This window comes from Hakea prostrata, chromosome 1, assembly GCF_041222555.1.
Source record: "Hakea prostrata isolate BN-2017 chromosome 1, UWA_Hpros_2, whole genome shotgun sequence".
Taxonomy (NCBI): Eukaryota; Viridiplantae; Streptophyta; class Magnoliopsida; order Proteales; family Proteaceae; genus Hakea; species Hakea prostrata.
In genome coordinates, this window is record NC_142600.1 from 16,653,749 (window position 1) to 16,777,824 (window position 124,076).

At 37.1% G+C, this 124,076-nt stretch overlaps 9 protein-coding genes and 2 pseudogenes across 19 annotated transcripts; 6 read left to right on the forward strand and 5 right to left on the reverse strand.

The window, feature by feature from the left end:
- Positions 1-245: 245 nt before the first annotated feature.
- On the forward strand, positions 246-3,648 carry LOC149027899 (C2 calcium/lipid-binding plant phosphoribosyltransferase family protein). The gene has a single exon (XM_089166903.1). It carries the CDS (start codon positions 397-399, stop codon positions 3,385-3,387), a length of 2,991 nt encoding a protein of 996 aa, XP_089023029.1. The 5' UTR covers positions 246-396; the 3' UTR covers positions 3,388-3,648.
- Positions 3,649-5,024: 1,376 nt separating this feature from the next.
- Positions 5,025-7,948, reverse strand: UNE7 (Core-2/I-branching beta-1,6-N-acetylglucosaminyltransferase family protein). The gene is made up of 4 exons (XM_089166914.1): positions 7,157-7,948; positions 6,980-7,055; positions 6,729-6,844; positions 5,025-5,851 (listed from the first exon to the last, which is right to left on the reverse strand). Exons 1-4 carry the CDS (start codon positions 7,641-7,643, stop codon positions 5,334-5,336), a joined length of 1,197 nt encoding a protein of 398 aa, XP_089023040.1. The 5' UTR covers positions 7,644-7,948; the 3' UTR covers positions 5,025-5,333.
- A 3,154-nt stretch (positions 7,949-11,102) lies between these two features.
- Positions 11,103-13,103, forward strand: LOC149027901 (protein PNS1-like). The gene is made up of 3 exons (XM_089147520.1): positions 11,103-11,297; positions 11,525-12,679; positions 12,805-13,103. The coding sequence occupies exons 1-3, from the start codon at positions 11,178-11,180 to the stop codon at positions 12,937-12,939; spliced, it is 1,410 nt and encodes a 469-aa protein (XP_089003646.1). The 5' UTR covers positions 11,103-11,177; the 3' UTR covers positions 12,940-13,103.
- A 6,313-nt stretch (positions 13,104-19,416) lies between these two features.
- LOC149027902 (Sodium/calcium exchanger family protein) lies at positions 19,417-21,661 on the forward strand. The gene has a single exon (XM_089147527.1). It carries the CDS (start codon positions 19,781-19,783, stop codon positions 21,473-21,475), a length of 1,695 nt encoding a protein of 564 aa, XP_089003653.1. The 5' UTR covers positions 19,417-19,780; the 3' UTR covers positions 21,476-21,661.
- A 1,583-nt stretch (positions 21,662-23,244) lies between these two features.
- LOC149027903 (cation/calcium exchanger 1-like) lies at positions 23,245-25,576 on the reverse strand. Its single transcript, XM_089147534.1, is given in 2 exon segments — positions 23,245-23,410; positions 23,412-25,576. Coding segments are annotated over 2 exon segments (1,833 nt in total). The 5' UTR covers positions 25,209-25,576; the 3' UTR covers positions 23,245-23,374.
- Positions 25,577-30,601: 5,025 nt separating this feature from the next.
- Positions 30,602-46,998, reverse strand: LOC149027904 (protein EMSY-LIKE 3-like). Of its 6 annotated transcripts, XM_089166938.1 has the most exons (10): positions 46,672-46,995; positions 45,816-46,018; positions 45,457-45,566; positions 45,078-45,270; positions 36,414-36,617; positions 31,520-31,591; positions 31,341-31,398; positions 31,150-31,244; positions 30,996-31,065; positions 30,603-30,851 (listed from the first exon to the last, which is right to left on the reverse strand). In XM_089166938.1, the coding sequence occupies exons 1-9, from the start codon at positions 46,697-46,699 to the stop codon at positions 31,045-31,047; spliced, it is 984 nt and encodes a 327-aa protein (XP_089023064.1). In that variant the 5' UTR covers positions 46,700-46,995; the 3' UTR covers positions 30,603-30,851; positions 30,996-31,044. The 6 variants fall into 6 exon arrangements, with proteins under 6 accessions (XP_089023049.1, XP_089023077.1, XP_089023070.1 ...); XM_089166923.1 differs by having other exon boundaries at positions 30,602-31,023; positions 31,113-31,244; positions 46,672-46,997; XM_089166951.1 differs by having other exon boundaries at positions 30,602-31,023; positions 31,113-31,244; positions 46,866-46,996.
- Positions 46,999-47,562: 564 nt separating this feature from the next.
- CAT4 (cationic amino acid transporter 4) lies at positions 47,563-64,092 on the reverse strand. The gene is made up of 15 exons (XM_089166970.1): positions 63,842-64,092; positions 63,412-63,660; positions 60,574-60,775; positions 60,214-60,298; positions 58,167-58,307; positions 57,963-58,081; positions 57,279-57,375; positions 54,653-54,825; positions 54,472-54,538; positions 51,672-51,830; positions 50,254-50,497; positions 49,776-49,884; positions 49,187-49,299; positions 48,646-48,721; positions 47,563-48,475 (listed from the first exon to the last, which is right to left on the reverse strand). The coding sequence occupies exons 2-15, from the start codon at positions 63,578-63,580 to the stop codon at positions 48,319-48,321; spliced, it is 1,911 nt and encodes a 636-aa protein (XP_089023096.1). The 5' UTR covers positions 63,581-63,660; positions 63,842-64,092; the 3' UTR covers positions 47,563-48,318.
- Positions 64,093-75,629: 11,537 nt separating this feature from the next.
- LOC149027906 (5-oxoprolinase 1 pseudogene) lies at positions 75,630-82,723 on the forward strand (annotated as a pseudogene). Of its 3 annotated transcripts, none has more exons than XR_016175267.1 (4): positions 75,630-77,988; positions 80,434-80,618; positions 80,743-80,799; positions 80,941-82,723. The product of XR_016175267.1 is annotated as a 5-oxoprolinase 1 pseudogene, transcript variant X1 (transcript). The 3 variants fall into 3 exon arrangements; XR_016175269.1 differs by having other exon boundaries at positions 75,630-76,185; positions 77,856-77,988; positions 80,743-82,723; XR_016175271.1 differs by lacking the exon at positions 75,630-77,988 and having other exon boundaries at positions 80,236-80,618; positions 80,743-82,723.
- A 4,771-nt stretch (positions 82,724-87,494) lies between these two features.
- Positions 87,495-95,109, reverse strand: LOC149027907 (transportin-1-like). 3 transcript variants are annotated; one of them, XM_089166998.1, is made up of 8 exons: positions 94,810-95,109; positions 94,588-94,724; positions 94,258-94,315; positions 93,512-93,630; positions 93,308-93,385; positions 93,063-93,143; positions 90,528-90,578; positions 87,495-87,899 (listed from the first exon to the last, which is right to left on the reverse strand). In XM_089166998.1, exons 2-8 carry the CDS (start codon positions 94,618-94,620, stop codon positions 87,879-87,881), a joined length of 441 nt encoding a protein of 146 aa, XP_089023124.1. In that variant the 5' UTR covers positions 94,621-94,724; positions 94,810-95,109; the 3' UTR covers positions 87,495-87,878. The 3 variants fall into 3 exon arrangements, with proteins under 3 accessions (XP_089023124.1, XP_089023117.1, XP_089023130.1); XM_089166991.1 differs by lacking the exons at positions 94,588-94,724; positions 94,810-95,109 and adding an exon at positions 94,428-94,577; XM_089167004.1 differs by lacking the exons at positions 94,588-94,724; positions 94,810-95,109 and adding an exon at positions 94,507-94,564.
- A 3,965-nt stretch (positions 95,110-99,074) lies between these two features.
- On the forward strand, positions 99,075-101,504 carry LOC149027908 (transcription factor MYB1-like). Its single transcript, XM_089144266.1, has 4 exons — positions 99,075-99,246; positions 99,369-99,498; positions 100,886-101,334; positions 101,389-101,504. Exons 1-4 carry the CDS (start codon positions 99,075-99,077, stop codon positions 101,502-101,504), a joined length of 867 nt encoding a protein of 288 aa, XP_089000392.1.
- A 12,675-nt stretch (positions 101,505-114,179) lies between these two features.
- On the forward strand, positions 114,180-115,270 carry LOC149027909 (transcription factor MYB1 pseudogene; annotated as a pseudogene).
- The last annotated feature ends 8,806 nt before the right edge of the window (positions 115,271-124,076 follow it).

Here is a 124,076-nt window from a genome sequence, read left to right on the forward strand (position 1 = left end):
GATGATATCGTAAATGTATAATTTCTTACCAAAACAAAGGTATCCCTAACCAAACATTAGTCAGCACCAGGCACGCCGTTCAGCAGCAGAAGCGCAACGAAGTGAGTGAAACCGTCAGTTACGGCTCGTTAACCGAGAATATGCCACGTTGGCATCCCAAAACTACGTGTGATCATGACGTGGGACTACGCTCCTCCGTCCTTTATAAGCTTCTCTGGTCCCTTTCTTCCGGAGTGGAGATTTTGTAAAGCAGCAGTCAACAGTAACGCAAGTTTTTGAATTTGGGTTTTGGAGTTTCGATTTTCCCTTTCCCATTCTAGCTTTGCATTCGTCTGTCTATTTTAACGATCGGGAACTCATTTTAGTAGCAGACATTCTGTTTCTTGCTTTGTAAAAATGGCAGAAAGTTGCAGTCGGAAGGTCATCGTTGAGGTCTGCAACGCGAAAAATCTAATGCCCAAGGATGGGCAAGGAACAGCCAGTGCTTACGTGATCGTCGATTTCGACGGCCAGAGGCGACGTACGAAGACCAAGTTTAGAGATCTGAATCCACAGTGGGACGAGAAGCTCGAGTTTCTTGTCAATGATCTGGATTCCATGCCCTCTGAAATCCTTGAGCTCAACATTTACAACGACAAGAAGACAATGAGGCGAAGTAATTTCCTCGGCAAGGTCAAGATTACGGGTAGTAGTTTCGTGAAATTGGGATCTGAAACGCTAGTTTATTATCCTCTGGAGAAAAGGAGCGTTTTTTCCCAGATCAAAGGAGAGTTGGGCTTGAAGGTCTATTATATTGACGAAGATCCTCCAGCTACTGAAACGACCGCACCACCGGAGCAGAAACCGGAAGTTCCTGCGGAGGCTGCTGGAGCGGCACCAGCCGCAGAGAAAGCAGAGGAAAAAAAAGAGGAGAAGAAAGAAGAAGAGAAAAAGCAGGAAGAGAAACCAGCTCCAGCGACTACTGAAGAAAAACCACCGGAGACTGCAAAACCTGCAGAAACACCAGCGGCTGCACCTCCTCCGCCAGAGCCCGTAGAGACTCCTCCGATCGCTCAAACCGATAACGCGAAGCAGCAAAAAGAAAAAACGCTAGCAAGAAAACAGCAGAATTCCAGCGTAAACGATCTGGAGATCCGTTCACTCAACAAAGATCGCAGCCGTAGCTCGTATGATCTCGTCGATCGTATGCCATACCTCTACGTGCGCGTGCTCAAGGCCAAACGCACAAATGCAGAAGCTGATTCCTCCATATACGCCAAACTTGTGATCGGCACTCATGGCATCCGTACGAAAAGTGCGACTGATAAAGACTGGGATCAAGTCTTCGCCTTCGACAAGGAAGGCCTAAACTCTGCGGCCTTGGAGGTATCAGTATGGGTGGAGAGGAAGAACGCAGAAGCAAACACAACTACGGAGACCTCTCTTGGTTCGGTTTCTTTTGATTTGCAGGAAGTACCAAACAGAGTACCACCAGATAGTCCTCTAGCTCCACAGTGGTACACCCTCGAAGGTCTGCCGGAGAACTCCGTCGCAACTGATGTAATGTTGGCCGTGTGGATCGGAACTCAGGAAGATGAAGCTTTTCAGGAAGCGTGGCAATCGGATTCCGGTGGTCTGATACCGGAAACCCGAGCCAAGGTCTACCTTTCCCCGAAGCTGTGGTATTTGAGGCTAACGGTCATCCAAACCCAAGATCTGCAGCTAGCTTCAACACCCGAACCTAAGGCTCGTGGCCCGGAACTTTACGTGAAGGCTCAGCTCGGGGCACAAGTTTTCAAGACAGGAAGGAGCTCCATTAGCTCCATCAGCTCATCCAGCTCGGCTAACCCGACATGGAACGAAGATCTAATTTTCATAGCAGCGGAGCCGTTTGAGCCGTTTTTGGTGATAACCGTGGAAGAAGTATCGGGCGCAAAGCCTGTGGGCCATGCCAAAGTACATGTGCCAAGTATCGATCGGCGGACGGATGATCATACGGAGTTACGTTCAAGATGGTTTAATCTGGTGGGCGATGAGAGTAGACCGTATACGGGGCGTATACACGTTCGAGCATGTTTAGAAGGTGGTTATCACGTGCTAGATGAAGCGGCACATGTCACAAGCGATGTCCGAGCCGCAGCCAAGCAGCTATCCAAGCCGCCTATCGGTTTACTAGAGGTTGGCATACGCGGGGCCACCAATCTACTTCCCGTGAAAACGAAGGACGGTACACGTGGGACCACCGATGCTTACGTGGTTGCCAAATACGGACCTAAGTGGGTCCGTACCCGTACGATCCTTGATAGATTCAATCCACGGTGGAATGAGCAGTACACGTGGGACGTTTTCGATCCATGTACTGTTCTTACCATTGGAGTGTTCGACAACGGACGGCACAAGCATGATGAAGCAGGGAAGCCAGGGAAGGACGCTCGTATGGGAAAGCTGCGAATCAGGTTATCGAACCTCGATACCAATCGAACGTACCTGAATTCATATTCCTTGGTGATTTTGCAACCCGGTGGGGCCAAGAAGATGGGAGAGATCGAGCTTGCCGTGCGATTTTCATGTTCATCTTGGGTGAGTCTCCTTCAGGCCTACGCTAGTCCGATGCTTCCACGAATGCATTACGTACGGCCCCTGGGACCCGCCCGACAAGACATCTTACGACATACAGCGATGAGGATAGTAACGTCACGGCTAGCACGGTCTGAACCGCCTATGGGTCAAGAAGTGGTGCAGTACATGTTAGACTCTGATATGCACGTGTGGAGTATGAGACGGAGTAAGGCCAATTGGTTCCGGGTCATCGGGTGCCTGACCCGAGCCGCAGCTTTCGCACGCTGGTTAGATGGGATCAGGACATGGATGCACCCATCAACTACCATATTAGTCCACCTGCTCCTAATGGCAATCGTGTTGTGTCCCCACCTTATACTTCCTACCATATTCATGTATGCCTTCTTCATCATGATCTTGAGGTTTCGGGGCAGGCAGAGAAATCCGACGAGCATGGATCCGAGATTATCTCACGTTGACGCAGTGGGGCTGGATGAGATTGATGAGGAATTTGATGGATTCCCATCCACGCGATCAGCTGATCAGATACGGACGAGGTATGAACGGTTGAGAGCATTAGCGGGGCGGGCCCAGTCGTTGCTAGGGGACGTAGCGGCTCAAGGGGAGCGTGTGGATGCGTTGCTGAACTGGAGGGACCCGCGTGCCACGGGGATATTTGTGGTATTTTGTCTGGTGGCATCTCTGGTATTTTATGTGGTGCCTTTCAAGTTGTTCGTGTTGGGATCGGGGTTCTACTACTTGCGCCATCCGAGGTTCCGCGGCGACATGCCATCCGTACCATTCAATTTTTTCCGGCGACTCCCATCTTTGGCTGATCAAATCCTGTAAGAATTTCGGGAAAGTCGGTCGCGTTTTTCCAGCGCCGAGTAGGAATCGTTATTTTTTCTAAATTCTAATGTTATTTAAATTGAATTAATTCAAATTTCTATTCTTTTGGGTAAGATTCAAATTTATAATCACTTTATTTTGCTTTTGGAAAATTTAGAAGAAAATGGAAAAGTAAGACATTAAAGTAGAGGGGTGTAACGGTTAGTTAGTGTCGGTGGAGTATTATCCATTTAATGCAATAGCACCTCAGATGTCGGGCATCGTCCGTATTCGAAAGAAACAAAAAAGAAAAAGCTAATGACCGTTATAGTATTCTTGTATGGAATCGATTTTTGTGCAGTTGTGTGGGCGCGTCTAATAGCGCGAGTGTCCGTTTAACGCGTTTTTATAAAGGGAATAAATAAGCTTAAACCAACCTCGTTCGAGTCCAGTTCAACCTGGTTTAAGCCTAGTCCAACCTGATTGGAATCAAACCAGTTTGGTTTAAACGACCAGTTCGGTTGAGTCTAGTCTGACCAGCTCGGATCGCCAATAGACCGACCAAGTCAAGGTCATTCAAATAAGTACAAAAGCTGAATAACAAGGTAAATCTGAATGAGATTCTAGCCAAAGAAACAGTATTCAGTTACGACTCAACTACTCGTGTTTGAGTAGGACTCAATGACTAAGAGTCAGATCACAACCTAACTAGAGGTTTGAGTCTCACTCAAACTCGTACATAGAAAATCTATAAAAAGGTAAAGGAGCACAAGAGAAAGGTACGCTGAATAGAATTATCACTATTCATATTATCATTGTTCATTACTTTCTTGCCTTCCTTAGTCGGATTTTTAACTAGATCGTCGGAGGTGAAAACTCGACATCCACGGTCGAGCTCATCTTTGCAGGTTCAACCGACTAAAGGGACGAACAAGATTGTGTAGCAACAGAACTAATACACCTAATTCTTTGTTCAATGGGAATCTGGGAGATGGAATGTATTGCGACTCCCCTCCATGTTACATTGCTTCCATGCGGGTGTATTTGTTTTATCAAAATAAATAAGTAAACGTATAAGTGTACGGTTATGATTAGAATATTTTTGTATTATCATCCAAGGTTTGATCAGTCAATGGCGACACCTCTAAGTGAATAAGTTGGATAAAGTATATGCAAGCAATAACCTCACTAGTTCTTTATCAATTTTAGAAAAAAATTATACTGAAGCTACTTGGGTTTCTATTTGTTGCTGAAAACAATGTTTAACTTGTATAATTTTCTTAGAGATTTGTTTTTTTCTGGGTAATGAAATCCAATTTATTGAGACAATTGAATCGAGACTACAAAGTTACATAAAGACTACAACCAAGGAGTGGATAAAAGTCATTGAATCATAGATGAAGGTTTCTTAGAGATTTGTTGCTGTAGGAAAATACCAAAAGTTAGGCATTCAATTTCAATGTTGCACATAAATACACAACACTAAGCTGCGTATGGTCACAATCTCTTCAAATGGTCGAGGTTGAAATCTTGGCCACTCATTTTGTATATATATATTTTATTACAGGTAAGTATGGTTAAAGAAGTTAAAGAAAAAAAAAACATGCAAATTGGTGGTCGAGATTTTACCTTTGACCATCTATTCCATCCGGTCTCTACGTAAGTTAGTAATATGAATTAATTGGTTGTCTTCAGTTGTTCCAGATTCACAATGATGGGAGATTCCTAGTTTATTGTTTGTTTCAATTTTATTCTTTTTGCCAAGTTGTATAAACTAATTCTTTACTTACCTTTCTTCCTTCAGCAAATTTGCTCCTTACTTAAATTAAGGAAAAAATCATCATTTTTACAAAAAAATAAAATTAAAAAATACAAACCAGAAAGCCAATTCAGCCACAATTTTCCAAAAAAAAACTTGTCAGATATATTTATAAGAATGCCATTCTTCTAATCTGCTAAAGAAAAACTCATCTACACTGTCTTCTCCTGAAATTTTTCACAGAGATCATCTTATTTATCAAAGCTTTCAATCTTCTGGAACCTGATCCAGGCTTTAGAACACCCAATCTCTCGCTCTTTAAATGTGAGCATCTATTATATCTCTCCGTTTCTTCAGAACACCAACCCCCAAATGTGAATTGCCCATGGTGTCGCCTCAGAAGCTCTCGATCGATCTTGTCAAGCACAGGGTCATCTTTTTTAAACTTTCTTGAAAAAGCGGCACTGCTGAGAATCATTCTTCGAAAATCTTTCAGTCCAAGGGACCTTGGATGCTGTTTTGGTGGTATATCCCATTTAATGTAATGAAGATCATGGTTCACTGTTGTGTTCCTGTAATTCTCTGAGTTGCAGATCACTGTCTGGAAATATCCCTCTGGAGATGAAACAAAATTTGTGTAGTACAGAAGGAGAGTTCTTGGTAGATTCTCCCATCCCACTATGCAGTATTCAGCAAAGGATCTAGATAAAATAGTCCAAGCAGAACCTAAAAGCAGGAGAAAGAACGAATGAGAAACACAAGTAGATTGTTTTATTTAATTTTTTTTTTTGAGGTCAAAGCATCAACACAGTTACTTAGCAAATTTTTTTTTTGGGGTTGGGGCAGTTTAGAAAACTCTGCTTTTGCAGAAGCTTTCGACACCAGGTTCGTCCTTTTTTAATTAAATGATCAAATTGCACATACTCACTCTTCCTTACTGGTGTCTCTATGGTCTTTGTTTAGCATGACCATACCACTTGAAGAGGCTCTTGCAAAGCCTATCTTGGATTATTGCACCTCCCAAACAATATGAGAATACAAAACTAGTGATGGTATTTCATTGATTAGAATATATGGGATCTACACTGGTATCTATACTGGTACATAGAAGACACATGTCTAACACTTAGTGTCCCCAGCATCCAATTCCAAAATGATCATCTCTTATTTTCTCTCTCTTGCTCTGCAAAACATTTTGCTCCATATGTCATATTTGGACAAGAACCCTAACTAGTCCTGTAAAATTTCCTTTTAAGTTTAACAGGCATGCCTTTGTCACATAACTCTCAAAGCATCTCTCCATTTCATCCATTCTAATTTTATCAATGTCTAAGCTTCCCAATTGGGTTTATGAAAATGTTATTGCCTTGATTTGCATTCTTTCCCCTTTAAGAATTGGAATGGTCTTTTGTGGTTATTGTTCTCTAAGAAGCATTTTGATATTCATCTCATCAGACATTAGTCAAGCAATGAAGCTCAACTAAATGGTTAACATGCTTTTTGGATGCTCCCATATGTCTTGCAGGTGCCTTTCTGTGAGTCTTAGTGACTAGTGGGAAGCATTCATTGAGGAAAAATTGAAGAAAGGATTAGGGGGAAAAACCTGTATATAACTTGAAAGCAGTTGGGAGAGCTCTCTGTTTTATAACCCACCAGATCTCTGATTTGTTCAGGCTGTAGAGACCAGGGTCAATCATGATAGGTTTTCCCCTCTTATTCCTACAAAGTTTAAAGCAAGTTTAAGTTAATTTTTCTGAGCTAACTAGATGATCAAAAAGCATTTACAGAGTAGGAATTTGAATTACTACACAAGAGAAATAATAAAGACAGATCTAAGTGCAACGAGTGCCATACAATTTCCAACCCAAATGACTGTTGTGCTGTATGAAATTGAGATCTCTAGGCAGGTCAGAGAAGACATGGATCAGATCTGAGAGAAAGGGTCACAAAATAAGCCATCAGAAATAAACTCAGAAGAAGAAGAAGAAGAAGAAGAAGGCCGAGAAAGAAAAGCAGGGGCACTCACCTTACCATCTTGAGTGATTAATGGATAGTCAGAGGCACTGAGGTTAATAAACCAGTCCCATTTGCAGGTTCTCAGAAGCATGGCCATGGCATGGAGAGTGGTGGCAAGCATGGTGGGTCCTCTGTAAGTCACCAAATTTGATTTCTGCACCACCCAAACATTACCCACTTGGGAGAAAAGTGGGTTGCCGGAGACGAATTGAGCTAGCTCCAAATGCTCTGTCGCCGTCGCAGCACCGTCCATGTGGAGGAGGTAGTAATTCCCTGGGTGGTACAGTGCTTGCAGTGTACGTTTTAGCTTTGGAAGGTCTCCTTTTGAAGCAGAGATCAGATAAGCAAACGTTACAGGGTATAAATCTTGGGATTTGGGAAGAGGAACTATGGTCACTGGCCGGAATCCGGTTGGCAATCTTGTCATTCTCGTGGGGATGCATAGAAGGGTGAAGAGGAATAACGTTATCAGGAAGGAGATCATTAGTTCTTTGATACCCATTGTCAAGAGGTTGCAGAAATCATCTGTCTATGGGGGAAGAAGAAGAAGAACGCAGAAGAAGAAAGGCGGTTGGTGGTAGTTAACTTCAGTGATGGAAGGTAAGGTGTGAAATCGGGGAAATAAAGGCAAAGGGAAGAGTGTAGATGAGATCACAGAAGATGGTTCCTTCCTTGGAATAGAGGCCTCCATATGTTGTTCAAGTAATCAATCAATGGGGTTATCATATTGAAAGTGACCCTTCTACAAGAAGACAGAAAAGAAAAAGGAAAAAAAGAAAGTGACCCTTTGATTGTAGGAAACAAGTGGGTTTTACATTTACTTTACCAGAATGGAACTCTATCTTAACCAAGGGAAAGTGAAGTCTTGAACTGAAGGGTTTGGACTTTGGAGAACCAATGAGGGGCATTATAGGAACAAAAGTGCCCTTTAGTGCCTCACCATTCGTAATGCTTGTGTATTAATGTGGTACTGAGTTCTCTTTTCTTCTTTTTTGAACAGTTGGTACTGAATTTTCATCCGTGAAGCAGGTAAGGTGTTCTTTACTATATTGTTGTACCCCAAAATTGCAATTAGTCAAGTTTGAAATTTCTAGAATTGACTGCAAAAACTAAAGTAAAATGAAAAGAAATGAGTAGGAAAAGGTTGGAAATATATTATTGTTGTGTAATTTCATAAGACAAATAAATCTGGATCATAAGTATGAAAATTTATCTTGTTTCAAATAGTATGAACGATCTCTTTATCGAAAGTTTAATGACATACATCCATCTACAGATATACAAAACATTTGGGGCGTTAAAATGTGTAGGTAGCGACTGGAAAAGACCACAAAACAAAATTTTTGAATCTTCCAAACAAAGCCATAAAGTAACAGCAGAATATAAAAGGATTTCCAAAGAAATTTAATTTTTGTTTTGTAGATTTCTTTTTATATTAACAATTAAAAAAGGAGAAATATGTAGATCTGAATGCATTCATGCTGTATTAAGAAAAGATGTTAAAGAACTAATGATAGATTTCTGTAAGGGATAGGATAATTTCTCATGTGTTCCTGTGCTTAGTGCAAGAGTTGCCGAATCTAATAACATTTTTTTTGTCATTTTTAAATTAATCACTTCCACAGATTAAGAGAAGAAAGAGTGAGTCATGGGACTATTCCCAAAAACTATACTGTTTGACAGAGCTCTTGTTGAGCTCTTAATTTAGGGTGAAATGAGTATTTTCTTACTGATTTGAACAGAGGATCTCGATGTGATACTAAGAAAAAATAATAACATAAAAGATGAGATTAGAACTAAAAACAGGGGAATTGAGCAGGCTAAACATGGATGACTAATGGGTTTCAACAGCACTAACTGGTATGAAGTTAATTAATCAAAATGTCAAATTTGATCAAATTTGTTTTTTTTTTTTTTTTTTTGTTTTTTTATTATGGACAGTCTGGATTGATTGGGATATTTTTCAACGACTACACATGACTTGGAACTTATTAAAATGACATCCAAACTACAAAATCATCTCTTCCTTTCAAGTGTTCTCAGAAACAATGCCCAATTTTCTGTCGTTTTCATTTTCAGGTTTCTTGTTTTCAAGTAACAGAGCAAAACCTACCAAGCCCACAACCTGTGACATCCTAGCTACAAAATCATCTCTCATTTCTTGTTTTTTATTCTGAATTTCCCTTTCATGGAGCATTGAATTGGGTTTTTTTTTTCCCTTTTTGTTGACTAGGAATGGATGGTAGTTCACAACAACTGGTTGATATGGATTTAGAAATCTGAACAATGGATCTCCATCCTTAATTAAAAATATGTTCAAATCTGAATATTGTTAAACAATGATGAGGCTGTGGGACCACAAATTTTGCTCGTAGCATAGATTAGAAGAAACACATCTTATCACCTTTGGGTGAAGAAATTTTATAAAAGCCATGGTGAGTTTGACAGTTTGTTTATACTTTCCCCTAATATATCATTTCTTGATGAGCTATCAAGGGTTACTTTAATAATAAAACAGTTTGCAATTTTCAATGGGGTTTGGAAAGTGATGAGGAAACGTTTTGATGGAATAGTTACCCAAGGTGGAAGGAGGGACCTAGCTAGAAGGACTAGACTCCCAGCTTGGATATATAGTAGTTGATTGACAAAGTCTATTACCATCAAGTTTCCAATTGAACAAAACTTAGTCAATTGTGATAATCATCTCTTTGGGTCTATGGTCACGGTCTAACATGTAATTATCTTAGCTTTCGTTTTGGGTTATGAAGCTAATGTAATTATCTTAGCTTTCGTTTTGGGTTATGAAGCTAATGTGGGCATCGCGCCATGAGTCGAAATCAAAATACGTGTTAGCTGTCCGCTCTCCGGTTGGGCAGTAAGGGTCGGAGAAAGGCAATCACTCATTCTTAAAACGAGCATTTTTAAGACCAAAGAGTCGGGCGGAAAGGGGGGGAAAGTCTCCGTTCCTGGTTCTTCTGTAGCTGGATTCTCCGGAATCACAAGAATCCTTAGAATGGGATTACAACTCAGCACCTTTTGAGATTTTGAGAAGAGTTGCTTTTTGGAGAGCGAAAGTTGTAAGCTGTATTCGGGGGGGGGGGGGGAGTTATTGTCTATCATTGGACGTCAATTGCTAAGTCAGTCTTTGAGTTCGAATATGCAAGTAGAGGATTAGGTCCTCTCACACCCTTTTACGACACATTTAGGAAATGCCCATTATTGAGCCCTGACTGCGTGGACCATAAATAAACTCCCTCTTAAACATATGATAAAAAAGTATGAAAGGAGTGCTTGAGTAAAGTATCTGAACTCCTAATCTTTGTCAAGTTACCAAAAACTCCTAATCTTTGTCATTTTTGATGATGGGACATTGATGCAGGATTGGGCTCAGGCCCATCGAGGCCCATGGACACAGAACCCATGTACCAGAAAATCGATGAAGATGATGAAGAAAAAAATTAGAGGGTGACACGGGGAATAGGTGACTTGAGCCCAACTTTTTAAGACGGTTATCATTTACTGAATCACCGTGATTTGCTTGGGCATGGGATTTATCCCCAACGGCCCAATCCAACCATGCTCTTTAGTCTCTCCCACAATATATTCTTTCCTGTTTAACTCTAATGGGTCTTCCCTCTAGTCTCCGCTCTCGGTTTCACTTTCGTGTTTGACATTAAATGCACGGTCGAGATCAAAATCAAGGCCAAACTGGCCAAGTCCATGGGCCTTAGACTTCACATAAACCATAAATTCGGACTATTCAGTTAAAGCAGTTGAGCCGAAATATCACGGAAATTTCAACCGCCTTTCATGTCACGTCACCATGCTGACCTGATTATTTTCCACGTCAAAGTCTCCATATGCTAATTACCAGAACCACCGCCAGCTTCCCAAGCAAGAAGAAATGGAGAACTGATTCCGTCTAAGAGTGAATCGTAGGGACCAAGAAAGAAAGAAAGAAAGAAATAGATGGAAAACCTGGATTTCAAAGATATATAAGACCAGAGAAGAAGAAAAACAGTCCTAGCGTAATCAAATGTCAAGAATCAATCGTTCTCCCTCAGGCATCGACGTTCTGGTACAAGAGTCTGATCAGTTCATGAACAAGAATAGCATCACCAAAGAGAAGAAGAAGACCGATGTCAACCCCAATCAGGTAGGCATTCCTACTTCTTTATCTGTTTCAAATTATTCAATCTGTCCCTTATCTTATCCTTCTCGTCTCCCCTGTTTCTTTCTCTTTTCTTAAAACAAAGAAAGAAACCTCAGTTCTTGTAAATCTTGATCTATTCTTGAACCCATTGTGATTCGATTTGGAATATATTCAACTTGAGAGTCTTTTTCAATTTGCTCTAAAATTGTTGTTTCTGGTGACATGGGCAGGCGGGAGAATCCATGGTCCTCCACCGGAAAACAACGGCTGGACAGATCACTGGCAAGCTGTTCTTCATCTTCTTCTTCATTCAACTCATACTCATCGGAGTCTTGAATACCTTCCTCACCATCCGCGGCTTCGTCTCCGATTCAAGTGCAAGTAACTCATTCCACCCTCTTCACTGGTACCTCCCACTACTAACTTCCATCGGATGCTCTGTCATTGCTTCATTCTCATGGCTGCTCTGCATTCGCCGCAACCCATCAAGAACCATCAAGGCCGCATTTTGGCTCAGCCCTTCATTGACAGTCGCCGCCGGAATGCTCCTCATCGGCGTTGGTACTGCCACCAACTTAGCAGTCGGTGCAGCTGCAATCATCTTCGCCCTCATCCAGTCACTCTACGCCTGCTGGGTCGTCCCCTGGATTTGTCACACAAGCAAGGTCTCATCGATCACCCGCACTGTACCCACTTCAGGGTCGACCAAGTTCATCGCTCTATCAATCTTTTCCGGCGCCATTTACTCCTGTTTGATCGTCTCTGGACTTGGCGGCATCAACAATGCTACCGGGTCTCTGTCCCTCTCTGATGCTCTGTTCGTCTTGGGGATTCTGTTCAGCCTGGCATGGACAATGCAAGTTATTAGGAACATCACTCAAGTCTCAATCTCACGCATTGGGTACCTCTACTTTGCTCACGGCATTGAATCCAGCACATCTGGGGTTTACCATGACACAATTAAGTACTCCATGGGGAATGTGTGTTTGGGTTCAGCTGTTGTCCCTGTTTTGGGGATAATACGAAACTCGGCGAAGGCAGTCAATTCGATTCAAGGAGATACGGATGAGTTTCTCTTCTCTTGTGCGAATTGCTACTCAAGTGTAGCTGCAAGGCTCGTGGGGTATGGCAACCGATGGGGGTTCGTCCATGTTGGCGCTTATAATAAAGGGTTTGTTCAGGCATCAATGGATACTTGGGAGATGATTGAACAAGCTGGGCTGGAATCGGTGACAGACACGGACCTCACTGGCTCTTTCTGCTTCTTCTGTGGAGTTGCAGTGGGAGCAGCTTGTTTGATTGTCAGTGGGTCATGGACACTTGCCATACAAAAGGACTCTGCTACCCAAGTCTCCATTTATGCCTTCCTGATTGGTTATTTCATGGTAAGCTGCTTAAAGTGGAGTTAGAAAACCACTATAGCTTCTCTGTTTACTATACCATCTCTGATTAAAAATTGCAGTTTTTAGAGTGTTGTTCTAATATATGAACTCTTATGGGTGAGTTTCAGTGTAGGATAGCCATGGCATGGCCTCAAGCAAGCATGGCAGGGTACTATGTGGCATACTCAGAGAATCCACAGAGCCTTCGGTTCGATTCAACCATTCCAGATCTTGTCAGAGAGCTGCAGCGTTCTAGAGATTAAAATGCAATTAACCAAGACTTCAAGTTTGAGTCTTCGGGTTCAAGATTATTAGAATTGCATCATTGTTGACAGTAGACAAATTTGAATTGCTTGTGTATTTGGAAAATATTGTTGATTGACACTTCTAAGAATTCTTTCATGTTAAGGGCGAGATTGAATCCCAAAACCTGATCATCATAACCATTCTAGGTTAATAACATTTTAGTTGATTGATAACTGGGGAAAACTGTCCCCCTTCTACTTTAGAAAAGGAAATATCATAGTAAAACCAGTTTAATCATAGTAAAACATTTTTGCCTTTCAGGGCAACTTTTGTTGAAAGCTATCAAATTTAAATGCAATAATCAAAATTCCCAGTTGAATTGCTTCCATAAAAATTGTTCTACTTGTCGAAATTAATACATTCCCATATTGTTAGGATTAGAGCGATCAATCACTCACAATCGAACAGAAAATTAAGAAGAGACGGATTTTACCCTGGTTCACTTCAATGTGAGCCTACATCCAAGCATTAGGTTTTTACTATATTCTTCTCAAAACAATTATTACAGATGTTCTGGTACAAGAAACCCTAAGCCACAGTTATTCATGGGCCCAAGCCCAAACTAAAAAAAAATTTTAAAGCCCAAAGATATGTGGATCCTTTACAAGCTCTGGAGACGCTGCCCCCACACCTCCGCTGGGGCTGCCTCCCTGGGGATTCGTCAAGCCATGCTTTCAAAGTTTCAATCAATATAGATTGATCTTTTAACTTTACCAAAAAACAAGAAACCAATATAGATTGATGGGGAAAAGTGATTTTCAAGGTTCTCCAAGGCACGGTGGGCTGGGCTTTGGAAGTATTCTTATATTGGGCCTAACGTCAGTGGGCAACGTGGGCTGCTTGGTTTAATTCAACTGGACACAAGTATCTTGAATTTGTTTCTCTACCATTTGTAATTTTTTCCTCTGTCAATCATAAATTCTTATAAAGTTTGGACGATATGGCTCATAATAATATTTTTAAACCTAGTTAAGAGGGGGAGGACTTGATGTGACTACTATTATACCTCCAACCCAGAGAGACTCTACCATCATTATGAGCGGATAAACCTTTCATTTCCCTTCTATAGAGAGGTAGTTGCCCCTTTCTCCCCCGCTAGTTCACTCTTACTCCCAGTGCCTACCATTTCTATATACTTTTGAAAATAAAGAGGGAGAGCTAGGAGCTCAATATTAGAAGAGCGCCCTTCTTCGGGAAATCGAGTTAGCTGGGCTAGTTAGAAATAAATATATAAATACTAACTGAGATTAACAGTGATAATAATACGAGGTTAAATTGATAAATTGAATAACTCAAGGAGTGACATTAATATTAGGGGTAACTCAAGGGGTGTCGCTCAAATTTCCCTATCATTTATCACTTCTTTTTTTATTTTTATGTTTTTTGGGAGGGGTGGGGGTGGGGTGTTATGATCATTTATTAAATTCCATTAGGAGAGAGACAAGGGATAGTTAAAAATGCTCTTTCCCTTTAAATTTTTTTGGCGACACATCAATATTTGGCGATAAGAATCTGCAAAGGTTGGATTAATATAATTTATAATTATTAGTAAAAATCAATGCCTCCTAGCGAAGAGGTTATGAGTTAAACTCTTGCTAAATAGTATATATATAAAAGTCTATTGTGAGAATATACCCAAGGTGTATATTGGCTAGATGAACCTCAAATCCCAAAAATAAAAAACATATTTTATGACTTATGTCAACATTTTGTGGTAGGAGTCCTCTTATATTGAATTCAAGTTCAACCCTTCAAAGATTCTGTCTTCATGCTTAACCAACTCTTGAAAACTCTAAAAAAGATTCTTGTCTTCCTACTTAGCCACCTCTAATGTCTATCACCAAAGCTAGTGACAACTTACATGACGATAAGAATCATATGATTTATGAATGTGGTGGTGGCGACAAAATTTTTGGATCACGTACATATGATACGATATGTTGGGAAATTGATGTCAGATATTGACGATGATGTGATACTTGACAATATGTATGCGATGCAACCTGGTTTGACATTGAATCTAGACTTTGAAGGAAGGGGGGAGGGGGAGTGGAGGTGGTTCTTTGTTTCACATTAATATGTGTATATGCATAACAATTTCTTCATTGTTTGTTTATATTCTGGAGGTGTGTTTCATACTTTAGATGATCTCCTTGTTGTCTTGGCATTGGATTGAATTGAAGCCACTCAAAACTGTTCTTGGACGACTATGATAATTTTGCTATGCATGCAGAGAATCTTCTGTTTGAATTGTCCATAATTATTTGAATATAATATTGATTCTCACACTTCCAGGTGCATTACAAATGTCACATTTTCATAAGTTAAAGACTAATAGAATACACCTATTAATTAATAAATAAATACATTTTCTTAAAAAAATAAATTATACACTATTCTTAAAAACCATTTATCAATTTTTTTTCAGTAAACAACAAAATGGAAGGATGTGTATTTGGGGTTTGGAGTCTTTGTTTTTTGATAATGCTAATTCAAAACCAGAGAAAGCAGTGGAACTTCTTACCTATACAAGAACACTTTCTCTTGATTGTCTAACTAGAGGACTGGTTCTTGCAAAATATAATATGTTGAACAATTTAACTAGGTTGTTATAATGTCATTCTCACTTAGAGATTCTTCAACTATATGAAGATGGAGGACACCATGTTTATCTTTCTACGACTGAAGAATTCTGTTTGAGTATTTTTAAATGGCAAACACGAAACCTTCTACGTCTTCATAGTAAATTGATAATTTATTTGAGAGAATGTGACTTAATTCATTGTTTATCTATGAATAAAATAACAAATAATTTAAATAAATAAATAAATGTAATAAAATAAAATTTTAGAGGTTTATCAATAGTTTACAAATCCAAGGGTGTATACATAATTTTTGTCGTCTTTTTTATAGTTTTTTTTTTTTTCCTTCCCTCTAATACAAAGACTTTTTTATATAAATAAGCGAAAGAATACCTACTTTCTTTTTACTAATATTTAGTTAAACTAACAAAAAAAAAAAATGGCTCCTTTATTTTATTTACGTCTCAAGTAAATATCACACACAAAAAAAAGTAAATACTTGTGTAATTATTTCAGTTAAGCCAAAAAAAAAGAAAAAAAAAAAAAAAAAAAAAAAAAGTGATGTGTTGTAATTTGAGAGCATTCGCACAATAGCAAACAAAAATACTATGATACATGCACCATGATCTTATTCGATATATGTATACTAACGCCATAAGACATGCGTGCTCGCCCATTCGTCAGCTACTAAACGATAGATGGATATCTATTTTTGGATAGAATGCATGTCATAGACGTGGTTGGTTATTTCACGACCAAACCTTTATCATTTATATATATATTTTTAATAAATATCCATACGTTTGATGTATTTATCTTTTGTTTTGTTTTTCAAACCATGGCGAGAACATTGTATTATACATTTATACTATAATAAGAAATAAACACCTCCAGAGATACAAATGATAAAAATTTTCTTTCAATTTCTCTTCTTTGACAAAGATCTTGAGAGGAACTTAGAAAGCAATCAACATCAAGATGGAGCTCGTCCGCCACAAGAAATCAAGAATCAACCCTGCCAACAGGTCAGCAGATCTGTTGGTAATTATGATCAATTTTTTAACAAAATTTACCAATATTAATATTACCAAAAAATTTTTTTTAACAAAACGTTGAAATAAAAAATGGTTATGATTAACTTCAATAATTCAGTTTAAAATTATTTTATTATATAAAATAATAAACTTTTGAAAATTATTTTATATGATAAAATAATAAATGTTTTAACCTCTCGAATAATTAAACTTAGGCCATTCCTAGACTGGTGAGACTAATTAGAGTTTTTTTTTTTTAAGAAATGAAATATTTTAAAATTTGAACTTGGACTTTGGATGTTTTTAATAAGGGCTTGTGCTTTCTGCTTGCTTTTTAAGGTTGATGATGGATGAACAAAAGAATGTAATAAACAATTTTAAGTATCATATTTTATAAGAAACTTATATACCCCACAAAGTTTTTTATACCTATGTTTTAATTTTTTTTATAGAAATAAAATAGGTAACGTGGAGACAATTAATAAGAAATGAGTTACTATATTCTTTTTTTTTTTTTCTTTTTCTCGTTAAAGAGTTACTATATTCTTATAAAGTCAACCAAGATCATCATATCATTTTAAATATTATGTACAAGGAATCTCAATTCATCATGCACTTGGGAAATTACAATTCTCGCCTTGGTCCTAAAAGAAGAAAAAAAAAATGAAAGAGTTTTTAACGGATTGCACGTTTGAGTGATTGTTTTAAGTACCTAGGTTCAATTATAAATAAAAGATATGATATAGTGGATGATGTTCCCAAAGAATTAAAATTGGGTGAATGAAGTGGAGAGGTGCGTCTAGGGTCTTGTGTAATCGGCGTATTCTATTAAAGTTTAAAGGAAAATTTATAAGATAATTGTTCAACCAACTATGGTGTGGTGCAGAGTGTTGGATTATTAAAAAGAATCATATAGATAAACTCAATGTAAAATTTATAGGACAATTGTTCAATGTTTTTTTTTCTCCCTTTCTTATATATACTGCGTTCATGGGCTAGGGTTTCATATGTTGGAAGCATGTAAAATCAATGAGTTATACTTTGAAATTAGTATTGATTTAATACACACGGTATGATGAGATGTCTTTTTATATGTATCTGGAGAGACTAGAGAGATGAGTCAATTTTCTCATGTTTACCTACATTTTCTTTTCCTTATTAAACCCTAGACGTCACAAGGGATGATTTTCAGCAAGAGAAGGTGAAGCGATGGTTGTCGGCAAGGAAAGTGGTTGGGGTGGTTTCCGGTAATGACCATGAATAGTTTCCGATGAAGTGTTGGTAAAAGATGAGTTAAGGGAGAAGAGAGATCATGGATTTGACTTTCTTTACTGCTAATTTATAATAAAATATAAAATAATAAAATAAAATAAATTTAATTTTTTTCCCATAATAAATTAGGGTTATTACAATAACTATTTGCAATGCATGGAAGCAACTGGTGCGTTGACTCAATAAAATTGGATTGGCAACACACTATCGTAATGCAAACTTACTCTAGGAATTAGTTGGACTCGGTGTCTTGGCTTTGACTTAATTGAATTACTAAGCAAATAATCCAAATCAGTTTCATCAAGTCTGAGTTGAATCAGCCAACTTTTAAGTTAAGTAGGGCACCCTTATGAGAAATATGGTCATTTTACTCATGAATTAACAGAATCTTATATGGAATATTAAAAATATATAATTTGTAATTTTGGGAGTGTGTAGTATATAATTTAGGCGACTAAAGTGTGGTATCCAAAATTTAAGCGTCACTAAAATATGCAACCTATAAAAAACATGCACACAAAAAAAAGGAAAAATTACTCCTTATGCATATTAAAGAGAAAAGAAAGAAAGACAAAATATCATTTGATTACAATTTCCTACTCAAAACTCTAAAATAAAATCTATCGTGACAAACACCATTGTAGATTCCCTCATGTCATAAGTTTATTCTAAATGAGGAAAAAATCTAGAGAAGAGCATTATTACATAAGTATCTTAGGAAACTTCGTTTTTTGGAGCTAGGTTGATCATAGTAACATCTTAGGAAATTTTATTTGAAGGCAAAAGGTTTCACGCTTTTAGATGAGAATGGAAAACTATGTATTATAAATTGATCATATTAAAACAAAGTTTACGCATTATAGAGGAAACAGAACTTCATATTAAAATCAGAAACATTCAACTTCAAATGCTGTTAAACGAGCCATGCATGGTAGCCTAATCAGTCCTACAAATTAGCTGAAGCTGTTAAAGAATCCAACTCTATCTCTACTCATACACCATCATGCATGGTTTGCTAAGTTTGATTTTGCTTTTGTTTTGATTAATTTAAATTTTAGAGTGATCTATTTGAGATCAGACGATCCATGAAAATTTACCTAAACTAATCCAACATGGGTATGGATAGAGATAAATTGAGATGCATATCTTGTGGAGAGTTCAGATTTTTTTTTAGTTTTTCTTTTTAATGCGTCAAATGTGTCAAATGTGTCTTGTTCTTATTACCGTGGCGTTTGGGTTGTCATCGGATCTGCACTAATCACACCATTTATTCAGATGAAGTTACTAATTAAGGATAAGATTCAACCATAAATACAAGTTGAAATGCGATAAGTTTGTCGGCAATTCAGAGCTTTTTCTTTTTCCTTTTTGGGTTTTGGTTTTGGGTTTGGGTTTGGGTTGAGGTTGATTTGATTACATACTTTATTCTTGAAAATTAACTCTTTCTCTCTCTTCTCTCTACCAGCCTCGAACCTTGGTTTTCAGGTTGGCACCAAACACGAAAAAAAAAACTTGAAAATTAACTCTTTGTTGACCCAGAAAGAAAGAAAGAAAAAAGAGAGGAGCACCAATTCTCTGAATCAATCAACCTCCTGGTTGATTCACAGACGCGTGTATTAAGAACCCAGTTCCCCACCAACGAGTGAATGTTCTTGGGAATTGCAAAGTTTCACTCCAAATCCCAGTTCCCTTCCGCGTGAAGCAACGCGTCCCCGATCAGAAGCCTCTAAATTTCATAACTAAAAATTAAATTTCTTCACCCCTTGCTTTCCAAATTTTTGGCTTTCTGGTATCGTAAGGAAGAAAACTCCACTCTTGTGAGAATATCGATTTCGTTTCTTCACTGTGGACGGTAATATGTTCGTCTGATTTTAATTTTGAGTTCGGAGGTTTTTGTTGAGCGTTTCTTAATGGCGGTTCAGTATTGTAAGCCCCATTCCACGGAGTGGCTTGTCGTCCTAATCATCTCAGTCTCTTTGTTCTTCACCGAAGCACAGGGGTCTCTTCTTTTCATCAATTCCGAGTCCGCAAATGGTAGCAGCACCGACCCTGTTTGTGAACGGTTGCAGAAACTACAAGACTACAAATCCAAGTGTTCGTTCCTCAAATCGAATAGCCCGTGTGTCTCTCAAGGCTTTCTTGACTATCTGAGTTTCTTCTATTGCATTTGTGGGCAATGGCCTCCTTTAGGTTATTCCCTTCTCTTCCTTTGGCTTGTGGTGCTGTTTTACCTTCTGGGTAACACAGCTTCCGACTACTTCTGCTCTTCTCTTGAGAGCTTATCCAACGTTCTGAAGCTCTCTCCTGCCATAGCTGGGGTAACTCTGCTTTCCCTGGGCAACGGTGCGCCTGACGGTTTCTCAAGCTTAGTTTCTTTCACGGGAGCTGGGGCTCGCAGTGTGGGAATCAACAGTGTTGTAGGGGGTTCTTTCTTTGTCTCCTGTGTTGTGGTTGGAACCATAAGCAGATTAATGGGATCTCATCAGATTTCCATCAATAAATCTGATTTTGTAAGAGATATCTGCTTCTTGCTCGTAGGAGTTACATCGTTGGCTTCCATTATGATCATCGGAGCAATCAATGTTTGGGGAGCAATGGCTCTTGTTTCCGTATATATGTTGTATGTGATTGTCGTCTACCTCACTCATTTACGCCGGAAGAAGAATACGGTCGACTTCGGAATGGATGTCAACGGTGAATTAATCGTACCCATCTTAGGAGATTGTGAAAAGATTGTAATTCGTGAAGACAGAGATGATCTTGAAGGTAATTGTCATAATAGAGATGATGGAAATGATGGTAAGGATCGCTTTTCCTTCAAATCATCAGCTTGTATTCGTGGGTTCTTCTACATTGTCATGCTGCCCCTGTATCTACCGAGGAGATTGACCATCCCTGTTGTTTCTGAAGAGAAATGGTCCAAGCCCTTTGCAGTTGCTTCAGTCACATTAGCACCACTTCTCTTGGCATTCCTTTGGGACTCTCAGAGAGAAAGCATGGGTTCCAAAGCAGGCCTGGTGGTCTACATGGTTTGTGGTTTGATAGGGATCACTTTTGGTATACTTGCGTTACTGTTTACAGAGAAGAACAGTCCTCCAAAAAGATTCATCTTGCCATGGCTTGTGGGAGGATTCATGATGAGTGTCACTTGGAGTTACATCACAGCCCAAGAATTGATTGGCCTGCTAATTTCAATGGGTTTTATATTTGGAGTGAGCCCTTCCATATTAGCTCTAACTGTACTGGCTTGGGGAGACTCATTTGGGGATTTGATAACAAATTGTACCATGGCTTTGAATGGCGGTTCTGATGGAGTTCAGGTGGCGATCTCAGGGTGTTATGCAGGGCCCATTTTTAACATATTTGTGGGGTTAGGTATGTCTCTCGTCGTCTGTTGCTGGAATGCATATCCATCAAGTGTTTTGATACCTAAAGATCCATTTCTCTTGGAGACAATAGCACTGTTGGTGGCTGGGCTTCTTTGGGCACTAGTTATTCTGCCAAAAAGAAACATGAAGATCGATGGTTTGCTGGGAGCAGGGCTTTTAGCAATATACCTGTTATCTATTTCTCTGAGAGTTCTTCAATCAATTGGATCTATCTAGATTCATCATGTTGTAACTCAATACAGTCTTTTTGTTTTTTTTTTTTTTTTTCCTTTTTTGGGGGTGCCACCATGCAATTGTAATTTATACAGCCTACCTACGATATATAAAATCAAATGAATCAGTTTCGGCTGATCTCGCCTAGCTTTGTATTTTGTAAACAGTACGATGATTTCACAGTGAGCTCTACTTGTCTAAAAAAAATCACTTTGTTTTCCTTATGTTGAACCAAAAGATCCTTAGTCTTGACTGTTTGAGTGATCAATCGGAAGTTTGGTTCGATCACGCGTGTAACAATCTGTAACTCTGTTTCATAATGATGCCTTAATTGGGCAAGCCTAAGAATTAGCCAACTTTGAATGTTGTTCTGGAATTGCAAAGTTGGTCAGTGGTTTCAATGTATCACGTAATAAACCTTAATAATTCAGTGATAATTATGCAAATCCCAACTGATATATGACTTTTAAGAATCAATTGTAGTTTCACTATCAAAGGTCACCGATCCATCTCCCCTCTCCCTTGAAAGCTACATTCACGAACCACAAAGAGCCAAGCAACCCCAACAAATTCCAAACTTAGTTTGCTATATAATTATCATTCATTAATGTACTCGAACCCATGAAGTTCCTGCTGTCAATTTTGCCTCAGATTTGAATGTTCCAACGTTTCTCCCTCGCCCACCAGAAAGACACTAAGAAATTTGAGATGGCCACGTTACTAATTTCTGCTGGTGACAACAACTTGTAACTGTTAATGGTGGAGCCTGTCCGGGCCAGACATTATTGATTCCAGGTCCAGACATGGACTTCATCCCTTGGTGTTGCGTTATCTTGAACTTGGTCTCAGCGAAACTGAGTTCATAGATTTAATGATGCAGTTTTTCTTCACTCTAACAACTGACTGTCAATGGGTAAAGATGAGTAGTGAAGAGAAGAAGACAGATTTGCTGAGGATTGAAACTTATAATTATAATATAATCCACCCAGACCGAACCCAAACCACAAAATGCTTGGTCCAGCTAATACCTTCCTCAGGTAGGTTCTGTCTGAATAAACACCATGAGACACTGGAACAGAATACCAAATGCATAAGTCTTTCTTCAACTACCAGAAAGCCACGAGGAATTTAAGGTGGCTACGCTTCTAACAAGTGGTGATGATGACTAATATCTGATAAACGGATTGAGACCAAAAGGGATATGGCGATATGGGGACACAAAAATCGCTTTGATTGATGGGGTACCCCCTCATTATGGCATTAATTCAGAGCTCTGTTCATCCCAAGTTATCTAGATTTCAGTGCAAGATAAACTGGATGCGAAGATGTTTTCGTTTGACTCAACAATGGCGGCTGCCACTCATCTGTCTGCTGGTCTTCAAGCTTTATATAAATAACTAAATAACATGTGTGCTTATACAGAGAGAGCGAGAATGAGATGAGAATCCTGTCAATCCTTGTAGCGAAACCTAATCTTCTAAATCCCCAAGGGTTGGTTCAGTTACCAAAGATCAACACCTCTTAACCGTCAATCTACTTTAGCCACATAATATTGGAAGATTGAAAAGGCTAAGTTAACCATCTGGCAAAAGTGTGCTTTCTTGTTATTTTAGAAGAAAAAAAATTGTTTGATTTCCTTGTGTTTTAAGCAATGGATCTCGAGTTTGTGCCTTAAGAATCAGCCTACATTATTCTAATCTCTGGTGGCAAGCAAGAGTCTTTTACTTGATTTCAGCTTTGGGTTCGGATTAAAGCAACAACTTGATGAGATTAGTGAACATTCATCTTCACAGGTCCAGTTCATTTTGCTCTCAGAAATATATTACTGTAACTGATACTGGCTACACAAGAAGATTACAGACTCTTGAGAAAAAAATGTAGAACATGGGACCTCTCTAGTTTCTAGAGACCAAATGGGGAAGCAGAGCCATGAAGTTTATTTAAGGAGCCCAGTTAACCTAGCCAACCTAAGAGATATAAAGCATAGATATATGACCAACAGCCCTGCACCCAAAGACCTATCGATTCTCATATTTTTCTTTGGGAGGATCACTAAAGCCCAGAGCAAGCCAGTTATTAGAAACCCAATAGTCTCATACAAAGAAGAGTCTCCAGGGATGACAAAGGGAGATGGGTATGAATACCAAGCAGAGAAAGCAAGTGACAAGCCCAAACCCATTAACGTGTTGAAGATAGGCCCTGCATAACAGGCTGATATCGCGACCTGCACCCCATCTGAGCCAGCATTCACTGCCATTGCAACATTTGCAATTAGATCCCCAGTGGAGTTGCCCCAAGCAAGAACAGTTAGCCCTAAACTGGAAGGGTTTATCCCAAATACATGGCCAACTGAAATTAACAAAGCAACCAATTCTTCTGCTATGATGTAAGTCCAAGTGACACTCATTAGAAATCCTCCTGCAAGCCAAGGAAGTAAGCATCTCTTTGGTGGGTTAGAACACTCTGTAGTCACAAATGCAAGAACCCCAAAAGTAATTCCTGCCAACCCACCAGTAACATAGATCACTGTGCATGTTTTGGAGCTCATGTTTTCCCTCTCAGAGTTCCAAAGGGCCGCTAATAGAATTGGTGCCAATGTAACAGAAATCACTGCCAATGGCTTAGACCATTGTTCCTCGGAAACCACAGGAATTGTCAATCTCCTAGGTAAATAAAGAGGCAGCTCCAAAATTATCAGAAATCTGCGAAAGTAATAACAAGTTGATGATCCAAGATTAGACCACCTTGTTCTTTGATTCATATGTCCAACTTCAGGATCACCTTTTTCATTTGAATTAAGCTTTTCTTCATCAGTACAAGTCAGTAAAGGCAAGCCCATTTCATTGCATCCTTCGGCTTCCTGTGGAAATAAGTTTATAGAAGCGGGCAATATAGGAGAACTGGGAAATAAATCCATCTCTCTTTCTTTCTTCCTGCACAATTGTGTGGTTGAGACAACAAGCACATATACCAAGTATAATGAAACAAAAGCTATTGCAACCCATATGTCAATTTTTCCATCAAGCAGGATCAGAATGAGAGAAGACAGAACTAGAAGGAAAAAAGTAACATCTCTTATGAAGCTAGACTTATCAATAGAGATCTGATGAGGAGCAATTAAAATGCTTATGATACCAACAACAATGGTAGATATGAAAAAAGCCCCACCCAAGACACTGTTAAGGCCAACTTCACCAGCTCCTGCTCCATTTCCCATGAAAGAGACAATACTGGCAAAGACATCCGGTGCACCATTGCCTAGAGAAAGCAGAGTGACTCCAGCTATCGTCGGAGAAAGCTTCAAGACTGTTGACAATCCCTCTAGGGAAGAACAGAAGTAATTGGCTGCTGTGTTACCCAACAGGTAGAATAGAACCACAAGCCAGAGGACAAGGGCTGTGTAACCAAATCCTGGCTCTCTACCACAAGTGCAATAGAAGAGCTGGAGATAGTCTATGTACCCTTCAGGTTTACATCCCTCACCAGACCTCAAGTATGCGCACTTAGCTTTGTAGTCATGGTACCTATGTAGTTTGCTGCAACCATCATCATAAGTTTGGTATAGGAACATGAGTGAGGAAATGTTGCTACTGGATTGTTTGGCCTGATCAAGGAACTGAGGACCGGAGGCATAAGAATGGATAGTGAACAGGTATAAAGAAAGCAGAAAGAGAAAGGTTATGTTGAGGAAGAGATAGAACTCCCTACTGTGGAATAGAGAGGGCAAATTTGCCATCCACAGATGATATTGGAGAAGCAAGTGTTAGAGATGTCGAGGTCTACAAGCTTAGGCCATGGTTTTCAACACAGCTGGAGTGGAATGAGCGCAGAAGGTTGTTTTCTTTTAAGTATCTAAAGGAAGGATTTATGTGAATGATCACAATATAATTTAATGGTAAGAGAACTAAGGAAAAACTTGCCTGTGTATGTGTTAGTGAGAGAGAAAGATGAATCCCTATTATAAGGTAAGAAAACAATGCGGAGATATGGGTCCCTATTATAAGGTAAGAAATCAATTCTCAGAGCTTTACCCAAAAAAAAGGGGAAATCAATGCTCAGAGGAAAATTTTCTTCCCTTTCAGTGTTATGTAACTGAGGTTAATCAACAGCATCTTCCTTGCCCCAGCTGCGGCTATAAAGCAGAACTCGAATAGAAAGTTATGTCCCCGGAGAGTGCTTTTCTTCCTGAAATGATTTCAAGACATCCACACGCTGAAGAAGATGCACAGATTGCCATTACACTCTGTACCTTGTACAGTTCTGCCACATTTCAGAGATACAAGTGGCATACCCCACTTGTTCTCTATACTGTCTAACTCTCTCTTCCATCCTTAATGAGAATGCAGCTAATTCAAGAAGAGCTGAAGAAACTCTCCAATTTGTAAGAAAGTAAATTTTAGCAGCCTAAGAAAGAGGAAATTTACTCTCATGCTCTTAAACAACATAGCCTCGCAAATTTTACCAGAGAGTTCATAGAATTACAAATGTATGGAATTTTGACATTCAGAACCGGACAATAGCCTTCGAATGCTAAAATACAAACTTAAGGAATAAGACCAAGTGACAGACGAATAGGAAATTACAAGCACATGGTGTCTGAACACTCTAGGACTCAACTCAGGATTTCTGTATTTATTTACATTTCTTTGGTGTTAGTTCCAACATTTTTCAGTCGGATTTCCATCTGGATTCCACCCTTGAAAGCGTGTGATCATGGCATATTAGACCTGTAAATGGATTGTCGAAATCCGCCTAAAAATTTGTATTCATATTTGTTTAAGGGTGCCTGTATTTTAGAATTTTTCTAATACCAAAAAATATCTATATCTGTCCGCTATGCAATCGGATTCGGATTCGGATAATTGCTTATCATACTAGATAATATCCAGATAGAGTAATATATTCAACATTTTTTTCTTTGAAAAATGGATGATAACCGGATTGAAAAACCGGTAATCAAAAATCGAAAATTATCCAGTTAGAGTAAAGTATTAAATATTTTTCTCTAAAAAAATGGGCTAATAATCGGATTCGTAAACCGGTAATCTGTAATCCAAAATTAGAAGTCAAAAAAGAAAAAAAAAATGACAATCACCAATCAATAATCGGATGGTTTATTGGATCGGATGATTATCAGGTATCCGATAAAGTTCCGAATTCAAATTCGGATGCTTTCTCTAAATCTGCCGGATTCAGATTCGATTCAGATAGCGATTTTGCTATTTGGATTCAGATACTAGTGTATCCGAGCCGAATCCAATCCGTTTACAGGTCTATGGTAGATGAGCTAGCTGATGCCACATTTACAGCATGAAAACACCAGCACCACACACAATCAACAGCATTAAAGGTTATAGGAACCCATGCATCATTTTCCTAAAGGCTAATATGGTTAGAATAAGCACAGAACCTGATGGGTCTTTGTCTCTTTGATGGAGGAGAATTCCAAAGAAAACTGTCTGGTTCCCCTTCAGATTTGAGTAGCCCCGATGTGAACTAACATTCTAAGGGTAGGTAAATTCCTCCAAAGTGCCAACACCAGCTGATGGTAACTAATAGTAGATTGATGCAGAAAAGTGACTAACAAGATGCCACTTATTAATCAAGCATAAACCCATTTTACGTTTTTCTTCATGAAATTAATTAATGGGTAAGTCAATATTTAACCCAAGAAATAGACTGGACACCTATCTTATTGCCCCCAGAAATACTTGTAAATGATCCAAAAAGTGGGTGGAGATTATTTTTGGTGTTTCTTTTCTTCTCTGAGTTTTCTCCTTTTGTTTGTGTGGTCATAAATGAGATAAAGCCATAGAGACCATGTAGGGTAGGCCACAGGGCAAATCAAATTAAGATAGTCATTTTACAAATGTCTCTCCTTTCGATCCCCAAAGATATCCTCCCCTGCTTCCTTATTAAGTTGTGCCTAACCCAGAGAATAGCAATTACTCATCGAATTGAAAGGTTTCTGCATTCAAGGAATCTATTACCCAAAATTAATTGAGTTCATTGTCAATTGATACTTGTTGTAAGCATTAATATAATGCAATGGAAGATGCTTCTTTTGCCTTGTCTTCCACTTTTTATCAGTGAAGTTGATGTCTCACATAAAATGCCAAAACACCTATCAATATTTTGCAACAAGTAATTCATTATTATAGATTGGCCTCATCTGAAAGTGACCCAAGGCTAAATTTCTAAGCTTTCAATAATATAGATAAAGAATGATGCTTGATGAAAAATCCAATTCGCTCTTTAATTCTTTTTAAAGGTTTTGTGTGAAGAGTATAAATAATAACAAACAAGAATTTAAACTACTTTAGCAATCACACACTTAAATGGCTAAGTTCAGATTAACTACAACAATTTATAGCGAATGGAAACACTTCAAGGGTGAATCTTATATCTCTCGTAACAGTTGGAGAGACTAGAATCATCTTAGTTAGAAAATTTGCTGAATTTCAAATTATTACGATGAACAGAGACACTTCAATTATATTTACAGCTACTGAGCTAATCTGGGTGCGACATGGAGTTCCTCACTTGATTGAAAATGGGCTTGTTTTGTTTTTTCTCTCTTTCTTCTTGTCACTTTTAATTCACAGATGACCTCAATGCTATATCCAGATAACGAATTGTGGGAAAAAATGGCGAGTGGATTACTTTGAGAAAGTTATTGCCATGTAAAATACTGGAAAAAATGAGAAGTTGGAAAAATAAACTGGGTCCTTACCAAATTTAAAGGAGACAGACAACCATGTGTTTCAGAGAATAGGAATCTGAACCCTACTGATCCAGATACATCCGAAATTGCTTTTTGCTTTCTACACTTCTGTGGGTCTCTTTGTTTTGGAGCCTTTCTCATAGGTTTGATGATACATTGATACTTCATTTAATACACATCTGGAAGGTCTTTCACCAGATACCAACAGAAGACCAAAAACAAAGGAAAAAGAAATGTCACTGTCATGCCTTGTGATCATCGGTACTAACATACAGTATGGTGCAAAATGACTTGAACACCCATATGTTGTTGCAGAGGTGAATTGATCATTTCATACCCTATTAAGCAAGTACATGCCACAATGCATTAATGCTGATAATTTTCTTCCCAACAAATGAATAATCAATTCAGAAACAAGTTGAGGATTAATGAAACAAAAGGGTATCAGTTTCATCACCCAAGGCTCCTTGTTTTTTCCTCTCTTGCTAGTAGTTTTTACCTAATAAAGGATGTGACATCTGGTTTTGAAGGAAGGATCACAATGTACACAGCTGACAGCCCTACCCATACCTTTGGAGGAATTATTTCCTAACTCAAGACTGACCCCACTAGGTCGCAAGGCCATTATTCTGCCCCATAAATGGCATAACCCTGGTTTCTGGCTTCTGGCTTCTGGGTCAGACACTAAAGAGCTTCAGGTCATTGTTTAAAGGTTCAGGAAAACAGCCACCCACCTCAAAAAGATGAACATCGATCTTTCACATTGAGAATAAAGTGTGGCTCATGAGCTTCCGCCCCGTTTATCCTCACAGTGAGGTACCGACATCATATAGAGAAAATGGAAATGTGAAATCATTGTCACACCAAAAGTCTCCAAAAGAGTGACTGCTGATTCACCCAACTACCCAACAATGGCAAGCCGGCGAGAGAGACGGAGGAACCACGGGTCCTCTGGCCACCAAGTTTTGGGTGTCCAATCATAGCAAATACTCCAAAGTTCAAGATAAGTAGATTGACTGACTGATGTAAACATCATCCCCACGTTAGAGTCTGACAATAATAAACCAGAGACATGGAAGTGATGGAACTCTATAATTGCAGTGAGAAGCATAGATTAAGACCCTTCTGGGCTTCAACTAGGACAGGGCGGCTGCAATTGTGGAGGATTTGGACACGTTTGCGAGCAGCGGTTTTTTCATTCCAAGTTTTCAATATTCAATGATACCTGGTAGCAACTAGCCAGCTTGGGTCCTGACTGCTAACTTTTCAATCACAACGACTAGACGTTTAAGGGATTTGAAAGCTCAATGATTGACAAGATCATGTTATAATCCAAGATCAACACGCACAGATGTTCTCCACTCAACTGGCCGTCCTTCTATCTCCACCCCTTTTTTCTTCCCCACATCTGGGATCTTTGTGAAGGTGGGGAGCAGAGAACAGCCCACCTAGGTGGAGAACATGTAGATCCAAAATTGACGAGACTGATTCAGTGAAAATTTGGACCTTAAAACCATCATTATAACTGAAAATACTAATGGAGGGTTAGTGGAATGATTGATACTCACTTCTCGGTGGAGAGGAGAGAGATTGAAGTTCTACCCTTGCCAGCATTATATGCAATCCCTATATAAAAAATGATTACAACTGAAAAAAGACAGTGCGCCACACAAACAAAGCCCTCCAGTGAAAGGCAGTAGGGAAATTAGAACAGGCACAGCCAAACACCTAGGTTACAGACCAAACAGAACGGCAAGTTAACATGATTAAACGACTATCTTCAAATCATTCAAAGTTACTCGTTGATTATTCTGAAAGTATAAACTCCAAATGTGTAGAAAGGAACTCTGTTCCCTCATAAAGAGTTTCAGGTAACATAGAGCTTCAATATGCATTCACGTTTCCTACAGTTTTACGGGTTTTAGACTTTCTGGTGATTTTGCAACAGAAGCATACAATAACAGCGTATAGAAGTAACTGTCAGTAATCTCTACCCATGCCACCTAGAAAGCTACTTTGGAGAAAACCCAGTACGTTTTCAGTTTCCCCCCTTCATACCAGCCATCTCAGTTGGTTCCCAGTCCAACAAGGCCAAATTAGCTCCAGGACAACCTCTTCATCTACCATTGCAACCAATTCCTCAGACTTAAATAAAGAAACCAAAGGAACAGGATAAATGACTTCTTTGGAGTGTTTTTGGTTAGTTTGGACCATGGAGCAACTACATGAAAGCAAATTATACTTCTTAGGGAATAGAATGTATTTCAAACAGGCGGAAGGAGAGGAGGAAAGAACAAGAAAGAAGAGAAGGAAGGAATCAAAGAGAGGAGGAGAAGACAAATGAGAGGAGAAGATATGGAAAGATCAAATTAGAGTATTAGGGAAAGGTGCCACCACCCCCCCCCCTAATACAAACCATCATGCCTAAGACAGACGGTCATGAGTTACCCGTGAAGAACACCATAGACAAGGATGACCAGTGAACCTATGAGTTTGTGCCTCACCTTGGGGTAGAAAAATGAAAAGAACAAGCTATTACCTCACCTAATTGAGCTATCTCGTTCTTTTCCCAAAAGGAGCAATTTGCAAACACAACACGAGACTGAGAATCCACATGCCTGGGGGAACAACTTGCATTGAGTAAAGTATTTAAACCTACAGCAATCACTATCATCAGCAAGCAGAACAAAAGACAAGGAGATATAAACAGAATTACAATTCCAAGTTATCTTATATGTTGATGCATCGGAAATCTGTCAATAAGACTGCACAGCTGCCGGAAACAAAGCATGTTGTTACCTAAGTCATTATCTACATCACCTTCCACCTACAAATAATCAATGCCTCATTAAGGGGTTGCTTCATCATCCTGCACATCAATGAAAGGAATGGCAGCTCTGTCAGTGTGTTCCCTACCAAAGCTATCATCCTAGAAATAGTTCAGCCTATCCACCTGCCCATAGAAAGCACTATGTGTTGATACTCTTTGTCCATTCCTCTGAAGCTCCTTGTGAGAGTATCGAAGTCGTGACCGATCAGGAGAATCCTCTGGGGACTAAAGTATTTTATTATTCTATTCAAGCAGGGGCTTCAATGACAATACAAAATTCAGAAGGGGAGAATAAACATGAATAGAAGACATACCACCATCTGACACGTCAGCAAGTTTGTCAAGTGCTTCAACAATGGCTCTCTCATGCTCCTAATTCAAAAACCAAAATTGAAAACCAGAGCAATTTAAAACTCAAGTTATGGGGACACTTGGAATATGATTTTTGAAGCATTAAGGTCATAAAGCCAGTTCAGGAAAGTAGTAGAAGTACTCTGAGAATTAATTTAGCCATTTCCACTTGACGTGGGTCAGGTTCTCCACCTCCGTAGATCACTCTCTCAACCTGCCAAGCAGACAGGACTCAAAAAATAGTTGCAGAAAAGAAAGGATGAAACATCTTATGAAAGGATGTTACAAGAAAAAAACTACATTTGAGGTTTCTTTTCCTGGAGGAACAGCCTTGCTAGTAAGGGAGAAGGAATAAATATTTATGAACTGAAATTAAAAACAGGCAACACCTAGATTGTATGGTACCAATTTACTAATATTAAGGCATGGTAATGAAGCAGTGAACTTTTCGATGAAGATTCCCCTAAAAATGTAAATGCAGGCGACAAGTTCTTCCAAAGAAAAAGCGAAAGTCAATCTGGAATAGTTAAAAGTTCAATCCAGTACCCACAACTCCAGGTGAACCCCCCCCCCCCCCCAACCCCCAAAAAGAAAAAGAGAGAAGAGAAGATGACGACACACAAAAAAAGTGGGATTGGTAGGAACAATGTCAACCCCAGTTCAGGCAGCAGAAAATCAGTACGAACGACATTAAAGACAGAAACTCTGGCCATAACTTGACTAACATGAATCCAAGTCAACATGAGACTGCCAAATTCCTTCTCCGGGATCATATCACCCACTGCAAATCCCTGATACCATTAGGTTTGGTAAGGAATGACTGAGTTGGGGAATAACAGCTAAACAGGCTAATATTGCATTCTAAATTTTGCTCAAAGTTGCTCAGTACCATGCAATTCCAAGTTCACTTAAGCATATGTACCAAAATGTCCTGCTTTCCAAATCCACTGCGCATGTGTGAGACATTTTTTTTCCCAGCTGAGGTTAGGTCATCAGAACCATGTATAGACAACAAACTAGCAACAAAAGCAATCAGTGAGATGCAGATCCAGCACCTATTTGGGCTTAATTTCTTTCCCCCAAAATAAGCATCAGATTGAGATGTAATATGCTTCATCTAAGGGTTCAAAACAATGATACAAAGGCCAAGCATGAAAATATGTAAGTTTATTTTAAGCCTATGAGGTCTTACAACTTCTTTAATATGCAAGTAAGACTTCCTTTAGAAATAAAGCTTGTTCCAGACTCCCTAACAGTCGGGTTATTTCTCAGGCCAACTGGGTTGTGTTTGTTGTCAGAAACCTTCCCCAATAAGAAAAACGAGCCTATTCTCTTTCCTACCTTTTTCGAGTTCATAAGCTGTTAACAGCCTATTCAGATAGACCTATACCCTAATAGACTACATTAATAAATTGATGTTCTTTCCAAAGCTGTGTTTTGGCTTGCTGCCTTCTCTTGGAGATAGTGAGTGTACTTGCTCTGATGTTAATTTTTGTGTTTGCAACTCTTGATCCAAGATCTGACTGTGGGACCTATAGCAAGGAGATCTGATCTTAGCCATCTCCTCTTTCCCCCTCACTATTTTCATTTTTGGAAATCCTAGAGTATAAAACCCATCCACAGTTCAGATCTACTATCAGAACCCATCCAAAAATCAACCAACAGCTTCCGTACATCATCCCCCACACTCAATTCCCTTTGCTGCCCAAGAATACCATTAAAATTTAACCTCCATTAAACCTTAACTAACCCTAACTAACCCTAACAACCCTAAACCTGCAACTTATACTCCTTAGTTTTTAACCATCTGAATCTAAATAGGCCTTTTAAGGAAAACTTCCCCACTACAGTATATACACCCGAACAGAAGCACACCCCCAGAATCTCAGATCAAACCATTTGACCAGCCCCTCTGCCATTCTCGCTTCACCATCCAGCCATCAAAATTCAGTTAATTAGGACAGCACCTTCCCAAAACCTGCACATCACTCCCCTAAAGCCCCCAGTCAGACCACTACAGACCCTAAACAACTCCCTCACCCGTTTCTAACACCTGCACTCTCTTTTTATTATTACTATTTTTTTATTTTGACACTCAAATACCCTAACCCCTGCTGGGTCTGTTTAAGAGCTTGGGAGAACTGGCAGTAAGATCTCAATGCAGATCTGACACTGAATTGGCATATTTTCTTTGAAACCAACACAGGGTTAAGGGACATGAGTGTTGGGCCTTGTTTCATATATTTATGTGGTCAAGGACCTCATTTATGGGCTCAAAGATTAATGTCTAGGCCAAGTACGAAAATAGCTTAATTATTTGGTTTAAAAAGTCAGGTCTATTTAAGTGACACATACTAGTTAGATAGACCCTATTAGGGACCTGATACACTTCAATTAATTAGTCTGTATCCAGACCTGAGACACATTAATAAAATAATCCTTGTTATGCTAGTACTTGTTATTAGAGTTATATTTCAACTCAATTCTCTATTCAGGTACAACTAAGAATGCAATCGTAAGCCCCTATGCATGTAATAGTTTAAGATTCAGCTTTCAAGCTTAGGATTATGTTTGCTTTGCTGGTAAGGAACCTCCAAGTGCATGAGATTAGGATCTCTTGTGAAGCCAAGAGGGGACTCCTCTACTGCTGTGGATTTAGCCTTCACTCAAGTAAATGGCAGCCAGCATATCCCATCCCCCTTCCCATTTTTTTTTTTTCCCCTTTGAATTTTTTGAACTTACTAAAACCCTGAAAACTAAAAATCCCATATCTTCCAATTTAGCCATCCAAACCCAACCAAACTTGAAGGATCATATCCCCACATCATCATCCATTTCCCTCCACGCTTCAGCCCATTCTGACCAGCCAAACCCTAGAAACCTTTGGCCATGGTTCCAAACCTTTATTGAAACTTTAAGCTAAGGTTGGTCTTCGAAAGGTCTTGAAAAACTGGCACTCATTCATTTGAGGCTACATCACCTCTTCAACGAAGGATACATAAGAGTGGCTTCAGAGCATGGCAAAATCCTAGGCAGAATTAGTGGCACTACTCGAGAACTTGCTAGCCGATCAGGCTACAGAAAACGTAAAGCTGTCTGCAATGTTGCAGTCAATAACTGCTGAATGCAAGGCTGCGAACCAGCTTGACATGGCAGCAATAAAGATTTGCATCCAGATGATCTATCCACACTAGAAGATCCTAATCCTACTAGGGGCAGCAACTGTCCCCCAAAGCAGAATTGATATCAATTCAATAGATAGGGCAAATCGATGATAGTGTGGAAAGGAGTGACACCCTGACTGGACAAACTTCAGCTGTCCTAGATCAATGCAGCAAACCAGTGGAGAAGAAAGCTAAAATTGATGTAGGTCACCAGACCTACCCCATGAGGAGTTCCAAAGCCCAAAGGAAGTCCTAGGCTTGCTGCCCAGTAGCATAAAAAGCACAGTTAGCTTCCAGTAGTTTGGTAATTTTAGCAATCCTACTCAAGCCCTTCTGGGCATATTTGTGGTTAGGAGTTTGTTGGCAGTTCAATTCTGCTTTTAATTATTATTTGAGTCAGTCAAGTTTGAGATAAGGAATCTTTTAAGATTAGAAGTAAAGGTCCTATTTGAAATCTGATTGGATACTGAGTACTGTTAGGAATCATTGTTAAGGCTATAAATAGATAGCTATGCTTGTAACCAAACACAAATTTGAGAATACAATTAATGAAAGTAGATCAAGGTGTGCAGCAAGCATTTCAACCTAAGGGATTTCTCCTTCGGCAGAGCTGTTGGTCTGTCTACATCAGTCCATCTCCATCCCAGCCCTACCAGACTTGGTAAGTAACAAGTAAGCTTTGCTCCACTCATCTTCCCCTGAATTAAAACTACTGTTTCTTCATCACCTACACCATTCGGCCCTCCCATTCCCCCATAACTGTAACATTCATATCTCTTTAACCCTCCATTAGAATTCCCTCTCCTTGCATTGCACAACCCCCACCACCCACCCAAAAAAAGAAAAAAAAGAAAAAGAAGCAACACACTCAACTTCATCCCTTTTCACCTCCTTAAAACCCCAAAACCTTGGTGCCCTAACTTACCAAACCCTAACCCTAAAGTACTAAATCTGAAACAGAATACCAAAGGTTCAGATCTTCAAAATCCTAGACATGTGACCCTAAAACCCTAAGCCGCAATTGAATCAAGTGATCAAAAGCTCTTGAAACTTAATAACACTGCTGCTCATCTCAGATCTTGGGTTTGTTGGTCCTCATCGGCTACATCAGAAATCAATGAAGCCAAGGCTGAGATCACAATAGATTATGGTGACAAAGAGGTGGAGCTTGTCACTCAACTTTTCAACAGTCAAGTTGTTCCCCATGAAGGCGAGGATGTGGTTGAAACTTGAAAGCACCCTGATGACAGGCCTACAATAAGGAGATTAGAGCTGAGAGAACGGAAGACAAAGTTATGATCAATATTGTGTAGATTACGACCTTTCCCAGACCCCACAGTGGTGGAAGCCGTGTCCTTCCTATACACCCTTTATACTAGGTTTTATCTGTCATCTATGGGTTGACCAAAAGTGTGGAACTTGGCTCATGGTAAGGTTGCGTAAATATGGCCCTACTGGGACCCCACAGCAGTGGGAACCTCCAGCACCGGCCATGCCTTCCCCCCCCAAAAAAAAAAAAAAGAAAAGAAGAAGAAGGAGAGAGAGAGAGAGAGAGAGAAAGAGACTCGGCCACTTGACCATGTTGCGCAGGGTGCCTCAAGCACTTGTTTTGGACTGTTTCATCCCCTCTTATTCTCTCTATTAAAAGGCTAATCCTACTCGGGAAATATATATTACTCAATGTAGAAGCCTATAACTCATGAAAAAGACAGCACGGAGTGTCAATATTTGGAACTTGCAGAATCATATAGCTTACCTAGCCTTTGACATCACTTGCACACACATAAATTATCAAATATTCAAACTCCATGACAGGTTGCAAAATATTTAATCTGCAAGAAATTTAAAACCCGACAACAACCATCACCAAACCTCGTGAATAAGCTTATCTGTTGCACGAATCTCAATTGTATCTGATCTTTTCTTGATATCTGTTCCATGAGTTACTGGAACCTTTCCTTTGCCTGCATTTGGAGCTTGTCTGACATGGGAAGCAGATTTCATGGACTTCCCAGATTTTCCTTGAGCAGAAAAGACAACTGTTTCACCACCCCTTTGACTGTCCCTGAAATGTGACTGAGCAGGAAAGTGGAAACTTCATTGCATCATGAATTTGCAATGTCCAAATATCATAGAATTCCAATGCAGTAATTAATTTAAAATTTAAAGGGACAAAGAACTCACAATAAATTAAAATTTCATGAGAATAAGGAGTTCCTCAAAATATGAAAAGCAAGCAGCTTTATGACCAGGATCAAAGACTTGAGTAAATATTTCAGGTATCAAGAAATCAGATCCACCCCTTATGTGTCTGAAAATAGTTACAGATACAAGGACTCGCCTTGACCTTTTCAACAAAGGGGTAGTAAACCCAGGGCGAAACTAAAAGTGGGCAAAATTTAAATATAAGTACCCTATGGTACAAAACATGATTCGAGAACTCACGAGATCTCGCAGGATACCTCAGTTTGTTGAGACCTCGAGATAAGATCTCTTGCAAAATGGGAAAGTATGGTATCTCAGCTGAGATCTAGGTTGAATCAAGATCTAGTTCGATCAAGCCTTAGTTATAAAAATGCCATTTCGATTGAGATCAAGTCAAGACGACAACTTGATCTCAACACATCTCATGGCCACTCCTTGCTGGTTTTCTTATTACCGATTTTCTTTCCTTTTGTTTTTCCTCTTTTCTAGGTATTTCACTCGTGGTTCCCTATTCCACCCTTTTTTTTTGGGTAGTGGAAAGACATGGATTTACTTGATTGCGGTGCATGATCTGAGCTAGTTGGTGTCTGATTGCTAAACGATTCCAGACTGGTGTTGCCTTTCATGTTTATTCTTATCTATCCAAGCAGGAGCTTTCTTTGTGTATGCTCCAGCTTGAAGGAAAGTGTATAGAGATAATGAGAGACACTATGATGTATCATGTTTATTCTTATCTATCCAAGCTAGAGCTTTCTTTGTGTATGCTCCAGCTTGAGGGGAAGTGTTAGTGATAATAAGAGACAATATGATGTAACACGATAGGGGGAGTCCCCCAAATGTGGCTTCCTTATTGGTTTTCTGGTTTAGGTCCTAATGTAAGTGTGCTTTAGGCTTAATTAGGTAAGAGTCAAAGAGTTATATTTGAGTTTCCTTTTGTGATTCTATTTTTAGTTTATTATAAATATGTGCTTGCTGGTACGGTAGAACACACAGATTCTATCCCCAGCCGTGTTCTCCAATTAGTCTCTCTTCTTCTCCCTCAATCTCTCTTTCTTCTTCTCTCTATCTAGTATTTGTTACAGATCTTTTGATTGTTTACAACCTACAACTGAAAAAATTGACTTTTGTTGAATTTTTTCTTTGGGTTTTCATCGTATGCAAAAAATAAGCATATAAGACTTTTGGAAAGCATCTATAGACAGGTATTAAACCCCATAATCTGGAGTCAGTCTCCACAGCTCAATGCCAATATGGAGGATGAAGTTTAAAATGGTGACAATGAAGTCCAGGTACTCCATTCCACCCCCTCCTCCCACCTTTTCAGTTCATCCACTGCTGCTTATTCCATGTCTTTTTGCTTCATTTTTCCTATTTTTCTTCTGGCAGCTACTACAGTGGTTCTGTTGCTTCTCATTGTCTATCCGCTGCCACTATTTCTTTCTTTATTTTCTTTTATAAAAGAAAAAAAGAGTTTTTTACTGGTGACTCCCTTAAGTGGGGGTGAAACTGAAGGCACCTCTCTTAAGTGCCAAATATTATTGGTGGTTCACCCTTTTATTACCGATTACACTCATGTAACAAAGTTACCTAGATTTTGTTAAGTCCCAAAATAAAATGACTAAAACACACTCTAATATCAATCTACTAAACTACCCTCCATACCCAACCCTTAGGTTACCATCTTCTTCCTAAACCTTGCCGGAAACCACCATTACCCTCACTTTCTCCCTACCAGAATTCACCCACCACCTTCACCCATCTTCTTCCACTCCCTTGCTAATCCTCTCAATATAATAAAAAACAACCCATACCTTCAACATTAACGATTCACAATCACCTCCAGATTAAGCTCTATGCAACGCAAACAGGCCAAAGAACGGAACCGGGCAAGAATCCACAAGAAAAGCTACGCAGCAGTAGTGACAGAATAAAAAATTGCAATTCCCAAATTTCAAAAATTCAACCCTGATTCACCCAATTTATTATTGTTTCAGAGTAAATGATTACAAAAAATATTGGATTAGAAGAAGAAATTAGGAAATCTTGAAACCCAATGTATATTAATGGAAGAATGAGTTTGATTAGTTGCAGGTGTGAACTCAAAATCACTTACTTTAACCTAGAATTTAGGAGGAGAGGATACACTGGGGTTGGAACTGAAATTTGCCCTTCAAGGGTAAGAACAAATGGATTAATTGCTATCAAGTGTCCACCACACAGACAAAAGCCCATAAGCAAAACATAGAGATGGGAAAAGTTAAAGAACATGGAAACTCACCCACTTGTATCAGTGATCTTCTAGAAATCTTCATCTTCTTTGAAATACCCTTGTAAAGTTCCTCAAGGCTACAGGGCAAACGCCTCTCTATGGGGGCAGCTTTACGAGTGCCCGGAGGGCCTGATTCATTGAACTTGAATATCCAAAACTAACAATTGATTAACCCTTATGTCGCCATGGGTTTGGTTCTGAGTGCAGCAACCAGAAGAGGTTGGACAACTGGCTCCAGAATGAAATTCCCCCTGTTTCGAGCATCATTCTCTTCATATTTTCTGGCAAGAGCGGAAGGTGGGAACGGTGGTAGCTGGCAAGGGGGGGGTGTAGTGGTTTCCAGCGGTGGTGGGTGGTTTCCGGCAACATTTAGGAAGAAGACAGGTGAAGGGGAAATCCCTTCACCCACCCATGGTTTGGGTATGGGAGGGTAGTTAAGTAAATTGATATTGGAGGGCAATTTAATCATTTTGTTTTGGGACTTAACAGGATTTTAAGTAACTCTCTTAAGTGTGAGTAAACAGTAATAAAAGGGTGAGCCACTAGTAATATTTGGCACTTAAGGGAGGTGCCTTCAGTTTCACCCCTACTTAAGGGAGCCACCAGTAAAAAACTCTAAAAAAATGTCCAACCAATGTGAGAAGGCTTCTGCAACATACCTCTATGTTGCACCCTTCATAAATCTAGTGCTCAACTTGAGAAGAGGATCCAAAAAAGAAAGCTAAGAAGCACATCCTTTTTATTAAAAGTCTTAAAGGCCTAACAAATACTCAATACATTCTCCATTTTTGTCAGAGCATAACCAAAAGGATTGGCTATTAACCCATTACACTTATGAGAGATTAAGCACTAGACTCGCAACTTTCTACAGGAGTTTGTGTTCCCCTCAAAAGCTATGGATGGTGTTCAGATCTATGAGTTGATCAGCAGAGATCTATAATATGTAATAGGAAATCAAACCACCAATCAGTTAATCAGGAGACTTGTACTGTGTAACAAGAACTCAAGCCATGCATGAATTTGACCAGTAATAGCCTAGAAAACATTTGTCAACAAACTTAGGAAGGCCCAAGATAAAGAAATGCTTTAGACCAGTTAACATTGTATGGGTTCCTAAAGGTAGCAAATGGTACATGTCCCCTATGTACCATGGGGGTACACATTGATGCAGTACCTCACAGCCTGGCTGGATCAATATGATCCAATTTGGGACTCACACAAAAGGTTTGGTCCTAAGCCTGTTTTCTGGTCTGGCAAAGGCTGGTACAACAGTTAATTAGGATGCAATATTTTATTCATTTTAATAATTAATTTGGGTAGATTACGTTGAGTATTTTGGTAGTTTTCCTTGCTTTTAAGTACTAATTTTGTCTGCTAATTTTCTATTTCAGCTTTAATTTAGAAAATTTTCTATTTCTACAAAAGGATTATTGTGTATTTGTTCATTGTAACCACAGAGTGGACTCAGTTGCAAGGTTTTGAGTCTTAAATTTTAGGTTGTGAAGCTCCTCTAGGTGTGTGTGAATGAGTTTTCCATTGACCCTTCTTATTCTTCTAAACCCACAACAGCAGTTCACCTCCAAGATCCATACCACATATGGATCATGAATATCTACTTTAATTTCCTTGAGTTATGAGTCCTTATTTTCCAGCACAGGCTAATTCTCCTTATTTATTCTGCTTTATTTATCAGTTTAGATATACATTGTGAGGGGGAGAGTAACAACTCTGCTAATTGTCACCAGACCAATGCTCAAACCTCAAGGAAAAGGCAAGATAGTTAGCAGCAGGGTTAATGATGATTTTAATTGCTTTTTTTTTTAATATTCCAATTCTCAATTTTGGCAGTTAATGTTTCCTTCTGGGGGTCCCTTTTTTGCAATTCCCTAAAGTTGAGGTTTTTTATTTTTAGATGAGTAAAAAGCGGATGGTCTAGTTAGGCCTTTTAATTCATGTTTATGTACCATTCTAGTAGACATCTAGATTTTTGCCTGTTTGACATCAACTTTTTTCAAAATTTCTGGATAGAACTCTTCTCAATTGTTGGAAAGGTGCAGGGCAACCAGAGACCTTCAAAATTGAAATCTTTCATCCACATTTGCATAGAGAAGAATACAAATGTCATTGCTTTCAGCTATGTTTTAAAAGATACTGAAAAACCAATGGAGTTTGATGCTGTCAAAAATGCAACTTAGGATACATAAAGAACTCTACCTTATATGGATAGTATGGTCGTCTTCTCTTTTTTCATTTTCTTCTAATTAATGGAATTCTGGAAAAGACATCCCCAAACCCCTGAATTGACCTCTTGATTTGTCCATCTTATCAAGGCTAGGAATCTCTAGCTGATCAAACTTAACACGATAAAGATCCACATAGTGGGATGTATTACAACTGCAGGAAGAAGGGCAGGCATGCAGCAGTAGACTCCCTGAAATGAGATCCAATTTTTGGAGGCATCCAGCGCTGCTTGGTAGCTCAGGTGACACACCTACATCACCTTGGTTTTAATAAACACCCCCCCCCCCCCCCCCCAAAAAAAAAAAAAAAAAAACAACTGATACCTAGGCACCATGATAACCAAGTAGGAGTTGACTTCTCACTTCCCTAGTTTGATTAGGAGTGTTGATTTCAGCCACCCCATTGCCTAGCTGGTGTTGCCTTGGTTTTTATCTCCCCAGTTGATGCCTAGATGCTGTGACAAGTGACAACTACGAGTCAGAGTTGATTCTTCACTTTCCTTGTTTGATTAGTAGTGCTGATTTCAGTCTATGTAAACACCATCATTCAAGGTCTTGTGAGATCTCACCAAGATCTCGTTCTTTTTGAGACCTTGAGACAAGATCTGATGCTAATTCAAAAATATTCTATATCTCGGTCAAGTTGAGATCTCGGTTTGAGCTTAGTTCAATTAGATCTCAATTTAACCCAGCCCTCATAAATACCTCATCTTGTCGAGATGAGTTGAGATACCTCAATCTCGACTTGATCTCAACCTGTCTCGACACTCCTTCCCCCTTTGTTGGTTTTGGAGTTTTGGAGGATTTTTTGCTGGAAACTTGGCCAGCTCTCTACCTAGGCTGCATCAACAAGCTATTTAGCTCACAATTAAAACAAGGATCTACTGATTTTAAAGCCAATCTTGAAGCAAAGTGAGAGTTGTTCCCAAATTTCTTTTCCAAAAACTATGTTCTATACCAGGTGTTTGGATGTGGATTAAATATATGTTGAAAATCTTTGCTTGATCTACACTTCCATGGAAATTAAATTATTTTCCTGTTGTTAATTTTATTGTTCGAAGTTTCTGCTTAGTCATTGATTTTATTCTTGTACTGTCATGGGTTAACTTATAAGTACACCAATATCGTAATGTGAAATTGAGAACAATTGAACATGTTTGATGTATTAGTTGGCTTTAAACCTTTATGTTTTCATTTATATCAAGTAATGTTTGTGCACAAGGCTCCTTGATTTGATGATAGGCAGTCAAGAACTTGCCATTAACAATGATAGCTTTTATGATAAGGTGTCAAACGTTATACAATCTACAAAAGGCACATCAGAGGTGTGAGGGCAGGTCATCAAGAGCTTGCCAATATGATAATTGCTTTTATGATAAGGTGTTAAACATTACACAATGTATAGAAAGCAGACCAGAGGCAGTCACCAAAGATAATGATCAAGCTAAAGTGGTGGGTCTACCACTAGTGACTTAGTTGGCAAACTAGCTTTTTGTAACATCATTATCACCATATTTGGATGTCAGTTTCAGTACCAAGTTGGGTCCACCATTTTGATTGTGCCATTACCTAATAATTCCTAAGGTCAAGAGGAGCAGGATATGCCTCCACATGTTGAAGAACAGTTTGATCAAGGTTGCAATCAAAGAATTGATTGACAGCCCGATTTTAATTGTGAAACCCCACGATCAGATATTTCCATTAAGGCACCGGCCCATCCCCCTCCCCCCCCCCCCCAAAAAAAAAAAAAAAGAAAAAAAGAAAAAAGAATGAAGTCAATATTTATGGATTCCAATCAAATGATGCCAACTCGTTGATAATGAAATCACCAAATTATCCCCCCCCCCAAAAAAAATGAAGTCAACATTTATGGATTCCAATCAAATGATGCCAACTCTTACATTTCACAAAGCCTGTCGGTAACTTTTATCAACATTGGGGTAAATTATGCAAATAACCTACATTGGACTGACCCAAATTGGTATCAAAATGGGAATGAATGGAATCCAATTTGAGCTTGAGCTTTTAAATCTATCAGTATCATAGTCATTAAGCACTGAGGCAATCCAAGGTGTCTAGGGCAGTTGAACCATTTAGTCAAGAAGGCATTCACTAACACTATGTCAAGGTGAGTATGGCGATTTAAGTGTGCATACCCCTTCCCCCTTTCTTTTCTAACATAAATACACCATACCTTTTTCTTTTCTTTTCTTTTCTTTTTTTTTTTTTTTTCTTTTTTCTTTCCTTTTTTTTTTTGGGGGGGGGGGGTGTTGAACTTTAATCTTCTAAAAAAAAAAATTGGGAACTATTTTTAGTGGATTAAAATAGGGTGCATATTCTTATCTAAGGATAATATCTTAAGTGAAGTATTAAATATATAAATAGTTACTTACATGATATTTGGCATAAGTAAATGCCAGATTTTGGTTCGACGTTAATTAAACTAGTGCAAGACGCCCTACAATAACGCGACAACCTCCTTGGCCCCTATTTATCAACCTAGACACCTAAGTGGTGCCTTGGCAACACCTTGACAACTATGATCAGGATTTTGGGAATTTATGTCATTTGGGAAATAATACCCTTTTAGTTCATTTACTCTGTTTATTTTAGAAGTAAGTTAATAACAGTATTTGGTTTCCCAATTATTATCCTTATTTAATAAATTACTAGTTAAAGAGTTAGTCTTCATTCTTAGGAGCCTTTTAGCTCTCTTTATATGTGGTTTAATTCCCCATTGTTAAGCATGTCAAAAAGATTGGTTTTACTTAATTGTGTTTGAAACCTGCACGGCTGTCAGCATGTATAGGATTCTTGTGTGCCCCCCCCCCCCCTCCCAACACCCCAAAACAAGAAAATAGAAAATGTGGTTCATTTTCCTCCCGTGCAACACTAACGAGCCCTCCACCACAAAAGAAATAGATTACCATAACGTTAATTATTATGTTCATTGAATCCACATACAATCACCTGGATGTTGTATCCATATTATCCGGGTCCCTATGCTCCAAAATTCAATTATTAGATGGATGTCACTCTGAGACAGAGAACCACAGCACAGAGTTCCTGCCTTGGAGCAAAAATTAGAAAGTCTGAGGTAGAAATTGGAACAAGAGTTGGAGTTTGCAAACAGAAAAGGGGAATTACAAAGTAGTGACCCAGGTAAGATAGTGAACAAAGTGAAAATTAGACTATAGAACAGACGCCAACAATAAATATCACTCAAACAACAAAAACAATAAGAACTGCTAAAGGAAGATCACCTAAGAAACCCAATGTTCAAGTGCTCCAAAAATAAAAATTCCATTTAACTTATGATCATGAATATTTTTTTAGTCTTACAGCAAGCATAAGTGAATTACCTAACTTCAAATAAAATTAGAAAACCAAATAATAATAGATCACACATCATGACCATATCTAATAAATAACCAAAACAATTGAACCAAACAAGAAAATCCTCACACTGTCAAAAAACAAAGGAAAGACTCAATTGGTGTGCTTACTATAAGCCTTAATTTTTGAAGTTAATTATCAAAGTTGTCAACGTCACCCAGGCATCCAGTCAGGTTCGTCATCAAGGTGGGCACCTTGCTGGTGTCACCTTGTGTCCAGGCCCCCAAAACAATGACTTAAAATGTGTAGACACATGACAACCATGCTAATTAAAGAGTTATAATCATATATAAGTTTTACATTCAGATGCTTCTTGTATGCAGATGCATAACTTAGCACCAGTTGACACATGCATAAAACCTAAAGACATCATGAGGATAAAATAACATAGTTTGAAAATATATTTTACAGACGTTTGATACTTACTGCCACTGATGAAGGGATAGCTGCAGGTGAAGGTTGAGGATTCTGTATGTATTTTGGGGATGGGGATATAGTAACATGTGAAGTCTTCAATCTTTTGTGGGAAGCATGAGACACTGAATTAGGATTCAATCCAGAGGAATTCCTTTTGTTACGAAGTAACCCTTTCTCACCAGCAGTGCCCTTACGCCTTTCTCTGTATCAGATGCAATGAAAGGTCAGTCAAACAAGTAGACACATTCATCAAACGAATAAAAAGAAGAAAGTGGTAAACTGTTTAGATACTGGATTCACAATCTATGTGATGGGATGATTGCGCCGAAGATAATGGGTAAATTAAACTTAGTGAAACAAAAAATTAAAAGAAAAAAAAAATAAACACCTTATCATCCTGATCGAATCATCTAAATCAACTTTCAAAAGGAGTTCTCTGTGTTCCAGGTCTGAAACATTAAGTTCCTTCCTTAGCTCAGTCATAAGCCCTTCTTTATCCTGAAAAGAAAACCTATATAATTATTTGGCCGTTGTGATAACGTCCAATACACAATGAGAATCACAGTACACTACTTTATGCATATTACTTGAACATGATACAAATGACAAAGAGACACACATAATACAGAAAAGCTAGTCCAAATCCCTTAAATTAAAGAGATAAAAACTATGGTAGACTATCAGTACACCCAGAAAACAGGATAACTAGTTAGCTGCTAACGAACTGCCAACAAATCTGGGACATACCCAGGAGAGGGAATCAGACTGAGCATTGAAAGCTTTCAGTATAGCACTATATGCTTCGGTCTCTATGCAATGAATTTGATATTCCATGTCAGCTGCACCCATTCCTCGCGAACCTACTACAGAGGGGACCCTCCCCGTCATAGAGAAGCGTACCTCTGGAGTATTCCTGCGGAAATTTTGTGTTGGGAGATCTTCATCAGTTCCTGTCAGTGAATCAACATAAGTGTCATACTGGCAGTCTATTTTACAGAAATTCTTCAAGAAACTGAAAGGTTGGCAAGTTGAGAAAAGACTTCGTTGAGCTCTGATTGAATGAGATTCAGAGCCAATATCAAAGATACAAGCAAAATTCCCAACGAAAATGTAAAAACAGTAAACTGTACAACAGCATTACAGCTTGAACATAAGTAGGAGATGCGACTATATTGCTAGATCGGGTTACATGATAAGGAAGAAAAAAACCAGTTGCATCCTGCTGAAAGTCAGTAGCTGAGTGTGAGTGTGGTATCAGTGAAAATTTATGTCCACTGAAGCTACATGACAAACTTCTCGAAGATTTCAACGAGAACCGTAAGAAAAGTACAAAACCCAAGTAACGAAAACCAGATAAATCCATAAGGAAGAAATAAAATCCTTTTGGATTCAATTTCCTCGCCCTCGAAGTCCCAAAACCCGTAATTGGTTCAACTAAACCAGCAGTTTTTTCATACCCTAATACCCGAAGAACTTGAATACCAAGCCCTAAATCAAATCGTCCAATTGAAGAAACCCAAACTCACAAACCAGAGCTCAACTCATAAAAGACCATCAAACAGTATAAGAAGTAGGAAAGGGCGAAGGAGGAAGAGACACACACCGCTGCTATCTAACTTGGTAAAGTCCATAGACGAAACAGTACCCGAAGAATGCACGGAAGACAGTCATGGACGAAGCATGTCCTTGTGAAAAAGCATTCAAAACTCACAACCAGCTTGCAGAAATACTTCACCCGCAACAAAACCGGTGAATTTTAACCGGTAATTTATGGCGGGAATGGGATAGAGTAGAGACCTGAAGCACCGAAAGATGCTCCCTGAATATTCTCTCGTGTCCGCTCTCCGAGATTTCAGCCTCCTTACACTTCGGATTACGCAGCAATAATTTAATTATTGTTAAAAAATAAATTTTGTAAACGCCACCCGGTGGTGCGCTGCGGTGGTGCGTCTGCGCCCGAGATAGTCAGGCGTAATTACAGCCAAGCCCGTACATAGATTAATGCAGGTTGGTAGAATAATATAGATTTATACTTGTTAGTGTATAAGTTCAAACGGTTGAAAAATAATTTGCTACTCCTTATTTATGAATTTTGATCCAATGGTTTCACCCACTAAACCCACCCGTTGGGTTTTGAAAATAATATTTTGTTTACCTAATGGCATAGATTTACCAAAAAAGAAACCATACAATGCTATCAAAAAAATCAAGAAAATTCTCTCATAGAGTGATCAATACAATGAGAGGATAACTGTTTATATGTATAATTTAAATATAAAGTAAGGTTTTATTCTCAGAGGCAAATTTAAACTTTTTGCCTCATTTTTATTCGGCATTAGTCTTACCAAGTGTTATACCCATCGAGTATTTTGTTTGTAGAAGCTACAGCAATTACCACACCACCTGTAATTAATGGACCAACACAAAGACTTACTAACGCTTGGATTTTGTCCTTTATGTTTTTTATTTTGTTACACTTGGTTTAACTCCTGCTCCTTGCTTTGGTAAATGACTCTCTGCCTTACATCCGGTGGATTTGCATCATCAAACATCTATCGTTCCAATTAAGGTTGAAACTTTGTTTGCTCAGTGTCACATGAATGGGGATCTTACCATTTCATGCTACAGCCCAGTTCGGTATTTTCTTTAGGAGTTATGCAAATTGAAGAAGTGGAATGTGGTGATAGCAATTCATACAGAAGATGAATATCACTCGCAAAATATAATATAACAAACAGTTTTAGTGAAAATATAGGAAGACGAAATCAATTTACACCCAGCATTACTGATTATCAGTGGCAACAAGGTGGACATTCTCCACCCAAGTCGACCCGAGTATTACATCTTTTCAACCTGCAAGCTATTTACACCTTTTGTACAACAATCAAATGCATCATTGTGCTGCCCAGGAAATTTAACTGTACAAAGAGTAGACTGACTAAATCATCGGTTTAGAACCCTAAACCAGAATTGGTGGTACTTAATGATTCAACTTTGGAAGGGGATCCAGCTGACTGATTAACTCTGAACTAGTCAAGCTGATCCCAGCTGTATCTGACCGATCCTACCCTGATTCCAAGTTTTAAACCTTGGCATAAACACACTCTGTCCAACTAAATAAGATTACTGATATGAAGCTACCAGAGCAGAAGGATAAGCAACAAGAAAATTGCAATCATGGTATCAATCTTGTGGAAGCAGCTTTGCAGCAGATCTCAGAACAGGATGACAGCACCACAGATTTCTTTGCCTAAGCCAGATCACATGTGGAACTGCGGTAGATTTCATCAACATGGGCTGCTGGAACATAAACTGCATCCAGTAGTGAGCTGTGGCTCCGCCCATAAAATAAATACACAAACATTCCAATAACCATCCATACTGATACACGCATCCATGTGCCAGTCCTGAGCTCAGAGAAATGTATTGGTTGAGAAGACAACAAAAGACTCCCATGCACTGATGGCAATGGCATAAATATAACATGGCAACCAGTTCACCCAGAACTCACCCACGAGGAAACCTAATGGCAAGTCCACCATATAAATCAAAGGAAAGAAGTAAAGTGGTTACTCACCCAAGATTTATCAGCAAGTACACATTCACGAGGATGCAAGCAATGGGTAGCAGTGGAACAAATGGACACAAAAAACCTGTGGAAATTCAAAAAGTTGAAACCCATTAATATTAGCTGAAAAGCTGTTGCTTCAAAAATACAGTTTTATGCCAATTACAACCATAATATATAATTGCATCGAATATTTAGCACCAGTTCAGGTGGCATGACAAATAGTCTGCTCTTCGAAAGCCCATCAAATGCTGTGATCTTAACTCATATCCACCCACATCACATGAAGTAAAAGAAAATTCATTGAAGGAAAAAAATGAGGGGGCATACCCAGTTCATGAGGGTTACATCAATGCAGGGTCTGGGCAGAGCCATGCATGTGCAGCCTTAACCCCTATTTTTGCCAAGAGGCTATTTTGAGACTTAAACCCATTACCACTTGGTCACAACTCAAAAACCTTACTGTTGCACCAAGGACCACGCTTACATAAAGAAGCAGAGCTACCCATAAAAAGGAAAATAATAGTGTACTTTCTAGTGTAGAGCATACCCCCAGTACGTCCAAAGCTGTGCCTTGCATCATCTTGATCAATCCACGAAAGCACAATGAGGCCGCACAACATAAAAGCACCACCAACTCCACACATTGTGAACCGAGGAATACTGAAAAAAGAAACTGAATCAGGAGTACAGCATTCATATCACCCATATAATCCGAAACATTTAACTGGATTCTAAAACTATATAATTCAGCCGTTTGCCACACCATTTTTCTATCGCGGATATTCATAATTCAGTAATCCTCAGCCAACAGGCTGAATCAGAAAGTTACATCCATGGCACTTGCATATTAGGAAAAAAACTGGTTATTAACATTCAAGGAACTTATGCAAATCATATGAGCAGGACCTGGGGTTACAGCCCCAACTTAGCAACAAAAACTGCATGATTGAAGCACAGGCATGCATTCTCATTAGGATGAAGCTTGAATGGACTCCACTGTGAGAATACAGCCACATCAAACATGGAAGAAATACATTTGATGACCTTAAAAACCTGTAACGCTTGAGCTAAACTACAAATCAGATAAATATCAACCCAAGCTCCTACAACAGGAAGATTCTTCAAGCACAAATTACCTGGGAATCGATTCAGCGGATGCTGCTGATGTAAGGATAAGCACTCCAACACATACAAATGCTATGTTCCAAGCAGCAATTTTCCGCCTCTTTTGTTCATCCAATTTATCTGAATAAACCGAAAGCATAGAAAAGTTTGGGAACAAATATATAAGAAACAATACAAAAGATTGAGTACTAGCAGAGACGCCAGCACGTACTCAGCAAGCAGTCAAATCAATCCCCATATAAACCAATTAATTTGATAAAATCAATTTGAAACCATTCTTATTCAAATTTGGCCATTCAAAAAGGAAGTGAGAAATTGCATGAGATCTAATATGAGTAATATTATAGATCATGCTATATCTGGCAAAAGCAACAACTTTCCGTCAACAAATAAGTGTCCCATCTTGGTCCTTTCCCAGACCATCTTCAAGCAATGGGACCAAGATGATCAAGCCAGTATACTAGATGGGAACCACCCAAATTATCTTACCTTGACCACTTTTCACAATAAGAGGATATTCAATGGATTCTTCCGAGGTGCCCAGAGAGTCACTAGCAGATTCCTTTGGGTTCCCCCCATCAATCTTCTGAGTAATACTACTGTAGTGCAGTGACACTGAGTCAATGGAATCTTGCATTGATGATGGAAGTGGAACCTCGTCTGGTGGGACATATCTAACAATCAAGATGGAAATTGCAACAATGGTAAATGCAAGAAGTGTCCCCACACTAACCTGCAAAAAAAAAAAAAGTAATATGATATTGAATATTGATAAGACATGATTGTGGTTGTTGGGCTGCATCAGGTGGCATAGAAGTTGGTCATACCAACAGCCCCCCACCCCAAAGTGAGGGGTTGGGCAGTTGTTTAGATGAATAATTGGGTGAGGAAAGAGGTTTTCATCCCTAAGTTAATACTAAGGTTCACTTCATTTTAATATAATGAATCTTGGTTTTTCCTTTAGTAGTTGAGAGAAAATTTTGTACTAATAACAAATCTAGCTACTCTGTAACTACCAGCAACATACATCACTTGAATGGATTCATGCCTGTACCCAATGTTTTCATATTTTAGGTATTTACTCATTGTTATAGTTCACTAAGATTTATCACCTTTTGTAAAGAAGAGGTACCTGCCATTTTAATTTCCAAACTAAATTATCAAGCGGAAAAGAGAGAGAGAGAGAGAGAGAGAGAAAGGGAAAGAAAGAAAACAGGGAGGAGGATTTAGAACAATTAACTATTCAATATAAAATAGATCTTCATAAAGTATACTTTTAATATTGTAATTAAGTTTTACAAATATCAATTTGACATGTTCCTTTTTTCAGTTTAAATCCATAGAGATAACTCTTAGAGACCGTTTGTCTGATGGAATAAAATGGGGTCGGAAAAGTGTACTATTTCCAATGAAATTCCAAGAGTTCTATTTGTTTGGTTCACTAGGGTGGGAGAATGAGTAGATAAGCTTCCTAAATTAACCCCATGCCTAATAAAAGTACTTTGTGGAAAACTTAAAATAAGCTTGTGGAGCCCACATAATCTACTTTTCCCTCATTTTTCCTTTCTTTATTTTTCAGTTCCCTCCACTCCACATGGGTCCTACACTTCTATCCTACCCCTTTTTCTCCTGCAATAGAATGTCTACCAAGTTATCATGAGGAATGCATCCAAAGGATTTGCTATTATTTAAGATGGATCATACTAACTGTAACATTGGATACTTTGGGTTATAGACCATCAGACACATATAATTTGCAGCAGACTTAAATCAAAATGGTAATGAGCATCCAAAATTACAATATTTGGTAGATCTCCTAAATGCCAAATGAGCCATTATGCCCATAGCACCAAAGCATCCAGCTAGACCAAGAATAGGTGCAGGAGCAAGGGATAATGTTAACATACCATTCCTGCCAACTGTGAAACATCCATAAAAAATGCCAGAACCGCAGCACAGAATCCAGTCGCTACTGTGCTCTTGACAGGAACTTGAGTTCTTTGATTAATGTGTGAGAAAAATGATGGCAGCAATCCATCTCTAGCCATTGCCATCAAGATCCGAGGCTGAGACATTTTTATGAAGGAAACAAAAAAATCCATCCAATCCAAATCCCATCAGTACTAAAGAGTTTATAGACTATTTTAAAACAAACAAGCACAACAATGAAACCACAAATCATTCACTAAAGCACACTCCAATCAAAATATGGAAATCCAAGTCTGGAAAAAGGAAAACACAGTCAATGAACCTGAACCTACCAAAGTTAAAGAAAGTTGGTTTGGAGATTATATTAATCATGTCCACATATTCTAATAGAATTTGCATATGAAGCTCCTAATGTTGTAAGCTGATATCTCTAGCATTACATTCTTCATCACAATGATACAAACACATTTCACGAAGAGCAAGGAAAAATAATGAGAATAACTAAAATTGCAATGGAAATTTAGAAACTAAAGGTAATAAATATTTGAACTTCCAATAGAAGAGTCTAACATGAAAAAGATCAAATATACACCCCTTCTTAGTATTCCAGTGTCCAAAGGTGATGCTGGCTCTGCTGCAGACTCACAGACTTGCTAAGTACTTCAACACATTGTTGTCCAACGAACAAATTGTGGGACGAAGCATTTTCTATCTTATCTTGTGACAGACATCTAAATTCACAAAAAAAATATGTTTGCCATAGGGTCTCAACAACAAGATGAAGAAGCCTTGTCCCAACTAACTGGGGTCAGCTGCCTTTTAGGGTCTTAATATTGGTAAAATCGGCAAATACCAAAATATTGAGCACAAACCTTCCAAAATTGATAAAATATTTTGTTTATCTAGGTGTTAAAATCACCCAACCGGGTAGAAACTTTGCTCTGAATCTCAAACTAGTTAATCATCTGATACTGCTACTAGATGGCAATGATATTATTTACTCAATAGGGGGGCTAACAGTCAAAAGGTTACAAGGCCTGTTTCAACCAGTCAAGAAACCAAGGTATCCAGGCTTTGGCCAAGAGTTGGTATTCTTTAGCCAAAACTCAACATTCCCTGGGTCTTTTGTCAAAATTATTTAAATCCAAAATACCATCGAAATATGTCTAAACCTGGTCTGTACAGTAGTAAATACAGGTTTTATCTCAGAAAATTGGAAAACCAAGATCTTGAACCATGCTAACAGCTATACAACTGAACGTCAAAGATTACTAAATAAGGGGTAACAACCTTTGTCTAATTTAAACCCAGATTAGTTTGGTTAGGATCATGTTGGACTAGGATTACTATAATCATAGCAAGCATATAAAAGTGGGCCCGTTAAAGCTTCAGTCACACATTTTTCATTATATTAAACAACCTGCACCAAGCTACAGTTGTTCATAACTACATAAATATTATACAAAAATTAATATTATCAAGCCTTCATTGTTAATGAATAAAGGGATCATCCATAATCTGGATCTCATTCCCGTTCATATTCATTTAGACGAATATTGACAATTAACATCAGAAATGAACTCAGGCATGCATTACTAATATAATTCAAGAGAACAGATAATAATTTAACACTTACACATCAAAAATATATTAACTAGTACTTTCGTAAAACTAAAATTTTTAGATGAATAACCTCATTGAATATCAGTGGAACAGACCTGGGATATCCAAACCCTTGAAAGATGCTAACTGGAATACTTAGATGAAATATCATCTGGATAGCAATTGTGTTAATTCACTCTGTTGGTATTCCTAGATGGGTCAGATTGTCCCAGATCATGACACCAGCATTCAATCCAACCTCAAAACAAAGGAAAATTCTAGATTCTAGATAAGAGTCATTAACAAAATTTAGTCATAGAATTGAAGCATCCTTTCCTGCCACAATACAAGATTTCATTTAAATATATGACAACTGTTTCCAAGCAAATCCATTCTTTTGGTTCATGCAATCTGGTAGAAATCGACATGAATTCAAATGTTATATTCATTTCCCCATGGATTTGGAAACGATAAATCAAACTTTTAATTTTCTAAAACCTGAACTGATTCTACCTAAATACCTAATCTAGCACTAACTTAAAAATGTGAACTGCTTTGTACAGATGAGATGCCTATTATCATGATGTCAAAGAGCATAGATTCTCCAGGAAAAACATGCTTTGCACACTTAATTCCTCAATGGTATAAAAACCAATAAGCCCAATCCTTTCTTTTGCTCAACCACAGAGGCCTTTCTGATCAGAATTATGGTACCATGAGACCTCAGTACTTCACTGGGCTCACAAGCTCTATTTCATTCTGCAATATCAGCTTTTTTAAAAATCTTTAGGGATTTGAAGATGTGATATCTGGAATAGCATTAGTACAAATCAAGCATCCAATATCAGTATACAGTTTGTTGAGCAGATAAATTTTGTTAAAAGTATTGACCACAGATTTTGGGATGATAAATTTCCAAGGTGCCTAATAATGCCAAATAGACACTAACATTTTGTTTGGGGGGGGGGGGGGAGAGAACAAAATCTTATTTTGCACCAGTTATCTATTGAGGTAATTAACAGAACCAACTGGGAAAACAAACTGGCAGCAGCCAACCAATTCCAAGCATGTGTATGGAGATTCAAAATAAAAGAAACTATTGCAATGAAAGGAAACCATGCTTTATAAGCTAAAAAACTATGCCACAGCATTAAATTAATCCAACCAATAATTTACCTGTGGAAGCATTGACCCCATCAAGGTTGAGCAGAGTGCAGTAACTGCACCAGCTGTGATTATGTACCTGTAATCATCAATACCCCCAAAAAAAATTGAAACCAATTACATTTTATTTAAATGCCTCCAACTTACGACGAAGAATGAATGACCACATATTAAAAGAGAACTTTTAACATACGCTGCCCACTGCATCCCATGGCTAGCAAACGCGGAGGAAATGGGGGTATCTGGATCCATAGCATAGAAAGGTACTAGGCCAACAACAACAACTGAAACCAGCATATACAAGAGGCAACAAATAGAAAGTGATATTGCTATGCCCAATGGTAAATCTCTTTGAGGATTCTTCACCTGTCACGGAGATCTGATAGTTTCAGTAAAATAAAGCAAGCTTTGAATACTTCAATAGGTAACATGTCATTGGGGGGGGGGGGGGGACAAGGAGGGCATCTAGCAGCCAATCCTACAATGTCAAGAATCAAGAAATTACAAAAAGACAGAATTTAAGGCAATGCTGTTCTGGTTTCTTCCTCCACTAAGATTACCAGTCTACAAAACCACTATTTTATAATTCAACATTTCAACATGGGAATAGGCTGAGAAATTGGGCATCACAAAAAGTTTGGTGGGATGTCCCCCTAACCTCTACCTCCATAACTTGGATTTCCAACTCAGTCACCCCATGATCCAGATCAGAAAATCTACAAATTCACTTAGCAATTTCCCCAGTCAACTCAAGTCAAATTTAAACTTTCATGTACTTTAATCTAAACTAGACAACTTACCCAGTGTTAGCATGGATATTTATTAACTATGATTTGCTCTTTTTACTGTTTTGTATGGAAGGAACTATTATGCAGTTTTATGTTTGTGGATTCACTCAAAAGTGTATGGGATTGTTTGCATAGTTGTGCAGCACCTAGGTATCCAGGCACTTTGGTGGTGCCTGGGCATCCAGTTGTCCCTTGATTCTTTCCCCACCTCAGATGCCTTGCATGCATAGACACAGTGACAGCTATAATTTTATATATATATATATATATATATATATATATAGTTGCCTACCTACTTTTTTACAACTAGTCATAATTTGTTTTTACAACTATTCTTAAGTTGGAACCATTTTCATACTGACTTGCTAGTTGAGCAGGCCAGATTAGTCATATTGGCTGCCAAGTTAGTCAAGTTTCATTATCTTAACACACACATAAACAAAAAAGAAACTTCCAAGTATAACCATTTTTAGTAAAGAGGAAATAAAGTCGTTGGTTTTATTTTATTGGGATAATTACTAATGCCCCCCTATACTATAACTTATTTACTATTTTATCCCCTAGACTTTTTCAAATTACTAATCCAACCTTGGATTTTTCTTCTAATTCTTGTTGACCCCTACCATTTAAACTCCGTTAGTTAAGTGATGATGTGGCTTTTTATTTATTTAAAGATCCCAAAATAACCCTAAGGTTTTATATTACTTATTTACACTTATATCAAATTAATTACTACACTTAAGAACTCATCTTCTTCTCTTACCCTGCCCAAGAAAACAAACACCAAAAAAAATTAAAATAAAATAAAATAAAAAGTTCTTCCTCTTCCTCTCAATGACCCTCAACCCAACTCCTTCCTCTCCCTTAATAAAACCAAGGTTCGAAATGTCGCCGACGTTTTGGGTGTCAGTGACTGTCAACACCACCTACAATGCGAAATGTCGCCAACATTTGGATTGGTGTCAATGAAAAATTGACCCCCGGTTTCGAGGGGTAATTTAGGGTCATTTTGGACTGAATTTTTTTAGTGTAGACTAATTTGAGGCCAATAAACACACTAGGAGCATTATTTTGGCCTAAAACATCACATAAACTAAAGTTCCAGATCAGCACATGCCTAGCTATATGCCAACAAAACTGGAAGTCTGAAAAACTTATAATAACCAATGTAAACATGCAAAGATAACACAAGTACACAACTAGTGAAGAGAAGTACTAAAGTCTACAATTCTTTATATAATTACGTTGAGCATGGCTCATGCTTCACATTATGTTGCTGACGGAAAAATCGAACAAAATTCAGCTAAATATAGAGAATTTGGCAATATAACACTGAGAAATCAATTGCTCATGATACATCGCCAATTTCTTGGCGATAGATCGGCGATTTTTGGAAAACTCGATGTCGCCCTATCATTTTGTGTTTCCTACCATCAACACAGTGATATCGCCGACATATTGTACCATGGATAAAACCCAAAACCGATTAACTTATTATTTTTAAGCTTTTATATAATTACTTTTCAATTTAGTATTATTTTTCAGTTTTTGTTATTGACATTCCAATTTGATGTTATCAATTTCTGGAAGTTCCTACTTTCAATAAATTTTTATTTATTTACTGTCTAATTTGACCTTATCATTTTAAGAAGTTCCTTTTCTTATAAAAGAAAACATATTTTAGGAAGTCTTTTTTTTTTGGAATCCAAAATGACTAGAATACAAGTGTAAACTTGGTATTTCATATGCTCATTTTTTTTTTTCTTCTTCTTCTACTCTCTAAATGAGGATGATATTGTCTTTTGGCTTCTTAATTCTGGAAGGGCAAAATAAACATTAAACATTCAACTATAACGGTCTCTTAACACCGTTAGAACTGAGGGGGCAAAAGTAATTTCATAAAGAACAGGGTTCTTTTAGTAATTAAGATATAGTATAGGGGACAAACAGTAATTATCCCTATTTTTTTATTTTTTTTTTTTTTTGGCTGCCACAAGGATCCTCAATCTTAGGTCAAGAAATATTTTATACCTCCTCAGCTGTGCTGGCAACTGAATCAAAACCAATGTAGGCAAAGAAGACGGTTGCAGACCCAGCCAGCATTCCATTTACTCCAAATGGAAAATACCTACAAAGATGAAAAAAGAATGTTCAAGTATGCTGCTATGCTTCGATCAGGACAAGACTAAAATATTTTGAGCAAAGTCCATGTTTGCAAACAGTTACGTTTACACCCCCTGGAATTTACAAACGTTCCCCTATGCCTAACACCGTCAATCTTAAATATAAAAAGGCATATTTACCCTTAGTGAATCTTAATGTAAGTTTTTCTTTTTTAAAAAATAAAAATCAAAAATAAAAATAAACATATACATAAAAGTCAGTCAATTTTTAGGGTGCATAGACTACTTAGGAAATTGCTTAGAAAAAGAATTTTTTTAGTAAAAGATAGAAGACTTTTGGTTGTTTTCTTTTCTTTCTTTCTTTTTTTAAAAAAAAGTTTGAAATAAAGAAGGGTAATATTGGAAATTTTGAAAATACAATACATGCTGACTCATCACTTAACCCTATTATTCTAACAGTAGGGAATATAAGGGATGTGTGCCTAATAGAATAAATTCCAGGGGGTGCAAATGTAATTCTTTGCAAACACAAGGGCTGTAAATGCAATTTGCTCAAATATTTTAAAGTGTATAGATCAACATGAGCCATTACCCATTAGGAACTTCATATCCTGCCCAGCCACTCTTGAAACCCAGATATCCTCCAGCTATTATGACAAAAACCATGACACAGATATTTGCTGTAGTTACAACGGCTTGTACAAGCGAACTCTGCAAGAATAAGTGCTTGAATTGAAGGACAATAAAATGGAAGTCAAACTTCAATTTAAAAAGGAATGGAATTGTTGATAAGTACCTCCTTAATTCCCACACACAACAGTCCAGTGACCACAAGGACAAGGATTGCAGCACATGGATCAACCACAACATCAAGCCCAGGAATCTGTACATGGGCCAAAAAAGGAGGCAAACTATCTGGCCCCCCAAAGAACAATGCCTGAAATGGTTTAGGGGGAAAAAAAAGGACAAGAATTATAACCATAATAGTCAGGACACACCAAAAGTTTTTGCAAAAAACAACCTTGTCATATCTATATTTTACTCGCACAGATGTCCATACTATTCAAGATTCAGAGTCAGAGACTTTATTGTAATCCTGCTTTAACCTCTAATCAAGTTCTTAGTCTTCCTAAATAGATTGGAGGTAGTTCAAGGAGAAGGTCATTTTATTTATGGATGCATCTTGTCATAAACTCATAACTAAGTTCGTGAACTGAGAAGTTGTATACTTCTTTATTTTGCCATATTCCTAAAAGCTCTTATTAAGTAACAAGCAAATAAAGCTTTTAAAAATAATTTAAAATTGATATAACATTTATGTCACCTTTCAAGAGCTACCATTGTCTTGCAGGCTTTGTAAGTATACATAAGAAATAACAGGATTTTTCCATCATTGAAAAAATTGTGTTACACTAGAAAGTGAAAAAAATCTTAAGATCACTAATTCATCACCAATTTTGGTTACAACAAAAAATTCCCCTTCTACTATCCTAGGGCAATCCAAGGATTTTTTTTTTTTTTTTTTTTTTTTAATGCTCTTTGGACTTGTAAGAATACAGTAAACATCAGTTTCTACCAACTACAATACCTATGAAACTCTGAATTAAAGAACGCATGCACCTCAGAACACGGGAAAAAAGAGAATGCAATTGACTGTGTTTTGGACACGACAAATATATGCAAGAATCAATTAACCCAATGTGAAAACCACCTTTCAAATCATAACTATAAGCTCTGATAGACTTTATTTTCAAAAGCCTAGTTCATTGGTGTGCACCTGATTGCCTAATGTTGATGTCCCCTCTGATTTACCCAATCTTCCATGCAAAAAAAGAATCATCTAGATAATGAAGTAAACAATATAAATATTCAGATCCTGTTATTATATTAAAGAAAAAGGTTCACACAAGCAACTTAGGGAAGCCACCCTATAATATTAAACCTTGGATGTGGAGACATTTAGGTAAATCTGTAGGAGATATGGCAAATAGGTAAATCTGTGGGAGATCCTTGGCATAACAGTTAGATCATGCTATTCAACCTTTTGGTTGAAGTCCAAAACTCAGAAACAGCATCCCTTGCGAAGCAGACATTTAAGGCTACATACAACTCCCAACCCATGCTGTAGCAGGAGCCTCATGTACTGGGAAATTCTCTTCTTCTTCTTTTTCTTCTTTTTTCCCCTTTAAATTCCTGACTTGGAGAGACAAGGTATCATCTGAAACTGCCACTAGTCCATTTTGTGGTCCAAAATCAATCCTTCACCACCCATGTGTTGGAGGATCCCTTGAATTATTGGCCATTCAATTTCTTGTCAACTATTATTCTATAGCTTTAATTTTTGGAGGATCTTTAGAGCTTTATTTACCAGGTAGCTTAACTTCATCCAAACAGAAATTTTATCAAGAACTCAGTTTTCAATCTTATTCCAGCCTGAATAAAATTTCGTCAAAACAATGGATTTCCAGCCATGAACTTTGGTTGGTCATTTTGCCGGTGGACTTGGCCAAAATTTTTGCCAAGGTCGTGCATTTTTTCCTACAATTTAGAGATTACCAAAGTTTCAACCTAACAGTGTTGAATTCCTTACTCATATTGCATTTTGTCTCAGCAATGTCAAAATCACCAGAATTTCTGAAAATTCAGCAAGATTTTACTGAGTTTTCAAATTATGCAGGAAAGCCTCTATATATGGATTATGCAAAAGCCATTGCCCATATAGAAATAAGAGTCAGCATGGGAATGAATTAGCATGGACAAATCAACACCAATGAAACAATAACTCACTAAAATATAAGCAAATAAATAGAAGGAATTCCTAATACAGGGTTGACATTCTGTACCAAATTTGGAGATATGCCCCGAGCAACTGCAGAGCCACCAATCGTGTACTCCAGTATAAGAGCCCAACCAATCATCCAAGCAGCACTGTAGTCATTTAACATATATATATAACAACTTAACAGGAGTTAAATATATCAAAAACCCAAACAAAAGATAATAGAAGCCTGTGATACCCATTATGGAAAATATTAATCATGAATTAACGATAAATTCAAAACTCAGCATACAGAAGTGACATTTTTGGGGAATTTCTTCTTATTTTTACAAAAAATAATAACATAATTGATAGATCAGCAGTCATAACACTGTGTTAAAGAAACAAATATCAGCAGGAAATTAAAAAATAAGTCAAAGATTACCCTTCTCCTACACAAATATATGAATAATGGTAGGCACTCCCAGCTGATGGGCAGCGGCTGGAAAGCTCTGCATAACAAAACGCTGAAAGAGCAGCCGCTATTCCTGCTATGAGGAAGGAAAGAGCAAGAGAAGGACCAGAATGCTCTCTAGCCACTGTACCAACAAGAACATAAACTCCAGCCCCAATGGTCGATCCAACACCTATGGAAAGTGACAATAAACTCAATGTCAAGCAAAAGCAAATAAGTAGACCAATAAAGGATTACAAGCATTTCAGTGACTCAAGTAAGACTTTATCATAACTAGGGGTGAAGGTTTTGGCCAAGCAAGCACAAGCCCCGCCTGAAATTTGTAGGCCCTGGACAAAGCGCATATACCATAACTTCTACTCTACATTCACCGTGATAAGCTGCAACAAAGCCATTTGAGGAGGCATGTACATGTGAAACTGAGGTCATAGAATGGCTCCAGGTATGAAGGGCACTCTGATTCAGATTGAAAGAGCTAAAGAGTCAAGGCTAAGCCTAAAATGACTCTAGAAGAACTGAAGAGAAGGACATGCATAGCCTAAGACTAGTAACAAATATAGCCTTGAATATAGTTGATTTGTAGCTGACCCCAAGGCTGGGATGACAGTTGAGCTTTATGATCATTGATTACATATAGGGTAGTTATCAATGGTACAAAACAATGAAGTGTTCCCAGAGATCACAAGACAAGTATGAACAATCCATATTTACTTCTTTTTTTTTAATTCAAAACGTCTTTTCCAACTCCAAGTTTGGAAGGAGGCAAAGAGCAGGGTAACAATTAGACTGTTGGCACGCATGGTGATACAAACAGGATATTAGATTAAACTAGATTCCATAACATGACATGTCATACTCTAGGCATCTTCTATTCATCCAACAGTTGGACTAAATACATCATCTGTCTACGTAGTGGAATAAATGCCTTGCCACTTGAAAAAATTACAAAACCTTTTGACAATATTTATCATAAATTGAACATGTAATTAGAGACTGCTAAATAACATCTCCATATGTGAATTTAAAACTCAACACCTTTGCTTAGTTGCCCCAAGTTTTATTTCCAAAAGTCACTTACAAGTTACATAGAAAAAAGGGTTTCCAAGATAATTTAAAATTTTATTCATTATTAAGTCATTGTCATTAAAAATTGCCCTTGTTTTGCACATTTTTTGAGTAGACATGTGAAATGATGATCATTAACTTCATTGAAGAGAAAGATGTGTTGTCTAAAGGGGAGGAAATGAAATGTTACACATTATGAGACCTTAAAATAATATGTTATCCATTTTTGGTTTCTGCTCATCTTGTTGTAACCAAATTAATAGACACCTGCAGGTTCAGAAAAAGAAATTCAGGATAATTTGAAATAGGGCTCCTATTATGTCATTTTCAGGAGTTGTGACTGTCTTGGAGGCATTCCAAAGGGGTTGGATCCTCTGAAACTTCAAAGTTTAATCCTATATGTACCCTATTAATTTTCTTTCTTTTTTGGGGGCGAGGAGGAGGCTGTTTCTGTTTTCACCTTGTTCCACATTACAAGGATTCAACCAATTCAGATTGGAGTTAACATTGAATGATTCAATCCCTAAGTCTAATCTTCGTAACATTCCTATAAGGTAATGAAACAAAACAGAAAACTTGGGACATACAACTTGATTGACGTATTCCTTTAAGTTCAATGGAAAATTCTATAAAACTGTCATACGAGCAGCTATGATGTATTGTGCACAGTTTTGGATTATTAGAAAGCATTATATAAATAAACTCAAGTGTAGCAAAAATGAGGATGCTAAGATGAATGAGTGACAAAACTAGAAATGATCATATTAGAGCCACACTTGGAGTAACTTCGATAAATGATAAGCTATGAGAAAGTCGATTAAGGTAGCATAGCCACATTCAACAAAGGCCTTTGAATGCCTCCTTTGTGTGGAGAAATGATTTAATCCAAATCGAAGAAAGTAGAAGAACTAGGGGCAGACCTAATATTAACCATAAGAGAAGTGGTGAGAAAAGATATTGATAGTTTAGGCCTTATATTTAGTATGGCCTCAAATAGAGTTAATTGGAAGGCAAGGATCCATGAATCCAACCAAATTTAGTTAGGCAAAGGCTTATTGTTGTTGATGTTGTTGTTGTATTATACTGATAACTAAATACAGACTATAGAGTAGGAGGCTAATATTTTGCAAGGACTTCATCTTAAAAAATGAATCATTGGGACGTGAATTTGTTGTTGAGTGAGATCCACCCCTAAGAATCCTACATGCGAATTAAAACTGAAACAATGTTAGAAGTTCTATATTTCTCTGTGAAGGATGAGCCATGCCCATCTACATGGCTGGAATCTGAAAGCAAGAAAAGAATATGTTCTACAACTCGGACCAAACAAATATTGTGAAAGAGCTTAGCAGAGCATTTTATAGTGTCTGATGGCAATCTTCTCCTTCTTTATATATTTTATTATCTTTTCCAGCGATGTGGATTTCCTATTCAAGGAAATACTAAACCAGCTCCGTTGGCTGTCTCACGGATTGCCACTGATTTTCCTAAACTACAAGGAGTGGGGAGAAAGGAGAGAAGAGATCTCTGACCCAAGGCTTGTTGAGCAACCAGAAGGAACTTACTCCCATTCATATGCAGAGGAAAAGTTATTGCACGAAACAAGCCAATGGCTCAGCTCTCTAAATCCATAAGACACCAAAACAAACAAGATTCCATATTTTGACCAAAAACAAGATTCCATATAATCGAAAAACTGGAACTCGAACTCCGAAGAGATTCAACCAAAAAAAAAAAAATTACCAATTGCGAGAAGCTGAACAATAGATAAGTTCTTGGCCAACTGGCCTCCATGAACCTTGACACGATCGGAATCAACCTGCTTTCTCCTCACCAAACTTCGAAATCCCCGTAGAAGTCCTCCACCAGTGCTACAGTCCCCCTCCTTTTGGGAATCAACCACGAACCCCATCAAATTACAAACTTTGGCCTCTCCTTACTCCTCCTCCTCCTCCTCCTCCTCCTCCTGTTCTTCTTCCTTTATTCTTCTTTCTTCAGAGAAGTATAAAAACAAGGTCATTTCTCAATCAAACGAGATCAATTAAATACTTGTCTAGCTCTGAAAATTCTAAATTTCTGACTTTTCCTTGAAAAATTGGATTGCGTGCAGATTAAAAACAACTGGAGGAAATATGTAAAATCAAACCAATCCAGAAAAGTCTGAATCTCTTACCAGTTACAAGAGACAGAAAAAGAAGTAATCAAGGAATATAGAATATTTGGTACAAGGCTACATGCAAGCAAGCAAGCAAACTCCCCGTCCCCTCACGACCTACCCGATTCCCGATACGTTGAGATGCAGTGAAGAACCAGCACCACAGCAAACGATGCAGGTATCAGGGAGTTACGGGAAACGGGAGTGACAGAGAGACAGACCAAGGTGAATGCCTGAGACACCAACGACGACGATTGACGACGATTCGCGGCGAGAGACGCACACGATAAGGAGAGAGCCATTGGCTTTTAAAGGACGACGAAAGGTATATTCCCTGTGGGGCCACTTCCGTTTTATTGAAATATAAAGTCGTTTTCTTTTTTTCTTTTTGGGTTAAATATAACGTCCTTCTAAATTCTAATACCCAAAAAATATATCTTACATTATCACATATCCCCAAGGCCCCACCTCTGTATCATTGTAAACAACAAAATAATAAATTAATAATATAAGTTTGTGAATATTTTAGAAACTGAATTACAGACGATCTATAAAAGAATTAATGTTGCAAGGCGAGAAGAATTTTATGCATTTATACATGGAATTAGACTCTCTCAAAGCTATTGATCTGTTAAAATCTAATTCAAGAATACAAAGAAAAATAGCAACAGTGGTACATGCAATAAATGAAAAAGTGGGAAGCTAAAAATGAATTAAATTCCAACATTCGTATCGGGAGTCCAACTACACTGTTGACTCGATCACAAAGAAACCGACTTCTTTAGAGGAATCTTGCGATTCTTTCTGGATCCACTCCAAGAATTGAAGAAGATTCTACTGGCGGATAAGATTTACATGCTTGAGTAGTGTTTTTTTTTTTCAGGGTTGCTAAACCCCGTTTATTTGTTATCAAAAAATAATAATATTATAAGTTTAAGGAAATATCAATTGTACGTCTGTAGCCAGCCATTGTTTCATTAATTAAATAATAAATAAATAAAAAATGACCTTGATTTTAATACTAAATTTGATTTTTTTTTAAATGTTAAGACAAAAACTTCTTTTTTTGGGTGGGGAGGAGGGTTATCCATCCTCCGGACATGATCCAACTGTTTAGGATATTCATGAAGTTGATTTTTGAATCAAACAGAAAAAATATATATTTGAGATTTGAATCTTGCAATTTTGTCTAGATTCTATGAGTATTAGTATTATTCTTGACATCTTAGTCTGAAGGCCAAATCATGACGTATGGACTACTTTTCACTCTCTTTTCCTTTTCTTTTTTTCTTTTTTTCCCGTAATATTGCTTCAAAGGATTTGTTGCTTCAATAATTTAGATAAAAATAAAATAAAAACAAATATATCATCCTTATTAATTATAAATAACATATCTACCTGCTAAAGTAATGATTTTCAAATTGGCATTTTTTGTAATTGAACAACAACGTTATATCTATTATGATCAAAATATTAATTAAATAAAGTTGACACGAATGCTAAAAATAATTAAAAATTAATATATTTTTGTTAAAACAATATAAGTATAAAATCGTTTACGCAAATAAGATGTGACAAATAATAAGTCAAATTCTAAATGTTGAACATAGAACATATGCAAAATATATAGGGATTGTTCCCCTTAACTACTTAAGTACCAAAAGCTGTTTTTTGTTAGTTTTTAAGAGGGCTATGAGGCGACAGCGAAACCAACCCAGATAGGCTGGAGCCTTCTTTAGTGTGGGGTTTTTATATATGTGAAAACATTCTATTAGTATCTATTAGTCATATTATATATAATATATTTGGTAACCAACCAAACTATTAAATTGTCACTTTCGTAATTTCATTCATTCTTTGTACATCAACTTTTATCAAGTTTATATAAATTTGGTTTTTTTTTTACTCTTATTTTATTGTATGAATATAGAAAATCGATGTTTACAAAAGGAAAGTACAGATAATCCATTGGCCGGTGAATATATACTTGTTTTACCAAAAAAGGTGGATATATACTTAAAGACGCAAGCAACATGACCATCGGGCCCCTTGATAAGGAGCTTGAATGTTGTAATCAAACTTTCTGAACAATAATTTTCCTTCATCATTCTTATCTTCCATTAACAAAAAAAAAAGTTATGGACGGAGAAATGAACTATGATTCAACTGTTAAAAAGATTAGAAAAATAGAAAACCATCAAATTGTCAATGCAAGATTAGTAAAAGTAGTAAAATCCATACTTCTTAGTGGAGAGATCGTAGGCATCTATGTAATCCCCTCCCTCATATGTATATAAATTATAAACCCTCCTATTTCAAAACGTAGACTCTAACTTGGTTACAATAAATATAAGGAAGGAGAAAGGGAAATAATTTCAAAAGATGCAAAATGCAAAACCTTAATTTTAGACATTCAATTTTCTTTGGTGGGGCTAGTTGAATTCTATCATTTGATGAGAAACATCCATTTGTTCAATTAAACTCCCTTCAATGAACACCTTAACCAACCCCGCCTAAAGTGATTTCAATAATTTCTTAAGGCGTTGGTACACAGTCGAGATTGCTAGATTTAGCTATAGATTTCAAATCTATGGAGTTATAATTATAAATAGATGTTTGGTGGGAAGATCGCGCTAAAACTATTTGATCGACGGATTTTTGTGAATTTTGCAAATGTAGAGCTTTTTTGAAATCTCTAGATTTCATCCCTGCCCATATATAAGTTCACGTTTTCAGGAATGGTGAACCGATTTCTGTCTAGGGTTTTTACAACCAAACGGTAAATTCTCAAGTAATGCAGAGATTTCGAAGCCGATCATGGCAGCAATTGTGGTTTTCAATTTTTATAGAAAAGACATGCAAATGGTGCTAGGGTTTGGCTGTAATGCAAGGAAGCCTCACCTGGCGCAATTGTCACCTTTATAGAAAAGCCAAACATGTGTATTTTTAATACAAAATCTATTTCACCTTTTAATTACCAAACATTTTTTGTTTTGACATAAATGGAGTTTTGAAAAATAGATTAAAAAAAAAATGAAAACTTTGCCAAACATTGCCTAAGACTTTTGGGGCCACAATACTTGATTGATAATATGCTTAAAGTTTGAATAGAATTATTATAAAATATTATTTAAACAAAATATATAATATCACGTCATACTTGTTTTAGTGTACAAGTAAATCATTCATGTGGAAATAACAAATGCTAATAATAGTTATTTGTTTGAAAAGTATGTTTGACTTTTTTCTTTGGTCAAAAAAAAAATGTTTGGCATTACACCAATTAAAGTTTCAAACATGAACAACACGTCTCTATAATTATAATAATAATAAACTGAATAAGATAAATTCATTAAAAAAAAAAACCAACTAAGAATATATATATGAATGAAAGCATGAAACTATTATTTGATCGTGAGAATCATGCGGCTATGGGATTATCATATTATGAAAATAGCCAGACCACAGATTTGGATACGTTTTTCAATAAATAAATAAATGAATTTGATGGTGCAGGATAAAAGACAAAGCATACCCTCCAATCATATAGCAAGTCCATAACCTAACAAAAAAATATTGGCAATGTCATTAATTTTGGGCCCCACCCCATCCTATCATCATCCCATTGGCATAAGAATGGTGGGCACCACTTTTTATTTCCATAATTTACTAAAATAAAATATAAGGATCAAGTTTCCTATCTAGATAGGTAGGGCGTGGCAGCAGCTGATCCATATGCTACTATAGACTCTTTTTTTTTTTTTTTGTGTCAAGTACCATAGACTATATAGTCTAACCAATTATTTCATCTATCAATGTTATCCTAACACATCATGTTCTGAATAATGCCCATAAGAGGATTATTATACCAAGTTTATCTATATGATGGATTTTAACAACCCATTACTCAACACCATAAATCGTGGCAAGTCAAACAACAACCCTATAGAATTTCTCCTTAAGCTTTATAGAAATATGTTAAGCACACAAGACGCTAGACACACCTCCCCTAATAATATGTCAAATCCATAAATCTATATTCATTGGTGCATTAATATATTGATGAAATGACACACCTACGATCATATACCATTATGACCAACCATGGTAGGTAAAGATCTTCCAAGGGTCCAAAATCCTGCACATGCAATAAATGCTACACATTTGAGATTAATAGAATAAAACCCTTCAAGGCAAAATAAATGGAATGGATATCTTTTATGAGAACATTGAAGAATAGTATCTCAAAGTTTAAGAAGAGAGACGAATCGGTTAGCCATTTTTTGTGTGTGATGGACTCTATGGTTGGCCAGGAATGAGTTGTGCTTTCGTGGATCCAAATGGGCTTCTTAGCTTATATAATTCACAAAGTAAGACAGACCCATTTGGAGTTTTGGGCTAGCATGTATTTGGAGAGGCCTGTGGCCCATTCTACCTTAGTTGGGTCCCCCAAGTTAACAATTGGATCCCTCCCTCTCCTCAGTGGGTTAAACTTAATTTTGACTATTCTCGTTCCAAAACTACAGGGGGTGCTTGAGGAGTACGGATCAGCGACCCCGACGGTTTCTGACCACAAAAACCAGTGGGGCCCACGGTGAAAAACACTTTTTGAATTTTTTTTTTTAACCAGTGGGACCCACTGATTTTTGTGGTAAGGAAGCCATGTGTGTTCCCCCGACGGGGAGAAAATCCAGATTCATGCTTGAGACCGTGTCTTGGCATTTTCTAAGCCTTTCTTGTGCCTCACCAAGAAAAAAAACGTAGAAAAGAAGCAATGAAGTCCACACAAAATCACCAATGAGGAAAGGAAGAAGAAAGGGAATAATTAATTATTTTTACTTCTAAATTATTGACCTGCTGACTTCATAAAGCATTTTTGTTAGTTTTCCCACAACTAAAGTGTCCCAAGTCCCAACTTGATTCTTATATCATAAGAATCCTGACTAGTTTTAAAATATGGGAAATGGCTTTCCCATTATAATCTCTTGTTATTGGATGTGGGCCATGTGGCATTATAGCTAGAGATCTAAGATATTCTCTAAGAGTGCTGTGTCGTTTTCTAAGCTTTTACATCATTTCTGCATAGACTCTTCAAGAATTGTTCAGCTTCATTTATTATTTGTACATAAATTTTTATCGAGTTTATAAAAAATTTGAATTTTTCTTTCATTTTATACATATAGACAATTGATGTCCACTAAAGAAAAGTATAGATAATTGATTGGTCGGTGGATACTTACTTGAAAATGCAAGCAACATGATCATGGGGCCCTTGATAAGGATTTTGAATGTTATAACCATGTAACTATGGGATTATCATATTATAGAAAAAGCAAGACCAAAGATCAAATATAAGAACGAAACAAAATATACATACAACTATAATGATCAAGTTTCCTGGACACTGGACAGGTAGCGTGTGGTAGCAGCTGATCCATATGCTACCATAGACCATACGGTCCAACCAATTATTTCATCTATCAATTTTTTTTGGTAGAATTATTTCATCCATCATCATGCTCTGGACAATGCCCACAAGAGGAACAAATATGTATATGTCATCATCCAATTACAATAAAAAATCATTCTACATATTTCAAACCATTAGAGAATTGAATGAAATAGTCCTATAATGCCTAAGCTATGCATATTTTTTCTTACCTTGCCCTTCTCTTAAGGTTATCTTAGGTTTGTCTCTGGCTCTTCTAATTCATTCAATCTGAAATAAATCACTTTTCCGTAAAAGGCCGTTTACATGCCTCCATAGAACATGGTCGTGCAACCTTAATCGACTTTTTCATAATTTATTACTTATCGGAGATACACTCAAACCAGCTCTAATGTGATCATTTTTCATCTTATCCTTCATAATTTTGTCACTTATCCATCTTAGCATCCTCATCTCTACATAATTGAATTAATCTATCATATATAATACTTTTTAATAACTTCATATCCAGCACCATACATCATAGCAGGTCAAACAATAGTCCAATAGAAATTTTCTTTAAGTTTTAAAGGAATATGTTGATCACATAAAACTCCATATGCATTTCTCTACTTATTCCACCTCTCCTAATAACATGTCAAGTCCATAAATCTATAAATTTATTATTAAATTAATATATTGATAAAATGACACACCTACAATCATAGACCAGTATGACTAACCATGGTAGGTAAAGATCTTCCAAGGGTCCAGAATCTTGCACATTCAATGAATGCAACACATGAGATTAAAAGAATTAAACCCTTCATGGTATAATGAATGGAACAGACATTGAAGAATGGGCAAATTACATACAGATCCCCTGGATTTGTATTCAATTACATATACTATACCAGAAGAGAAATCAATTAAAAATACCCTCTTACTGTGAATGATATCATTTAACTTTACTACTTAACAGTAATGAGGTATTTGTAATTGATTTCTTTTCACAGGTAGTAGATGTAATTGATTATAGATTCGGGGTCAACATGAAATTTGCCCTTGAGGAATAGTATCTCAAAGTTTAAGAAATGAGATGGAATCAAGTAGCCACTTTTTCTATGTGGGATGAACTCTATTGCTGGCCATTAATGATTTGTGCTTTCGTGGATCCCAATCGGCTTCTGAGCTTATAATTCACAAAGTACAACGGACTCAGTAGGAGTACTAGGCTAGTGTGGATTTGGGTTGGGTCTCCCAAGGTGACAGTTGGATCCCTCCCTCTCCTTAGTGGGTTAGGGCCTGTTTGGTTACATGAGTTTGGAGATTTCAAATATCTAGAGATTTCAAATCTATGGAGATATAATTTATAAAATTATATGTTTGGTTGTGGAATGAAATCTGGTGATTCATCCTACAAAACTATTTGATCGATGTGATTTTTGTGAATGTGCAAATGTATAGCTTTTTTGAAATCTCTGGATTTCACCACTTACCCATAAACTCGATTCACGTTAGTGAAAAGATGAACAGATTTCATGAATCAGAGATTTTACAACCAAACGGGAACGATTCATGAATCCAGAGATTTGTAACCAAACAGGCCCTTAAACTTAATTGTGACTACGCTCATTCTAAAGCTACAAGGGTGAAGGTAATGGGTAGTATAGCTCGTGACTCTGCTGGAGACCCTATCTTGGCATTTTCTGAGCCTTTCTCGTGCCTATTGGTCTACTTATGTGGGGAAGTTGGTGCTCTTTGAGCTAGTTTACTAGCTGCTGCTGTTGGGGGTTTTGAAATATTGGTGTGTGAGTTAGACTGCAAGCTACTGGTGGAGGCTATGAGCGATGTTGGCATCCCTTGCGACTCAGTCATTACTCACATTGTTAAAAGACATAAGAGGTTTAATGTCCCAGTTCCAATCTGTGTTTGTTGTTTTTAGTACTAGAGGGTCTAATGATTTTGCGAATGCTCTAATAAACTGGGCTTTAACATTGGAAAGTAAGACAGATTGGCCTATTGCCACTCTTTGGCTCTTGATTTGTGTAATTGAAATGTCTTGTGTGTTCCTTGCTGTTCTATTCTATGAAATTGTAGTTCAATAAAAAGAAAAAAGCAAAAAGAAGAGACTTATTATTCTTTAAGAAACGAGCCCCACATATATTACCATATACAATTGATACCATATGAGTGAAATTCAGCAATGAAAATAAATTCAGGGGGCAAGGGAAGTGAAAGACAGAATTAGGTAACCAGTTTTGCTTAATTCTCTTACTGACTAGCTGTTATATTAAGAGCGAAGATAAAATAACAATATTTTTGTGAGCAAAATCAGGAGCCGCTGAAGCGAATTAACCCTAGTGAAAACACCGTTGAAGGTCGCCGTGCTTTGAGGTGGAGAGACTCTCCTTGTCTCCGTTTCCTCGCCTCGTTTCTCTCTCTCTCTCTCCGCCTTCTCCCTGCTTTCTTTGGTTTATTTTTTTATTTTTTCTCTCGCCTCTATTCTGTCTCACGCTCTCGCTATTATTTTCCCCTTTGTTCCTCTTCGCCTCTTTCTCTCCAATCCTCTCCTCTCTCAGCTTCTCTCTCTCTCTCTCTCTCTCTCTCTCTCTCTCTCTCTCTCTCTCTCTCTCTCTCTCTCTCTCTAGATGTCTCTCTCTATTTTATGTGAAGAGCCAGTTGGGAAAAAAAAAAAAAGGTAGATGTGAGCTCCAGTAGTGCATTCCGTAGATCTGAAGGTTTTACGTCATAGTTGGAAGTGTCTCCTAGAAGCTTTCTTCCTGTAAGAGTCTCATGTTGTTGGTTGTCGTCGGTGTGTCTTTGTCGTGGCTATCGTTTCCGCCCTTGTGGAGTATTATCTTTTTGTTTTTCTGGCGTGTCGCCTCTTTGGGCGTTTGTGATAAAGGATATGTATATCATATTCCTTATGCCTAATTGTTGCGGTGGTTGTTACGACCATTATTCTAAGGGCTTATTGGGCTCGACCCATTCCTTAGCCTGGATGACCTTGTTTATTGCATGTATGACATTTGGTCAATTTTCATTCCTTGGTTCAGACCGAACCTTGTGTTTTCATGCAATTATCTTTTGTATTTCTTTCTTTTCTTTAATATGAGTCTGTATTTTTTTTAAAATTCATGAATGAAGTTTTCCAGCTTAGTAACCAAAAAAAAAAAAAAAAAAAAAAAAAATCTAGCTACAGGCAAATGGTAAAGAGATATCCTAAATTTGAGAAAAGCAAAAGTGAAAATCAGTTTTCCCTATGAATTCTGTTTATTGGTACAAAGGTAATCTATTTAAATCCTTGGCTGTGAGAATTACAATAATCTTAGCACAAGCAGAAAGACAAGAAGGATAGATCACACATTATCAGGATTTTTTTTAATCCCCATTGATGATGCCATCAATTTGTCATGTAGGGCTAGGGGTTTCAAGGGTTTGGTTTGGGCTTAACAGAAATCAAGCCCAAACACAATTGGTAACACAATTGTGGTTTCCATTCGGTTTTAATTTGGGACGATTTGGATTTGAGCTGACTAACAGTCTGGATTGAGGTTGAACAATTTTGAGAACGTTACTAACATGTTATCATACCACAATAGTCCGTCTTAAATTAACAATTATATGGGTTTTGAATCTTGCCTCTTGGGCTTAAGGTTTAAACAAATTAATCTCTTTAACTTCTTAGAACTCTATAAATAGTAAAATAAACTCAATTCTATTGAAGGAACAAATGAAATAAACAAAAATATCTAACATTTCGACATAATTAATATGTCTATAATATCCATCTTCTTTGATCTACTAAAAAATGCCATTTAAAAAAATGTTCCAAAAGATACTCTTATCAATCAAAAAGGTAGTATAAACAAATACTTATACACTTCACAAATTAGAAATAAATAATAATTAACACTCCATTACGTCCTCCATCACTAACAAGAAAAGATTAATAATAATGTTAACTTCAATTATTGTAAAGACTAAAAAGTGTAAGTAACATTAATTGGGCTTTTTTTTTTTTTTTTTAAACTGTTGTTTTTTAATACTAGAAATGCCATTTACAAGGGACGAACCCACAACTTCTTCACTGAGAAGTGAGGATTTTACCACTCAACCAACCCTGCATTGGCCATTAATAGGTTTATCGGTTTGAGTATTTTCAATGGTTCGATATGAAGAGTGATTTGGTCTATTTAATACAAGTTGATAGCCCACTAATGAATTGGACCAAACCAATCCGAAACTATACCCGTCAATCCATACAACATCCAATAATCCACAATTTTATTCGATTCCAACCTTATTTCTTTCGTTTTTCTCTTTTCTCCAAGGGTAGTTTGGAGTTTTAGAAAAATATTTAACGGTAAAAGTTAAATTTAACCGATAAAGTTAACAGAGGAGAGGTGTTTGATAAATTTACTAGGTAAGAGGAGAGGTAAGTGATATTATCTAAGTAAGAAGGGGTGTAAGTATTATTTGTCTAGCTAAGAGGGGAGGTAAGTGGTATTTACCAAAAAAAAAAGCACCAGTACTAGTACCAGAAGAAGAAAAAAAATACATTTTTTGTTTTATTTTCTTAGAATTATATATTCCAAATTTACAACAATAAGGTCCCTGGCTTAGAGTCTATTCTTGCATGAGGAAAAACCCTAGATTGATTTTTACTCCTTTAGACTTGACGGCAAATACAAATATGCTACCCTATTGACTTTATTTCCCTCCAACTGCAACTTTGTCTTTCAATCATTCTCTTTTGTTCATTTAATCGATTGTAAAGGTTCCTTTCCACGAACGGATAACACCTCTGTGTCGTAGTCAATCCTTTTTGCCTTCCTTCTGCAATATTTAGAGTTTGCCGTCCAGCAATAAGCAACGCCTCTCAGCTATTCAAACATACCTTCTGAGTACTCTCTCTCTCTGCTCAAGCACAGAAAGCTCAGCAGGAAACTCCACAAACCCAGTAAAGAGAATTAAAGATGAAGATTTTTATACAACAAATCACCTTATAAACCCGCAAAATCAGAAGAAATAAGTAAACACCGCCCAGTGAATTTTCCAGCTAATATGGGAGCATTTTGCTCTCCCTTAAAAAAAGCAATAGGATTTCCACATTCACAGGTCACAGCTCCAAACCACATCGAGTTCCTTTAGTGATGGAAACAAATCAACAATTATAACAAGGTCACCATTTGCAAAAAGCACAACCTTGAGCAGATCAAAATCCTTAAAACTCTGCTTCTCTCAGTCATGGAAGAGTTATTCGTACCTAAGGTTTGTAAAATTTGGGGATAGACTTCAGGGACTTCATTTGGAAAATTAAAAGATAATAAACCTTCAAATGTAAAATCAAAAATTCATACAATTGCATCCAAAATCTGTTTAACCCTCAAATCCCTTGAAGTTGACCTACAAAAGCAAGACAAAGTTAGATGTGGGCCGACCGTACGGTTGGGTAGAGTCACCTCCAAAGGTTAAATTAGAGAGTGAAACACCACACAGCTCTGACTAGTTGCGGAGTTTAAATTGAAAATGATAATGGAGGGAAACGATTCAAACACCTCAATTGTGCATGAACCTATGATCTATATAGGGTTTACCTTCCTTCTTTAACCGTTGGATTTGTTCGTGCCTTCTCTTGGTGGCCGTTCGATCATAGGGTTTTACCCTTCTTTCAGTGGTAAGATAGTTACCTTACTTAACACGATCGCTCATCTCGTATTAATGGTAGTTACCTTCTATAACACGATCACATGCCATGAATCCTACGAGATCACGCTCATGATAGATCCATTCCCACCGAAGTGCAAGACTCGACCATGGTTAAACCCTGTTTGATGTTTTGTCCTCATCACATACTCAGAAGTGTAATTCTGTTTTTTTTTCTATTGTCTAATCTATTTTTGTGTTGATGACAAACACCTAATGACAGCATAAAAAAGAAGACAAAAATCTAATGGCCGTATGTTGTAGGTGCCGCTACAAATAAAAGTCCTCTTCACTGGGACAAGACCTCGTCTTTTGACTATTTGGCATGGGCTTTGCTATAGTCAAGCGTAATAAACGCGCTTGACGGTCAAGCGCACCGGCCGCTTCATCCCTGGATTAAAAAATTGTAAATCCAAGTTAACTTTGCACTGTTTTGTCGGTTCGGTCCGGCCTAGCGTAAACCAGCGGTCTGAGTAAAAGCGGTTTAGTGGGTTATGTACATAACCTTTCCATACGAAATAACTAATACGTTTTAAACAGAATACGTACATACGTATATACGGATTTTAAAAACCAAAGCAACCGGGTTCATTTTCAATTTTCAAAATCTTTTGAAATACACAAAAACAGATCTTTCACCGCCAGTCTCATTTTTGCGTTAGAAATGAAATCGATCTCTGAAAATCGAACGAGAGAAGAAGAAGAACAGCAAGCAAGAAATCGAAGGAGAGAAGAAGAAGAACAGCAAGCAAGAGGACTGTTGATCGAAATCAGTTGGTGCTAGTTGAGAACGAAGAAGAAGAAGAAGAAACCTGGTTCCTGTTGAGAACGAAGTCGAAGCTGAAGAAACAGCAGCCAGGAGGTTGAAGAAGTTGTAGAGCGTTTGTTTCAAGCTTTGTTTGGTTTTCTACAGTCTCTCCCTCTGTCCTCTGCTCTTTCATTCCAAAGCATGATTGAAATGATCAGGATATGCCCTAGTACGTTGAAGCAGAGGAGAAGACGAAGCCCTAGTACGTTGAAGCAGCAAGCAGAAGAAGATTTTATAGCTTGAAGCAGGAAGCAGAAGCAGCAAGCAGAAGAGATCTAGCAATGGCGTCTGTCGTTGTACAACACGCGACCGTTTCCGATGGTTGTTGCAGTAAAGGACCAGGATATGCGTCTCCACTCTAAGCCATGTCTGGTCCTAGAGAATCTATTCTATATGTTGCTTGTGTTTATTCAGGTACCCATCTCGTTGTCTAGCTCAAATGAGTTTGTTGATGTATTTTTTGTGGGTTGTTTTAATGTTCAGTTCAAAGTAAAGTATCCTTGTTCTTGATGGACAAGAATGCAGCAGATCTGAGCTAATATTTGCTTTGAAATTCGCTCTGTGCTGAGGTACTTTTTGTAAAGTTTATTGCCCTTTTGAAGTGGTTTTGTTCAGGAAAATGTGATTTTAGAGCTTTAATTGATTATTTTGTCTAGTTAACGAAAACTGTGGTTGACAATGATTGTTCTTTTCTACTGATATATTAGCTAAATGCTGTGCTGGGTCCAAAACAGAGCCTGATCATTTCAATCATGCTTTGGAATGGAATAATTTGAATAAGATGATACTGTCAAAATTTTGAACTTGGGATTTTGCCATATTTGTTTAGGAAAGTTAATTTCTTGTTCTCCTGTTGCAGGTTGCTATTGTTTTGAATTGGATGATATGTCCTTAGATTGACGGCATCAAAGCAAACATGAAACAGTGTGCTATTCTTTTCAGTTATTTTGTTATCGTTTATCTGATTCATATTCTGGTTATTAATTTAACTTTTTGTAACTGTATTAAATTAATTGATGCATTGCATCAGATACAGGGTTTTAGAACTGGGAATTAGCCAATCCTCTTTTTAAAGCCTTTAAGAAATTATGAAGGCAACCTCAAGTGCTTGAGATGCATTCAATCTTGGATTGCAGTGTGGTAGTGAGAGGAAAGATCATCAGAGCTTCACTCTCATGTTCTCAGCTCCCATCCTATTTATCACAGTAATTCTCCCCGGCTTGTTCGGTGGGTTCAGAATCTCAATGAGCTCCCATCCTAGATCATTTGGATCCATTTTATCATAACCTGCATGGCTGCATCAATATCACCAAATCAATTTCCTCTACCCAACTCCATCTTTATTAAGATGCAAAAAGAAATCCATATGGTATCACAGTTCAAACAATATTTAGAAAATTCATGTAAACTACCATCTACAATGGATAAAAGAGAGAATTTAACTAAAAGGAACGAAGTGAATTTAAACATAGTGGATCAATTCAAGAAACACATGAAGCACTAAGTTTTGTACCCTTCAGAAAATATGACCTAGATGTTTATACCCACTGCTTGTCTTACTCATGACGGGTATGATGCATTTGGTAGTCTTTAGAATCATCATGTTTTGTGAGGACTGAAAGGACACTATTGGTTGCTGGTCTTAGGCTCTTAGTTATGACATTATGAAGAAAGTCTAGGGGCTTTGTTATTGTTTTTGTTTAGTAGTTAATGTCTCCTTCACCACTTGAAATACAGTGACATTATCTATATTGGTCAGGATTCTCTCTGTGTTTCACATACGTATACACATAGCATGCTCTATTGTGAAGTCTGCTAGCACTTTCTCTCTTTTGGTGTCTACACCTTTGGTTGTTCACATGTATGGAAGGTGGTCCTCATGCACTTTTTTCTTGGCTCGTTGGCTGGGCAACAGAAAAGTAAAAAAAAATGATGCTGGGTGTGTGAACTCGACCACCACTTCCTGTGGAATGGGGATTATATCTTTCTTTTTGGTTGATGGGACCTTTCAATCTGTTTAATTTCTGAAGCAAGGGTTCTTTGGATCTTATTTGACTGAACCAAGCTCATCTTTTCTACCTTAGAAATACCCAAATGTGTTCAAGGAAATAACATCAAAGAGACCAGAAAATGGGTGAAGTGAAAGAAACTGAAGGCTGTGGCTCAGATCCCTCTTCTCACTTCATTGAGAATGGGATAGTGTGATCTTTCTCATAGGTAAGTGACACTAGTACTGCATTTCTTCTTTTTCTGTTTATTTGGTAGCAGAAAAGTTGGAAGACTATAGTACTGCTAGGTGTGCTTGTAATGTTGAATTATGAACTGCTTTTTTTGTAATTTTCCTGAGGTTTGAAAAGTGAAGGTTTGGTTTGACAAGATTAAATCTTTTTATGCTTTACTGCTATTGGTAACTACTCAATTTTGATGAACTTGATTGTACTCAGTAGAGTTTTTGCTCTGAATTCTAATTTAGATACAGATCTAACCTGAAAATGCTGGGAATCAAGTTGGCTTTTTCAACTAAGTCAGTATAGAATGTTGTGTTATTGTTTGATGAAGTGATGTCCTTATTAAGTAGCTATTTTTCAAGTGAACTTAATGATGTCTTTTTGCTCTGAATTCTAATTTAGATACAGATCTAACCTGAAAATGCTGGGAATCAAGTTGGCGTTTTCAACTAAGTCAGTATAGAATGTTGTGTTATTGTTTGATGAAGTGATGTCCTTATTAAGTAGCTATTTTTCAAGTGAACTTAATGATGTCCTCTGTTTTCCACCATGTAATACTATTGTTTAATTTCATCAAGCAATTTTTTGCTTATTTGACCGAACTTCAGACGTACCCAGCCCTTGAATCACTGAAATTCTATTCTGAACCTGCAGAAACAGTAAAGGTAGAGCTTGTCCTGCCCTAGCTGAAATACCTAGAAACACCAGTTCTCTGTTTCTGTTCAAATTTCAAATATGAAAATATATTACAGCAGGGTTTACAAGTACTAAAATATCCTATAAACCCTAGGATCAGATCACTACTCTCTTTAGCTGGAAATTCCTGGGCAGCCCGTAGATTTAGGGAAATTCCCAAATGATGTTTAGCCCTAAATCTGGGTTTACATCAATCTTCAACACCCAACTCAAAGAGTAAGTGGTTTGACAGCAAACTACTAGTTGACTGAACTCCAGCATTAAAAAAGGGTTTAGTCTGAAATTTCAGATTGAATCAATAGCATAAGAGATCTATCAATTCCAACCAGCATTATTTGAGATCTATGAAAACTTTGATTTTTTGGAAAGCTGGTCTTGTTTTATACTTGATACAAAAAGTCTCGTGTAAAAATAAAATCATCAGACCTGTCAAATTTCTTTGACAACAAATCATTTCTCTAAATATGGACAAATTTAATTATTTGTAAGCAATATCGTATTGTCTAAGACACTATAACCCAAATGTGAGACTGGGTAGACAACGACAAAGACCAATTCCACGAATGGTTTAAACCTCATTAATAACTCAATGTTTGCCTTGCTGCATTGCCATCAAATCATTAATCCATTTGTTGTTCATTTGCGTTTTACAAAATCCGTAATTGTCTTTTTCTACTGATTGGTGTTTCTGTTGATGACTGAGAAGCCAGCTTGAGATATATCATGACTAGTGATTTTATTTGCTATTGTATGGTGAGCTCCAGGAGGTTCTTGATGGAAAATGTTAGTGTCATCAGTATGGCTTATAAGAAACATGCACAACAGAAAAACTTCTAGCAATGGGACATGGGACATGGGACATGGGAATGGGAATGGGAATGGGAATTCCACTGTCTTTGTGATTAAGAAAATGTTGAAAGCACTGGCTGGGGTCGTGGAGTTGTGTGGCTTAAAATACCCCATGAACTATCACTTTTTAAGTATATTTCGTTGGTAGTGGATCATTCTTGTAGCCCTCTTCCTCAGGTTGTATTTGGTTGCACAGGTCTGAAGTGCTTACTGACTACTTATAGTAAAGACTTAGGCATAAAGATATTGCTTCTGATAGGCAACAGACAGAAAGATTGTATCCTATCTAATTGAGTGTAGACACTCACCGGGTACCAAGTAGAAGTCCTGTTTAATTACCAACTGCTTAACCAAACTTGTATTATTACCATTGCAGATCATGTTTGTCCCTTTCCGCCACCTCTCCTCTCTCCGTATCTCTGAAGTTGTCCAACCAAGAACTTCAGGATCCCAAGCATCCCTGAGAAGTTTTCTGGATATTCAAAAAATAATTTAAAAAGTGGGGTGGGTGAAGGGAACTTCTGGTTCTTATCTCACCCCAAATCAGCAAACATGCATCTCTTTAATCAAAAAGAGATTTCACTTAAATCTCCGAACATAGCAAAGCCTACCTATCTTAGTTTGAGACAAGGTGCTTATTTGAGGTTGGCATTTTTTTGCCTGTAATTTAATAAAGTAATCATGATGTAATTATAACTAGCTTAATTGACAGTGGTTCTCTTTCATATTCACTATCGCAAATGGGTTATTATGAGTGCTGTTCTTTTTGGGTTACCTTACACATTGAAATAACACCTTAATTGACAGTGGTTCTGTTTCTGGTTCTTTTTGTGGTGTACCTCTCTTGTAGATCTTTGTTTTATTTTAATCTTCCCCACTTTTTTCACAGGATTGGCTTCGGGTAGTGAAAAAAATGGGCATGACAGCCTCTAAGTAGTCGCTGATGATTCCCTAGCTTATACCCTCCAAGGAGAGGAGTTGAAAACCCTATAGGTGGGGTGGAGTTGTGCCCTCCCTCCTCCAATAGGGATATCGAACTTATTGAAGTAACCCTATGGCAAACCATCAGATCAGGTGTGTTTGTACAATTAATGTATCCCAATACCTTTTCTTTTTTCTTATTTCAATTAGAATTTGAATTAAGCACTCTAGAGACCTGTTTGCTGAAATTTTTTTAATTTTTTTTGTATGATTGCAGGTGATAGCTGACAGAGGACTTGAGCTACTATTTACAACTTTCATATTCAGCTTCATCGTAAGTTCAACTTCATGTTTCATTGTCATGCTTTAAAAAATAGTAATGTGTTAGTATGGTTTGTCATAGTATGTAACATAATTCTGAGATCTCGGCCAAGATTTGCTAATCTTTTTGTTTCGCCCTTGATCTCGTCTTGAGTCCTCACGAAAGCGATATCTTGTGAGACCTCGAACCATGCCCTTCATCCAGACAAGATAATTTAAGATAATTTATCTGATCTCCGAGCACAAATGGCTGCAAACCAGAGAGGAATTACTCTTATTAAAGAGCTAATTTGAGCAGTATGGTTTGGAAACAGTTCAGGCTTACATGACCCATGTACATACTAATGCAGAAGAAGCTGTGAGAGAAATGCTCAAATCAATCTACACGTAAATTGCAAGTCCTTTATATAAATTTGAATCAGCAGATTCTGTCACCATTGAAGAGGAAGATTATATGGATGATGGTTCTGTTATACACTTAAAGCTTACTATCAATACTGAGAAGGGTGAGGCTGTGTTTTATTTCACGGGGACTAGCCCAGAAGTGTATGGGAATTGGAATGCACCGGAAGCAGTTACAGCTGCAGCTGTCATTTATTGTGTACGTTGTCTGGTCAATGTTGATATTCCTCTAATTCAAGGTTGTCTGGCTCCAGTTAAAATATACATTCCAAGAGGTTCTTTCTTTTCTCCCAGTGATAAAGCTGCTGTAGTAGGAGGTAATGTTCTTACATGCCAAAATATTACTGATGTAGTACTCACTGCCTTTCAGGCATGTGCTTGCTCTCAGGGTTGTACTAATAATCTCACTTTTGGGGATAATAGTTTTGGTTATTATGAAACCATTGGAGGTGGGAGTGGTGCAGGGCCTACTTGGGATGGAACCAGTGGTGTCCAGTGTCATATGACCAATACCCGTATGACTGATCCGGAGATCCTTGAGCAGAGATACCCTGTTTTCTTGCATAAATTTGGGATAAGAGAGAACAGTGGAGGTGCTGGTCTTCATAGAGGTGGAAATGGACTTGTGAGGGAGATTGAGTTCCGCCGTCCTGTGATGGTAAGTGTGCTTTCGGAGAGGCGTGTTCATACATGAAGAGGTATGAATGGTGGTAAAAACGGGGCTAAAGGGATTAACTACCTGATTACAAAAGATAAACGACAAGTTTACCTTGGAGGTAAGAACACAATTGAGGTACAGGCAGGGGAGGTTCTTCAAATTTTAACTCCAGGGGTGGTGGATGGGGTTCTGTTCCTCATTGATTCTCTAGTAAAACAGACATTGTTGTGGTCCTCACTCATAACATCAGGTTATAGAAATATATGATGAGTTCATACTGGTGAATAAGATGTTATGGTCCATTAAGGTAACAGACAGGACATGTAAGTTTCAGAAATAAATTTACTTCATACAATCATACTTGTGTTTATATCAGAGATTTCTATATATCAATCTTTCCTGTAGTTACAATCTTCAAGTGTCCCTCTCAATGTTTACTCTTTTCGTTGTGGAATGATGGATTTGGATCCTGTCTTGCCTGAAAGTTGGTGCTTCTTGTGCTTCAATCGTTGGGATTGCACCAGGTGACAAGGTTGAATGTTGGTCAGTCAAATAAGCATGTGGAATTCCTCCACTGAAGTAAAAAGAACTGGAGTTGAAGTGTCCCTGGCGACTGTTTATATACTTTTTTTTGCAGGTTTGCATTCATAGTCATATTGTTGGTTGTCATTTATATTGTGGTTGCAGTTGTTTGCCACGGACCTACATTGCCTTCATGCCTCAAATGAGAAAGTGTTGATTGGGTTTGAGATAGCAGTTTCATCATTGCACAGATTTTGAAGGCTGTAGATGACATTTAAGACAACATTTCTCAATATCCTGTGTTACTTCATGTTCTGTTGTTTGTTAAATTTGTGTGGTCTTTTTTCTTATGGAGATTTCAGCTGTTCTGCTTGCTGGTGGCTGAATGGTTTATGGGAATTGGACAACACTTGATGTCTGACGTAGGTTTTTGGCGGTTGACATGTAGGGTTACATTGGGGCCCCCAGACCTTTGGAATTCCTGCAGTTTTGACACCTTGTTTTCTCTTTTTCAATCTGTTGGTGGGAAGGTTTGGATTTGATGTTTGATATGAACATTGTATTCTCCTTGTTAACCAACTAGACTCATTGAATGTGTACCAATACTTTTGTGTAGCAATTCTTATTTATGGTTAATAAATGTCCATTCTTGAAGGCTGTGATAGTAGTTGGGATCCGGATATTCCAAGATCATAAAAAATATAAACAATGCTAGAGGATCAAATACCTTACTAGTGACATCACCTTCACCAAATTTTACTAACAACCATGGGTTCAAAAACCTTAGGATGAACTCGTTAACAAATGTACTAAGTTGGATGTTGGAACATATAATTGGGTTTTAATAATTTATGGAGACTATTACTCATTTAATTTTGATATCTCGGAAGTTACTAAAAATAAATTGCCTGATTGAATATACTCCCTCTTTCCATACAACTTATTCCATCCAAGAAGAAAAGGAAAAACATAATCATTTCATTTACCACCTGCAAATACGTCGCCTGGAATATTTCGAATACTACAAAAATAAACTAGGATTTCCTATTGAAACACCAACTGTAAGGTAGGTTCCACTATGAGATCTTGGTGGTGAAATTATTTTTGTTGACAATTATGAGAAACTTGAAGCTGTTTTCATACGTTTTTTCATCTTGTTGATAAATCTAAATCCAACCAATATAAACTAACCCTAATCCCAACCAAGCTTTCCTTCCAAGAGGAGAATTGTTACTTGGGAATGAGAAGCCGTTAGCTTCGCCTTGTTGTAGCTACTTGAAGTTGTATGCCTCAACAAGGCGAACGTAAAACACCCTGCTGGGCCTCTAGATCTAGTCAAATGATGCAAGTACAGAAATAAATTATTAGACGACCTTCCAATACCAATAAGAAGATAAGATTATAAAATTGGTTAATTGAAAACACCTCATACACTTTCGATTGTCAACAATAATGAAATCCCACAAATTTAACATTTTAGATGTTTGGGGTCAAATGTACATTACTCTGGTGATGTACGGGGAAGATGTTGTGTATAGTCCGAAAATTGGATGGGCCAACTGAGAGATGCCTCCTATGTTCTATGTGATCCGCATTTCCTATAAAGCTTAAATCAATTCATTTAACATTTTAAATATTTTGTTTCAAATACTAAGAAATCAGAAAGTTTTGAAACGTGGGAGGTTACAAACTAAGAGAGAGAATTTATCCAGCTGTGAATAACTCGAATTCCATTTTTTTAAACAGAGCCAAACGGACGACCGTCTGGTTCTGACATCTAAACACATTTTTTTAACACAGTAGCCCAGACGGAATTTCCGTCTGGATGTGAAACGTAGTGGATCCTTTTTAAACGGATCCATTCCGTTTTAACATTGGGCGTTATGAAACGAAGTGGTTTCTTTTTAAAAGGGAACCATTCCGTTTTAACATTGGGTCTTATGAAACGGAGTCGTTCCCTTTTAAACGGAACCATCGAGGTTTCGTCTATGTTAAAACGGGTTGATTCCATTTAAAAAGGAACCACTCCGTTTGGTAAATGTGTATTCTGAAACGGTGTGGTTCCGTTTAAAAAGGAACCATTCCGTTTTAACATTGGGTCTCATGAAACGGAGTCGTTCCCTTTTAAACGGAACCATTCCGTTTCGTCTATGTTAAAACGGGTTGGTTCCGTTTAAAAAGGAACCACTCCGTTTGGTAAATGTGTATTCTGGAACGGGTGGTTCCTTTTAAAAGGGACCCATTCCGTTTTGTCTATGTTAAAACGGGTTGGTTCCGTTTAAAAAGGAATCACTCCGTTTGGTAAATGTGTATTCTGAAACAGAGTGGTTCCGTTTAAAAAGGAACCATTCCGTTTCGTCTGTGAGTCTTAAGAACGAAACGGAGTGGTTCCTTTTAAAAGGGACCCATTCCGTTTCGTCTATGTTAAAACGGGTTGGTTCCATTTAAAAAGGAACCATTCCGTTTGGTAAATGAATCTTCTGAAACGGAGTGGTTCCGTTTAAAAGGGAACCATTTCGTTTTAACACTGGGTCTTATGAAACGGAGTGGTTCCTTTTAAAAGGGACCCATTCCGTTTCGTCTATGTTAAAACGGGTTGGTTCCGTTTAAAAAGGAACCATTCCGTTTGGTAAATGAGTCTTCTGAAACGGAGTGGTTCCGTTTAAAAAGGAACCATTCCGTTTTAACACAGGGTCTTATGAAACGGAGTGGTTCCTTTTAAAAGGGACCCATTCCGTTTCGTCTATGTTAAAACGGGTTGGTTCTGTTTAAAAAGGAACCATTCCGTTTCGTAAATGAGTCTTCTGAAACGGAGTGGTTCCGTTTAAAAAGGAACCATTCTGTTTCGTCTGTGAGTCTTATGAAACGGAGTGGTTCCTTTTAAAAGGGTCCCATTCCGTTTCGTCTATGTTAAAACGGGGTTGGTTCCGTTTAAAAAGGAACCACTCCGTTTGGTAAATGAGTCTTCTGAAACAGAGTGGTTCCGTTTAAGAATGAACCATTCCGTTTTAACATTGGGTCTTATGAAACGTAGTGGCATATCCGTGCACAACTTTACATTGGAATAACCACTTCACATACCAAGTTTGGGAAGAAATATATTTTTTTGACTGGTTCGGCTAATAAAGAAGTCCCAATACTTGAAATTCTTGAATTTTTATGCTTGTTTGAGACACATCATAAACACGTATTACAAATGATATGACAATAATTGAATATCTACAATAATACATATTTTCGGTAAATGAACTGATTATGGAATGAGATCTCAATTAATGACAACAAGGACCATTCGTTACAGTTATATCGATAACCATTCAAAATTTTAAGTTTTACAGCAAAGGATGGTATCGCTAAAATCTGTGCTATATGCGACTCCATCTTCTTCTTCTATACCTTTTTTTATACCTATAATGTGAATATCATCAAAATCCCCAAGCACGTATCTACTAAACTCCTTCAAAAAGTCTTCAATAGATCGAAAGTCTTCATCCAACAAAAAAATCAATGAAACTAATTGTGGTGTAAATAATCTGAAGTCCTTTTAAACCAAGAACAAGATTCTTGTTGTGACATTTTGTATTCTTGTAAAAAAGAAAGGGGAAAAAAAGGCACAACCAAATGACCCCAGGAGAAGTGAGGAAACACATACATAGACTACACTTATATGTAAATGCATTAATAATATATAATTCATGTTAGTAGACTGATGTGGGACATGTTAGTGAGAGGTATTCCTCTTAGGGTTGATCAAAAACTCAAAAAACCTAACCCAAGTCCCAGCCCCAAGGTCATTGAGCAAAACAGCCCAAGACGGTCGACCATCTGGCTTCTGATTTTCTGTCTTAAACAACAGTAGGGCAGACAGAAATTCCGTCTAGCAGACAGAAATTCCATCTAGCAGACGGAATTCCGTTGGGCCTACTGAGCCAGACGGTCAATCGTCTGCATAGACGGATGACTGTCTGTAAATCACAATTTCTGTTACTTGTTAACAGTAAGCCCGGACGGAATTCGTCTGGGCTAGTAAATTCAGACGGTCTTCCGTCTCGGTAGACGGTATACCGTTTGGGACTGACAAGCGTAGTATCAACTTTAAACACATGGCATTGTTGAATTCCCGGGTTGTACGGCCATCGACGGCTTTTCTAATATTTACATTTGATTCACAAGATTGGTGCTTTAACGGAATGATATTCAAGCTCCATAGCATTGATGGGGGGCATCATAAGTTTGATTGAGATCCAAATGCAGTGTAAATTGACATATCATGTGTAAGCAAATTGACAATGTTGAGAATTCTGTCCATATTAATTGAATTTGTTTTCTTTAAATGTGATTGGGCAAGTGAATTTTTAAAATGAAGTTATATAATCCAGAAACTGTCCGATTCACTTACATGCCATGCAAAGTTGATAGCCTAAACATGATTTTTTTTTTTTTTTTTGATAAGCTTTTCTTATGCTGCAACTGTCAATGGGATGCCAGCACAAGAGGACTGAACTAGAAAAGTTAGAATCTTATGAGAAGGACAGGAAGCTTTGGAGCAGCAAGGTTTGCAACTTCTACTTTATTTACACCGAAAGGCTCTACTATCTCTCATCTGCAAGTCCTCAATCTCCTGCAACTCTTTGATTTGATTGACTTTTCCATTGTTGAACTCTTTCAGCACTTGGGGATCATCAACTAGTTGCAACTACATTAAAAGTTATTTACAGAAAAAAGAAGAGAAGCATACTAAAAGTTGGACAGAAAGAGAGAGAGAGAGAGAGAGAGAGAGAGAGAGAGAGAGAGAGAGAGGGGGGGGGGGGTTTGGAAACATAGAAGAACTAGGAAAGATAAGGGTCAAACCAATAACCAGTTCCTAAAGATCGATCAACCATTATAGTGATACGCTTCTTCAAGTATGTTGCTTCACAACCTTATCAAAGCAACTGTTCCCTTTAATGCTGATATCTACAATTCCTACAATTCCCCTGTTTCAGAGCCTTTCCCTTCTGCTGGTGCAACAAATATGAACGATTGAAACAGCAGGAAATGCAATACCAGTTGCTAGCTAAAAGAGTTTTTCGAAACAACTCATAGACTATACCAAAAAGTTCATACAGAAACTGAAGCTAGTCCAATAGAATAGGGTTATTTTCATTCTTTGTATTTTTCATTTTACATATGAAAAGAAAACTGAGCAATAGGTATGAACAAGACACATGTTCACACCAAAAAAATTGATTAATGAACCTGATGGGTTGGAACCATCATACCTTGGATAACTTATTTGAGCTCAGGATTTACATTAAAAAACACATGTTAGATCTCAATTTTCAAACAAAGAAAAAGATAATACATTGACAACTACATAGATGGCATCTTTTCCCTCCATGGATCCTTGTCCTCCAACAGGGCTCTACCCAAGGTCATAATAGGTACAAGATCTAGACAACAAATGAACTTTGTCACAACTTTTCATACGGTCATATTTGGCCTGCCTCTTGCTCTCATGGTTCCTTCAATCAGCGGCTTACAAGCTGAACCTGAACATAACATATGATTGCAGTTTCAAGGTATGGCATCATAAAAATTTGTGGACATGAGAGAAAGAAAGAAAATCTTCACTCTTCAAACATTATTCAAGAAAAGAGATGCTGTCACTGCAATGACGAGTAAACTCTCCAAGAAGAAGAAACTAATGAGACAACTAGAACTAGTATACTCCATCAAAGTAAGGGGAAATCAATGAAACAACTGGAATGGTTTTAAGCAAACACAACATGGAGTAATATTTAGAAATGAACTACGAGGCAAGTTTTCCTTCACATGATCAAATCACTTGTAGGACACATGGAAGTAATATATATGCAAAAGAACAATAAATTTGCTACTGCATGCTACTACCAATTCCTGTTATGATTTTCGCATCGCACACAGTTCATAACACCCCACCCCCTTAAACAGATCAAGTGAAATTTCTTTTTGATCAAAGAGATGCATGTTTGCAGATTTGGGGTGAGATAAGAACCAGAAGTTCCCTTCACCCACCCCACTTTTAAAATTATTTTTTGAATATCCAGAAAACTTCTCAGGGATGCTTAGGATCCTGAAGTTCTTGGTTGGACAACTTCAGAGATACGGAGAGAGGAGGTGGCGGAAAGGGACAAACATGATCTGCAATGGTAATAATACAAGTTTGGTTACGCAGTTGGTAATTAAACAGGACTTCTACTTGGTACCCGGTGAGTGTCTACACTCAATTAGATAGGATACAATCTTTCTGTCTGTTGCCTACCAGAAGCAATATCTTTATGCCTAAGTCTTTGCTATAAGTAGTCAGTAAGCACTTCAGACCTGTGCAACCAAATACAATCTGAGGAAGAGGGCTACAAGAATGATCCACTACCAATGAAATATACTTAAAAAGTGATAGTTCATGGGGTATTTTAAGCCACACAACTCCACCACCCCAGCCAGTGCTTTCAACATTTTCTTAATCACAAAGACAGTGGAATTCCCATTCCCATTCCCATGTCCCATTGCTAGAAGTTTTTCTGTTGTGCATGTTTCTTATAAGGCATACGGATGACACTAACATTTTCCATCAAGAACCTCCTGGAGCTCACCATACAATAGCAAATAAAATCACTAGTCATGATCTATCTCAAGGTGGCTTCTCAGTCATCAACAGAAACACCAATCAGTAGAAAAAGACAATTACGGATTTTGTAAAACGCAAATGAACAACAAATGGATTAATGATTTGATGGCAATGCAGCAAGGCAAACATTGAGTTATTAATGAGGTTTAAACCATTCGTGGAATTGGTCTTTGTCAGTCTACCCAGTCTCACATTTGGGTTATAGTGTCTTAGACAATACGATATTGCTTACAAATAATTAAATTTGTCCATATTTAGAGAAATGATTTGTTGTCAAAGAAATTTGACAGGTCTGATGATTTTATTTTTACACGAGACTTTTTGTATCAAGTATAAAACAAGACCAGCTTTCCAAAAAATCAAAGTTTTCATAGATCTCAAATAATGCTGGTTGGAATTGATAGATCTCTTATGCTATTGATTCAATCTGAAATTTCAGACTAAACCCTTTTTTAATGCTGGAGTTCAGTCAACTAGTAGTTTGCTGTCAAACCACTTACTCTTTGAGTTGGGTGTTGAAGATTGATGTAAACCCAGATTTAGGGCTAAACATCATTTGGGAATTTCCCTAAATCTACGGGCTGCCCAGGAATTTCCAGCTAAAGAGAGTAGTGATCTGATCCTAGGGTTTATAGGATATTTTAGTACTTGTAAACCCTGCTGTAATATATTTTCATATTTGAAATTTGAACAGAAACAGAGAACTGGTGTTTCTAGGTATTTCAGCTAGGGCAGGACAAGCTCTACCTTTACTGTTTCTGCAGGTTCAGAATAGAATTTCAGTGATTCAAGGGCTGGGTACGTCTGAAGTTTATAAACTTAGGTTTTTCAGAAGTTGGATAAGTAGCAGAATTTTTAGCTGAAGAAGATGGAAGTGCAGGATTTCTCCTAGCTGTGTGAATTTCTAGCAGACTTCACAACAGAGGGAAGGGTTATGTGTATATGTATGTGAAACAGAGAGAGTCCTGACCAATATAGATAATGTCACTGTATTTCAAGTGCTGAAGGAGACATTAATAACTTGTTCACAAAAACAAAGCCCCTACACTTTCTTGATAATGTCATAAGACCCTAGGTTCTGCAACCAATAGTGTCTTTTCAGTCCTCACAAAACATGATGATTCTAAAGACTACCAAATGCATCATACCCGTCATGAGTAAGACAAGCAGTGGGTATAAACATCTAGGTCAAATTTTCTTAAGGGTAGTAAACTTAGTGCTTCGTGTTTATCACTGGCTTGATCCACTATGTTTAAATGCACTTGGTTCCTTTTAGTTAAATTCTCTCTTTTATCAATTGTAGATGGTAGTTTACATGAATTTTCTAAATAGTTCACACAGCTAGGAGCAAGTAACCAAGAAAAAGGCTAAATGGATTTAGGAATGTACACCCATACTCAGATTAAGGATAAACTGTAGAAGATATTGTCAATCTAAGAGTCAGAAAGGGGGCATACAACAAGAAGAATAAGAATCAAGGTTATATATTAAACAGAAGAACGATTCCTACCTCCAAGAACGATGGGTGGACTTCAATTAGTTGAACAAATGCTGCACAAACCTAAAAATGCAAACATTGAAGTGGTAAAGTATATACAATGAAATGCCATTAGAAATAAATACCAACCTAAACAAGATTGAGTAGACAATGAACATATTAAGCACCATCTATATTCACCCAAAAAAACAGGAAGAAAGAAAGAATAAGATAATATATCCAATATAACCAGAGAAAGTACACTCAATCCACATGGATTATCTACCCCCCCCCCCCGAACAAAAAAAATAGTAGAAGAAAATGACCAAGAGATGGAAACTAGGGAATTTAGGATTTTAAGTTTAAATTCCAGGGATTTCTGTTATTCTGTACTTTGTGTCCTTAGTTTAAATTTGTAATAAGCTAGGAGTTAGGGGTGATACTAAAAACTCCTTAAGTCCTAAGAAACTATCCTTTCCATTTTGGAATTAAGATGTTATAAGAGAGAGGCAGCCTTTAATAGGAAATAGTCATTCAATCACAGGCTGCACTCCACAAAGCTTACGTGATATCACATTCTCCCTCTTTCACTTCTATTCTCTCTCCCTGTTTCCCTTTCTCTTTGCTTGGTCAATCATCTCTATTTTGTTGGTATCAGATCGAGTGCCAAAGTGGAGTACAAAGCTATGACTCAAAACTACTGCAGAGCTGATGTGGCTTAAGTCTCCTATTTTTTAAATTGGTTTGTCTATGCTCACAATCATACTGTATTATGATGACCAAGCAGCCATATACATCCAGCAACCCTTTATATCATGAATGAAACAAGCATATTGAAGCGGACTGTCATTTTCTTTGAGATGCCATTCGGAAAAGCTTGTTGAGACTCTGTTTATTTCATTTTCAAATCAGCTAGCAGATATACTTACCAACTCTTTATTTGCTCCTCTCCACACCTGTTGTGACATGCTGAGCATGGGTGACTCCAGCTTAAGGGGTTCAAAACCAGGATATTTTATTATATTAAGTTTGAATTCCTGAAGTATTCTAGTATTTTTTGTATTTTGTGTCCTCAGTTCAATTTGCAATAAGCACGAAGCAGGGAGTTAGGAGTAATATTATAAACTCCAAACAAATATCCTTTTAATTTTGTAAGTAACATGTTACAAGAAGGCAGCCTGCAATTGAGATTATTCATTCCCACAGGGCTGCTTTCCACAAAGGCTTGTGATATCACATTCTCCCCTCTTTCTTTTCTCTTTGCTATTCCTATTCTTCTTTCTGTTTGGTTCCTCAACAGACTATTTTGTTTCAACAACAAAATAATAAATTTTAACTAAGCCTGGAGACAGCTGAAGCAACATAATGCATGCTTTTTGGGATTGGCTGCTCTTAGCTTGAGACCTTCACTCGTAAAAGATGACTGCTTTACAATTATTTGTTGAAGAATGGCCCAGTGGTGCACACCAAGGTGGCGATCTAATATGATGGAGAATGAGGAAGAGGGAGAAGAAGGATCTCACATTCTCATACACACTCGCGCAGAGTTTCAATTATAAATCTCATTCTCTATGGTTACTATAAATAAATAGGAAATGCACTTGAATAGAGGAACAGAAACCAACAGAATTAAGGAAATTAAGCAAACTAAATTATATCTATGGAAAGGAAAAACAAAGTTAACCCTATGTAATCTACAAAATAAATGCTGCATCCTATGTAAGCTACCAACCCTTGCAACCGGTTAAGGTCCAGGCCTTGTTTGGCCTCTAAAGTGATCATATAGTTCAGCCAGGCTATGGCTACTGCATCAGCTCTACTCCTCTGAAAGGAACTAAACTCCATTGAATTTGGATGAGATCCAACAATGCTGACCAAGATGACTCACAGTAGGAGGAATACACCCTCTTCTTGAGTTTGATAGATGGAAGGTTGTTCTCTGAGAGGAATTTTCATCTCATGTCCACAAAATGATGCACTCAGCAATCGCAGTGGTTTGAACATTTCTTTATTGAAGTTGTTTTGCATGAAAGAATGATAAAATTAATCTTTATGACAAAATTATTTGTAGCATAGGGCATTTTAGAATTTTAATTCGTCATAGCAGTTACAACCTGTGGTCCAAAATCAAACTCTAATTCAGACATATTTTTTCATAAATCATGTAGTGTCGCCATGTTTATAGAGCCTAAAATATGCTAGATAGCAAGTTTCAGCCCCATCACCCATCAACATCCAACCAAGATGGCCTATGGAGTTGCCCTCCCCAACCCAAAAAAACAGCCCAGCTAACCGAGATCAGCCAGCTCGATTTTTTCAAGGGGCCGAGCTCCCCCTCAAGTTTCAAGTTCTTGGACCATGTCACAACCCATGATTCAAAGTTCACTCTAATTTAAACTTTTTTTTTTTTGCCATTATGAACGGAAGGCCTAAAAGAGGCTAAGTGCCAAGTTTCATAAATCTGATAGTGCCATGATGTCCTAACATAATGTATCTTTAAGTGCATTATAAAATATTCAAAAATGTCCATATCATTTCTGACAAAGGGATGCCACAAGAACTACTTACCAATTTCCGAACCTCTGCAGAAGGATCTTGAGCAAGAGCAAACAAACCCTGGAGGTACTGATCCATGGATACAAGCAGTCCCTGAGGAACAATAACAACTCGTGATGAATTTTAGCAGCTGTAACAACAGAGCACTAGATCCAGTACATAATGTTTTAAGGATTTTTTTTTTTTTTTTTTTTTTTTGAGGGGGGGGGGGGGGGGAGGAGGTAGTCGGTTTAAGAACCAAAAATTGACAAACTTACAGAAGGCATCAGCATAATGAACTGATTGACAGAACCCAATGAAAGCTTTCTAAGGGAGGCATGCTGTGACTGGAAAAGCTGGTCAAAACAGATTGAAGTGATTTTAGCAAAAAGATTTGTTCCAAAGACACCAACTATTCAGAATAAAAGGTTCAAAACTGAAGAGACAGAAATAAAAATATCTAACAAGAAACGTTCAGTCACCTGGAACAATCTGGGTAGAAATACATTGATAGGACGCTCAGTCAGGCCAGGCACATCTAAATCAAGCTCCTGGGGTATATCCTCACAGATCTGAGGTGCATCATGTGACTCAAAGGTTACTAAAAAAATGTTAAGTTACACACATAAGTTTGTTCCAGTATCTTTACAATTAAGAGCTTCATCAAATTATTAAGTACTACAAGCAGTAAATACACAATGCAAAGCAAACTGTAAAAGGGAATAAAAAAGCAATCAGGATTGGTCTCCAAAAGTTGAAACAAGAAGTACCTTCATCAATTCCACTATGCTTTATAGAACAAATAAATGTCCGATAGGCCTGATTTTGTTGCATTTATAACTACTTGTCACCTATTATAACTACTTCTATGTTGCATTTCCAACTCTAGGCTTCTCAATCTCACTACCCATCAATCCCAAAATCTGCTGTCTCAAAACCCTATAGCTAAGTACAAATAATGCATAGATAAAAAGACCCACAATCCCATGTTCGCATGTTGGAGAAAAGCAGTCCAAAATCATCTCATCACATCAAATAAGCTCACAAACATGTACACCAGCATGAAAGGAAAATACCTAACAACCTCAAGACTGTAACAGAAGTCAAAATTTGCAAAAACGAAATGCAGAGTAAAAATAAGAGGAAAACATGAAACAACGTTAATCAAAATGAAATATAAAAACTTACAAATCAATATAAGAATAAAAATAAAATAGAGGAAACTCACTTTTCCGTTTACCAGTCCTTACAACCCTGAACATCTCATCTTCAGCCACAGGTCTTACCTGCAGGGAAAAATAGTTCACCATTATAATGATCTCCAAGAGTTAGAAGTGTACTGATTAAAAAAATCTACCAAATGAACACAAACTATTAACGTAGCCTCAAGAGGATGACCAGAGAAAGAGGAAAATGAAGTAGAAATTGGAACGGTGACGGCATTAACAGGGAATAACTCTCAAATAGACTACAGTACTCATTCTTCACATTCTTAAGGACTTGGAATCCAGATCTTGTGATACTGATGTTACAAGTGGTGAAAGCGATTCCAACTTACCTGAAGCTTCAGTCGTCTCAGAAGTTCGAGCATTTGACGATTCTGACTCTAGAAAAATCCATTCTCTTCCGCAACTTTGGGGTTTCCATCTCCTTCCTTCAAAACCTCATTCATCCTTTGAAACTCTTCCAAAATCCCTAGGATTGACACATATGATGAGTGTAACTGTTTCGTCTGCTTTGACACAGATGATGAGTGTAAACGCGTACTAAAGCTCTTTACCCTTCTGCTTCGATCAAAACTGGGAAGCTTTCAACCCGTCTTCTCCTCTGCAACTTCGTATTTTGGAAGTTGGGGCTTTTGATTTTGAAATGAAATGAAACACGAGTTCAACTCGTCTTCTCCTCTGCTTCTTCTTCCTCCTCAACCTGCTGCTTCTCGAGCTTCTCCAAGATGCGAGCTTCGATCGATCGTGTAGCAAAGCAGAATAATCCCCTGCAACTGATTTCGATCGACTCTGACGGTAAACCCTAAACCTCCTACTGCTTGCTGTTCTTATTCTCCAGATTTTCAGAGCTCCAAATCGTTCACACGAATGTTAAGATTGGGCGGTGTAAGCCATGGGTTTTGTGTATTTCAAAACATTTTGAAATTCTCAATTGAACCGCCGGTTTTGGTTTTTGAATTCGTATATATGTATTTTGTATGTTGTGTTTTTAAAACGTATTAACCAAGTGTATGAAATACTAATACTTGAGTTATATAAACCACTCGAACCGCCCAACTCGAACCATTTTAATTATCATTGGACCGAACCGTCAGCAACAACAGGATTTACACGTGAGTTTTGATTTTTTTTATGAAAAGATAAAGCGCAGATTGGACGGTGCGCTTAACCGTCAAGCGCATTAATTGCGCTTGACAATAGCAAAACGCATTTGGCATGGCAACCCTTGTCTTTTTTTGAATGACAATTGACAACCCAAATCTTGTGGCGAGGGCGTTTTACAATTTACAACACACGCGTCCACACCACATCAGACGCACATGAGATTTTTCTTATTTCCGAACAGATTACTTGTTCACATCTCTGAACGTCAGTGAATCAGTGATTGTGCTCAGGAAAGCTATCTACTGGAGTCTGGGCCATGAATTGTCAGCATTTTTTGTTTGACAATAGCCAACTGGCCCACCGGAATCTGGAATATTTGTACAATGTGTCTTTTTTTTTTCGCATGCGCATGACCGTTAAATTGAGATTTCGGTTGTGGATTTCGACCGTTAGATTGCTTTAATTTACACCTCCATATGTTCAAAGTCTAATGCATGAGACAAGCATAAGCAATGTTCAATCAAATTTCAGAATACAAGAACAAATAAGAACATAGTAGTATAACCATAATCATCTGGTTCAAATGCATCAGCAATTCATCAGCTCTTTAAGGAGAGTCTGCCACATAGATATTAACGAAACCAACCGTAGAAAATGTATATTAAAAACGAGCTAGACAGTAATATTCCTCTAAATTATTGCATTTTTTTCCCTTTATTATTGTCTTATTTTTTTGGATACATGCTTGACCATTGAATCCATCTACATTTGTACACGGACACTCCCTATGGGGTTGATGTCCGTATTGCTAAAAAAAACGTGAATCTTTATTTGACACATTAAGACATTTCTCTTTCTCACACTCACTCATGCATGGAGTAAGAAATTTCCTTACTTGGTTTAAATTACAACGAGCACCGTTTGTAGGTAAAGACATTAGATTCCGAATAATTTCCAGTGAATTAAAATGACAAGAGTTAGTTAAAAGACAAAATGTATAAATGTGATCTCCGACAACATTTCTCAACCGCTTCTTTATGTATACTGCAATTTGACAAGCACTTCAATAATGCTCGAGCTGTGAATTGCAAGGAAAAGGGGAGAGAGCTTTGACATGATTGGAAACTTCTCTCATTTCACATGCAGACTCACATAAATGTTGGGATTTTGACGCCTATCCTCCATCTCTCTTTGTTATGTTCTTTTCTTTACCAACAAGTCAACTCCTCCTTTGGTTTTTTTTTTTTTTTTTTTTTTTTTTGTTTCTTTCTTCCAGAAAAGTGAAAAACAACCAATGCAATGTCCAGTGACTCATGTATATTATTTAAAATGTCTTCCTAGTTACATCACGAATCTTTTAAATAAACCTCTTTAAAGAATTAGAAGGCCTAGTATATCGTGATGTGTGATTTGATCGAAATTATGATTTTACAGAATGAGAAACTGTCATCCCATTCAATTTGATTAGGAAGCCCTCACTCTGACATGTCTCTTGGGAGGAATAACATGAAGCTCAATATTACTTGTGTATTCTTGTCTACCATTAATACTAGTGAGAGAGATCTTTCGTTATCAATGACTGTAGCAGGCATCTCCTTAATCTCAACTTATTTGAAGTCATAGAAGTTAGATTAGATTCTTAGATCGAAGAGTCAAGATATATGTGTTTGACGGGAGGTGTAGAGGGTGAGATGCATGCAACCTATTCTTAGTCTACAAGTAAGACTATTTTGATCAAGATTTGAATCGATTAACAAATATTCTACAAGTGAATACTAGATGAAAACACTCAACACGACCTTGTAACTCATATTTATTATATTCCTCCCCTGATGAGGGAATATAGATGAACAGATTAAAATGGCACAATGAGATTTTTTTTTATATTTTTTGGTCAAATGGAAAATTGTCATATACTCTCTAAGTGTAATACCAGAGGTGGAAAGAGAAGAGTCCATAAAGAACGTAGCAGGGAAGTGCTATCTCGCCCATATTAGTTGAATTTCGGTCGATTTTTCGGCAAATTTTCTTATTTTTTTCACCATTTCCTCTTTCTTCTCCAAAGCTTTTCTCTCCTGTTTTTTACATTTTAATAATATTTTTCTGTGGTCTTTAATGTTTACAAATACATCTTGCTTGGTTATTGCCGACTATTACATTGTTTGTGTCGATCAAGCAAGAATTCACACAAATCTACAAGTTTTTCAGACTTTCAATTTCGCCCGCATACAACTGGGCATGTGCTCATCAAGGACATTAGTTTAGATGATGTTTTATGCCAAAATTATATTCATAGTCTCTTTATTGGCTTCAAATTAGGTTACACAACAACATTTAGGAAAAAATAATCCCAAATACCCCTCGAAAATGGGGATCAATATTTCACGACATCACTCCAAAAGTAGCCCAAAATGTCTTGACATGTCGTTGTGTCGATTGCCACCGACGCAATATGTTAGCAAAACATTTCTAACCTTAGATAAGATTGTGTATAAGGGCCTGTTTGGTTACATGAGTCTGGAGATTTCAAATCTATGAAGTCATAATTAATAAAATTAAATATTTGGTTGTGGAATGAAATTTCTAGATTCATCATAAAAAATTATTTGATCGACGTGACTTTTGTGAATGTGTAAACATATAGCTTTTTTGAGATCTCTGGATTTCACCCCTTACCCATAAATCTATAGATTCACCTTTTTAGTGTAAAAAGGTGAATCTCTAGATTTCATGAATCTAGAGATTTTTACCACCAAACGGGTATAATTTTCAGTTTCACGAATCCAGAGATTTCAAATCTCTGGATTCATTTAACCAAACAGGCCCTAAAAAAATTTTTGACTCCTAGATCTAGATTTTGCTTACGTAGAATACTACAAGCATCATTTAAGAAAAATTCCAAACCAGATTATTGAGATTTTGTATGTATCAATTACCGAGCAAGCCACACATCAAGATTACTTTTGTAAGATTATGTCCATAATAAGGGGATTAGTGCTTTCATATATTATCATTAGAGAATTCATAACCTTTTTTTTTTGGGTGCTGATAAATAAGAGATAATTTATTAAGATAGAATTCATACATTTGTCAACTTAAATCCTTTGTCGAATAAATAATACTAGTAAGATTCTATCTCCATGATTCTAGGGTTTACAATGGGCCACGTTCAAATTGAATTTCTTAACGGCCATATAATGGGTGTGGAAGGGGATAGAAATCTTATCCTCTTTGAAGACGTGAAGGTAACGGATGGTGCTGTACAATCAATGCATATAATTATACAACACTGAGCTACCTATAATCGAGATTCAAAATTATAATTTAGATTTTCTCCCCTTTTAAACTAAACTATAACAAAAAAAAAATTCAAAATTCGATCTTGACTACAACTAATTTTAAATTTCAACTGTATAGGTCAGTGCTGTTCAACACTAAAACATGACTTCAAGGTAACTGATCAATAATTATTATATATTTTTATTTTTTAGGTAGAAAGGTAGCTGAGCAAACTGATGAGTCTACTAAAGCCAAGATTTCAGCACGTGCTTTGGAATGATTGACAGTGATGTGGCAATATAATATTTCATTTTAATTACTCAATCTCATCACCATGTCTTTATAAGATTAGGGCAAATGCACTCTCTGCATCATCCTTCACCTCAAGTCCTCACCCATTCGGAACCCAACACGTACGAACGCGCGCGCGAGAGAGATGGGTGGTGGCAGTGCAGATAAAAGTCAGAGCCGGAGGAGAACATGTAAATGCTGCGTTCCAACCGAGGGATTGAGGAGAGGAGCATGGTCTGCTCAAGAAGATATAATACTTACGAGCTACATTAACACTCATGGAGAAGGCAAATGGAGACAGCTCCCTCAGAAAGCAGGTAATAATGAAGCTCCGATCCAATATCAATCATCACTGTATATTTACAAGAGATTTTAACGTCTTGATTAAGATTTTGCATCTGGGTTGCGAGCTAGCGGGGCTGATTGTATGTATTTGCAGGGTTGAGACGATGTGGGAGGAGTTGCAGGCTCAGATGGTTAAACTACCTAAGACATGACATAAAGAGGGGGAACATTTCAGAGGATGAAGAAGACCTCATTATCAGACTTCATAAGCTTCTCGGTAACAGGTCAGTCACCTCAACTTCTATTCTCTTTTTATTTTCCCGATAATAAATTCAGGAACCTTATACAGTTTCATAAATGCATAATCATAGTACGTACACTATTTACCATTATTGATGGAAACCAAGACAGGAGGGGATTCTATCAGACATTACCAACCAACATTCAAACACATGGTAAACAATGTCAAATTCCCCCTGCTACTTGGATTCCTTTTAATTTAGAGCATCTTTGGCAAACCTGGTGTTAAGGATTTCCTTACAAACAAATAGAGTCTGGGGGGATAATTTTGCTAAATAGCCTTACCCCAACAATTAAGGGGGAAAAAAACATAAAATGACAATTATCAATCCATTACACATCGGAAGCACTGAAAATACATGATATGTCTTGAGCATCCATTCCAAGATCTTCTTGCTTATTTATTTCTCACTGCTTCTCCTGGGTTTTGAGGTCCTACAATAATGTGTCAGATTACCTGACTAGGGTTGATCCCTTCGTTGTACTCCATTGCTCCATTCCCATTGATTGACACCCTTAGCCAACAATCTTGCAGGAGATATTACCAAAAAAGGAAAAAATCTTGCATGAGATTTTGCTAGGAACTCCATTAGGCTGCGTTTGTTTGTAAAGGTGGGGTGGGAAAAAAGGGGTGGAAAAAAAAAACATATGAACCTTATGTGTAGTACGTGGGGTGACGAAGAAGGAAAGGAAAAGAAGGGATATTGTGAAAAAGTGATAATTGTGGGTTCTACTTTTTTCACAAAGTTTCATACATTTTGTAAGGTTTGAGAAGGCTTGGGATAGAAAAGTTTGCTTGCCACCTCACCAGACAAATTTTCTTAAATTAAATAAATTTGTCTCTAACTTTCCCACTTCTAACAATCAAACAAACTACACTTTTAAGATTTAAAGGAAATGTTTGCTTTTTCAAGAATTTTTCCACTCATTCACGGCAGCAAACAAACACAGCCTTAGGGACATTGCTTTTGGGTGCTACACAATTAATTGCGCAACCGTGTAGTCGATCCCTCCATTGGGTAGTTAGCTTCTGACAAGCAATGCACTGTCTTCATCATTCAATAAATGCTGAGATAATAATTTTGAATAGAGCAAACACCCTGCGGTTCCACATCAGTGGCCCCTGAAGTGCCTTGAACATCATCGTTCAAGGACCTGACCAGGGTTCATTTTCAAGTGCAGACCAACTAATTTTCCAACTTCAGATTGAAGGAGACCTTGGAGAAGAATGACCGGATAGAGTTGTAATAGTATCATCAACTGTAAGATAGAAAATTTAATAATTTTTAGTTATATCATTACTGCAAATTACACAAATTATTTGGACTTGGTCATTAATAGATTGGAAGTTCTTAAATTTTGGTTTTGCAGATGGTCTTTGATTGCCGGAAGATTACCAGGGCGAACAGATAATGAAATTAAGAACTACTGGAATACACATCTGATAAAAAAATTGCAGGGTGAAACAGCAAAGAAGAAATCTTCAACGTCTAAAACTAAGAAGGTTAATAAAGGCATTTCCGCGGTGAAGTTAGACAACCATCCTCATTCCGATCATCGAGCCGAAGCTACAGGGTGTAATAATTCTTCTTCCCCAAGACCTGAAGGAAATCAAATAAACTCCAATAATCTTGAACTTGTGTGGGATGGGGAGAACTCAATCCCGTTAATTGATGAACCTTTAGATTTTCTCAACGAGCTTTGCGTCTCTGATTTTCTAAATTCAGAGTTCTTACAAGTTCACGGTGATCATGAGATTCAAGTAGCCAACGATGATGCAACTGGTTCTGGAGATGGTGTAAAGAATACCAACTCATCTTGCAGCCACTGCTGCTCTGGTGGTGCCTCCCTTCCCGCCAAATTGATTGAAGAAGATTCTACTAATGCAGCAAAGCGGGAGAATGGGACAAGCAAGCTCAATGTTCAGCTCAGTTCAACTTGGGAACTTAATAGCCTGTATTCGTTTTTAGGTTTAGAAGACGAAATCTAGTATGAAAAGAAAATATATACATATGATGATTCATTGTGTTAGCATTTCCATGTTCTCTCTCTTGTATCGTATGATCAATTGATCATGCAGTACTCTCTAGATCTTTACCTTCCTACTTTTGTGTTCACTAGATGTTAAAAATCTTTTCAGATCTTTCTTCCTGTACGAACTTGTAAACGAACCCTAGTGGGTGGCCATCAAATCATAAAGTATCGTACTCAATTGGGATCCATAATCCATGAATACAGGAGACAGTGTCAATATATAGGAGAAGGAGAAGGAGATTCTGAACCCTATAAAGGTAATCGATAGATGTGGTATCACATGATCCACAGAACTCCTGACATACTGAGTTTGAAATGGAAGCTGCTGCTGGTATTTCATGCATGGATTGCCATTTGAGAAGGAAAACTCAATAAGTTTTAGCTGCTGGCATTTATTATTTTCCAGTTTTAACTACGGGTTAGTTGCAGAGTTGCAGGTGAAGCCCGTAGAAATTAAAGTGGATTTTGGAGACGAAACATGTCGAGTGGAAAGAGATCCGCCAAGGAATTGTCATGATCACATGCACATACACTGATACACCCCTGGAATTAGACAGCACCAGTAGTTCCCACGCACAATTAATAATTCCTTGGTTGGCACTGAATACTGATCGCGACAAGCTCCCTGTAGCTCCGTTTCTCCCTCTTCAGTTAACTGCAAACTTATTATGGAGGAGACCAACAAGCACGCATGGGTCCAACTCCAAGTATACCTACTGGTCTTCGGTCCTCTTTCTTTCAATCGTCGTTGATCAAATATTCATGTGACCTTCACCAAAAAGCAGGTTCTTTAATGGCCTTTTGGCTTGATCGATCCTTGTTGTAAGAAAGATGACCAAGAAAAGCTTCACATGCATGTCAATAAAATCTTACATTGGCATCGACGTCGACGTACGTACGTTACAATCGAGAAATTCAAGAAAAGAAACTCCAAACCTTTACATACGTATAGACGGTCCACAGACTCTATGGAGTTTGGATGAGATGTTACAGCCTATCAATCCTTGATGTGTCTTGCTGCAAGGGTCCTCTCTGATCAATATATAATGAGTTTCAGAAAACTTGTTGGCAAGAATAGGGAAAGCTCTTACCTCGAATTAATAGGAAAATGATAAAACTTCAATTTCAAAGATGAAAAAGATAAGTTTAAGTTCTACAAGAAGGAATTCTATCTACTCGTCATTTTTCTGTCTTCCTTTGATATATCGTTTTCTATTAAATGCATAGGCTGGACCATGGACCATTATTTCTCTTTGGAGTCTCTCGAGATGAAATCACCCAATTTTTCAACCGACAAAAGATCAACAAAAAGCGATCTTGGCAGTAGAGCTATCGCCTTGACATTTTTCACATTTCTAGTTTCCACTTGGCAAAACATCATACACCTGGATATGATGTTTTTTTTTTTTTTTTTTTTTTTTTGGGAATGGAAGCTCGGCAAATTAGTTTAAGTTGGAGATTAATTTTAAATTTCCTTTCATTTCTTAGATTGGAATGATGGTTCTAAATTTTGATATTACCTAATTTGCATTGGACGATAGTATCTATTTAGCACCTGCAGGTTATATATTAATTTTAGATTTTCTTTAAAAACCGTCCTTTGAAGAATATTAAAACAAGTCTGTCTGATAGGCACCCATCGATATTAGTTTACAATTGAAATATGTTTTCATATCATGCATTGGAATCATGATTTGACTTGAATTAGATTTTTGTTATTTTTTTCCTCCTTTTTTAACAGATAAATAAATCGTGGAGGGTAGAGATGAGTGTTGATCATCTTCCCGGGTGCTCCGTATCTGTGTTACAACCACAAATCATGTAAGACTCACAGATAAAAAATAATAAAATATTAAAAAAAATTCATCACCCAAATCCTGTGGACCTCTTTGTAATTTGTACATCCAAATTCAGTATAAATAATATGATAAAATTTTTCTTTTTATTTATTTATTTGATAGAGTCTTCCTTTTCATTTTAGATACCTGGTAACCTAAATCTTTTGATATACTTCGGGAAAATGTACGAAAACTTAGTGAAACATAAAAATAAAAAAAATAAAAGAATCAAAATTCTTCAGTGTTGGTCTTTTATATTAATTTGAACGTGCGAATCTCAGATTTTTCAGTCCAAAATCCTGTTAACCTTTTGTATATATATATAGGGAATTTATTTCAATGAGAAGCTTAAGTTGGTCTTTTGAAATTATTCATACTCTAAGTTTCGGCAGTAAAAAATGTGAGCAATTCAACCAGTATATTGAAAATTTATTGAGGAATCTGCACGAACACTTGAAAGGTTATTGTATTCACGATGTTTCGTCAGAGCTGAAACGTACCATAGGTATTTTCTTTAAGGTATTTAGACACCTCGATTTGTATAATATAGGTATCAAACGTGTCTTCACCCTCAAGATCAGTCAACTCAAACCTTTAAAGGTTACTTAAGGTGTAATTAGGTTATGTTCACTGCTTAACAAAATAACAATAGGGGGAGAGAGAGAGAGAGAGAGAGAGGAAGAAAATCATTGTTAAAACACCATATTATGTTCACTGCTTAAGGGAGAGAGAGAAAGAGAAGGAGGGAAATCATTGTTAAAAATGAGCTCAAAAATGGGTTAAAATAGAGTCACAAAGGTTGTAGATGAAAGGGTAATGTCACCTCCTTTTGTGAGGGTACCTATTCAGTTCAACTTCCTACAAGAAAGTACCTATCCAGCTGACCTCCCTAAGGAAAAGTACTTCTCTAATGACATCTCCACACTTCTACCCAGCAATGAGATTTTTGGATTGAGCCCATGACAAAATATAACTATAACTATAGTTGGGTCACACCAGGTTTACACTTAGTTTGCTTCGCACAAAGATTCAATCTTAACCCAAAAATATATTACATAAATTCATATTTTATATAAATGAGAAAATCAGTTCTTTTTTACCGGATGTAAGACTAAAATTCTCTTATAAAAATTATAAAATAAAAGATATAATTAAAAAATATATATAAATTAAAATAAAAAATAAAAATAATACAATTAATTAAAGTTTTAAACATATTTCCAATACGTATTCATGAAAAAGGTTGATCATGATTCATGACCGCTCTCTCACGGGTATCCAGAAATCTGATCTGTAATCTCTGATCGCTTTTGTTTTGTATTGATCATTGATGACCTATTCACCTTCTCTTTCAGTCTTTCTCCACATGCCCATTTCTCGAAAGAATAAAAGGAATTGTTCATACTTCATGGATCCAGCAGAATCCATTCTGGATTTAGAAATTCTTCTTCTGATACTTTATTCACATGGACGGTCTAAAAAGTAAAAATTTCTATAAATGCTACTTATTGCAACAGGAAGCACGGAAGATTGAAGACTTCCTTTTTTTGGTAAAGGAAGCACGGAATAACCAACATTCAAGAGACTCAGTGTTTCAAACAGGATTTATACGGACCATGAAAACAGTTACAGCAAAAACTGAAATTAGTGCATAGTTTGACCTGCATCCTGTAGCCTGTAGGTATCATATCGGATTCGAGTAAGACAAACCGGAATAACCAACATTCAAGGGACTCACTGTTTGTCTCCCAGGAGAAAAAAAAAATTTATACGGACAATGAAAACAACCAGTCTTATAAATGAATTTAAAATTGAATTTATTAGTTGTCTATAAGTTGTTTGACCTAATTGGTCCATGCATCAATTGGACGTCAACGTCTTTATCCATGACGATCTTGATGAAGAAGTACATATAACACGTCCACCTGATTATCATCGAAAGAGGGAGAAATTAGTTTGTCACTTGCACAAATCATTATATGGGCTTAAGCAAATATCCAATAATTGGTTTTCGAAACTTTCCGGTGCTTTTATTGATATTTGATATTACACAATCTAAGGCAGATTACTCTCTTTTGTGTTTTTTTATTTAAATATGTTTCTTTGTCTTTTTTTTTTTCCCCCCCCCCCCCCCCCCCACCCCCCCCCCCCCCCCCCCCCCCCCCCCCCCCCCCCCCCCCCCTCCCCCCCCCCCCCCCCCCCCCCCCCCCCCCCCCCCCCCCCCCCCCCCCCCCCCCCCCCCCCCCCCCCCCCCCCCCCCCCCCCCCCCCCCCCCCTTATTTTCTCTTCATTTATCTTTGTACTTGTTTATGTTGATGACATTTTAATTGATGGATCTGACACAACTGTAATTTCTAATTTAAAATCACTTCTTTAACAACGTTTCCGAATTAAAGATTCTGGTTTGGTTAAATATTTCCTTGGTTTTAAGGTGCCACGTTCCAAGAATGGTATTTTCATCAACCAACAAAAATACATATTGGACATCTTAACTAGTGTTGGTTTCACAGGTGCTAATGTGACTCAATTTACAATGGAACAACACCTTAAGTTGACTACTTCTTATAGTGAGCCTTTACCTGATCTAACATCATACCGTTGTTTATTGAGCCGACTTATTTATCTCACAATTACTCATCCATATATTGTTCACAATGTGAACGTTCTTAATTAATTCATGGTGAGCCTCATAAACTTCATTTGGATGCTGCTAATCGTTTACTACGTTACTTTCATGACACTCCAGGACAAGGGATTCTTTTAGTTATCTTTCGTGCTTACTATGACTCAGATTGGGCAAGTTGCTCTATGACTCAGAGATCTACCACTAGATATTGTGTATTCCTTGGTTCCAGCTCTTTATCTTGGAAATCTATAAAACAAGTTACTGTGTCCTGCTCATCTGCTGAAGCTGAATATCATGCTATGGCCGTCACAACTTATGAACTCATGTGGTTAGTTACATTGCTCAAAGATCTTAGTGTTATAGTCCCTTGACCAATACCTTTATTTTGTAACAATCAAGCTACTTTACATATTGCTCCAAACCTAATCTTCACGAGCGCACCAAACACATCAAGATTGATTGTCATGTGGTTCGCAATCAGCTTCGACATGGTCTTATTCAACCCACCTCCACCATTAATGCTGCTCAAGTTGTTGACATTTTCACCAAGGCCTTTGGAAAAGATTTGTTTCTCAGTCATAGAGGCAAGTTGGGAGTTATTGACATTCACTCTCCAACTTGAAAGGGAGTATTAGGCATGGTAAGAATGATTTTTCATCATTTCCTTAATTTAAATTATTTTCATATTATTTGCTCCTCTCATTTGAATTATTTACATTCATTATTTCTTTCATTTGAATTCTTTCCACGCCATTTCATTCTTCCATTTCATCAGTATCCTAATTTGGTTTGATTGATTTCTCTATTAAATCATTTACATGTATTGTATTTTTATGTGTTATATATTTCTTTTATTTTTCATAGTTACTTAACAGCATGGAATGTATACTCCCTAATATTTGAAGTTCTCTCATATGAAATTATTTAACCATTTTTCCTATTAAAGTTGCTTCTTAATACTGTCTCATCTTATTTATTTATTTAGTTATTTTTTTGGTAGAAACATTGTGATCATCTAATAAGGCATCAATAATTGAAACCAAAGACCGTAGAAAGCCAATAAAATAATATCCCTCCCCCCCCCCCCCCTCTAAAATAAAAAAAGAGGAAAACTTTATATGTCATATAAGACTTACAATCATGTCTTACCTCTGATGGTTCAGTGGTGAATCATTGCATGTTACTTTCTCCAAATGTGATGCAACCCTTTTAAACTCGTTCATCCTCAATTTTAGAGCTTTATCATATTTCATGCATGTGTTTACACAATGTGCAACATTCATAGACTGGCTGAAGTACATTTGCCATTTAACCAGGAAAAAATATAATAAATTCACCAAAAACACCCAAAAAGCATATAAACTCTCAACAAAAAAAAAAAAACCACAAGTTCAAAAACTCCAAATTTCATTTTGATTTATTTAAAAAAAAGACAAGATATAAATAATATTCCAAATAAGCAACTAAACATCAGTAAAGGATGGGCAGGGAAAATAGTTATAGCAAAAGTCGAATTGATCAATGTCACAACCAAATCAGACCCTTCGCGTGAACTGTTGTCGAACCCGAGTTGGTCAACCAAGTGTTTGTTCGTATAGATAAGAGTGATAGCGTGCTAACCAAGATGGTTAGGTAGTTAAGTCTGATTCAATTAATACACCATTTCGGGGGGGGGGGTCACCATCATGACTGGAACACCTTCTCAATGGACCCAGCCAGGGATTAGCCTCCTAGGTTACTCTTGGTACCATGGGCCAGATGATGACTAGTTTGCTCTCACCACCGGTTTGGGACTGAGCACAAGTAATTAGTACAAATTGGCATATAATCATATTGTTACATAAAAGTTAGACCTCAAGCAAATCTTTCATTGGACCAGAATACTCTTCCTCCAAAGTAACATGCCTTTTTCTCATTGAACAAACCCTTTTAAGCCACCGTAGTGTAATATTTGTTTAATCACGCCACCAATGAAATGTTTCACCTATCTTTAGCAAGTTTTCTCAACTAACCACCTTACCTCTCTTCGCTTACCTCACTTATATCTCACCTATAAATATTATTATAAAAAAATAAATAAAAAAAGAACAAACTCACTGTATTTCATCCCACTCAAAAAAACTCCATAATATTTTATTTTATAAAAACACTTTGAAAAACTTTGAAAAATCATACTACTATATAAAAGTAAAACCTCAAATTTAGTTATGACTAATCTTTCATTGGATCAAAATACCTTCTCTCTAAAACGTGTTTTTTCCTTATCAAACAAATCCTTCCAAGTTATAGGGATACTTAACTAGCAGTTAGGGATGGCAAGCTGGAGCTTAGGGGTATATGGAAATGACATCTATAGTCAATTAATTTTGGAAGAATGTGTATGGTGGAGATCTTAGAGGCAACACTTTTTGGATTACAAGCTGAGATAGAAGAAGCAACAAAACAAGGATTTGGAATAAAAGTGATATGGAGCAACCAACAAGGATTACCAATTCTCTTACCAAAACCAATAGTAGGGATATGACCTCTAAGTGAAATATTTATGTTAATAAATAGTAACATGTAGCCGTGTCTCTTGAATTCATACTTTTATAATAATAGTATAATATGATAATATAAATATCATAAATTGAAAATGAGTATTGATACAACAAATGCCCTCAAACCTTACAGGAATTCGTTTTCCCCTTCAAAATTTCTTTTTTTTATTATATTTAAATTATTAACCACATGGTTCACGTGAAATGTTGTTAATAATATAATAAAAAATGGATATTCGTCGTTTGACCTGTAGGTTTCTTATCGGATCAAAGGTGGGAACTGGGAACTAAGGAGTAATAATTGCGAAGGACATTCACAATTGCACATATTGCACATTTACACAGCTTATTGGTGGGTCTTGTCAAGAGTACAAGATCATTAATTCTAGTGGGTCCTAGTTTCCCAATGAATCGGACAGCGGAAGCAACTCAAGTCTCCTCATGGGATTCTATTGCCTTGTATTTGGTTGACAACACGAATCTTTTGGATCGTTGTAACATTGAAATTATAAGAAAATGCATGGTGAGATTGAAGGAAACCTTGATTTGGTGAAGTTCGATTCTGAAAAATTTTCTTTTAAGTTCAAATTGAATGCTGTGCTGTATATTTATTACCAAAAAGAAAGAAAAAAAAAACAAAAAGAGAATGCTTTATACAAGGGATTTTTATTTGCAGCTGCAGCTAGCTGTTGCCGACGGTCGCGGTCGGGGGTCGTGATCATGCCATGTAATTGAAATAAGATTGAACGTTTGAGAATTATAGTGCATGGAGATTTATTTATAAATACTATTTTTATTTTTACATTTTAAGAATTTAAGATTTACCAATTTACAAAATCATTAATAGTATTACAAATAAATCCTTAAAATATAAAAATAAAAAGAAAAAGTATTACAAATAAATCTCCACTATGTGATTCTCAACCTCGATTTTAATTTGATTATGTGGTGTCATCACGACCGTCGGCAACTAGAAGCAGCTGCAAATAAAAATCCGTATACAAGAGGTGCACTTTGTGTCGGTTGCCCTTTTTTTAATTTTTATCCTGGTCATATAATCAAACATGTACTATATGAATCATTTAATTGGCAAGCCACCCAGTCCGAACTTGGCCCATGCAACCATCATCTCCTTTCTCCATGCTTAATTATAAGATTATCTAAAGTTGTCAGCACAGTTTCTTCCCAATAATTCAGAATTTTGGTGTTGTTGAGATTGCATTGAAGAGATCTACCTTTGGTTTTAATCTTTGTACACAACTGTAAGGTTTTATGTACTCTCCATTCTAATGAATGAAAATTGCTCATTAAGAGGAGATTTTGTAGAACTAAGTGCATGAGATGGTTATGGTTTTTTAGGTGTTTCAAATCCCAAGGATGGTTCATGTATAAAATGTTAATGAACATTTAGGGTTTACATTTTCCAAGCAAGGTTCATCAATAGAATGTTATGGGGCTTTCATTTCCCAAGCTATTAAATGATTGAAGCTTTTCTTTTTCCAAACTTGATTAATTAAGAACCAAAACTCTTTGTTTCTTAGTTTGGTTGTAAATGACAAGAAATTTTCTTTTTTCCAAACTTGTTAATGAGACATTGATGGTAATATGGTACGTTCATTGTACCTACCAAAGCTCCCCACTATAAATTGGGATCCCCCTGATGAAGATAAGTCTTTTTGGAATTTTTCTTTCTTGTAATTTGAGAGTTGTGCTAAGATTGCTTAAGAGTCTTCATAATGGTTTGTGGGTATTGTTAATGTTTTATTGAAGTTATCCCCTTGACGAGTAGAAGGTTTTGAAACTATTCTCTCTTTGTTCTAGAGTCATGTTAAAGTTATTGTTGAGAGTCATATTAGTATTTTGAAAGTATTGTCATTTTTTGTATTCTGGTGATAGAAAGAATGAACATTTCAAGTTCGTCGTAGCAGTCTACTTTGTGCTAGTATACCATTATTTGTTATTGTATCCTGGGAGACAGAAGTCCATTAAATCCTCAAATACACATTCCGGAGGGGATGAATTTGTTTTAAGGAAAGCGTCTTACATGCATTGACGATTCTTCCTTTTTCCTTATTGCCTTGACGGTTTTCGTTTATTCTTCTCCTATTGGGTCAGGGTTTGTTTAATTACATGTCTTTCCAATTTTCGTTAATTCTTTATTCCCCTTTTGTATATCTACAATTTGGCCAACATGCTATAATGCTTCCCCCTAGACATATAGGAACTCAAGTAAACTCTGATAACCTTGAACGTATTTGGGATGTAGAGAATTCGATCCCATTGATTTCGGAATCTTCAGATTTTCTCAACGAGCTTCAAGTCTCTGATTTTCTAGATTCAGATTTCTTACAAGTTCAGAGTGATGAGATTCAAGTAGCCAACGATGCAACTGGTTATGGAGATGATGGAAAGAATATAAACTCATCATCTTGTTGCCGCTGCTCTGGTTGTCTCTTCCTAACCAACAAACAACAGATTGAAGAAAGCATTGCTCATGCAGCCTGCTACCTGGAAGATGGGACGACAAGTAATGTCAATGTTTAACTCAATTCAAGTTGGTAGCTCAGTTAATAACCTCTATTCAATTATTGTGCCAGCAATCTCATGTTCTCTCTCTCTCGTGCAAACACTATTCTTATATATTCCTTGTAATATTATTCTATATGTTATCTCTACCTATGAACCTTGTCATAGTTTTCCACTCTAACCCTATCTCTTTGTCTTCCATTAATATTCCAGTAAACGGGTATCTCTTCCATTAATCTCATGGTAGAACTTCTTGTTCGAAGAAACCTGCAAAACCACGTGCTAAATTAACGATGGTCGAGGGATCATCTCTGATGAACAAGTTAGTGGATGCCAAGTAATTTGAAAGAACGCTCTAAGTGTGTGAAAATCTCAGAGCCTGAATACTAAGAATGATTAGTGAATGTGTACCTTCCTTTGACAAATATTAGGGTTTATATAGGACTAGTGTGCTTGCCCAGCTCGATTTGTGTAACGATTTTCAGATGTATAGGGTGTCTCCACCGATCTTAGTGGTAGAGTTGGATACAAATAAGGCAGGTGACCGGATTCATCCACAAATTTCAGAGTGGCTGCCAGATACACTGAATCCTTCGTGTATGAGAGTTTCTTTCCCTATCATTCATGTCCAGGTTGATGTGGACAACAAACTTTAATTGACTCTATGATTAAAACTTTCAATAATATTCTTAGAAATCTAGAAATTTCAATGCATATTCCCCATCTTTCCTTGGGTCTATTCTGTATGTATGTATGTATGTATGTTTACCAATAAGTCTAATATTAAAAAAATATTTCTACCAACAAGTCATCGTTGGTTCAGCTTTAGATTATGATCATTTGTTGCTACAGATTGCCTTAACAGTCAGTGGCCACCTCTGCTCTTATTTGGAGTCTTTAGAAGTTTTTTTTTTGTATTCTTAGGAAAATGAATGGACATGGTTTTACGTATTGTGGTGTGGGCGGCACATATCGATTTGATATGAAGTCGATGGAATTGAGTTCATCTTTTTGTTGGAGTGAGCCAGCAGAGTGATTCCCGCTGGAGGATAGCTGGGTTATATCCCAGCTTCTGCACTCAATCGTCATCTTTTTGTTGGTATTTTGATAAAATGTAAGGGGGTTTGACACGCACGTCAGTTTATTATATTAATTAAAAAAAACAACAAAGCCATTGTAGTTACGGGTTTTTTCCAAATAAAAAATCAAACAACCCACAACATTTGTAATTATGATGCCATGTGTGGTTTACGCTTGAATATATAGGTCTTTTTACCCAAATAAATAAATAAAACAAAAATAAAAAGCAAATTTTTATAAATAGCTAGAACTATTGCTAGAAGTATTATAGAATTTTATCAGGTTTATATCTGACCATAAAATAGACTTTGTAGATGAAGGATACATGTACATCAGTCACATAAAAAAGGTTAAAAATATTTTTTTTGTTGGAAGTTGAGGGTTCATCCGGGTAAGCTTGCGTGCACCTTGATTACATCCTCAGGGTTTTTTTTTGTTGAAGCTGAGGTTCGAGGTTCCTCCGAGCCAGCTTGCGCACACCTTAATTACATCCTCAGGAGTTTTTTTTGTTAGAAGCTGAGGTTCATCCGGGCCAACTTGCGCACACCTTGATTACATCTCAAGAGGGAGACGTTGTTTGCAAGGATCAAACCCATGACCTTTCTACTAAGAAATATAAATCTCTACCACTCTACCAATCCTGCATTAGCTAAAAAAAGTTGATATTAGATTAGAAAATACATACTTTTTTATTTTAATTTAATCTTAATCCTTTGATATGACTTATAAACAGGTGTCATTGATCTAGAGAAAAATAGATGGTCCACTTCCTTGTCAAAAATGCACTTGATAAAATTTCAAAATATCATTTTTATGTCTATTATAAACACCAGATGTAAAGGGTAGAATAACCAATGGGGGTTGGTCCAAGTGGTAAGTAGTTTGCTTCCCTTAAGCAAGGTTCTGGTATCGAACCCTTGTGGATGCAAAAATTCTCCGGACTGAGACTCACCCACCACAGCCAGGTGTTGCGATGTGGGTTGAACACCGGTTTACCGGGTTTGGTAAACCAAAAAAAAAAGGGTAGTATATGTAGAAAATTCAAGGGTAGTATATGTAGAAAATTCACTTTCCCATTGGTAAGTTTTGGCCATTGCCAATTGAGCTGAGATTTAATGGTTAAAAAAATTTAGGAGTTAAAAAAATATTTATCATATTTAATTTCAATCAATGAATTATTGCATTAACATGGGTCATGTATTTGTATAGAAATATATTAAAATAAATCGTGTGAGAACTAGCCACATACACCATATAAATCCTAATTGGCTATAGAGTGAACAAAATCTTGTTCTATAAAGGGAATTCAAAACCTTTGCATTTGAGTAGGGCTCGAACATTCAACCATTGGATGCTTTGCTTGTGGTTCAGGGACCTTGCTGTTCGCTGAACTGTTCAACAAGATTCACAACCGTCAGGTAGCGCATTTTGGTGGAGATTTTGATCTTGACCACTTGTTTTTCAACGGTCAAAAATCTCAACCAAGATTTCATTCCAACAGTAGATTTCTTCTTGTTGAGCAGTTCAATGCCATAATTGAAACAATTTCATGGTATCAGGTGGGTATAGGTTACCAATATACCATGGACACGAAATCTAGTGGTTGGAAACAAGGGGTTTGAATGCTTGTAAAAACCGATTTAACTTTTGTGTTATGCATTTAAAACATTGAGCTATGAATGGTCCAAATTTATAGCGGTGGACGACCTGCAGAATTCATCCACACCCTTGCAGGACAGTGCTGAAGCAATTTCCTGTAAAAGCTACCAAGGCCACAGAACAGCAGGTGGTTGGAATGATTAGATATGGAAAGGTAACGTCTTACATGAATGATAAATAAAAAACATGGGAGAAGGTAACTTCTTTCTATTTTGGGATCGGAGAGGTAACGCCCTATTTTATCGTCGTCTATCTATAAAGTAGGGTAAATTGCACCCTTACCTAGGGTTATCCATTCAGAACCCAACGAGTACGAACACGAGAGGGAGAAAAAAGAGAGAGAGAGAGAGAGAGAGAGAGAGATGGGTGGCGGCAGTGCGGAAACTAAGAGCCGAAGGGCATGTAAATGCTGCGATGCGAGCGAGGGATTGAGGAGAGGAGCATGGGCTGCTCAAGAAGATAGAATACTTACGAGCTACATTAACACTCATGGAGAAGGCAAATGGAGACAGCTCCCTCAGAAAGCTGGTAATAATTAAGCTCCGAATCCCATCTTCATCATCACTGTATATTTACAAGAAATTTTAATGGTCTTAATTAAAATTTTGTATCTGGGTTACGAGCCAGCTGAGCTGATTGTATGCATTTGCAGGGTTGAGACGATGTGGGAGGAGTTGCAGGCTCAGATGGTTGAACTATCTAAGGCATGACATAAAGAGGGGAAACATTTCAGAGGATGAAGAAGATCTCATAATCAGACTTCACAAGCTCCTTGGTAACAGGTCGGCCACCTCAACTTCTATTTTCTCTTTTATAATTTTCTTCTCTGTAGAGAGAGCTATATATATATAATCGAGACCCTTCTAAATCCAGAAGCCTTATGCCTTTTGGGTTCTGTAGATGGTCGTTGATAGCTGGAAGATTACCAGGACGAACAGATAATGAAATCAAGAACTACTGGAACACACACTTGATGAAAAAATTGCAGGGCAAAAGTAAAACCCCAAAGAAGAAATCTACGAGGTCTAAAATAAAAAAGGTTGAAGGCCTTTCCTCAATGGAGGTGCCCACAGTGACGTTACAGAACGACCCTCATTTCATTCAGGCCAAAGCTCCAGAGTGCAATAATGCTTTTCCCCCTAGACCTGAAGGAACTCAAAAAAACTCTGATAACCATGAACGTATTTGGGATGTAGAGAATTCGATCCCAATGGTTTCTGAATTTTCAGATTTTCTCGACGAGCTTCGAGTCTCTGATTTTCTAGATTCAGATTTCTTACAAGTTCCGAGTGATGAGATTCAAGTCGCCAACGAAGCAACTGTTTATGGAGGTCCTTTCCTAACCAACAAACAACAGATTATTGAAGGAAACATTGCTCATGCGGCATACCTGGAAGATGAGACGACAAGTAATGTCAATGTTTTACTCAATTCAAGTTGGGAGCTCAGTTAATAACCTCTATTCAATTATTGTGCCGGCATTCTCATCTTCTCTCTCTCTCTCTTGTGCAAACACTATATCTATATATCTCTGTCTTCCATTAATATTCCAGTAAACATTATTTCTTATCTATGGGTTATCTCTATCATGCATGGATAACAGCACTAGATCGGTAAGAGATTTTCACTCTCATGTCGCCTCTTTAGTTATCTTCTGCTATGCATTCTGTTAATTTGATCTTTCTTTCTATACTTGTACCCGGATGCTAGTGTTTGCTATTGAATGATAGAACTTTACTCATTAATCCCTTGTTTCCTATTGCTATACCAAGACAAAATATAGGTGTTCGTACACATTATTCTATCTAAAAAAAAATGACCACTGCAGGATTGACTGATAAGACCAATGAAATTGACCAACTCATATATACACACATCTGACAAGTTCTCCCTGCAGGCTAGGCTAGCAATCCCAATTGAAATCTTAGAAAGTAATTTATAAAACACAGCAAGATTAGGAATTTAGGATCACGAACCAACCACATGTCCAGCAAAGTGCATAAACTACCATCACAAGGTTCAACGTTTGAAGATGAGGACGCCATTACCAAAAATACACCAACCAGCCCACCAAGCTCCGAACCAACTACACCTGCTGTTCATCTATTCAAGTGGAGTAGGCTCTCCTGTCATAGTGCAAATTACTGAACTGAACTACAAGCTTACATATGAAGCAAACCTGCAACTGCAAGTGCTTCACGAGTAGAATAGAAAGATTGGTATCTACCCAAAATAAGAAAGAATAGAAAGATTGGTACAGCATTGATGAGTGATGACCATGATTTCCACTAAAGTCAAATTTTACTGTACAATTTGCATTAAAGTCAAATTTTACTGTACAATCTGCACGAATTTTCGTACCATTATTGGAAGAAAACAATCAATGAGAGTCTGGATTCAGGATCTCGAGTAAATAGTACTTTTGTTTTGTTTTTGGGTAGATGGAGTTGATGACTTTTGGGGTTTTTTTGGGGGGGGGCGGGGGGGCGGGCGGGCGCCCCCCCCCCCCGGGGGGGGTGACGGTGGGACTTAAAAAAGAGGGGTAACTTGTAAATCTTGTTCTTGTTTCCTTCCAATAGGGTACGTGTAAGATCTAATTTAATGAATTCTGACACGTAGGTCCAAGTCCAATGTAACTGTAAGGTGGTACGTTCAGAGTTCCCAAGCTCCAGAAAGAAAACTAGCACTAATGGAGTAATGGCTGAAAGAATGGAAATAAATCCTCCTTCCTTCAGCCTTCCATTTAATCTTTTGTCTTGCTTATCTCGATTTTCTCATGACTTTCTTTTTCTCAATTTGGCTTTTTTTTCTGTTGCCAACTCGGTGGAGAAGACAGAGAGAGGGTTCGGGTGAAGAGGGACTTGATATTGTAAATTCTAAAATTTAACTGCCATGAAAAAAGAAAAAAAACAAACTCCTCGTTTTAAACTCTACCGTTCATTCAAAGGTCGATGAGGTGAGTCTGGCCGGGCAGGAGGAGCTGGCCGCAAATAAAAATCCATTGATGGTACAAAGAGGAAGTCTGTTGTGTTTCCTTCCAATAGGTTAAGATCTAATTTAATGAATTCTGACACGTAGGTCCAAGTCCAATGTAACTGTAAGGTGGTACGTTCAGAGTTCCCAAGCTCCAGAAAGAACAGCACTAATGGAGTATGGCTGAAAGAATGGAAAAAACCTCCTTCCTTCATAACCTTGCTTATCTCTTGTCTTTCCTTGTAACGGTTCTAGGTTTTGACCGGTGTCCGTTGAGTCCCAGGGAATTTAATCCAAGGTCGACGGAACTGGCGGAGCCACATAGTGGTCCACCCCCATAATTCTTTATATATATATATATATTAATTTATTTATTACTATATATGTAAAATATCATTATTTCATGATTTTCATCCTCCAATATTAAAAAATTTAAAATAAAAATGATGGGTATAGATGTTATTTTTAAAAGCAATTTGTACTGATACTCCAAAATGGAGGTCTTAAAGCACTGACATCTCACTTTATGTCAAAAAAAACTCAGATACCTCAAAATTAGATTTTCATTAAATATATTTGTCTAATTTATCACTAAAAACCATTAAGATACCGTTTATTATAAAGATATCTTTGGAATTGAAAGAAAATAAACATTGATTTAACTGTTTTCAGTAGGGATGTCAATAGTGTGGTTTGGGGCGGTTTAGGACTGAGCTTAACGGTTTCAAGCTCAAAAACACTCAGCCCAAACACTGCTCGTTAGCAAAATAACGGTTTCGGTTTCGAGCAGTTTGGGTTCGGGCTAATTAACGATTTAGGCTAATGGTCTATACTCGGGTTGACTAACTTTTTGGGCCAATAATTTATGGTATGCAAGGAAAATAAAAAAAATAAATAGTCGAGCATCTTACAACAAGAGCCAAAATTCTATAGAAAAACAAAATTGTTATTGATCAATTTTCATATCATTCAATGTTGTAAAAATCCCACCCACCTTATAGAAATCAAGAACTCAAATAATAAGTAATAACATAAAAACTGCAAGCTCATTCCTTAGGCTCCATCGGATAGTCTTGAAAACAATCTTCAAACCAAAAACCCTTTTAAATTCTAACTTATGTTATGATTGCTTGTCTTGAAATTGGGTTCTTATTTTGTGAGGATGTTGATTTTTTCCCCCTTGTATGAATTCCATCTCTTTTTTTTGTTGGTATTTAGTTGATATGCAAAAGAAATACCTCTCAATAAATATATCATACTTAATCAACATTCTCACTTGATAATTTTTTTTTTAATTTTTTAATTTTTTTGTTTTTTAACTTTTTTATTATTTTTTTGTTTTTTTGGTAATCACTTGATAAATATTTCTTAATTTAAACAAATTCCGTACATTCAATTGGACATTTATACTTAATCCTTCTAATTGTCTCTTACCAGTAATAGAATGACTATTTGATCTTTGAATTCATGCTCAATTTTTTCTGATAATCTATACCAACTACGTAGTGGTAATATGATGATATTTAAACAATATTTAATGTTAAACAATATAACGGGTTGCAATTTGAGTTCGGGTTGGTGCAGGCTCTGCCACCCTCAACTCAAACACAATCCATTAAGGTTCAGTTCGAGTTATAATGGGCCGATGCAGTTCGGTTTTAACAGTTCAGGATACAAATTAACACCCCTAGTTTTCGGTGATAAATTGAACAAATATATCCAATGAAAATCAAATTTTAGAGTGTCTATGTTTTTTAAATATAAAGTGGGATATCAATGCTTTAGCCTTTAAGGCCTTCATTTTGGGGTTCAATGCAATTTGCTCTATTTTTAATCATTAACTGACGGTAAACATTAAACCTCTATTTTTAAGGAACAAAAAGTTAAATCCTATTTAGACGGTACTCATAATTTATAATTCTCTCTCCCTCTCGATTTTGTTGAGAAAACGGTAGAAAACCAACGAGGCATGAACCAATTGAATGTTTTTTCACCTCAATTTAATTATTGAAGTAGTTATTTTTCTAACATTGTATTGAATGAATCATTTAAGTAATTGCTATTCTCTCTCTCCTTCTCAATTAATCTCTCCCCCCCGTTCTCTCAATTTAATTATTGTAAAAAATAAATTTTAAAAATGTTAAATTTGGCCGAAAATTTAATTATTGAACTGATTGAATTAATTACTTTTTTTAACATTGTATATTTGTATGGTTGTATCAAAATAATTATTGAAGTAATTGACCTATTAAAAAAAATGAGATTATTGAAGTAATTGAAAGAATTTAACTCTTATTCTTTTTAGAAAACCTATCTTTTCTACTTAAGTTATAAAAATTGTTTGTTTTTTCCATATTTAATCAATAGACTTCAAGCCTATCTTTTCTCCTACAATTTCTCTCCTACCTTATTTCTTTGAATTTTTTTTAATTTTAATTGATAACAAATTTAATTGTACAATTTTAGCCCCTATGCTTTATTGTATTATAGTTTTAATAATTCCCTATAATTGTTTTATCTATATTTTAATCCTCTTATTAATTTACCTATGTTTTTATTGTGGACTTTACTTTTGAATATGATAAAATAATTCTGCAGTGGACCTACACGGCCTCACAATATTTGTGCATTACAAGAAAATGGGCCTACAGCAGCGTTTTGAAAACACCACCATAAGTCTAAAAATGTCATCGTAAACCTTTCCCTACACTTCAAAAACACCAGAAAAAAAAGCCAGTGATGGTGACTTATGACAACGAATTTTGCAATGTTTATTAAACATCGTTACAGCGTTCTAACTAGCCGACATTTATACAAAACGCCGCCATATATCATATTTGTGGCATTTATTAAACACCCTTGTTGGAAAGCAAAGTGCCATTCTATTGCCGGCATTTTTTGGAAACGCCGTTATTAGTGATTTTTTGCTGCGTTTTGAAACCGTAGGCATAGGAGTTCATTTTATTTACCGGCGTTTGTTATATAAACGCCATCATATGTGACATTTGGTGGCGTTTATGAAACATTGCGATAAGTTTTTTTAAATAAATAAATAAAAAATTGGGAACAAACGCCATCATATGTGACGTTTGGTGGCGTTTATGAAACATCAGGATAAGTTTTTTTAAATAAATAAAAAAAACTAGTTCCCAAAAAGCCACATTCTAATGCTGGACCAAGAACCATTGGTTTATCTAATAAAAGAAAGCTCATTGTAATCAGTCTCTTCCTTCTATCCAATCAAAGAAATACAGGTGGTGGTTTTAAGATTTATCAAAATGTGGGGATCGATAGGACTAAAGAAAAAAGTATCGAATAGAAACCCAAGAAACTCATGCTATACAAACATAGAGTTTAGTATCTCAGCATTAATGGGTTCATCTCCCAAGTCAATAACATCCATCTTTTCTCTGATACATTGTAGGGCAGCTTCAGCACATAAAGCAGCAAGATTAGCACCAACATACCCAGTAGTGTCCTTTCCTGCATAAATGGACCAGGATTTGTTAGATTGACTAATTCAAAACAGAAACACTTAGAGATGATTACAAGACATAAACAGAATTAAGAATCCAGCTTACATCCTCAGCTAACTTCATATTTTTAAGTATTATGCCAGCTGGCAAGATATAAGTGGGTCTGTTATTGTTGATGTAATTCTACATTGTGTATAAATACAAGAGTTATCTTCAGATTAGCTAACCTGGAGAATTATGATAGATAAGAAAGGATAAAATGCATATGATGTATAAGCCTAATTTGATGGGTGGGGAAGGCCTTGCAAAAGTGTTCAAGCGGAACAATAATATTTCAAAGTTTAACATATTAATCCTACATAGCCTCAGGATAATTCTAGTGGGCAACATTGCTGCCTAGCTAGTTTCAAGTAACGTCAAGAAAGAAATCAATCAGCATGAAATCCCCAAATTAAAACACATTGCATATGATAATACAATCTGTGAAAGAAACCCAAATAGACCACAAAGAATTGAAGCTGAACTGCCGAAGCCCCTATACAAAGCAAAAGGAAATTAAGACTACTTTGGAGGGCCAGCAAGGGTGTCTGAGAAGGAATTCCTTTACCAGATGCTGGGTGAAGTCAACTATGTTAAGTGTTAAGCTCTCAGATATAAGGTCTGAGAAGGAATTCCATTACCAGATACTGGGTGAAGTTATTGAAGCTGGAGCTACAACCTTTAACATACCTAATACAGTAGGCATCCTCTTGCTAAAGATATTTCATGGCATACTAATGCCAGGATGTACTCTTTTTCAGTGAATCTGAATGCAGGAGCATATGCAAGTATACTCCCATGGTTACTGTGCTTATATTCTTTGAGAGTTCTGCAAGTCTGCCTTATTCACTTGATGGATTAATGTGTCCTCACAAATTTCAATCACCCAAGTATGTGCATTTTGGGTTGAGGAACAGATTTCCTTATACTGCATGCTCTTGTGGCTTCGCTGGAGCTCATGGACTGCTTGGTGGATGTATAGTTTTTTATCTTTTGGATTTCTGAAAGTCCCATGTAGATGAGGGAACAATAAAGAAAAAAAGTAGCGCTCTGAAAACCTCTGCAATAAATAGAAATCAGAGCTAGGATATCGAAGCTGAAATTGATGTATTGAAAAAGTACTTCAGATTAACAGTAAAACATTCGAATTCAATTTATACATAAAACACATAGAATTATAATTCAAACCTTAATTATTAGTTACATGACAGGAAAATAGCGCGGTTTTGTTTTGGTAACAAAAAAGGGTGGAGTTATTTCAAAGGGAGGAAATTTGGGTAATTTGCACCTGCGTTTTGAGTTATAGGACGGCGTTTTATCAAAATGCCGGCATTACCGCCACTTACCAACACACGGACTAAAAGACGGCGTTTTATGAAAAATGTCGCAACAAATTGATATACGATGAAGTTATAAAAAAATGCCACTAAAAATTGACATACAACTGCGTTTTACAATAACGCCGTTATATATTAATGTACAACGGCATTTTTGTTATATCCTTGCCCAAAGTGCCGTCGTTGAACCCTTTTCTTGTAGTAGTGGTAAAACTGCGCTAGTGCTTGCCAGATGAATAAGTGATCTGAACTTATTATTCGGTCTTCCTAATATTTAATCGCGACTCTACCCTTGGCGTAGCATGACATGGTTAAGGTTTGATGCGATTGACTACCACGGAAAGCTTGCTGCATGTCCCCTAGGGCACACCATATTTGACATTTTTTTTGTTGGCAGGCGCCATAACTAATGTAATGGGAAAGCTGTGTCCACCTCTTGCACCGGAGAAACTTTGAGTCCATAAGGACCCCAGAACCTCAACCACAAGCGTGAATAGAGAACGCACCTTTTTATCAAATTGGGTTCTAGGCACAAAAGTCAATCCGGCTTTTTTAACGGTTAAAAGTTCGGTTTTGAATTTTAATTCACCAATTACTTTTTGTAAAGATTGGTCCATCTATACATAATGCATGTCAATAGGAGAAAAAGTATTAGGAGCAGATGTACAGTCACAAAGAAAAACACAAGTAAAACAGATTTGGAACAGCACAGAATTATCATGTGCTGGCAAAATTCAGAAGCATTATTGTGATGGGGAAGAAACGAACAACTCAACAACAATGTTGACAATAACAGTAGAAATAAATCAATTATTTCCCTTATTAATGAGTAAACCTGTTAGAAAACAAACAGAAAGAATTCTTGAAGGCAATTTATCAAATAATATGTGGGCAATATCTTTTGTTCACATTGTATCACAAACACATTCATTTTCACAAAATCACAAACACATAACACAGAAATTTTAACGTGAAAAACCCCTCCAATGTGAAGAGGAAAAACCACAGGACTATAGTCCAGCAAAAATCCATTTCAACAAAATCACAAACACATAACACAAAGAAATTTTAACGTGAAAAACCCCTCCAATGTGAAGAGGAAAAACCACAAGACTATAGTCCAACAAAAATCCATTTCAACAAAATCACAAACACATAACACAAAGAAATTTTAACGTGGAAAACCTCTCCAATGTAAAAAGGAAAAACTACAGGACCGTAGTCCACCAAAAACCCATTAATCACCAAAATTGAGAGTACAAGGTTCACTAGTTAAAACTACCAAAAAACATCAACAACAATCAACATTCATTATGAACAATAATTCTTGTCATATATCATTGTATGATCTCCAATAATAGATTAAATTTAGAAGTTTTCAATAGATCTCACAAAAAATAGAGGCACAAAGTGTACAAATCAAAACGATCTCAGAGTCACAATCTCATTGTTGGATTTGAAGAACAAATATTCACCGACCTTTGGTCCAAATTTCAGCTCAATTAGACACTGAATAACCACCCAATGAAGAATCTCATTCTAGAACTCAATTCTCTTCTTATCTCTTATTAGCAATGAGTTTCTGGTAATCAAATTATATAGATCAGAAGAAGAACAGGAAATATGTCTTCTCTTTTAGATGGTTGGTGAACTATGAATCAGATTGTAGAGAAGAATTAGGTAAAAAAGTTCATTAATTTCAAGATAAACCCCTTCTTAAAAGCCTAAACAAGCAATCCATAAACCACGAATGCCAAAAAGACAACCAACCAAGTTACACAAATCAAGTAATATACAATAGAAATTTATGCACAGAAGCTAGGAATCGTGGAAGAATGTAACAAAGAAGAATAAATATTGAGCACTAAGTCATGGTCGATTGGAGCAAGGATTCACTGTTGTTGACAAAGTGAGGATACTCAAATAGAAACAAGCAGTGTAATTATTTGAAAAACTAGTGCAATGCACATATTTGAAAAATAGATTCTGGAAAGAAAGAAAAAAATAACAACAAAGAAGTCAAGAAAATCTAAATCGGAACAAAAAGAAGCCAACACCACACAGATTCAGTAGGAGATCAAGTACATTTGCAAGAATTAACCTGGGTAAATATTTAGTAGGGAGAACTAGTCAAACAAACAATCTCTCCCTTGTTGATGCTATGTTGACCATATATGTTGTGGTCCTTGATCCAAATACCAGAATCAGATATGGCAAATATATATGAAGCATAATATAATCTCACCACTCTGATGACCGTGGAAATCGGGTCATGTCGACCTCTAAATGGTATCAAACTGCTCTCAATATGCATTAAATTTTTTATTTTGTTTATAATCTAAGACAGGTTGTAGTTAAAACTAGGGGTGCAAGTTTGGTCTTGACAGCCTTAACCTGCCCTAAGCCTGAATAGGATTTAGGCTCAAGATTTTGA

What these genes read in the sequence shown, in the direction of transcription:
- LOC149027904 (XM_089166923.1), bottom strand. Translation starts at nt 46,699, where the DNA reads ATGGACTTTACCAAGTTAGATAGCAGCG. An exon ending in GATTCGATCAGGATGATAAG is followed by an intron (nt 45,271 to 45,456) that starts GTGTTTATTTTT and finishes CATCTGATACAG; the next exon opens with AGAAAGGCGTAAGGGCACTG. An exon ending in TGCTGACGTGTCAGATGGTG is followed by an intron (nt 31,245 to 31,340) that starts GTATGTCTTCTA and finishes TTTAGTCCCCAG; the next exon opens with AGGATTCTCCTGATCGGTCA.
- LOC149027899 (XM_089166903.1), top strand. Translation starts at nt 397, where the DNA reads ATGGCAGAAAGTTGCAGTCGGAAGGTCATCGTTGAGGTCTGCAACGCG.
- LOC149027901 (XM_089147520.1), top strand. Translation starts at nt 11,178, where the DNA reads ATGTCAAGAATCAATCGTTCTCCCTCAGGCATCGACGTTCTGGTACAA. An exon ending in CCGATGTCAACCCCAATCAG is followed by an intron (nt 11,298 to 11,524) that starts GTAGGCATTCCT and finishes TGACATGGGCAG; the next exon opens with GCGGGAGAATCCATGGTCCT. An exon ending in TCCTGATTGGTTATTTCATG is followed by an intron (nt 12,680 to 12,804) that starts GTAAGCTGCTTA and finishes GGTGAGTTTCAG; the next exon opens with TGTAGGATAGCCATGGCATG.
- CAT4 (XM_089166970.1), bottom strand. Translation starts at nt 63,580, where the DNA reads ATGGGGTTCGTGGTTGATTCCCAAAAGGAGGGGGACTGTAGCACTGGT. An exon ending in TGTGTGTGGGAATTAAGGAG is followed by an intron (nt 58,082 to 58,166) that starts GTACTTATCAAC and finishes TTATTCTTGCAG; the next exon opens with AGTTCGCTTGTACAAGCCGT. An exon ending in CATGGGATGCAGTGGGCAGC is followed by an intron (nt 54,539 to 54,652) that starts GTATGTTAAAAG and finishes TGATGATTACAG; the next exon opens with GTACATAATCACAGCTGGTG.
- LOC149027908 (XM_089144266.1), top strand. Translation starts at nt 99,075, where the DNA reads ATGGGTGGTGGCAGTGCAGATAAAAGTCAGAGCCGGAGGAGAACATGT. An exon ending in ACAGCTCCCTCAGAAAGCAG is followed by an intron (nt 99,247 to 99,368) that starts GTAATAATGAAG and finishes ATGTATTTGCAG; the next exon opens with GGTTGAGACGATGTGGGAGG. An exon ending in CATAAGCTTCTCGGTAACAG is followed by an intron (nt 99,499 to 100,885) that starts GTCAGTCACCTC and finishes TTGGTTTTGCAG; the next exon opens with ATGGTCTTTGATTGCCGGAA.
- LOC149027902 (XM_089147527.1), top strand. Translation starts at nt 19,781, where the DNA reads ATGGCGGTTCAGTATTGTAAGCCCCATTCCACGGAGTGGCTTGTCGTC.
- LOC149027907 (XM_089166991.1), bottom strand. Translation starts at nt 94,472, where the DNA reads ATGCCGTCACCGTTCCAATTTCTACTTCATTTTCCTCTTTCTCTG. An exon ending in CTGCAGAGGTTCGGAAATTG is followed by an intron (nt 90,579 to 93,062) that starts GTAAGTAGTTCT and finishes TTGCATTTTTAG; the next exon opens with GTTTGTGCAGCATTTGTTCA. An exon ending in TCCACCCATCGTTCTTGGAG is followed by an intron (nt 87,900 to 90,527) that starts GTAGGAATCGTT and finishes TGTTATGTTCAG; the next exon opens with GTTCAGCTTGTAAGCCGCTG.
- UNE7 (XM_089166914.1), bottom strand. Translation starts at nt 7,643, where the DNA reads ATGGGTATCAAAGAACTAATGATCTCCTTCCTGATAACGTTATTCCTC. An exon ending in TCCATTAATCACTCAAGATG is followed by an intron (nt 7,056 to 7,156) that starts GTAAGGTGAGTG and finishes CCTTTCTCTCAG; the next exon opens with ATCTGATCCATGTCTTCTCT. An exon ending in AGTCATTTGGGTTGGAAATT is followed by an intron (nt 6,845 to 6,979) that starts GTATGGCACTCG and finishes TAAACTTTGTAG; the next exon opens with GAATAAGAGGGGAAAACCTA.